General features: G+C 40.1%; 9 protein-coding genes and 2 long non-coding RNA genes across 24 annotated transcripts; 5 read left to right on the top strand and 6 right to left on the bottom strand.

The window, feature by feature from the left end:
- Window positions 1-2,437: 2,437 nt before the first annotated feature.
- On the bottom strand, window positions 2,438-10,612 carry LOC124187897 (endocuticle structural glycoprotein SgAbd-8-like). Its single transcript, XM_046580080.1, has 2 exons — window positions 10,604-10,612; window positions 2,438-2,776 (listed from the first exon to the last, which is right to left on the bottom strand). The coding sequence occupies exons 1-2, from the start codon at window positions 10,610-10,612 to the stop codon at window positions 2,438-2,440; spliced, it is 348 nt and encodes a 115-aa protein (XP_046436036.1).
- LOC124185361 (endocuticle structural glycoprotein SgAbd-2-like) lies at window positions 4,888-5,829 on the top strand. Its single transcript, XM_046576050.1, has 3 exons — window positions 4,888-4,917; window positions 5,206-5,327; window positions 5,470-5,829. The coding sequence occupies exons 1-3, from the start codon at window positions 4,909-4,911 to the stop codon at window positions 5,669-5,671; spliced, it is 333 nt and encodes a 110-aa protein (XP_046432006.1). The 5' UTR covers window positions 4,888-4,908; the 3' UTR covers window positions 5,672-5,829.
- Window positions 10,613-14,149: 3,537 nt separating the features above from the next.
- On the top strand, window positions 14,150-22,173 carry LOC124185287 (protein argonaute-2-like). Of its 4 annotated transcripts, XM_046575917.1 has the most exons (19): window positions 14,150-14,441; window positions 15,949-16,304; window positions 16,386-16,436; window positions 16,581-16,779; window positions 16,852-16,931; window positions 17,043-17,363; window positions 17,503-17,697; window positions 17,854-17,977; window positions 18,080-18,202; window positions 18,305-18,531; window positions 18,708-18,827; window positions 19,089-19,359; window positions 19,497-19,652; window positions 19,804-19,966; window positions 20,055-20,145; window positions 20,261-20,427; window positions 20,521-20,794; window positions 21,003-21,187; window positions 21,355-22,173. In XM_046575917.1, the coding sequence occupies exons 1-19, from the start codon at window positions 14,426-14,428 to the stop codon at window positions 21,446-21,448; spliced, it is 3,213 nt and encodes a 1,070-aa protein (XP_046431873.1). In that variant the 5' UTR covers window positions 14,150-14,425; the 3' UTR covers window positions 21,449-22,173. The 4 variants fall into 4 exon arrangements, with proteins under 4 accessions (XP_046431873.1, XP_046431853.1, XP_046431844.1 ...); XM_046575897.1 differs by having other exon boundaries at window positions 16,386-16,774; window positions 16,847-16,931; XM_046575888.1 differs by having other exon boundaries at window positions 16,386-16,779.
- A 14,147-nt stretch (window positions 22,174-36,320) lies between these two features.
- On the top strand, window positions 36,321-78,438 carry LOC124185301 (protein FAM13A). Its single transcript, XM_046575932.1, has 11 exons — window positions 36,321-37,158; window positions 42,183-42,350; window positions 46,095-46,476; window positions 48,691-48,934; window positions 71,212-71,382; window positions 71,973-72,108; window positions 72,660-72,893; window positions 73,536-73,739; window positions 74,029-74,676; window positions 74,771-75,018; window positions 75,186-78,438. Exons 2-11 carry the CDS (start codon window positions 42,216-42,218, stop codon window positions 75,397-75,399), a joined length of 2,616 nt encoding a protein of 871 aa, XP_046431888.1. The 5' UTR covers window positions 36,321-37,158; window positions 42,183-42,215; the 3' UTR covers window positions 75,400-78,438.
- On the bottom strand, window positions 66,755-69,409 carry LOC124185373. 3 transcript variants are annotated; one of them, XR_006871380.1, is made up of 4 exons: window positions 69,280-69,409; window positions 68,160-68,335; window positions 67,440-67,828; window positions 66,755-67,191 (listed from the first exon to the last, which is right to left on the bottom strand). It is a non-coding gene; the product is annotated as an uncharacterized LOC124185373 (long non-coding RNA). The 3 variants fall into 3 exon arrangements; XR_006871377.1 differs by lacking the exon at window positions 69,280-69,409 and having other exon boundaries at window positions 68,160-68,637; XR_006871378.1 differs by lacking the exon at window positions 69,280-69,409 and having other exon boundaries at window positions 68,183-68,637.
- Window positions 78,439-79,877: 1,439 nt separating the features above from the next.
- On the top strand, window positions 79,878-96,000 carry LOC124185321 (bifunctional 3'-phosphoadenosine 5'-phosphosulfate synthase). Of its 5 annotated transcripts, none has more exons than XM_046575975.1 (6): window positions 79,878-80,603; window positions 92,466-93,269; window positions 93,453-93,887; window positions 93,949-94,158; window positions 94,235-94,517; window positions 94,645-96,000. In XM_046575975.1, the coding sequence occupies exons 1-6, from the start codon at window positions 80,385-80,387 to the stop codon at window positions 94,740-94,742; spliced, it is 2,049 nt and encodes a 682-aa protein (XP_046431931.1). In that variant the 5' UTR covers window positions 79,878-80,384; the 3' UTR covers window positions 94,743-96,000. The 5 variants fall into 5 exon arrangements, with proteins under 5 accessions (XP_046431931.1, XP_046431941.1, XP_046431959.1 ...); XM_046575985.1 differs by lacking the exon at window positions 79,878-80,603 and adding an exon at window positions 86,787-87,871; XM_046576003.1 differs by lacking the exon at window positions 79,878-80,603 and adding an exon at window positions 86,788-87,856.
- LOC124185280 lies at window positions 95,701-102,507 on the bottom strand. The gene is made up of 3 exons (XM_046575873.1): window positions 101,444-102,507; window positions 97,902-101,014; window positions 95,701-97,710 (listed from the first exon to the last, which is right to left on the bottom strand). The coding sequence occupies exons 1-3, from the start codon at window positions 102,000-102,002 to the stop codon at window positions 97,405-97,407; spliced, it is 3,978 nt and encodes a 1,325-aa protein (XP_046431829.1). The 5' UTR covers window positions 102,003-102,507; the 3' UTR covers window positions 95,701-97,404.
- Window positions 102,508-103,107: 600 nt separating this feature from the next.
- Window positions 103,108-107,689, bottom strand: LOC124185347 (organic cation transporter protein). Of its 3 annotated transcripts, none has more exons than XM_046576037.1 (8): window positions 107,558-107,689; window positions 106,627-106,804; window positions 106,245-106,484; window positions 105,902-106,160; window positions 105,518-105,686; window positions 105,065-105,366; window positions 104,686-104,969; window positions 103,108-104,492 (listed from the first exon to the last, which is right to left on the bottom strand). In XM_046576037.1, the coding sequence occupies exons 2-8, from the start codon at window positions 106,795-106,797 to the stop codon at window positions 104,232-104,234; spliced, it is 1,686 nt and encodes a 561-aa protein (XP_046431993.1). In that variant the 5' UTR covers window positions 106,798-106,804; window positions 107,558-107,689; the 3' UTR covers window positions 103,108-104,231. The 3 variants fall into 3 exon arrangements, with proteins under 3 accessions (XP_046431993.1, XP_046431984.1, XP_046431975.1); XM_046576028.1 differs by having other exon boundaries at window positions 107,470-107,644; XM_046576019.1 differs by lacking the exon at window positions 107,558-107,689 and adding an exon at window positions 106,898-107,388.
- Window positions 107,690-107,815: 126 nt separating this feature from the next.
- LOC124185370 lies at window positions 107,816-109,649 on the top strand. The gene is made up of 2 exons (XR_006871376.1): window positions 107,816-108,804; window positions 109,043-109,649. It is a non-coding gene; the product is annotated as an uncharacterized LOC124185370 (long non-coding RNA).
- LOC124185307 (vitamin K-dependent gamma-carboxylase) lies at window positions 109,169-117,369 on the bottom strand. Of its 3 annotated transcripts, none has more exons than XM_046575962.1 (10): window positions 116,572-117,369; window positions 114,645-114,919; window positions 113,090-113,411; window positions 112,791-112,973; window positions 112,529-112,692; window positions 111,878-112,416; window positions 111,517-111,717; window positions 111,025-111,263; window positions 110,577-110,891; window positions 109,169-110,482 (listed from the first exon to the last, which is right to left on the bottom strand). In XM_046575962.1, the coding sequence occupies exons 2-10, from the start codon at window positions 114,898-114,900 to the stop codon at window positions 110,323-110,325; spliced, it is 2,379 nt and encodes a 792-aa protein (XP_046431918.1). In that variant the 5' UTR covers window positions 114,901-114,919; window positions 116,572-117,369; the 3' UTR covers window positions 109,169-110,322. The 3 variants fall into 3 exon arrangements, with proteins under 3 accessions (XP_046431918.1, XP_046431909.1, XP_046431901.1); XM_046575953.1 differs by having other exon boundaries at window positions 116,584-117,368; XM_046575945.1 differs by lacking the exon at window positions 116,572-117,369 and adding an exon at window positions 115,227-115,792.
- An 18,795-nt stretch (window positions 117,370-136,164) lies between these two features.
- LOC124174455 (neurogenin-1) lies at window positions 136,165-138,410 on the bottom strand. Its single transcript, XM_046553639.1, has 3 exons — window positions 138,122-138,410; window positions 137,569-137,770; window positions 136,165-137,453 (listed from the first exon to the last, which is right to left on the bottom strand). The coding sequence occupies exons 2-3, from the start codon at window positions 137,752-137,754 to the stop codon at window positions 136,929-136,931; spliced, it is 711 nt and encodes a 236-aa protein (XP_046409595.1). The 5' UTR covers window positions 137,755-137,770; window positions 138,122-138,410; the 3' UTR covers window positions 136,165-136,928.
- Window positions 138,411-144,179: the final 5,769 nt, after the last annotated feature.

The raw sequence follows: 144,179 nt of genomic DNA, 5'->3' as shown, positions 1-144,179 counted from the left end.
AATTTTACATCACAATAACTATTCGTCTGTCATATCGCGTAGTTTAGTAAATGTAAATTTTCGTACCACGGCCTTTTCTTGCGAATATTATATTATTATAAATTGCCAAGATTAACTCAACTTTTACCTATAATTCACAAAAACTTTTACATTTTTAGTCCTGTTTCAATGATAATTGCTAGAATTTAATATGTATTCCAATCTCAAACGGTACCTCGTTGTATTATATTTTTGGAATGCCAAAAAGGAAATTTAATTTGTCGACAAAAAATATTCAAGACTTTCGCTTCAACGTAGCTCTGGAAGAGATCGACTCATTCTTACGGTACGAAATCCGAGTCTCCGAGTACTTATCGGAAGACGGGCAATTCATAAATCGAATTATAATCACAGCTCCATTAGCATTGGAAGCGCGTCGTTTAGGGATAATCCAATATTAACTGCCATTTCTTTCCTCTTTATTCCCCGTCAAGATTTTTGTCTCAATTCTGTCTCACGGCTTTCGAAATAAAACACACACACTACTCGAGCTTCAGTGGACTATCCATCTGCGTCGACAAAGTGCTCGCCGGAAGCATTGAAGCGTCACGAGCTTCGGAAATGGATCGCAATGATCTTTCGTTTCTCGTCTTGAATCATTATTTTTTCTACATAAAGACGTCGAGCCTGATGTTCCGTCTAAATTTTTCTCGAGCATTAAACGATTCTCCCCGAGAAAATTGGACGAATAACGAATGAAATCGTCCATTCTTTTCCAATAGTTCCTGAAACAGACGCAGACAACTCACATTTACGTACGGTGTGAATCTGTGAAAATGTAAATAAAAAAAAAAAAAAAATTCACTCCAATTCAACGACTTCTGTTTCGATTAAACAATTAAGTTACACGCGTCAGACACCGTCCAAACAGGCTTTAAAGTTTCAGACGGTATCCGAGATGAAATTCTCACGGTAGACAGCATCGCGAGTGTTTGCAACCAAAAGTAACGTTGACGGTGACCTTAAAAACACTTCACTTGGCGATACAAGGTGTAATATACGTATACACGTGCGTTTACCTACACATATGTATCGTATACATGTACGTGGAGAGACGGAGCATCTTCGCGTTCAAGTTGCGCAATGTTACAACTGAGGCGACTGCTCGAACGAACTTAAGTTTAACGTGATATGGACCATGCTGCCTCAGGCAAGTCCCGGAATGGTCGTCATCCTGATTTTGCCTCGGCGATGCGCGGCTGTAATATGAAGCGTGTTGAAAATACGACATGTGTATGGAACTCTGCGGCAGAAGGTATAAAGTCGCGGAGTGGGTGCAGCGTTGTGGTCTTTTGAAATCAGCATATCGGCGCAAATGGCTCTTGGTAATAACGCGATAATAACATATCGCCGCGTTTTAATAACCTTATCTATTATACATTGATCAACTCTGTACGTTCGGGCTGTTTGCCTAATTCTGAGGACATGAATTATACGCCAAATTGACACCACTATCCGAAGCCGTGCTAATTCACTTTCTTACTACATTACACGCTCCGATCAGTCGCAAGATCAGCCTCGAAATTTCAAATTTATGAATCGACCACGAACCCCTTTCGAAATCGCGTATAATGGGAATAGAAACCGGTTAAAATTTTCACCACCACTGACCCTGATATCGATTATGTGTATATGTATATGTATATTTACACACATGAAAGAAAAGAATGTGCAGGGGCTGACGGAACACTACCAATATAATAATAATGCACGTGCGCACGTGAAATCGCAAGACCTTTACCCTTAATTATACACCGATCATCCTTGCTTTAATATATATTGTTTTTAATCGTACGGATTCTTGGGTCAACCAGCCGGTGGAAAAGATGGGAATCAAAGTTCAAACAACTTTCATAAGCCTATTGTGACGTACCACGAATTATCAACTTAATCGTCTCCGTTCGGTAATACTCACCTATTCATCCGGTTCGAAAATAGCTGATAGCTCGATGTCGTTATGCAGCGAACTGCCTTAGGTCATAACGAACAGAGGACACGAATATCCAGGTTTTATGACGCGGTCGAAATTTCTGTCACAATCCACGTTACGATTAACGAGCCAATCGATCTCCTACTCAGGCATCGATTCCGCGAAGCTGTTCGCGCGAAGCGACGTAATTTTTACAACGGTGACGAGAAAAAAATAAATAAATAAATAAACAAAAATGAAATCTTCAACAAAAGCTGAAAACGGCAAGAGGTATCGGTTAAGTTCGTTTCAAAATTCTTTCAATAACAACAAGACAATACAGTTGTTCGTTACTGTAAAAATCGTAATTTATTAAAATGGTTTCATTTATGAATAATAAAAAAAATTTCGTTGGATACTTTTTTAAAACATTTTTATTCAACCGTCTATATCTACGTCAACTCCACGTTTATTTAACTTAACAATCATCTACGAGGCCGCGATGGGGTCAGGTGCCACCGGCAAGTGACTGCCCTCGGCGTGGAAGCCGTTGCCGTCGGCGGTCCACGTTTCCTCGATTAACTGTCCGTCGGGAGCGTAGTACTTGAAGGATCCCTTCTTTACGAGGACGAATCCGTCTTCCTTGGAGTTGGGGACCAGAGCACCCTGTTCGGATACTTGGGTTCCATCGCCGGTAAGGTAGCTCAGAGCGAACTGCCCGAACTCGTCATGGCTCTCTTGGAAGTCCAGGATGGGTACGACTCCGGGGGTGAGCTGATTCTGAGGACGAGCCACGGCGACGGCGGCTAACGCGGCGAGGACGATTGCCTGTCTCGAGAGAAAAGGACGGTTAATTTATAGACCCAGAAAACGAAACAGCGTTAAAAACTACCTCGGAATGCTCTTACTGATAATAATCAGCCCGAAGCTTGGCTCTTCGTTTAGGTTTTGTTTCGTAGGTATTTTTTAGGAAAACAAGGAGTGTACTGAATGTTAGCACGGAGAAAGAATTTGTTGAATATTACCAAATATGACGAAGGAAATGTGCGTTGATTTATTATTTAACTAAACGTGGTGATCCGTTAAACCAAAAAAATTGTCAGAATATGAATTTCGCTCTTTGGATAAGACGATGCTTGTTCGAAATCACAAGAATTTTCTTTAGTCACTTTGGGTTAGATTCAACAAATTTTTCTTTCTACGCACAAATATGACGTTATACTCACGACTTTCATGATGAAAGCTTAGCTTGGCTTGAACAGAACCGATGGGGTTCTTTGACGGGCTGCGGGTAATGTGTCGGTCAAATTGAAAATTTCCTCCTATTTATACGACAATGAAACTCCGATTGTTATTTCTAAACGTTCGCAGTTATTTAACCACTACCACCAAATAACCCCTTTCACTTTACCTGAGACTGCAAGACGAACAACACAGTCAACACAGTTTACACAGGGCGAAAATTTCCCTCGGGCGACTGTTCGTACACTTTCCCAATTCAAATTTTCCGTCGCGTCGATAGTTGTAAAACGTTTTCTACGTAGCTTTAACCGCGGTGCGACGTTCATTTCGAAGATGGAAATCAGTTCGAGACAAATTTTAACGACCAAAGCGCATTGAGAATCTGAACAAATACGCGTGATTCGAACTCTTTTACTCGTTTGGAATTCTCGTCCCCGCAAAATTGTTAAAATGAATTCGATTAGATTATTTCATATTTGAAATGCATCGTTCTGTTCTTAACACCGAAATATCACAATTTTCTTTCCACACAATTCACATGTCGGTAAGCATCATTCTCACATTAGGCTGTATTACTATAACGTACAACATAAGCATTAAATATTTCATTATTCGTTGTAATTTTGACGACTTTACAAATCGATTTAATCACTTAATGTACAATGGAGACATTGTGTCATTGATACTCTCCTTTTTTCATAAAATACTTTTTTTTTTAAATCTAATTGCTTCCTTTTATATTATGTTACTCGTTTTATGGTATTTTATATACAATTTTTTGTAAACGCCGTTTAAATTGTATCAGCATGCATCGAATTTTTCAAATTTTGATTTTTTTCGATGGTACCCTATATTAAAAAAAAAAACCGAATTTACAAGTTTTTATGCAACTTGTATGTAAAGACATGTAAATTTAAAATTTCTCCATCAAAACCTTGACAAGATCGTTGCGTGGGTTTTTCGAGACCGACAGACCGGCATTATTCTAAAAACCTGCTTTGAAATTAGTTAAAGTCACTTTTAACAACAACCTATACTTTTCGTGTATCACCATCAGTGGATAAAAAATAAAAAAGACAAATAATTTATGATGAGAAAATGGTTACGGCTGCATGCATCCAATGCCCAATGAAATCGATGAATAATTACAAGATCACATGAATTTCAGTTAGCCACCGTAACGTGCCTTTTGTGTTTTCCGTACAGATTTCATCCAAACTAAGAAGTTAAACAAAAATGAGTTGTTGTCTATAGTAGGAGTCTTGAAAAAGACTTTCATCTGGCTAACTCTGCTATGATTTGGAGTAAAACGTGACCGACTGAAATCCAGCATGAAGTTTGAGACAAATTGATTCTTGGTAAATTATTATACGTTGTCGATCAAACTTCGACTGCAGACGTTCACTTACATAATAATCGAATACTTACCACGATAGTCACACTGAAACCGAGCAATTATCGAATCATTAAAATTATACGCAGCTATCGACATTCAAGCGGATTTCAAACTTCGTCCAAGCCAGCATTGGAAAACACATCGCGCGACATGTTTTGATCGCTGTAATATATATATATATATACATGTGTTCATCCGTCCGAAGTGCACGTACGACATTTGTCCCGAGGGTTCTTTCTGTTCGTTATAAATACTCAAGTTTTACAAGAGTTTTTAACAGTTCGAGCCGATACGGACATTAGCAACGACCTTTTATCCCAACATGAAAATTGTGAGTACAGTTTCACACTTGTGACAAGAATTGTTATCAGCAATTTTCGAGCCATGACAGTTTCGAATAGTCAAAACTACTCTTTACCCTCGCTCTTCGGGCAGCACGGGAAAATTTATAATCCGTCGACTACGTTCCAACTCGCACGCATTCAACTCTCGTGCAGTGCGACGGCAGATCTATTATCAAGTTGGATTAACTGCAGGCCAACGTATAATATCGGTGGTCTTCTTCGACCGGATTTGCATCCTGATTTTTTTCATTCGCTCAAGTTCATTGTATCCACAGGTTCTGGTCCTCGCTGCCCTTGTGGCCGTTTCTGTAGCCGCACCCCAAGGATTTGTATCCACGCCAATTCCGGTGCTCCAATTCGACGACAGCCGCGACGAGTTCGGACAATTTGCATTGACGTGAGAATGAGGAATTTTTCAAATTTCATTTTTCCATCTGGCGTGCAATTGAGACCAAGTGGAAATTCTTACGTTAAATGTGTGCAGAGTAGAGAGAATGTCTACTAAAATTTTTCCAACGTTTTTTTACTCGATATTATAGCTACCGAACTGGAAATGGAATCTCCGTAACGCGTGAGGGATCGTTGAAGGCGACTGCTGACGGAAAAGACCACGTCCTGATCCAATCCGGATCCCAAACTTACGAGAGCCCTAACGGAGAAAAGATCACGGAGACCTGGACCGCCGATGAAAATGGATACATAGTCGAGGGTGATCACATCCCCAAAGCCTCGAATGCGTAATTTTTTCAACTTGACGACATTTGATAACCAGAGACCAGAGCGGATAGTTTTCGGTAATTTGAGAGAAGGCTAGAGCAAGGGAGGCTCTGACCAAACATCATCAACGGTTGTCGACAAGCGGCCGAGAAGTTTTGGGTAAAAATGATTCCATTCGAGGTGCATGGTTATCAAGCACGCGATTATCCCGAAAGTATCCCCTCTCGACTCTACGTCGTCCTATTTGTTTGTCAATAAAACGTTTCGACTTATAATAAAATATTCCTTTGACAAAGAATGTGAATAAAAGAAAGTTTAATGTAAAAGTTCACCGGATTCACGCTTCAAATACTTCATTCGACGTTTCGCGTTCTCGAGCTTCGACTATAGACGTGTTAGTGATCGGAACAATGGTCGAGCTACCAGCCGCCACGTGCGAAAAGAATCGACTCACCATCGCCAAGTATCATATTGACTTGTTAAAGCAGAAGGCTTCCGTGAAAAACGGTGGTTCTCGACAATAGCGATCATTTAACCAATTTAGATCGTCGATGCGTGATAATTGCAGTCCTTGGTGCAAACTAACTTGCCCTACAGGATTACGAAACCACCGGATCTTGGTAACTATCGGACTAGACCACCGTAGTCACGGCTACAAGGGTGGATTGAAAACTTAGACCTTGACTTTCCTGAGACCATTATGGGTGTCCTATTTGTCAACTACATAGGTCAACGGTCAACCGCGCAATTAATCTAAATCCACAGCCACCTTCCCTTCACCTATTATAGCCACTCAATGTTCCCCTCGGTGACATTGATGACTATAGCGATGAGCTTCTGCGGATTTCTTTATATCGGTAAAACCGCCGAACTTATCTGGTTCAACCTAAAATTCAGCGAGGAGTTGCTTTGGTTGAGCTCATCGGAATGCATACGCGCTATGGGTGTACGAATGATGAAACCAACGGCTGAACTATAGAATCCCGAAAAACAATCTTGGACGAGAATTTATCTGTCAAATGTATGGGGACAGTTTAATTGGTCTACCAGACCAATTAGTACCGGAATTCAATAATTGGGTCGCCTGAGGCATTGAAGGGATCTTGATAGAACTGTAAATTATACCAAGCCAGGTGATTAGCAAATTAGTAAACTGGAATGGACTCGATAATTGGTGTATTTCCAGCTGGTGCTCACGCTTGTGTCAAGTTTCTTCCATGCTTTTTCGCGTGAACTTTTAGGGTTAAAAGTAATTAGCCCTATTGTGTTCGTTCAATCGGATTTAGCAGAAGCAGATTGAAACCGTAGAACGAACGAAAATTCAGTGAAGACAGGCCGGCAGTATCCAATTAATTTCCTGACGCTAAGGAATTTGTTGAACCTAATAATTTGACGCGAAACAAAGCAAGTGGACTTCAGAGTTGGTCCTCAAAGTTGATAATAAGTGCCAGTTTAATCGGATCTTTCGCGCAATATGAGAAGGTCCATTGCTTTTGTATAACGGCCATGCTTCTGGCACTGGGCTTGTACCAAGCTAAGTAAATTCCTGAGCGATTCCGCGATCACGGAAGTTGGATAGAACAAAAATTTCACAACTTCGCTTCAGGCTAGACGAAGGCTCTTGCTCAAGCCGCTTCGGCGATGAATCCGCTGGGTTAACGTACCTTTTTTATGAGTAATTATGACACCCGTGAACCCGAGCACGTAGTTAGATTCCTGTTTGCGACCTTGGATATTAATAAAAGCTAAGAGGTAACCCACACTTCCTGGCTCGTTCGAAGGACGCAAGGATGTCGTTTACAACAAACGTTAAATACAATTCAAAATCTATTCGGCAGATTCTCAACAACATTTGTTCGATCAGTCGTCCGACTTTCAGCTGTGAAAATGTTGAGGTCAATACCGAGAACAAATTGGCCATTAATCATTGTCGTTTATAATAATCCTTGTCAACTTTGCATAGATCGCAAATTTAACGTCTTTCCTTGTCCCAGTTTCAGGGGCCTGTCGAGTCAGTCAATGAATCCCATAATTAAACTTACCTCTTGCAGACACTTATGTTTCAAAAATTTGGCACACTGCAGGCAAGTTAGTGTATTGAAAGAGTCCAGAGTGTCTCACATGACATGGAATAGTCTGTAATCTGTTCAGTTTATAACACAGATCGCTTTTCGCGATTTAACATTAAATTTGTGCCGCACATTAACTTTTACGATTGATGTTGAAAGAGAAGAAAATCTAGCCACCCTTGCAAAGTTGAAAACAAAACTCTCCCGAGGGGTTCTACTTGTCTTTCAAAGTATATAATTAAATGCTAATTGATGCGCAAGCATATTTTGTAGCCTATAATCACTTAACGGGCGCAAACTCACCCTGGAAATTTCTATGTCATGACGGTAAAGTTCCGTATTCAGAACTCATAAAGTAGACAGATTTTTAGAGCTTATTGGGACGAACGTGTTAGACCTCCCATAATCGGTCCATTTTAAGAACCCGCTTCGCGCTTTGCGGTCGCCTCGTTCTCTCAGAAATACAAAATTTGAACACTTGGCGCGAAGTAAAGTGATTCGTAATCGTCTCATTCGTAAGAAGCTTGAGGAAAAATGTTTTTGCGTAATACGTCAGTTCGCGACTGAATCGTCGTACAGAACGGAAACTTAAAAGGATTATTTATTCTCGTTTTAGTCGTCGATGGAAATATTTTTACATGCCATTCATGTAATGCCGATGTAAGCGCCGTACAGCAGAAAGGACAAGCTTCTTATCGTTAGGCGGGGAATCATTATCGATACCGTCTTCGTTAGTCTCAAAGTCCCAGAAATTTTTCTTCGCCTGTTCAATGCGAACATTTATACGAGAGTGGAATCTACAATAAACGAACATGTCGAAAACACGGTTAAATTTGATGAACATTCAATTTGCGTCCACTTATAATAACAGCCGGCCGCATCCTGACACTTTGAGATTCACGATTGATCGTTTTCGCTTTCCCATTTGTGATCAATGTTAAAAGAGAGAACGTGTAGTTTTAACCATAATCATTTGTCACTCCTCGGCGAGTAAGTTGAGAAGAAGGCGAAGATCCCTGAAAATACGCAACTTATCTGCGATATTTATTACATAACAAATCAAATTAATAAACCGCAAGACCCAAAGCATTAATTCTGTCCTCACCCATTGTATAATTCTCAGAATCTTTCTCCCCGAAACCGATTCACGACCAGTACATTTATGTGCTAATAAGCCTCATCAAACTTCGAGATTAGTAGAAGCGTGTTTCGGCAATAGGCATGGATTCTTATCGTATTCAAATGGATTTCGCAAGTTCAAATAAACGGCTCTGGTGTATATCTCAGCTCCCCAATATCTTCCACAGTTTGAATCGAACTAACCACAGAACCGTTAGCGTTTCGGCCTTAGTAGGTGGAGTGAGAAAAAAAATAATCTTCCACTTATTGTACCTAGATGCAAAAAAAAACGCAATTGCATGCTTCTTTAGCCAGCGCAATGTCTTAAGTTTACGTCGATAATGAACGGATGTAGGTTATAATTAAATTTGAATTTCAAATACACGCTTTACATAAACACGAAATCACTTTATTTACTCAACAACATCGGTCAATGTCAGGAATCACCTGATAAACCAATAAAATTACGTTCACTCTAATATTCGGTGCAGCGCCGTATCAGTTGGAGGGCCGGGCGTGAATTTGACTGCGACTTCTCTGCAAGGTGCTGGAAGCAATGGGGGGCTCGTCAACGTCATAAGCCAGTTTCACGAGTTTTCCATTCTCGTCCGGGATGGAATATACGCCCTTCTTCACGATGACTACCTCCTCGCCCGTCTTCTCGTTTGTCAGAACAACGCCTTCTTCTTCGAACATACTTCCATCGTCGTCCGTGAGTCTGAAAGTTATTCGTATATGTGTTGGCGAACGTCAACTTGCGTGACAAATAAGGTGACAGGTTTGCATACAGGCAATTTGTCAGTTGTGGTGCAAAAAATCGGAACTCTGGCAATAGGTGGGATTCGAACGGGTGCGCAGGGTGCGAGACACGTGATTGAGGGTGCGGCAGGTATTTTCATAAGTGACACGAGCCTGATACACCGTCTAGGAAGGGTGTTTTCATTATCATGTTGCCAAGCGCATGCATGACGGACGGATGACGGCGTTGACGTAATGGAAAATGAAAATCGGCTCGAGGAGGAAGAGAAACGATTTTCGTTTAATGACCAAAATCACTGTGAATTGAAGCGAAATTTTTTCACCACCTCTTAAAGTCAATCGAATAAAATCGCGCCTATGACTCGAACAGCAAGTCGGGTCGCCCCGTTTCGGTAGAGACGTTCCCCTTTAAGACCGAAGATTGGGGTCGTAAACAGGAGCTGTGAAACGTTATCTGAAGGAAACTCGGTGAAAATATGTGAAGTGAAAGAATTACCCGAGAAAAATACGCCACCTGCGAGCTACGACATGTGAGGCGTGATATACGTACGGAGCACGGAAAGGGGACAAAAATACACACTGCCGGAAGAATGGGAGAAGGACGTGCAGGGGATGAGGGCTGCTTTTTACACGTCCACTTGGAATAGTGAATTACCTCAGTGTAAAATGTCCGTTATCGTCTACGTGGATCTCCGGCTCTCGAGTCAACCCGAGTTCTTCAACGCCAACTTTATCTGCGGATTGCTGCTCTGCGGATTGCTGCTCCTGGTCAGAGACAGCGTAAGCGGACGCCACAAGGCACGTGAGAAAAACAGCCTGTAAAAAAAAATGTGGAAAACAAACTTAGTCAGGTCGAATGAATGGCGAGTGTTTTTTAACTGGGTAGATAAAATATAAATCAACGAGACGCGAATCAGGATTAAATATCTCGTTATGAGGGTGTAACTAAAATAATGTTGTTCTCTTTAAAATAGTATCCTTTGCTTGCAGGTTTAGCGGGAAGACTCACGAATTTCATGTTCAGTTGGCGCTTATCGACACGTTCACAAGGCTAGTGTAACTATCGAACTTGCATTGTGAGTCGAGGTTTTCCTGTTATATATGCCAAACCAGCCGAGATTTCCCCTACCGAAGAAATTTTTGCTACCGTTAGAAACGGGCCATTTACATTTTGGCTGGCACTTACGATTTCGGGGAAAGTGTCGCTGAACAAATTGGAGAAATTTTCTTCTTGGATTGAGCAATAACGTGGAAAGCGTCAGCATTTTCACCAGGCCGTGTCATTTACCTGGCAAATTACAGCGGGCGGTATACTTTTGAATGACATGCTACTTCAAACCCTTTATTCTTCAAATGCAATATTAGAAAAAGTGTGAAAACGCAAAGTACCTTGGGAATAAAACGTGCAGATCGAAGAATCAGAATTCCGGTCAAAAGAAAAGGGGGAAAAAAAACAATTTCATTCGTTTCGTTTAATAACGAGAATTGATAGTTCTTAGGTGGATGTAACAGGAATGAAGGTATCAACCTTTTTTTAATAACACTTTAGCATAGCGTTTTACGAATTTAATATTATTTTATTAACAAATTCTACCTAATATAATTATTGAGATCTGTTGCATTTTTGACTAAAATACTTCTTCACTAAACGGTGCAATTTCCCAAGTCACTGAAATAAAATATTTTCCTTCACGGTACTGAAATTTACCCCACACTTGACTCTGATACAGAAAATATAAAACTCTGCGTCTATTATCGTTATCACGCATGATTTTTGCCTTTTCCACAAACTGCAGAACAAAGCTAATTTATATATCTTCTATAGTGTTTACTTCGAAAAAAAACCTTATTGAAAATTTAAGTATCTACACAAAAACTAGGTTGTTCATAGTTCAGGTTTTGTTTTATAAATAATTCTGCAGGCGAGATTTTAGGAGGGAAATTTCCTAAATCAACACAGAACTTGCGCTACGAACAAAGTCATCCAAGTATGTAGTGGATGGTCTTGTCTGTAAAACAACGAAACTCTATACTACATGATATACTTATATGATATTTTGTCACGTATCGCAAACTTGCACCAGTCGGAAAAGTTTCGGGGTGTTCGGAATATTGGATTAGAACCTTCTGCAAAATTTTCCAAAACTTTTTCAATTCATTCAATATTTATTACGTATACAGAATGTGGGTATTTGCATGTCTCAACATGGTATTCAAACAAACGAAATGCCAAACCTTTCTAATATCCGTATAAGACAATGCGTACAAGTCGATAATTATCCTCGATGACTCACCACGCGTGAGTGAAATATGTGTATAATTACCGTTCAATAAAGTGAAATGCTTTGACACTTGGAGATTTGGTTTTCTATTAATTTATACCTAATCGTTTCTCTTGTATCATGAATTTTTAGAATCTGTCCCAATTTTCGCGAGTGTAATTCTTCTCAAATGAAATAACGCGAACGCAATAAGAACGAAGATCGTCTTTGTCCAGTATTGATCATCATCAAGTGCACTCCAGTGTTGCGATCGAGTTCCAGATAGAAGCATCAAATCCAAAGGTACACCTTCCTAAGTGAATTATGGACAAAGAGACTGCTGCTTTCTCATTTTAATTCAAGTTGAGGTATTTTAAACGAAAAGCGACGAAGTATTTCAAGGAGTCTAGATTACTCGAGTCGAAAACATTTGATTCAGGTATTTGATTACGAGGTAAAGGGTGAAATTATCATGGAATTAAATACTCCTACCAGCGCAACAAGAGCTCGTGATAAAAAAAAATATCTACTGACGTATAATGGATTTAAATGCAAAGCACACAAAGCTAGAAAGATAACAGAAAAAATTTTCAAATAATTGTCCAGAAGTTAATCATTCGTATAAACTTAAAGTCACTGCAACACTAGGCGCCGGTATTTACGGATATAGGTAGCAGTTTCTTTACCATTACATCGTATGTCAGTTGTGTGGTAGATTATTATTCACAGTTGTATACTGACTTCACAAGTGAATGACGAATAACCCAAGTATAGGAAGAACGCAATTTTCAGATCATTCAAATCGAAGTTCGACTGCGATCGAAAGGTTTCGGCGGCTTTATCAATTAACCACGGGTGCTTCCGATCAGCCATCGTGAAACTTTTTTAACTAGTTACGAAAGTATTAATCGCTCGTGTAATTACATATTAGCTGACGCAGACCCTTAATTGAGGAAGTATAATTAATTGACAGAATCTGCACTGTAACAGGATCGCAACTAATTCGCGATAGAGGCGGCACTCATGACGTATTATTATTTTCAACAACTAATCTTATTTCTTCTATGCGCAGATTACGGTTATCGCAAAAAATTGTGAGAAACGCCAGCAGATATAATGCTGACCGCACACCGGTTTCGTGTTTCGATGCTGCCACGGAAGCGTTACAGTATGCCTGGTTGCCTACAACATCATAGAAAGGCTGTCAGTAAAATGTGAGTGACAGTGTTCCTAATCATGAGAATTTCAACAATGCCGAATGAATCTTTAAACGGCAGAGAATTTAATGTGTTTGATTTTTTACTGGGATAGTTACGTTCTCGGATGGTCTCGGCTTTTAATTTTAAGAATAATGAAAATCAATTACCAAGAGACCATCTTGCCATTAGTTGATAGCCGACTGTCCGTATTAATCTTCAGACCTTTACGAGAAAAACAATGTGAAGTTGCCTCCAGTAAGATCCCGCGCGTATTTATTTTGTACGGTAACTGACGATGAGTTCTACATTATCTTGTGGAAACCCCCATCCTTCGAGCGTTGCCGTTCTTAAGTTCAGCATTGTATACAGTTTTCCTGATGGTAAGTACGAGCCAGTTACCAACTTCCGTGTATCGTTCAGAAAAGGAGCTCGAGACATATTCGGCGCCGACTGAGGATATTAGAAAGTGGCCCGATGATCCTAAAACAAATGTCGCTAAAAGCGAATCTGGAACGCTCGACCGCGTGGCCAGCTAATCATGAGAGCATCTTTGATCGAAATTATTGTATACCCTAGTTCTCGTCTAGCGAACTCAATATTGCATGAAAACAGTCTTACGATGACTCATTTTACTCCTCATGCTTTCCGGAATGATAGAAAATATTTTAACTATGCACATTTTGGCGCCAGAAATGTGAGAAATGTGGGAATAGTAACGCGTGTCGAAAAAACTACACATTTCTTGGACGATTTTTGGATTACGAGTAACTTTTCTAAATTCCACTACGAAAGAGCGATGCACCGTCGAAATTTCAACCCTTTCTATTTGTCTGTTTATTTAATATAGGAAAGAAAAGGGTGAGTTTGCTCGGTCGGTGAGATACTAATTTACGTAGTACTACTTCGTTAATTAAACCAATTAGAACTACCCATAATCTCGGCGGTGCATCGTAGGAGTGCAAAAGGTATAAAATATGGTTGGCAGCACTGGGAGCTAATTTCGGAACGCATCCTACATTCTCAGGGTGCGTTCCGAAATGTATCTGCAGTACTGCAGCGGCGTTCCGAAATCGGGCGATAGCTCACTGCCATCCGAGTAGCGTCCTGAGATTAGTCGTATTGTTGACTCTGTGTTTACTACGGCCGGTAAAATCCCGACGTATGTGATCAAAATCGTTGCCAACGAAATCAGTGAGTGCCAAAGTTTCGTGAAAATTGTATACGCGGTAGGGACTGGATTCCAGAACTAAACTAATAACTGCAGGGCAATTCAATTAATTTACGTGGAATAAGTTTTCCAATCTTCTCAAACATCCGTTGATATTCGTCCCGGAAATTTGGGTCCTTTGATATAATTACACACAGCTCGAGATGACGAAAAAGAGAGGTAAGTGACACATGTAATTTATTTTATTTCACTGAAGGCACGGCCTTGTAAAAGGCAGATTTATTCCAATTTAATTATACACTATGCTCCAATTTCTTGTTTGTACCGATTATCATGTGCGTTACAACGCGTGTTCTACGTTCGAAAAATCAATATTATGGTGCTGACTAAGTGAGAATTACTCATTCGTGATCCAACATACCATCTACAATATGCCAACCTGTAACGACTGTATGTTTGTACAATCCTACAATGCTTGGAAGAAACAAGATTTTTCATAAACCTCTGTCGTGCCAATTCCGACAAGTAAAATTTTTTGGCACATTGGTTATCTGTCATACCTTCCGGGTTTAAATTCTCTTAATCCAGTGCCATCTCTGATTAATTCTAATTTATCACCATGTTCGATTTCAAATGTATCACAAACGTGTCGGACAAATTTTTTTATTTCAGGTTTTCCAGTTAATCTCATCGATATGACTCGTCCCTGCGATATAGACAATGTCAACAAAAAATAGTTTTGAATCTCTGTTCCGTGACCATATACTTTCTAAAACCAACTTTCTTTGCGTGTCAAAATCTAATTCATATAAACATTGTATCATAAAATAATATTTTGGCGTGTCAGTTGATGCGTTATCATCTTTCAACATGCAAATATGACGTACTAGTTTGGACTGCTAGTCACTGCAAGTGGTCCTGCAATAGTTAATGTTGAAAATAATGTCACTCATTGCGGTATATGTGGAATATGTGAAATGCCAGAGCAGCAAAGTTCATTTCGATCGCTCAGCGATTAAATAAGTGCTGGTAGTCTGACACAGAGAGTCAACGCTACGCACATATGCATTGAACATATTAGTAAAATATATCAACTGTATTCACTTTATGTCGCAACACATCCAATCTCACGTACATTACGCTTATGATATTACCAATACCTAAAATCCAAAGCAAAATGTCTCGAGGACATTTTTTTTAACATAACCTTTATCTTCACATAATTGTTATCGCTTGATTAAGAAGATATTTCAGCTAACCTGTTAGATTCGACAAAATTATGTCTTCAACGTTTGATATCTGTCACTTGAAAAAGAAATCAAAATTATGACATATATGCTTTAATAACCTGTGTTTTGTTCAACGAACCTGGACAACCATAACTTTAATAAAATTTCAAACTAGTGATCGCAGCTCAGTCTCAATTTAATGTTATTTAGCACTGGTTACGGATTGTTATCCACCTGTCCAGCAAAGCATACAATAGAAATAAAATCATTCGAACTTAAATATGCGTTTGTTTTATCACAGGTGAATTACAAATTTCTTGAATCCTTACTTAATCAACCGACAATCGCTATTCCAAGATAATAAAGAAGCAATTTATTTGATGACCATGTAGTATATTCATCGAATAGAAATGATAATCTTCAAATTGTTCAAGCCTTGATACAACGAAGTGAAAGGTTGTGACCAACGATGATGAATGCTCTTTTATTTTCAACAGGAAAGAAGGGAAAACAGCAAGACACAGGCCAGGCCTCTAAATCTCAGCCTGCAGCCACTGTATCAGAGCCAGGACCTCCTCCAAAAGCAGCGCCAGAAAATCCTCCAAGTGGCCCACCTTCAACTTCTTCGACACCACCTCCAAGAGGAGTAGATAGAGGTGAGGACCCTCATCCTAAAGGAAGAGGCAGAAGCAGAGGTAGAGGGACCACTTCTGAACCACAGGCTTCAGGCCCAGGACGTGGAGCTGGATCGACAGGTGGTCCGCCTTTTCAGGGACCACTTGCACAGGGACCTCGACCTCAAAAACCGCCTGCATGGGGACCTCGACCTCAGGCACCTGGCAGCCAACCACAGGTATGAATGAACAATCTTATGCATCTGTAAAAGTTACATCAGTGTAACATCGATAAAAATGGCACAATATTGCGAAACCAGCAAGTGCCACAACAGCAGCCATCGCCCCAACATGGCCTACCACAGCAACAGGGACCCCGTCAACCTGGACCACAGCAGGTCCCACAACAACAAAGTCCATGGCAAGGACTACCACAGCAACCGGGACCCCGTCAGCCTGGACCACAGCAGGTCCCGCAACAACCAGGTCCAAGGCAAGGACCACCACAGCAACAGGGACCCCGTCAACCTGGACCACAGCAGGTCCCACAACAACAAAGTCCATGGCAAGGACCACCACAGCAACCGGGACCTCGTCAGCCTGGACCACAGCAGGTCCCGCAACAACCAGGTCCAAGGCAAGGACCACCACAGCAACAGGGACCCCGTCAGCCTGGACCACAGCAGGTCCCGCAACAACCAGGTCCAAGGCAAGGACCACCACAGCAACAGGGACCCCGTCAACCTGGACCACAGCAGGTCCCGCAACAACAAGGTCCAAGGCAAGGACCACCACAGCCATCACCCCAACGAGGCCCATCACAACAACAGGGACCTCGTCAAACTCCTCAGCAACAACCACAGCAGGTAGAAAAACGAACCGAATAACAACAGTTTGCTAAGTTCCTTATGTTCGCTAAAATAATTCCAACTAATAGTTTGGATTACTGTATATAAAATGAATGTTCTCGTCAACAGACGGATTCTGCAAAATCTGTGGAATCACTACAAGAAGGCATAGCTAAAATGAGCTTGATTCCCTGTCGTAAAAATCCAGCTAAAGCGGGAACAATGGGAAGACCGATTGTAGTAGAAGCAAATGTAGTGTCACTGAAGTTTAACTCAAACTTCAATCCGCATGCCGTGCACTATGATATTTCCTTTGATCCTGATAAACCGAAATTCATGCTACGAAGAACATACGACGCCATTCATGAAAAATATTTCCCCAATCGACACCCTGCTTTTGATGGCAGGAGAAATTTATACAGCAGCGGAGTACTTCCGTTTGGCGACGGTGTAAGTACCGATAATTTCATATTGATTATTGTCTTTTAATTAGATTTTCAACAAGTGAGAATGTGAAAAAGTACATATTTATTTGTCTGTTGGATTAAATACTTTGCAACTATAACTGGTTTATGATTCCTATAAAAAGATGAAAGCGGAGATAGAGGTGTACAATCCAGAGCGCGAACAAAACAAAACATACAAGGTGGTCATCTCCAGAGTTGCTGATATCGATCTTTCGTGGTTGCCGCGTGTTGCACCCGGCATGCCTCAAATTGAGCAAACTGCAGTACAAGCAATCGATGTTGTATTACGCCACGGAGCTGCTTCCAAATGTGTACAGGTAATTGAATGTGATCTAATGAAACATTTACATTGCCATTTTACAATGAAGAATATTCCATCACTTATGAATTATAGACGTAAACATATTTGTAATTGTGATTGACTTTGATTCAATCAAACTTTGATTTGTAACTGTAAACTTTCTCAACTACAGGTCGGTCGATCATTCTTTCAACCTCCAAAAGGTCATATCGTAGATTTGGGAAACGGTATGGAGTTATGGGTAGGCATGTTTCAATCAGCTATTATCGGTTGGAAACCATACTTGAACGTTGACGGTAAGAAAACGGGAAAACTGTTAAAACATTGTTATTATATGGCTAAAGTCCGCATATATTACCTACGTAGTTATTGAAAGTTTGAATATTTTGACCATGCAGTGGCCCACAAAGGATTTCCGAAAGCTATAAATATAGTCGAATATATGCGAGAAATATGTGGATCTCGATTCTCCCCAAGGGACGTGGAATACAATAAAATAAACATTGCGAAGCAACTCAAGGGTTTGTGGAAAATTTCATTACATCGTAATCAATTACATGTAATGATGTTACTGTGAATAAAATACGATATAACACTAGTGCAATCTGTGATTTTGTATACAGGATTAAAAGTTATTTACGAAATTCCTGGACATCCCACATCAAAGCGAACCCAGCGAATAAATGATCTTACGCAAAGTGCAGTGCAAAGCATTTTCACGTTGGACAATGGAAGTAAAACATCTGTTTACGACTATTTCCGGAAGGAAAAGAACTATACTATCAAAAACCCAGAACTCCCCTGTGTCTGGGTTGGTGGACGCAATCGACAGATCTATGTACCAGCTGAGGTATATAGAATGATATGACATCTCTTTTACTACATAAGATATACCTTTGTAATTGAAGTGAAATTACAACAGATAAATACAAATATCCGAAGTAGTTATCCCACAAAATTATGCCAGTTGTGAATCATGTGATTAAAATCTTCGGATTGTTCAAACGTACCATCTCAATTTTACAGCTATGCACAATCGTTCCTGGTCAAGTTACGATAAAAAAAATGGACGAAATACAAACCTCTAACATGATTAAAGCTGCTGCTACAAGTACTGACATCCGGAAGCAGAAAATTATGAATGCGGTGAGTTATTGAGATTATTATTTTAATATTACAAATCAATAAACACGTGGAAACTGTATTTTCAAAGTGAAGAGTTACTCAAATCAGTAGGCTGCTATCAACGGACTGTTTTCATAGTTGAATTAATGACATGTAACAACATGTCAGGAATATCAAATTCGACATAGTGTTATTCCTTGTTTCATATAGAAACTGATTCAGTCAAAAATAGAAGTGAACTACAAATGAATGGTTGAATAAGTGCATTTGTTTATTCTGCAGTTTGCATCGATCAATTTCAACAACGATCCTTGCGTGAAAGAGTTTGGGCTATCTGTCGGGGGCGGATTTGAAAAGGTGCCTGCTAGAGTGCTTGATCCACCGGTATTGATGTATGACCGGCAAGTTCGAGTTAGTCGGGGGACATGGAGAGCATCGAGATTTAGTAACGCTGCTGACTTACAACCTAAAACTTGGACAATTCTTAATCTGAACGGCAGATATACGAGAGAAAATGATTTGTACAGACTTGCAGATGATCTGATATCAAATGGTGCGCATTTTTCAATTACAGTAATTTCTTTTTAATAAGATTCTAGTATGTCATAAAATTATGCTTTTTGTTTCTATTGTTAATATTACATAGATATGGCTTTTAATTAGTAACTAACTGCACTGAATCGGTTATAGCAATAAAATGTGGTATGAATCTTGGTGAAGCACTTACACCCTTTGTCACATTGGATCCACCAACGCGCGATGTTCGTGGGATCAACAACTTCTTCCAACAAAACAAAAATTTAAAATTAATCATTGTGGTTATACCTGATCGTGGATCTGCATACAGTAAGTTTCTGCTACAACATCTCTGTTTGCTCTTGAACCAAAATATTATGTTGAAGCTTCGTTACGAATATAATATTTGACTGTATTAAAGATATATCATGTAAGTTTATTTTCACTTGCAGCCTGGTACTTTAAATATATTTTATTACAGGTAAAGTGAAGCAAGCGGCAGAAATCCATATAGGGGTATTAACACAGTGCATTAAAGCCCGAACTGTTGGTCGACTGAGTGAAGCAACAACATCCAACATTCTCTTAAAAATAAATTCAAAATTAAATGGTGTGAATCACATGATAATGGATAATAATCTCAAGTATGTTGCATCAACTTTCACATTATATTTTCATAATTATGTGCAAAATATTTTGAGTCTATTGTTCGACATCGATTTGTTTTTACAGACCTAAATGCCTCATGAAACCTTGCATAATTATCGGCGCCGATGTAACGCATCCTCCACCAGACGCTGTTGATGTACCGTCAATAGCTGCGGTATATTCTTACTGATATTTGAAATACCTGTTCTTAAAACTACAGCTCATAGACATGAGTAATTGAAGTAATTTTGAGGTATGTTCTTATGATTTCATATGTAACGTAATTGCAGGTAGCAGCTAGTCATGATGCAAGAGCACAATTCAAGTATAATATCAAGTGTCAGCTGCAACCACCTCGGGAAGAGATTATTCTAGACCTGCAAAGAATGGTAAAGGAACAATTATTGTTCTTTTACAAGTCAACTGGTTACCAGCCTCAGCAAATCATTTTCTACAGGTAAAAGATATCCACAAGTATTTCAATCAGCATTTTTTCATTAAATGTATCGACTCAATCACACTCTGTTTATATCCATATGCACCTTTGCAGAGATGGAGTAAGTGAAGGTCAGTTTGCTCAAGTCTTGAGCCGAGAGCTACCGGCTATTCAAAGAGCTTGCGGGCAATTGAATGCAAACTACAAACCACCAATCACGTTTTTGGTCGTACAAAAGAGGCATCACGTTCGCCTGTTTCCCACAGATGAACGAAATTCTGATGATGCCCGTAAAAATTTCAACGTGCAAGCTGGGACAGTTGTAGATACTATGATAACGCATCCTTCACACATCGACTTTTACCTTGTGTCGCATGCCAGCATTCAGGTTTGATGTTTCTTATATTTCAACACGGGGCTCCTCGAAATAATCTTCATTGTCGACTTTTCAACTTGTTGACGCCTCGGTAAATTAAGTAGAAATAAAATCGACTGCCAGTAGAATTAGATCCATGTATCGCGATATATTCACAGGAAAAACGATAGATCCTGACTGATTCGTAATGACTCGAGAAATAATAGCTATTTCGTTTCAGGGTATGGCTAGACCTACAAAGTATAGATGCCTCTGGGATGACAGCCAGATGTCTGAAGACGAGATTGAGCAGTTAACGTATTATCTGTGTCACATGTTTTCGAGATGTACACGGTCCGTCAGTTATCCGGCACCCACCTATTACGCTCACTTGGCTGCATATCGAGCAAGGGTTCACACCGAAGAGTAAGTTCCTGACAAACTATCGCAAAAATCTTTCAATATTCTCGAATTTTTTATATTTCTAATACCATGATATCAAAACTGAATATCGTTATTTAAAATTAATTACATATTTCTTTGTTTACTACTTTCAATTCACCGTTTTATTAATATAATGGTAATTTTTTCAGGGTTCCCATCAACATTCATAATTTGATCGAAGAACAGCGCAAAAAATTGACTCTTCATGAAGGAATAATAGAAAATCCCATGTTTTTCGTATAAAAATTGCAGTTCCGTTATCCGAAACAGGAAATAAACGGAGATTTGATTAATATCTTATGGCAGCTATAATATTATTATATATACAGCTTATAAATATCTAACTTTTGTCACCATAGATGGGAATGTTGATTAGAACAAAAACTAAAGCCCCCGTTGAAATACCATTTCTAACATATTAGCAATAGTCAACTGGTTATGGTTATCATTCTTGAGCCTACTCTTGTTACACATAATCATAGTGATTGTTAAACCTAATTTTTTTCGCGACTTCGATAATTTTTTCAACGCAATTTTCCTACTATTTTTTATATGTGTACCATAGTAATAGTCTATAATGTTTCACCTTACAATTGGCCTGCTTTGAGATGACTGATTTTTGTTTTTCCCTTGAACAAAGTACACATGTATTTTCAACTAGAATCAATAATCACGGTTTCCATTAGCGCTTGCTGTACCTATTGTTTATCGTTTTCAGAAGGCGTGACGACATTTTGTAAATTATTAAAAAAGTGATATATACATATATTTTTTTTTTTTCACGTTTTATTATCGAAGGTACTTTAAAGTTGATCGCAATATCGTTGACTAAAGATATATGTATCAGTAATGTATCTTCAGTCAACGGTAGTGTTAAAGTATGGGCCGAAATAAATTTATACTATGATTATATCTACACATACCTAATTATCCATATTCTTTATCTAATTAAAGTGTTGAGTATTGTTTATGGCATTATTGGATTATGACATTATAAGATTTTATTGGTTTCAGATTATTTTTGAAAAATAAGCGTCCCCGCATCATGCAATTTAACCAATTCTTGATTTGTTGACCATTTGAACACTTTCACATAGAGTTGCAGATAACATGAAAGTGTTTGTCCCTAAGTAAAGATGGCAGCACCAGTCTCAGTAGGTATTAAAGTCCCTACAAAACGATATTACCTCGTTTTTACCCGCGTTGAATTCATAGACTTATATTCGAATTAGACGATTTCACGACTACGCAAGACACAACATTACTCTTTCGGGAAATTAAATCAAATGATACTAAATCACCGTGTAGCAATAATGTTCAGATTGTTTTTTTATGTTCACATTTTATACATGCATAAATAGTAACTGTATATGTTTTCTCCCACCTGGGTAGCCTTGATAGCAAAACTTATACTGGAAACAAAAAACAATTCAGATTGCGATATATATTATCTTAGATTGCGATGGTATTTCACATTTGTTCCTTGATTTGAATACTACTAAATTTTCGTGGCGGTATTGAATGTTAAATGTCCCATTGAATCTCGATCTCTATAAAGTTGAAACGCTGATAACAGTTAAGCTCCGAAGGCGAAAATTATTGGTAAGTTATTTTACGGTGATTTCATAATATTTCGAAAACAAAACACGAGAAACTTTACAGCCAGACTTTTCGGAGGTTAGCAATGTTTTCTGTTATCAAATTAATCGTCCAAATACAGTGGAAATAGGGAATTCGGTCAACAGGCTAATAACACTCATTGTCAGAGCCAATTCGAATTCAAAATCTATAAATATTTACATAACCCAATATCTCAGACGGTTTTTATTGCCTAATCACCAAAATGGTTCAGCTACACCCTATACGGAAATTCCCTAGAAATGTAATAACGCAACATATTTTTTAATAGCTATTTTTATTGCGGTCAAGGTTGTAAGAAAAAACAAACATTACACGTGTACATTTAAACATTCGTAAAATGTATCATAAAGATCACTATACTATATCGCAATATGAATGACCGTAGTAAGTGATCGTCGATTAGCTTCTTCGTTACAGCTGCAGGATTATAATTTTAAGTTTTAGACGGGCTCGTCCGTACTAGCTTTCAAAAACAAAAGAAACCGACCAATAACGGGATGCAAATCATTCGAACCGTTGGAAATTTTTTCTCAAACGATCAAACGACTCTGACAGCGTCGCGGATATAAACTTAAAATCAAAGAGCAGAGTACATGCACGTGATTCTCGTAGATTTATTTCCATCTCTCTCACAGAAGTTTGACTAGTCAAGCTATTGGCTCTCTTCTACGATCCAAGAATCTAATCCCCACACTAGGATACAAAATGATAAAACTGATACGGTATTCGAATCTTGCAACGGTTTTTTTACTCTCGAATGTGTGAAAAGAAGAAAAGAAAGAAGGGTGTACATAATTGTAGTCGACGATAATTTATTGACCAAATTTTATCAGGATGACGTAGGGCGCACGTTACACGCTGCATCTGTTTTCTTCTTCGGGGTCTACGACAGTTTACGAACAGGGAACGCGCGCTGCTCTCTTTGAGTGTACCTACATCACCTACATGGAATTATCCAGCAAAGATGGCCGCCATGCTTCAGTGCCGGCTCCGTTTGTGTGTGTAATACCAACCATACCGACAGGACAGTGTTTCGAGGTGCATCGGACGTTCGTTCCTCGTTACTCTTTAGAGAAATCCTCCATCGTCCGCTGATATTCTGCCCAAATATAAGCCGAAAATACGGTGAGTCATCACACTTTTCATAACAAATACCATCCGCGTTGATGCTTCGAACAATTTGTCCTAACGATGATTCACTTAAATAACTACGTTATTCGTGACACTCGACGAAAAATACTACCAACCGAGGTTTAAACTGACGTCTTTACATCTAGTTCGCTCGGGACACGCGGCATGTGTACAATCAATACCAAAACAGCGGACTGTGCAGGTTCACGCTTTACTCTTCGCAAATAACAACCATTAGATCGTTTTACATTTTTCCGTACACTCTCATCTGTTACTGGAAAATTGAATATGTATTTTAATTTACGAATCTCTCTCTTCATAGTCGTGGTATTTTAAATGCAGGATAAGATATAAGAGCAAGAGAGAGAAAGAGAGAGAGAGAGAGAGAAAACGCTATTTATAATCTTCGAATCTATTATTTAACGGAGTATATTTGCATCGAGTAGGTTACACGATCGTGAGCATATAAAGAAAATATACTTTCTCCACATTTCCTTTTCCATCCAAGCATCAACTAATATGTCTGACATAGTTCTCACAGCCAGTATTATTATATTATTAATCCCGTACAGGCAATGAGGGTAAAATCCCCCCCGAAAAAAAAATCTTGTCCTCTTGGAGCAGACTGTAAGGATCGAATCCCTTGAATGTTGATTGTGATTTTATTCAACTTAATTACTTTCATTATATAACTTTTTTTTGCGGAAGTTTGAACTTTAATTAAAAAAAAAATCTCACCAGCTTTATCATAAGCTGAGATATTTGAAATTAATTTCTACTGGCTATTTTTTACATTCACTGCCACGAGAGATCGACGGTTTGGATGTTTGCCTGTCAGGGGTTAAGATTCCGTTCAAGTAGAGATTGTTTGATTTTATCACAAGCTTACAATACACCGAGAATGTACGTTGCAGACTTCACGCTGCGTATATAAAACGTCAATTGCTATAAAACCGGCATTTATGACAGACGGGTCCATAAAACATCGCTGCTACACGAAATTGAATGAATATCTGCAGGAATGAATGAAAGTCGAGAAGATAAAAAACAAAAAGGTACAGTTCAACTCGACCGTTCGTCACCCGCTTAATAATTTCTTTCTCGGTTATGATTATACGCTTATACTTTATCGGAAATTATAAGCTGTGTGATTTGTTAATGCTATTGAAAGGTGCTGTATTGTACGCGGAGGTCGTTACTCTCTACTCAAGATCTATCAACTATGCGCGTCACTCGCGTTACATAGTAAAACGCGGCAGCAAAGCGAATAGCGCTTACCTGCTAACGCATAACTTGAAAGGGACTCCGTCCGCATACCTGGGCCCTTAGGCTAAGTCATCGGCAGATTTTTTTCGTCCCTTTCTGCCAACACAGTTAGGCGACGAAATTCTCTCGCAGGTCGTGAAAAAAAACCCAAGCGGCTTTAGACTGACCGTGAGTCAGCCCTCGAACTTCCCGTTTTCACACTGTAAGTTCCAAGTTCACGTAATAAGAATATATTAATATCTAATTCGAATTTTGAACTACAAATTTAGGTTCACATGACATGAAAATATTACGATTTTTTTTTATTTTGAACCGCTATAATGAATCCACCATTGTAAATTTTGGAATTTTAACCTTGAATTCGTTGTCGGTGACGCTAAAAACCTTCTTCTACTAACTTTCACCAAAATCCGAATATTGTCAGGTTTTTCTACCATATTGGACTCGCCATTTTGAATTTTGAAAATTTTACCCCAGATTCGTGGACAGTGACCCCATTAATCATACAGTACCAATTTTCATTCGAACCGATTCGTCCATTCTCAAGATATCATTTTTATTTTATTTTTTGTAAATTTGTTATTTAAATATTTGAAAAAGTACTGAACCGATCGAAGCCAAAATCTCATAAATTCTAAGTTTGGAAAAACCGCGTCGATTGAGACGAAAATCATTGAAATTCGGTAACTCGTTCTCGAGATATCGTCGTACAAAAAAAATTGGTCACTTGCATACGTACGTAAGTACATACATACACACACAAACGTCCGTGCGAAAATGTTCGGAGGTGATTCTCTAGACCTTGAGGTCCAGTGCAAACTCAACTTTTCATTTTCGTGCTGATTACAGTAACTTCCTTTTTTTCTCTGAAAACAGAGAAATGGGAAATTAAAAACGTCAATTTCTAATCGCTTGGAATAGGTGCCAAGCAGTGTATATATCTATGTGCAGTTTAAATTTTTATTCGATTGATTGTATAGATTGATCGTGCAATTATAATCACTATTGATAAACGTGTGTTATATAGCAAGCATCTAGCGCAATAATCATTCGACAAAGTCCGTCCCGGTGAAATTTAATCCTGCTGCTTCGACTCCGACTTTGCCGAATGGTTTTAATCCTTTCATCGCGGAAATTTTATCCGTATAACGCACCGACGTCTTGATTATTTAATATTGATTGGTGGATCAAGCTGGTCAATTACGTTCCAATGACAGGGATTGTCGGTACGAGTATATCTCTGTGTAACGAGTTTCAACAACACGCACCGGGTCGCTTATAAGACGCCTCTTTCATTCACCGATTTCGGAAAATGTTGAGATATTAGAACCTTTTGCTTCCGCTAGAGCACCGGACTTCCGGCACGCGATTTTGACGGTTCTTAGAAATTTGTCACCTTGTACTCGCGGCACCGCTTCGAAGGTCGCAAACGCTTTTACTGACTATAGCAACAACAAGCTAATTTGCAGATGGAAAAAAGGAGACATCCTTTGTTTGGCGGGGGCGGCACGCGATCGTTTCGCGTCTGTCGTTGATGGCTCTGTAGGTATATGTATTCATAAAAGGGTGTATACGGGACATTCCACGTCAAATTAGGAGCCCGTGTACCTCATCCTCGTCGATTTTAATCATTTTTTAGTATGATGTTCATACCAACCCAAAAAAGTCTCGGAATTTTTTATTAACATTTTTTTAACCGTCGGTGAAATTTGTAAAATAATCGCAAAACCAATTCCAAAAATATCATTTGTAAAATGTGATTTTTTTAATTTGAAATGCGATTTTCAAGCACCACACAATAATGGGATCTCAATATTTACTATTTTTTTTCGTAAGTTTTTAGTTGTTCCATGTCGGAATTGGAGTTGTTTTTTCTATTGAAGAAAATTTGAAAAAATTCCGGAGACCCTTTTGGTTGGTAAGAATATCGTACTAAAAAATGATCAGAATCGAAGAGGGTGAGGTACATGAGCTGTTAATTTGACGTAGAATGCCCCATATATACATACAGATGGACCAATGTTTAAAATACGTATAGATCGATAAATGTCCGGTGTTAAGGCGAAGGAAGTCCGGAGGTAAGAATGAGGAGGCTTGATTTGGATTTGTGAACGCGCCGCATTTCTGCAAACTGCAATCATGTACTTGCATCGGCTATTAGGTTGTATGATAAACGGGGGAAGAAACTGGGATCGATGAGAATATTTTTCGTAGATTAGCCCGTAACGTGTGGAAAAATGATGTTTTATCGGGCGATACAAAATCGCGAAGTCTCCTCGCACGTCACGGAGCAGCGTACTTTGACCGAGTTATTTAAGTGTTAAACACGTCGTCATTTTCTATATTTAGATATAAACATTGAAACTTTAGGTTACTCACGTGCGATCGACTGAAATACAGCGCAAACACCTCGATGAAGAGAGGGAAATGACTCGGTAAGCACGGCGACCTCCAAGGCCGTAATTATACCCGATTCCCAACTCGCCAATTTCATTTCATTCGCGTCGAATCGGCTCGCCTGATTGCAAATTCCGACAGTTGATTTCCGTTAAAATACCTCCTTGCTGTATATATATATATATGTATGTATATATTCCGAATATATGTATTCGGAAAAGTCGAGATTCCTGGATAATTATATACCGATTTAATTATGAGCTCACTCTGAAGAATGAAAAAAATTTATTTTTTGACTGCCCGCGTGAACAAGATTGAAAATGTCGGAAACTCCCTTTTTTGGTAGTATCTGATGGTTTCATATTCCGAAATACGAAACATCTTTACACAAACCAACAAAAATCGGGCAATCTTTTTTTCGAAGACGGAAAGTGAAGATGAAAATTCGGAGACAAATAGGTTTCAATTAGAAAACGTGACGAAATTGATGAAGAGGATCTTTGGACACGTCGCTACACCCGTGCATGCATATAACATGTATAAATTGCATTCAGATCCGTAACTCTGACCGTAAAAATCTGTCCGAAAGTCAACGCATCATCCGACGATGTCGTACAAATCTACGGAAAAAAATGCAACGTAGATTTTACATGTGTGTGGTGAATATATGGATTGCGCTTTATTGGAGTGAAATACAAATGAATTGTGGATGGATTGTGGACCTAAGCATATTGTAACTCTTACTATCGGATTTGTAAATCTTGCCACAATTGCCGTAGATTTAACTCCAAAGAAGTTGCCGTCCGTATATATTCACCACGGGATATGTAAAATCTCGAAAATTTTCTTTCCCTGAATTTAAATACCTATAACCAAAGCGCTGTTATTAAGATCGGGGGAGGGAATTTTTTTAAAATCGATTCTACTTCATGCGACGTAAGTTCGCAAGAGTCGTCGAGAGTGGAATGCCGTCGGCGAGGGGATCGAGGGGTTCGAGATGTTCGGGAAGATTCGATCCCCCTGGAATATCCCGGTCCATTCACTAGCCGCTACCCCCGCCTCTGCATCCCTCCGTCCTTCGCATTCGCGGTGCTGAATGATGGGGTGGAAAGGGTCAGGCGGGGGCGGAAAAGGGTTTCCCCTTCAAGTTGAAGGTTACCGGGAGTCGTCCGACGCGTGAAACGCGTCCTCGTTCCCGTTTTCCTCCCTGTTACGCGCTGCCGGGGGTCGGCGAGGGCGACGGGGGTGGAGGATTCAAAAACTGCGTCGCACTCATGCGTGATGCCGTCCGAGAATCCGCGCTGTAATTCCGAGCCCTACCGCAAAAGCTGGTGTATTAGGGGTGTCGGTAGACGATGCCGGACGTGGATGCGGAACAGTCGCGGTTTTTTCAACTGTATCTCGTACCGGATTCCAGATAAGCATAACCGGTGCTTGCACGGCAAAGCCGAGTGTCGAAGGTACGTAGATTCAACGCTCGATCCCTAGTTGTAGGCTTTTGTTGCTAAAAAATTAACCGATAACGTGTTTATCGATTCACAGAAATAATTGTAAAGTGTGAAGATTCGAGGGCGCGACATTTTTCATGGCTTTTGGCAATGAAAAATACGTTTTCGTCAACACTGATTTTAACCACCTTTTCTTAGCGCGAGGTATGCGTGGCCCATTCTGCGAATGATCGATGAACGATCGGATGAAGAAACTCAGATTTTGCTTCAATTTCGATACTTTGTCATATGTGTGCAAAAAACGCGTTTGATCATATACATATATATATATATATATATATATTTTTTTTTATCTTCGTTGACAGGAAGTGTTATATATCTCAAGATAAAAGGATCAATCGAATGGACAAACGTGATAAAATTGTTCAACGTGTTTCCTGTAAACAACGAGACTTTGAATGTTCTGAATATTGGAGGATTTTCATATCTTAATTCACTAGAGTGGTTAAAAAAAAAACTTTTTCACAGTCGTGTTAGTGTTTGGTAGGAAAAAAATCCTACCGAAAGGTAAGCTCTCTAGCTCGAGTCTAACCGGTCGCTATTTCAATTTTCATTTTCCATTCGTTTAACAAGGGAAAACTTGACTTTTCGTTAGAAGTTAAAATACTTGTAAACTATTCAATATAATTAAAATTCATCCTTAGATCCTTGAATCTGATTTTTGAAAGTTTCGAAACGTCTGTAACAAAGCACGTATATCATACATGAATTTGAAACATATTTTTAAATATTTGAAAAGACAAATTTTTCCATGATAAATGAATGGGAAATAAAAATTAAAAGTTTGACCTGTCAAACTTGAACTAGAGAGGTCACTTTTTCGGAGGATCTTTTTCTACAAACGCTAAAATATCAGGGGATAAGAACGAAAATTGAATGATTTTTTTTAACCACCCTAATTAAGACGTATCAAAATTTCCGCCGAATCATAATTTCGACATCTGATCTTTTACCGACAAATTGCGAAACGAGCCGTGTAATACGGTTTGCTCCATTTTCGCGAACTGTGTCCGTTCATTTTGTTCGTAAGTAAATTATTCACGAACCGTCCACGCCATCGATTTTCTTTTCCGGCTGCTCGTTAGTCGAAAAAATACCGCATATCAAACTTCATGACAGGTTACGAACGATGAGCTGACGCTTAATTATCGGCGAAATCATTATTGTGGTAGAAAATCCATTTCAGACGGCTTACGAAGAACTCGTCCTCGAATCAAACGGTCTGTTTATACTCATAGAAATCGGACAAACCGTGCGGTTTTTAGTAATAAAAAACCGTCGCATACCGCGATATCTGTAAAGATAATTGAAATTTATCGTCAATTTACACTTTCAACAGTTAAACGGGCCACTGTACTGTTTATAGCAGTACTTTATATAGTACTCAAGAATTTCTAATCTCGTCTTGGAAGGTTCATAAACCTACATCACGTATACCTCAGGTACATTATTCAGTTTCGATTTTCCAAGCAAGCCCCGCGGTCGACGACGTCGTCGAGCACGTGGCTTTGCTTGTGTTTTCAATCGGCGTAAAATCACAAGTCATGCCTACTAACGTAAATGCACATATGCCAATAGCCCATTATTCTTCTCCAAGCATGCATCCATGAATTTGATTCTGTAGAAAATTCTACACTATAATTTTTCAATACTTCGGACTACGTGCAAAGTCTTTAAAATTAGAGTAAGTTCTGCCCTGTGTATGGAAAGAATGCGAGCGAAAGAGAAATTTTCGCGTAATATCGGCACCTCGGATCGATACCCTGTCTGATTGGTACCCGATAGAGCGAACCCTCATACATACGCTGGCGAGCCTCCGATAGCTTTAATGCCAGGTTTTAACCCCCTCGAGCCGAGAGCTTTCCGAGACGAACCAGTAATCAGTATCCCCTTCTGGTCGAGAGTTTATTTTACGGTGGTGCTGAGAGTGTTTATATGCTCCCGTAACCGCACTGGCTCACAATTAATCGCGGGCGTATACCGACGATGATGACGAGCCTTTTGCTTCATCGGCCTTTGGGTACCTACGTACAATAAAGAAAGACCGATGTAGATGTGTTGCGATAATAATTAACCTGGAGATCCTGAAATGTACTCGAAAATCATTATATCCATACCCATATTCGGATTGTTCTGAATACGGTCTTTACGGAACTTTGTTACTTTAACGCGGCTTGTGTAAAATACCGCCAAGTAAATGTCGAAAACCTTAGAAAATATCCCAGGCTCTCATATTTTAACTCTAAATTCCGTCCCAAAAATCGAAGGCTTTAATGGTAATTTTTCTCAGCCATAAATCTTAAAAGGTTTCATGGAATACTTGCGATTTGAAGTAAAGAATTAGGTTTTTGATTTTTTACGCGACACGCATAGATAGATGAAAAAAAAGATTAACCCCGGAATACCAAAAATACAAATATAAAAGTTCAGAGAGTTTCGAGTAGAACTTTCAAGAAAAAGTGTACCTGCGAGATATAGCTCACCGATTTTACTCACTCTACGTTATCTTCTAGTACACGAAAAAACGTTGAACAGTTTTTTTTTCACGTGCTAACTCGGCCACCGATTGGGTAAAAACCACCCCTAAAGTTTACCTCAAAAAATCGATATTTTACAATTTTTCGATAGCGACGGAAAATTTTTCCGATCAAACCAATTGAACGTTGTTTACAATCAACAAACGATAATATGCCCAGTGTTTTACCTTCAGGGGTTGCATCCTGTGTGTTTTTGGGTAAACTCTAGGGGTGGTTTTTACCTCTCTAGAAACGGTCGAATTATCACGTAATAAAGAACCCATGTTTAATTTCCTTTGACGTGCTACAACGTACCGCGGAATGAAGAAAATCGCTTAGGTACACCCGGAGTATACTTCCTTAATTGTCAAAATTGAGATACGAGCCTAGATTTATTTTTTAAAATTAAATTAATTTCAAGACTCGCAAACATTGTACAATTATGCACACATCTGATCGCCGTGACTCCGTGATATTTTCACCAAAAGAGGGTTGAAATCCTGTCGTCTGTTTACTCGTGCGTCTCGGCTAATCGTCAACAAACAACGGCCAACTCCATTCCTCCTGTAAATCTCTACGCACGCGGCTGTGTGTACGCTTTCAGGAATCGAGCATACCTACATGCGTGTATATCGATTCCATCTTCGTCTCTCCTCTCTTTCTCTCTTTCTCTCTCTCTCTCTCTCTGTCGTGTCTTCGTTCCGCGTTGCCCGCGTCACGTGATACGGGGTAGCTATTGATTCGGCGACGACGAAGGCGCGTCGGCGCCGCGACGCTTCTCCTCCGCTATGTATCTAGATGCGTCGTGACGCTGCGCTTGAGCCGGGAAAATTACATGCCTGCCGGTCGCGGAAGCGAGACAGAGAAACCTCCGGACGTTGTCTCAGGATAGACCTGACGAGCGGAACTTCGACGCCGGCGAAAGGTGTTCGTAACCGAGGCGAGAGAGAGGGAGAGGGAGAGAGAGAGAGAGAGAGAGAAAGAAAAAGAGGGAGAGTGTGAGAAAGAGAGTGAGAGCGAGAGAGAGAGAGGAGAGTTAGCTTCCACCGATTTCTTAGATCGTCTAAAAGGTAACCGATCAACCCCCTCATTTTTAAAAATATCTATTTCTATTCGTTGATTTTTTCCAACATTTATTATCAACACCATAAACTCGCCGTAGCATTTTTATTACTTTTGTTCGTCGTTTTCACACCGTTTCACTTTATACTTCCGGTTCCTCGATCATGATCAAATTTATATTATAACTATGATATTTGCGACGCGATCACAGTGCTTCACGCGAGTTATCGAATAGCTCGAATAAAACGGTCAATTTATTACGTCAAATTTTCCGGGTTTACGTTTCTTTGATATCTTCTCCGTTCCATAATGCTTAGAAAAATCGGGCTTACGATACCACGAAAAGAAATACACAAAATAGTAAAATTTTAACCCAAGAAGAAAGTTCAACGATTCGAATATTCGAACCCGAATGCGGGTCAGCCACCCGGAAGAAACGCAACGTCAGCTGCGGAGCGACCCGCGGAACCTTGAGACCAACTTACGCGTACCGACCTAAAATTACTGTTTTTCTATTTGCTTTTGAAAAAGTCTAGATATATGAAAGACGTGAAATGGTCGGTCAATGATTTTTCGGGAGTTAAAAATTTCGGTATCCAATTTTCGTACCTACCCTTATTTATCACTACGAAGTATGTCAAAGTTGGAAAAAAAAAAATAAAAAAAATAGAGACGAACTTCCTTGGGATAAAGTTTTTCCGTTTTTCGATCCGTTCATTTCCGTCAACGATCATTTTTCACTTCCTGCGATCTATTAGAGCGGTAATTTAATATCGGAATTCGTAGAATGTACGGGAGGAATTTATGGTGCAGCTGAGCTGGTTTAGTACCGTCAAATAAATTGTACTGCCAATAGTTTTCAATATATACGTCGCGTTCAATTTATTCTAATGTTTTTCCCCGTGTGTAGAACAATTTTTCATTGCCACAGAGAAAAAGATTTGTCGTATAAGTGCGATGAAAATTTATTGCGCAATGCAAAAAAAGAAAAGGAGACAAGGAAAAAGTGGGTGAAAAGTATCGAACGCCTGTTTTCATCTGCAATGATAACTATTTTCGAGAAACATCACGCGTGGTTAATAAGTCATGTATATCGAGTTATTAAGCGCTTAAGTGTCGGGGCGCACAAATGGCAACAATTATTCCAATGAATTTAATTCCTCTCTCGTGAAACCGCTTCTCGAATTAACCACTAATAACTATAAAAGCTCGTGAAGCTCTGCAGTTGCTGTTTTGATTTAGCGAGGAATATCGTATCAAACTATTCGTGATACTGAAACTTCTAATTGCCGTATAAATATTGCAACGAAGATACCTTCCCACCCTGTATATTCAAACAAGCGAATCTTACAATTACCCCTTCAAGATGAAAGCGTGTTACAAATAGATGAATTACTTGATTACCGAGCCAACCACTATTATTGTAACAACGGTCTTTCTCTAGACGTTAACTCGAGAGCACCTATTTCCTTGAATATACATTTGCTTCATTATCGGAGAACCCCGCTATTTTCCTGTAACACAAAGTTACAATATGAATTAAATCTGTACAGTGAAGGTAGTTCATTTTATTTTTATTTTTTTAATGGAAACCAAACCTTTGATCGAAGGATTCGTTGTACGTGCATAATTCTTTCAACAATCGATCGACAAGTTCGTATAATCATACATTCAAATTGACATGACGATTCATTGTAACACTTTTGATTTATATGAAAATAAAATTTTTCTTTTTCTTTTCACTGTACAATATTTCTTTCATCGCGACGCACCTCGTCTTCCTTAATTTGGCACACGCAAAGCTTTGACGCAGATACGTCGCAATGATTAACTGCGTGGCTCGCTCATTCCCAAGGGTCGACGTACAATCAAAAGCCGACCTTTGAATGAGCTTTTTTCACCTCGCGACTTGCCCTCGCTGTATACACGAGCTTTTCCCGTCATTATAATACTCGAATTTTATATCAACCCCCGTTTTTCTTTCCTTCTTTAACGAATTCATTTCCCTAGCGGAAATAGTCGCAAGATATAAGATTTACGAAAAACAGTCAGCGAAATAAGAAGCTGGGAGCTTTATACCGCGGCGCTTTACGCATAACTACGCTTACCATCCATCTCTTGTCCGCCGTCTAATAAAATGAGAGAGCTTTCGCGAAGTCGTAAATTTTTCGCGACGACTGTACTGTTGCTATTGTACAAATAGGTAGGTGTGCACCGGTATTCAAAGAAACCCGGAACCATGTAACTTTTACGCTTGTACGGTACGGATTTTCGTTCATTGAGTAAAACTTTATTCGTCACACTTTGTGTGAAAAATTCCATACAAGCTAAACGGTGTCGCTGTGTAATATCCGGTTAAATATTATTGTTAAAATTGCAATTAAATCAAATTTACCGCATTTTTTCCACGCGACGTAGCTTCGACTTTGATTTGCCGCTTCACCAGCATCAAGTTATCGCAATAGTTACAAGAAAATATAGTTCCAATATCCATAATAAATAAGAATAGTATTTCTGTCATTTTCATAGCACTACGTCTTTAACTTGACGAGATAGACGAACAATATCGTAATCAAAGGACCGAGTAACCACGACCAGAAGTTTCTCTCGACGGAACGAAAAGAAAAATGAAATACTGCGATGTACAGAATTTAAATGTGTGAATTTAAATTTCACACTCCGAATCCATCGATCATTCAGAGAATTCATAAATTTGCAAAACGAGGATCGTCCCTGTAAAATCATCGGCACAATTTTCTCTTTTACAAATAATTCGCCAACTAACGTAGAGCGGCTTTGTACCCTTTTCTGTTTCAGAGGTGAAGAGACCGCTGAGTCTCCGTACGCGAGTAAAGGGTAGTGAAGCTTAGCGACATACAGAGAAACATGGTAGGCCTGGGGGCGGCGAGGTGAGCTAAGCTCGTGAACCACCCTCGATGCTTACCCTACGGCTGGTATCCACTCATTTCCTGAAGCAGCCATAGGCAACGCCCTGCGCCTATAGCTAAAGGGCCTATGATGTGCCGTGAATGGGACATGAACCCAAGCCTAGTCGAATTATACCTTGACAATTGATATCTTCTTTCGCATACGCAACAATACGTGAAGCAAACGAGCGTTACGACAAGACGCAAAGAGTAACAAAAGAACAATCGACATCGCAATCGGACAATAAAGACGTTGTTTTTTTGCTTATTGTTGAAACCCTTCGGCAAAGTCACAAACCTTGGCATCGGGAAGTTTAAAAAGATTCAAGGCCCGGCGGGCCAGTTTCGCTCACAAATTTTTTCGCCCGCATAATTTTCCCCTCGATATCCTATTTCGTTCAAGCTTTCGCACCGACGACAAAAACTTCTTTTTTTTTTTTTTTTTTCTCTTCTAATTCTCATTATCGCACCGAGATGATGCAGGATTACCCAGCGAACGATACTTCGTAAGTTTCTCAATTTCCAACGTAACGCAACTATTTATACGGCAACATCCGAGGAGGGCACGCCGGAAACAGAAACGTTGAATCTCCGTCGAAAAGTTTTATCTGTTTGTTTTTGTTTTTATTTTATTTATTTATTTATTTCTTTTTTTTTTCTCTCCACTCGTTCTTTCCATTTCTCAACTACCTGATATCGTTCGACAGTTTCTCTCTTCCGCTTCTCGCGCCGCGCGTCAACGTATAATAATAAAAAAAGACTTTTTCGAACGCGGATCAACGCCCTCGGGACTTTGCTTATAAATATAATTTGTGAAAGAGATTGCTACTCGCAGCCTCTGGCGCGTAATTCTCGGACATCGTCTCGCGGTTTTTGACGAGTCCATTTTTCAAATTTCGAGTAAACAAAAAAAAAAAAAAAAAAAAGAAAACAAATATTCGCGTTGCTGTGCATGTATTATTCAGATTATAATAATAACCGTAATAATAATTATAATAATCAAAATAATAATAATAATAGTAGTAGTAGTGATAACAATTGTGGGGAAAAAAAACAACCAAAATCGAATAGACGAAACCCACCGCGAAATAGCTTTTTACCAAGTTTCACTGAATAATTATAAAATATCGTGTTACCATACGCAAATCGTATAGTCTAAGTAGTACGTAACGTATAAATTATAATACCGTGTAGTCGATATTCATAAATAGAACATCGCGTTTAATTAATTGATAACCACTAACACTGAAAGAAGAAAAGCTAGTGTGCACGACTTGTTACATTGATATATCTGGGGATATATCGCGTTGCGCGAAAGAGAAACACACGCAAATATAAAAAGTAAGAGATACAAAGAAGATCGACTTTGGAAGAAGGAAGAGGAAAGGAAGAAGGAAAGGAAAGGAAAGGAAAGGAAAGGAAAAGGAAAACCGTTGCTGTGCCGGACAGCTGTCAGACTGAACTTAGGATATTTCAACCTGTGGAGAGTCGCGAGAGAGTGTATTGTGAGTATAATTCGCATGGGTATTTCGTGTAATACTTCAGCTGCATAACCTACTTTGTAATTCTTTGCTTTTTTCATGCTTTCTTTTTCTAACCGATGCGATCCTTACATCGTATTTCCTCAAACCGTAATCTCCTGAGACGATATGTCTGTATAAACCAGCGTATCGTATTACGCGAAATCTATTGCGTGCGCGATGTATTATTTATACATATATGTTGGTATTATCCGTACGTGAGATTAGAGGAGTATTTTGTAAACGCGATCACTCCGAGTAATTTAATTAATGAAAATTGAATCGAGCGAACGTATTTTGTGTTTATATATATATATATATATATATATATGCGTGTGTATAATATGTTCGCAGAGTTGTGAGCATTTTGCAGTGAAATTCTAATAACGATTTCATTCGAGTTTGGTTAACTTTATAATATGCGGTGAATTTGCAATCGACATTCAACGAAACTGTCAAACTTCTGTGAGTAACTCAATCTTCTGACTTTTTCTTCTTGCCGCTTGCATGTAGTTTCAATGAGTTTTTATATTCTTGATCATGATCAAACTTCGGGTAAAAGAAATTATCAAAATTTTCGGCTGGACAAACTAAACCCGGTATATCTGTCGTGTAATCGATCATCGATACATATCTATAGAGATATTCGAAATTCGTCTTTGAATAAATACATCTAGATGACATCGATGAAGGATAATTATACGCTTTTTTTTTTAAACAATATTAGATATCGTGTTGCGTCATCAGATTATTTATGTATATTTACGTATATATATGCAGGAACCGGAAATTCCGGCGGAAAGCGAACCTTTGATTTTATTTGTTTATTTATTTTATTCATTACAAACGTGTCTTCCGCAAGTGCAGGACCTCTTAAATCCCTTATCGAAAAGGTCAGGCACGCACCTCCGAAGAAAGCACCCTCGCCAACCAGAATAAACTGGAAACCAATAGAATTTTTCTACCCTTTTACTCGTACAAATCTTTAGCCAATGACGGTTAAAATATCCTGCATCGTCGCTGCCACATCTGGAAACAGGATGTTCTAGAATCTTGTAACCAGGGACAGAAAGAATTCAACCATCGAACAATAAAGCTGAAAAAAATCTCTCTTTCAACCTAAAAAAACTTTTCAGGGGATGCCGTGGCGGAGATTCGCGAATTATTTCATTCTCAAACACCCTGATATTCGCACAGTAATACCGACACGGACGCCTATTGCTCCGCGGATCAAATTTCGATCGGCTAATAATACAAGCCACAACACACCAGCTACGTGTTCATGGAATTCTAATTATTTTGGCACCGTAATGAGGCGACCGGGTGCAGCGGTACAGCGTTCGATTCACACCGGGTTCGAATAACCGCACACATTCGATTGCCCGCAGCATCTATAAAGCCGCACGTGACCGAAACCACACACAACGATAGGTGTACGAAAGGCGGGTTAAACTTGTGGGAAAATTCCATTCAGAAATCGAATGAGTCACAAATCGGTCGCTCGGGCGCTCCCTTCTTATTATTTTACTCCTTTGCTGTACGCGATATAAGCGTGTGTGTGTATATATATATAATCCTCATATATATATAATATATATATAGAATCGTTAGCCGCACGCGATACGTATCGAGTGTCGGTGTATGAAATAAAAGGAGCGATGTGGGACAACGGCGTTGCCTTGAGGCGGCGGCGCCTGCATTCGCCAATTACCGATCACCGATTATACGGTGCAAAATTGTTTAAATTATAGAGTCTCATGACTGAGTCTCATCATACACGCAGGCATCCAGCTTTATTACCAATTTCACCTTATTATACATGATATGCGTCGAAGCCTGCGGCGGATTTCTTGGCGTCGTTATGACTGTATCACGCTGCTCGATGATAAGTCCCGATTTTAATCCTTTCGGTCACAGTGGGCTGCTCGGCGTTCCACGTAAAAAATTTCCACGCCTTGGCCTTATCGCGGTTCATTTACAACTTCGAATCATCCCAAAAACACGAGAGAAACGGGCTTCGGTTAGAATCATCGAATTTTTGATAGTTTTATTCGATCGCCGTATTGGATTTAGAAATTATCGATTTCCGACTTCAGATTCGTCATCAGCGAACCAAAAAACCCTCGATTATCAAAATTCACAGCAAAATATTGAGTTGATAAATGTGTGACTGAAAGGGTTGAACCGCAATGCGAATCCTCGCGCTTAATAGAATGCTCGAATTACGATTCTAACGATTTTCAGACCGTCCGCACGTAACACGCCGATCTCACAGAGATTAGAGAGTAACTTTGCGCTCTTCCTTACTTTATACTACACTCTATCCACGAACTTGGTAGCAAACTTGGCAGCTACCTGGAAGCGAAGTTATCGTCAAGTCCACAGTCCGTTTCGCCGTGGAAAAACGGAGGAACGATAAACTGTGAAATAGGATCAAGGATCCTCAAGCTGGAAAAATAAGCCTTAGAAATATATCGTCAGAGTGTAACGACCAGTTATTGTGAGATCGGAGCACCGCGATTCTCGTTCCGTGTGCACGTACGAACATAATTGCAGGCCAAGAGAGTAATTCTTGCCTCCGCTGTTCGTTCGCTTTTGTTCCGTCGTCGAATAGCAATTGTGCATTTATACGAACGATAACGAATAACGCAGAGCACCGAAGGATAGGTATATAAATTATTTAACGACAGGTTAATTTTACTCGCGCCGCAAACGATAGTCGAGGTGCTCTTACGCGTCATTGGTACAACCTTATACCTAATACCTTATACATTCCAGCTTGTTATGAGATCGGCAATAATTCCAAGGTGCAAATTAAGGTCATGGTTAGGCAAATACTGCGTGGCTGCAGGTTGCGCGTGATTATGTAGTTATACGTGGGCGGATGGTGCGCCCGACGTTTATACAATTTCACCAATTGGTCGGCAGCGTAAATTTATCATCATCCAAATTACGTTGCTTCTGATTTATCTATAAATTGCCGTTCGCCCGCGTTGCGTAACGTCGTCATAACGCCGCGCCGACGTTAACGGGCTTCGTTTACCTTCGTCCCTTGTGTTGCATATACGTGCGATAGTTCTATCTGTATGTATACATGTATCTTGTGTACGTATATCGCATGTATAAATTGTGCAAATACACAGCTGGTATCTTCGGAGCCCGTTTATTTCGCATTCTCGGTCGACCGGTGCTCCCTTTTCGTCATTATCCATGCATGATGGAAAATTGATTGCTTCGCATACGGTGCTACACGTACATTCGCATTGCATGTATTTCTACCGATATTCCAAAAACATTCTTATTTTAGGAAGAGCTATTGCGGAATACATTTTTTTCGCTCGTCCCGCACCGGCCAGAAAACTTGACCGAGAGCTTTTCTCTGATTCTCAGACAATAGATAAGAACGATTTTCTTTTCTTTATTATCCCCCGTCTTATTTGCTTGATAAAATTTTAGTATCGTTGCGACAGTCTTTTTTCTGTTTTTTTTTTTTTTTTTTTTTGTAACTTGAATTTTGCCTACTTGAATATTTATCGTTTTACCGATCATCCGCAACCGCACGGTGCGGATCAATTACTGGGAATCAATGAGGAATACTGATGATCATAGCCTTTGCCCTTCTACATTGGTCAAAAGCATTGAAATTTTTACAGAAAATTTTATTCAAAAAGTAGCTGGCAATGAATCTCCTTGTTTTCTTATTCCTTTTTCAACTATGAATCATCCTTGTCCCATTAAATAATTGGCCTACTAACATAGAATTAATAAATATATTCCTGTAATGAATAAAACGCCTTTGTAAATACGCTCCTCGAAAAGTATCTAATACCAAAAGAGGAAGATGAACAAAAAAAAAAAAAAATTCACCCATCATCCATAAACAAATTTTTCAAAGTATAAACGCGTATTGCTAAATCAGCGTCAACCTTATCTTTTATTATCCTTTTTTTATCTTATCCATTGTTGATTGTCCTTATGCTTTCGAAGTTATAGCTTACCGCAAAGAACGGATATCCACCGTCCATATGCACCGTTGCATGGAATATTTCCACTTGTTACGTAATCCGGTGTACAAGTTCTGGTTATAAACAGTCACTTGTGAGCTTATATCACGCAGGTCGACAACACCGCGCATTACTCGGACGAATATTTTTAAACTTTTCATTTTCTATACGTTTAACATTTTTTTTTTTTTTTCTTTCTATCTATTTTGTTTCGTTTTGCAGTCAGGTTTTAAAACATCTGGCATACGTATCTCGGAAATCTATACGCTCTAAAATAAACTCTTCACGCCGCAGCGAGATTGTTTTTACACCGGAGAAAAATTATATTCTTGTTCGGCGGCATTATGCGACCGAGGAGAGAAAGGCTGAATCGTGTTCGTAACGCGATATATATGAGAAGAGTATCAGGTGAACTAAGGAAGGAAGGAACCGCGTCGTGTTTCATTTTAATTTTACGCCCGTTATCAGAGTCCGTTAATCACGATGAACTGGTTCAGGACCATTCAGTGATACCTTTTCTGCTTCGCATTAAATTGATACAGATAAATAAACGCTAAGCTACACTCACATCCGTTGAAAATTTAGATTTAGATAGATAAGAGTTGACAATATTTCGATATTATAGGTATAAATTTTCCACGACTGTGCACCGAGGAAATTTCGTTTGTTTTACATTCACTAGAAAATCCTAGTAAAACGGGTTTGAATATTCTTGGATTAACAAGAAAATGTCGTACGGATAATCGTTCGTGTTTACAGTTGTCAGTACCACATTTTCCAGTCATCGCAGCGTTAAATCTATTTGTTCAGTTGACTTGATTATTCGAAACATGGTAGGAATTACGCTACGAAGCTCGTGCTCATTTTGTATAAAGAACAAAATTTTTGCACTTGTAGTTGAAAAAATACGAGCAGCTAAGAACTGCGGCGTAATTTGCCCGATTGTCGGTGTGATTTTGAGGAAAAAGCAAATCTGAATTTGCCTTTCTGAATTCTGATCGACAGTGCGGCGGTGGGTCGCGGTGTCGGCGTAGTGGGATGAGACGACCCCAGCAGGATACTCTTCATCACCACCACCACAGCAATCACCACAACCATAACCACCATCACCATCACCACCATAACCATGCATCGCCAGCAAGCCCGACGCGTTCAAGGCAAGCCCATGACAAGGTGAGTCCAGGGAATTTATTCTCGCCGAAGGTATACGGTAACCACGGTACGTTGTTAATCAAGTATCAAGGGCATGGAAATTGCTGTTCATCATGCCGCACCGGTGGGTGTAATTAACTAAATCGAAATTACCTAGGCACGCGTGGGGCGTCGAGTTTGGTTCGCGAGTGATCGCGTTTTAATTCCCAAACGCTAATGCGTTTGCACTTTTAATCAGACTTTATTGTCCGAATCGACCGGTCCGCGCATCGTTCTACCTTTTTAATTCGGGGTGGCCGCACGCGTGAAATGCCGGGAAAACTTGGAAAACCTAGAAAGGTCAGGGGATTTGAAAGGGGTCATGGAGAACCTGGAATTTTCAAGGGATTTTTAATTGGGTCGTCGAAAAAACTGAAAATATCCGTTTTCTATCATCGGAATTGGAAATGATTTTTTCAGGTAACAAGTTTACTTTTCTTCGTCGAGAAAACAAATTGGCTTGAACTGACGTTTTTCTACATTATATTTTTATTCAATTCGAACCGAATGTCAACCGGATATAGAGTCAATAAGGTGAACGATTCGGGTTTTAGTAACTTGCTTACTAGAACGGGGAAAATGTCAAGGAAAACTGAGTCTTAGGTCCTGGAAAATCTGTAAATGTCATGGAATTCTTTTCCCAAAAATTTTTGGCCAGCCTGTAATTATACTTAACGACGCCTCCAACGGTCGGAAACGAGTCAATTTTTCAACTTCTTGGTTTAGCCTTCTTTTTTCTTGATTTTCTGTCCTGTTGCGTTTGCTTGCATCGCCTATATATATAATCTGTGTATACCGCGTATCGGAAAACGCTCAATTTACTAGCTCAGCTTTCAACTCGATGTTATCATCCTGCGGATACATTTGATTGTTATTCTCGACCTTTCTCGGCGATTCGAGCCTCGCGTCTTGTATCACGCCGTAAATAATCAGACCACGGTTTCGTCGCTGTTAAATCTACACTTATGAGCTAAAAGAAAGCCCCCAATTTCGGTAACCACGGTTTTAAACTTTGCAGTCTCATTCACAATCAGCTCGAGTTTAATTTAATTAAATTAAATTGATTAAAGGTTAATCCTCCACTCGCCTGTTATTATACTTACCGAATTATCTTTAATCACAACAAATCTTATTCAACGTAAATATGTATAATTGGTAAACATTCGTGAAATAGTGTCAAATAGGTAGGTATGCAGAGTTTCTACAATCTCTGTAGCGTACGAAAGACGTTATTTACGTACATGTTAGATACGCGATACATTTCTCACCTTTTTTGTTTATACTGTCAATTTCGCGAAATGTTTTATCCATTTCACCGAGACTATATTGGAATTATTTCTATCTGTTTCGTTATTCGTCCGGCTTCAGAATTTCGGAAATCGCAAGTGCAGAAATGAATGAATAAATTAATGTATAAACTTGTGAATGAAACAATGAAACATGGACGCATGGTTGACGTGCGTATAATGTCATCGTGCGAAATATAGCGGTTACGTTCTACACTTGGCAATGAGACGACGACGCGTTAGAACTGCAGTGTAATTGCGATCTTTAATAATTCCCTCCGAGAACTTTCGACGTGGGGCTTTAATTAATCCATACCAGCTGGAGAAGCGTTACGTTCAGCGAATCATTTATCGCATGGTAAAAGCTGACGAGCCGTATATAAGCGCGAATAAATTGCCTTCTGCTGTTAGGAACTATTTTTAGCAATTTCGTATACAACCGTTGTTGTACTTGTAATAGGTATACTCGAGTTCCAGTATCAACTGGAAATAATTGAGTTAGACAGAGTTTGCCTGATCGTTCGGGTTAGCTGAGTTTTTCGCAACCAGCTGCAGCAAGCCGCGCTGTTATTCAGCTTGTATTGCGTGTTGTTTTTTTCTTCTATTTTCTTTTCTTTTCTTTCTCTACTTTGAGAGAAAATATCAAATTCATTTATCCCACAAAAGAAGCGTCAGATTATTTACACACTCGTACAACAATTATAAAATTACATTTTTCACAATACCGCACAGTGTTGATTCTCCTCCAAGTTTAACTGTTAGAGGTACGATATTACAAATTGTACACCTTATACCCTCGGGCTATAAATAAACGTGATTACACTTTTCTCATTAACGTTTTGGCGGTGGAAAGCTACACGTAATCGATAACACGCAGGGCTCGACGAAAGGTCAATGCTCGTGTTAATTTTACCTTCGTAGAAACAAGATGTTTGCGATGTTACGGTCGACAGAGGAAATGTCGATGATTTTCAAACGTTTCATTCGCAATTTTCACCGTCAAGATGCCAGCGATTTTTAAAACGTAAAGTAAACCCAACGAACATTCCTAATGCGTACTTCGACTGATTCATCTGTTGTTTGAACACTTTTTTTCTCGGAAAGATATTGAATTAATTTAGGACGATGTGAATTAATGGAAATTCGCGTATAACCGTAATTAATTCTACCAAGGTTCCCAACATCCATGCACAACAGTTTGAGCTATCTTGTAATATTTCAGACAGAATTAGTCACGGTAATTTATGAAATTTTACGAACTGTCTTTACAGAATTCCTACGCGCTCCGTTCGAATCGGTCGGGTGATCGATTCGCCGGGATTGAGGATAACAATGATAAACATAAACATCCGAATGTAGAAATCCCTCTCAAAATGATAACGAATATGAATTCCTATATTGTGATGAATATTTTCGCAATACTTAGACCCAAAATTGTTGTTCGCTTGTTTGAAAATAATTACAGTGATTTAACGTTACTTCCTCTCTCTCTCTTTTCTATGCATACCTATTTAAGAATCGAGTTGGATGGCCAAAAATCGATACTTTTTATCAACTTCATTACGAGATAGTTTTACATCGAGTATTTATCAATTTATTATAATCAGATCTTTTAAAAAATCCAAATACTGATAATATTGGAATTGCAAAGAACGGCTTTATAGATATCGATCCTTCGTTTCAAACATTCTTGAAAATCTGGCAGATTCGTTGGATTTCACTCTGCGATTGCTCGTTTCATCAGGAAGACTATTTCCTCCAAAATAACCGTAGTAGATTTTCATTTCCTTCAGCAGTCGGTTCGATATTCCCATTAAGTGTTGGCCGTGACGTTGTAAAATCAAATATTCAACGACGATGCGAACATGATAAGAGTAAAAAGTGTTTCAATAAATTTGTAAAACATACTCTTCCGACTAAAATGTGCCATAGTAGAATGAAATCGTACGAATCTACCGAATTTTTAGCAATTCGTTGACACCCAAACTTTTGTTCATAAATCCAGTATTCTTGATTCAAATATATGTAAATAAATCTCTGCGCGTGGCTTTCAAGTATAAAATTCTGACGTATAATCAACGTTGCAAGATTACATCGTATAAATACAATAATAAAAAAACACAACAAGTATTTCACCGGATCGATCGAGGTGTAAATATCATTTTCTAATCTCCGGTATCACCCTGAAATCGGTAACATTAAAATAAAATTCTGCATCGGTAATCGTCGAGGTAATCATTCGGTAGCTATGAAAAATCACTCAGTATTACAGAGATCTTTTTACGATCTTAAGAAATCTTAAGTAAAATTCATTCATCAATTATGCAAGTATTCGCGAAACACGTAATCATGGTGTAAATTTTTTTTTTCTTCTCCGGCGAAAAGCTCCTCGACGAAACGTCGAAATAATCGATGATCGTAATTCTCTCTCGATCCGTAGGACGAATCTCGACTGGCGAGAGTCAAGCGAGTCCTTGCCGTATCGCTTCTCGGCAGATCGGGGGGTTCGAACCGCGTTTTTGGTGTACGGCTAGACCTGATAGAGCCTCACCAAGACACGGGGGTCCCATTCGTCGTCCACAGGCTGTGCAGCTACATCGAGATAAACGGCTTTCAAAGCTCGGCCGTGTTCCGGTTGTCCGGCGGAAGTCCTCGCGTTGCCGAACGGCTCCGTGCCGCCTTTGAGAGGCGAGGCGATGCCGACCTCGAGGGCACCGGATGTCCGCCAACGGCTGCCACTCTGCTCAGGCAGTACCTCAAGGAACTTCCGCAACCTGTTGTGCCCTCCACCCTGGTCGGCAGTCTTCTTCTTTCCCACGCACGTGAGTCTTTTTATTGTTTATTCAATCCTTGTGCGAATTGCCGGCTGTGCATTCTCGGAAAAAAATTAATCCTAGAAGCGGTCAAATTCCTAGATACCGGGAAAATCGGGGATTTCGTCTAGCGGGAAAAGTTTGGAAATTATGACGGACCGTAGGGAGGAAAAATGTACTTTTTTTTTTACAAATCGTTTTCAAACTTCAACAACGCTTTGTAAAATCGGTTAACCTAACTTTCCGAAATGGTATTGTTCATTTTCTAATTATTTGAACAGTAGTACGATACTATGTATTTTTTAGATACAAATTTATGTATTCAAAGTTCAGCAGCTTTTGGTCATAAAAGCTACCCAACATTACCCAAGTTTCGTGGGAAAACGTCAGAGAATTCTGAATTATTTGACGGGTAAAGCCAGGGAACAAAATTGACGCTACCCTGTAAAATCTATTATTCAAACTTTTGTTCGCTTCAATAGATAAAGTTGTTTGTACTCTTTTATACTATAATAAAAAGCTTCCTCGGATTGAATTAAATCTATTTGCTGTCGATGTGGTTTTTTTTTTTGCAAGTTTGCGTACACGATTAAAAGTTTGATTCTCTCTGGGCAGTTTTAATTTGAAAATTTATACATTGTATAGTATAATAATTTCTGACCTCCGTTAAGCGATTCATATTTTAATAACATTGCATTGTGTATCTGGAGAATATATTCAATGAAAAATTGAATCGTCAATCTTGTGTATTAAGCGTAAATGTGGTTAGTTTGAATATGCGAAACTACTGGAACATTCCGTTGCAAATACCTGCGCGTATTATATCGAATGAATATTCTGTATTCAGCGAATTAGAACAGCTCTATTGAATTGATCAAAAATTGATTTACCCACATGCTCGGCATACCTTTCTATTCGCTGCAGTATTCAATTTGAACAGAATACGAATAAATCGCAAACACGGAATGCAATTTCAATTGAATGAAGCGCATATTTGAACTGTACGGTATATAAATATAACTGATCACTCGATCCGTTCTAGCGAATTTCATTCAGTGGAGTCATTTCACATCGGAAAATGGAGCGCGGCTCAAACGAATTGCACCAAAGTTCTCGGAAAATTCTATTTCCTCTTTGGATTTTAGATTGAAAGCAAAATTTCGTTGCAAGGAAAAAAATACCGACGACGTTACACGCAGCGTAAAAATTGGAAAGAATCGAATGTGAAGCAAATTCATAATAGATTCGACACGACAGTCTTTCATTCGTTCTCGTGTTTGCGCGAACGGTGATTTGGTATGGTAAATATTTCGACGAAATTAACGCGTGTTCCGTTTTTGTTAGTAAACTGTCGATTATAAGAATCGTGCAAAAAGCACGCGTCTTCAATTTTACAGTTTACAAATTATAAAATATACTCTGTATACGATGCAATAATTAAGTTGAAAGAAGAAAAAAAAAAGAAAAAAGAAAAAACAAAAGAAAAAAGGTTTGTCAACAATTTTTCACACTGCACGATGCGTCGTTTATAAATATAATAAAAATTGCAGAGGTATTTGGAGCGGAATAATTTTGTCCCATTTTCTTCTTCCATCTTGCGTTTATTGTTTCTTTTTTCTTTTTCATCTTCCAAGCAGATATAATTCATCTCGCGAACAGGTCAAAGTAGGTGAACTCCGCAGACTTCTCCGCCTGACTAATAATAAGTTTTGAGATTGTTATAATTTCCCTGGCTTCTCAGCGAGCTTCTCCAGACTTCCTATTATGACAGCGAGTAGACGAGTTTCCGAGAGCACGCGAAGCTTGTATTTTATGCATATACCTGAAACCTGCAATTCTACACGTACCTTCCTCATCGCGGCAGCAATCGCTGCCAACATTTGCAGCGCGTGTTCAAACTTTTCATAAGTCACGTCGACGCCGATTTGTAACCGACTCGGTACTCCTGCCGATATTTTTTACAACAATAACTTATTACAGACGCATAATATGCCGAGTCAAGAGTCGTCTCACACTTTTCAAAAAAAAAAAAAAAGAAACGAGTGACTTTTTTCCTTTATTGATAACTTCGCAAAATTCTTATTTATACGCTTTAAATACTTACACATCGTTGTCTGAAATCTTGTACAAACGATGTGGATTGATCACGCTTTTCGTCGACTCAGAATTTACCTGTAATAACGAACGATCCGCGCGACATATCCACTTTAACTCCTGATCCAGAAAACTACGCCAAGGATCACGAGACCTGGATAAACTCCACGAAGGATCTCCTGGCAACACTTCCGCCCTCGCATTACCGTCTCCTGGGATACCTGACCGTCTATCTGGGTCGGTACGAAGCTAAGCATGGACGAGGCGCCGGGGTTTGCGGGGTTTTTGCCCCCGTAATCCTTCCGCACGTCCCGCCAGCGACGACTTTACTTCGCGACATCCTTGCGGCGGCTCCTCTTCTCTTTCCTGACTGGTGAGTTGCCTTGCTTTATAGAGAAAAAAGACCACCATTCTTTGCTACCTTATGTTTATTGATACCTGCGCTCACGGGGAGAATAAAAGAACAGATTTTGTTCAAAACTGTAGGAAAAGAGGGACGCGTCAGGTTTTTTTGGTTAGATATACTTTGTAAAGTGCAAAGTCTACTGTAGAATCATCAAGAAAATATAATTGACATGGGTAGGTTTTTTTTTTTTTTTTTTACCAAACTGCAATTTTGAATAAAATCCGCTCTTTTTTTTACATCGTTTTTGTTTATCTTTTCTAAGTATTATTTTGAGTTCTTCATCGCCTTTATGAACCGTACATTTTTACACATTTTATATTGTGGTATACCGTTATTTAACATCACAAATTCTGATCGATTATGCGGTTTTGTTCTGAAATTTTGTTTGACAAATACGAAATTATTTATTTTGTTTTTATTTTTTACAAAATTTGGTTAAAAACCAAACAAATTTGAAACAATTACCTTCCATTATTCTCAACTTCAACGTGTAATATCATCTATCCAAGCATTTTTACAATACGCTAGATTAATTTTCTCCAACTGCACTTTGGCCAGATTTCAAACAGCTACTAAACCTCTCAACGAACATAAATTTAAACACGATCTCACGTTGTTTCTTTTTACCCTTGCGACAATTACGGAAATGATTGTTATGCAACCCGGGGAAAAATCTTTGCGAAACTGACGCGATTCTTGCGCAAATATTACACTTCTGGAAAATCTCGATCGACTGATTAAAACTACGGAACGTGGTCTTAGACACGTACTAAGATTGGAAATTGCACACGTATCGTACGATCTGCGTATACTTGTACATTATACACGTTGTAGGGTTTGCACAAGAAGCCACTGACGCTTGTTTGTTAGCCTTGTCCAACATCTACAATGCTTTCAAGTTTTTCACGCGAATACGGAATTGTGTAGAATATCATGCCTCGTATATTGTTCGTACAATAGACGTTATACGACACCGTTCTCTTATTCGCGGTACAGACGTTAATCAGCAAAGTAACGATAATTAGATCGCGACGAATCGCTGTTCCGGTACACACTTCCGGTTTTTCGAAGGACCCGCGCTCACGCCGTTCGGATCAAAGCAGTTCCAGCATATCTTACTTAATATTGATAAATCCTTTTAGTAAAAACTCCTGAAACCGCACAACGAACCGTGACGGACAGTCGATATTTTATTATCTTTCATCTTTTGTGGAGGTGATTTTTTTTTTTAGTACAGTTTTTTCCAGTTTCTTCTGCGTCACGATATCGGAAATATTGCGCAACTTATCGCACGACCTTTCCCTCGTTCATTGTCAGTCGTACTTTCCGAGCGTTTTTATCCGAATCGCTTACCGCGCTTGACCTACAATTATGTTGAAAATCGAGGTAATTTCCGTTGAATATTTTTTTTACTTTCCTTTTTCTGACTATCCACTCTTCGTCCTCCTTTTACTTTTTTTTTTTTTTTTTTTTTATAATATTTGATTTCTAAGTTTTACGCCGAGTCGCCGATCACGTTCCTTAATTGTATATTTAAGACGATAACAATAATTCCTTTGAAAAATAAAGGAATGAAATATTCCATTCAAAGCCCAGTATTCATCAATGACTCGCGTTAATAGTTCCGAGTAAGTTTACCTGCGACTATAATCGTCGAATCATATTTGTGAATCGTCAAAACTAAGCTATATATAGCTTATATCGTTAGTCGTGAACTTTGGTCAGTATTTTTTCCACCGCTAAATGATTACAGATGAAATGATTACGCTGCAGCGTTACGGTTTGTCATTGTTATTGTAACAACATTTCATCGTTACAATGAGGTTTTTACTTCAGCCGAGGTAGCTTGCCTCAACATTAGTGTCAAGGAACTGACAATCTTTTCTTAGACTGTTCACTGCGTATTATTACATTTTCAATCGATTTTCATTATTAATACCTTCTCGGTTATCCGACGATCGGATTTCTCGCCTGTTGTCATTGAGAAGCTTATACACAGGCATGCGTACAAACCGTGTGTAAAGTACGAGTCGCGTGTGTATACGATGCGAAAATTATGCAAAGAAAATCATAACGTTATGAGATGGATAACAATGAGAGTGCGTTATAAACACTCGATTCAGAGTCAATCACCTCTTGAAGTTACGCAGAGTTAAATTGAATTCCGAGAGTTATTTCTATCGTACGTAATCATCTCGCATCCCATCAGTGCTACAGCGTAAAAATCTTTCTGCACTTTCACGTGAATTTTACACAATCACCTCGATACATATATACATATATATACCAATAGGTGGATTAATGACTGTGGTTAATTGAATTTTATTACCGAAGTTGATTAGTTCGTACCTCATTGTTCCGATTCTGCAGATGTTATTTGTATTGTAATTAATAATATTGCCAGCAGACGTATATTTTTGTATTTTGTACGCGGTATATTTGTGGTTATTGTTTGGAGAGGGATCGATATAAAAACGGGTTCTTGACAATGACACTGAACAGACGGGGAGTTGAGACCGACTTAAATTTAGATAACGTCATTTCGGGATAATCGACCAGAGTTCTGTAATCCGCATTGTCAGCGAAATGCTCGCACATTTTGCGTGTCTTATACCATTTTATCGGACCAAGCATCTTCGCTATCTTCTCAAATATTGACATCGACGTTATAACTATTGCGTTCTAATTTAAGCCTGTCTCGCTGTCTGAATATTACTTTTGTAATTTTGTCGTATAGTCGTGAAAATTATCTCTCTATCGATAAAAATCGGCCAAATGTCTGCGCCACGAATAGCATAACAAAAAATTCAATTGCGTAAAAAAATTCTTGATCGCTTTGCTGCTGCCTAACTCGGTGAATATCGATTCTTGATTCGTAACGAAATGTATGGTGTAAAACTGTTTTACCTCAAGTCTGAGAATTCCAAATTATCACAACGACCTTTTTTTATACATTTTTATATACTTACGAACAGTCAATTGAATTGATCGTCTGAGAATCCGAAGCTTATATGTATATCACTTCCTGTGCTGATTGTGAATCGGTTTACGAACGTGATATTTCAGATTATGATCGTGTAATAACGACCGTGGAGAAACGACGACTGGCAGCGAATAACGGCCATGGCGTTCGGTTTCAAAAGCTTTGAAAGAAAAGTTTTAATTGGAGTCCCTCTGCACTTGAAGAATCTCACCTTTACAGACATCCGCCAAATGAAGCTCAAGCTTCTCTTCGTAGCTCCGCAGTCCCTGCATTCTTTATTACACTCCTTGCAAAAGCCTCGGCGATGCGGAAAAGTTTTTTTTTGCTTTCCTCGTATCGTTGACTGCGAAATAATAAACAGAAAAAAATCAACACGTATTTTGTTAAAGAACGATTGGCGGAAATTCCCTAAATACGTGGAACCTTAACGATTGCGATATTTCCGATGATTTTCAAGAATTGCCTTGAGCAACGAGCTCGCGATCTTGAAATGTCACAACACCAGGCAAAGAACCTGTGAACTATAAACTGGCTGAACCATAAATTGATGCTCAAGGTATGTTACACACCGACTGCGTGTGATTGGTACACGAGGATGCAGAGAGTGATTAATCGCGTTGAACAAAATACATGACCGAAAAAAATAGAGGTGAAGGTTGAACTGCCAAAGCTGCTATCCCTAATCCGTTGTTTCGCAAGTACTTTTATTTATTCGTTATCTTAACGTGTACCCTCAGCAGTGAAAGTTAGAAACAATTGCTGGGAATCAACAACCTCGACAAATCGAGCTAACACAACGTAATCGATTAATTGTAAGTATAAATGTATAATACATGCACTATACAGCATGTAAACAACACACATGCCGACAGGTAAATCCATTCATTCGGCAACTTTCACTAGTCAAATAGATACGGCATCGAAACACGTGGTAAAATTTTATCGCATCACGTGTATGATGTAAATTTAACGTTTCCGAGTGTATACTGTGCGCTGTAAACGCGAGCTGCACGTTCAGAGAAAATATTCACCGATAATAATAGTACAGTGGGTACATGCAATTATCGCCAATTAACATCCATAAATGGATCGTTGATTCCCGCGCGATTCGTGTGTGCCCGTATATCCTATATTTTTTTTTTTATGTTTGTTTGATTTGTTTTGTTATTATTTAAAACTCACCGCGGACTAAAATAGAACCCATCCATAACGCTAAAGCTGACTGCATGACTAATTTATATGCGCATACAACGCTGAAGCGGCGTGGTTTCAGCGTCAAACATCGGACGTGACGGCACGAATCTCTATCCGTTGACGCATCCACCTTTGCATCATTCATGCCTAATGGCAAATATCTGGCAAACATCCATGGATCGGCTAAACGCTCTCGTAACGAAACAGTGAAAGGGGATGAAACTGATGAGGATTTATCGTTTGCGCTTTCGTTCGAGAGGGTTCAAGAGGCTTTTTGACCAGAAACTTGATACTAATTGATTCATAATTTCATGACGAGATGATCGTTTATTAATTATTCATCAGTTTTTTCTATTCGTAAACTACAAAGATCTCTTTAAAAATAAGAATTATCGTAGAATTGGAAAGCTTAGGAATTGATGTCTCGCTTTAGATCGCTTGAAAATTGTTCAAAAGCTAATAGACTCGTTTGATTTCATTCTATATGATAGCTCGTATCATTGGGGAGACTATTTTCTACAATTTGTCTTCGTCACGTAATTCGCATCGTTAAATATACGATTTAACAACATTAGACAATGTTATTCCAAATCAAAAGAGACATCGTTGTTGAAAATCGAACGAATCTACTAGATTTTTAACAATTTCGAAACAATATCATACAAAGCATCGACGCTCGAGCTTTTCTTCGTAATTCCAGTATTTGTTATCTGTGTATTTATTTGTTTAAAGAGAACTTACGAGTAGAACAAATCAACGAATACTCAATCTTGCAATAATATCAATGAAAAGTATGAATTTTTGGCCAGACTACACGTTCTTAAGACCGCTTTCTGATTGGCCAGACCAATTGCCGAGGGTTATTTCTTACAAGAGAAAGTAACTCTACCGATCTTGGTCACGTGGCGAGTAACTACCGGCTTTTGCTGCCTGTGAGTTACAGATCGAGAAACTGCAATTACAAATATTTCTTTCTTCTCCATTGTCGAAAAAACAGCTCTCCGACTGACGTCACCGGAACGAATGTGTGTCGTTGAGCGTTTTACGATTTGTGTACGTTCGTGTATATTATATATTCTGCAGCCTGCGAAACGTGAGTGAACATCTGTAACGTAAATCAGTTACCTCGTTAAACGAATAATTGTCATGAAAGCAGTGAAATTCTATTGCCAAAAATACTTTCGGGGAAAAAGTAAATGAAATCGCGAACTGTGCTTTCATGCAAGCTCTTCGCCAGTGACGAAGTTCGTTTTGCGCAATTCTCTCTCACTCTCTCTCTCTCTCTCTCTCTCTCTTTTCTTACTTCTGTACCCTGCAAGGTCTTACCTTGAAGAAAAATCACCACTTTTCAAGTTGACACGAGCTTTACGCGGACTGCTAAATATTTCCATGTACGGCTCTATTCATCGCAGTTATACGTGACCGTTTTATACGTTCTACTTTACTTTATACGTATTATATTCTTGTACTGTTGCGTGTATACCGCGGACTCTCTTGAACGTTTTTAACTCGCTCGTCACTCGGCGAATCAACGTCTTAATTAGATGTCTTTGAAATTGAAGGTTCTCTTGGCTACGTGACAACGAAACTAAGCCTGGCGCTTTGACTGCGTCAAGAGTGTGCCGTTCACCCCGGTCATTTGTATCCTATCAACGTTTCTATTAATACTCTCAAGCAGGTGTATTATACCTGCATTTTGGACACCTTAGTCTTTTGGAATCATGTACCCACCCAACTACCCACGTTAATTTTGTAGAGGAAAGGCTATCTTGCCGAAATATTCAAAAGCACGATCCTTGGCTGTTTTTACGTCTCGGCAACTATGCATGTATACCTGTAACGTCGTTAAAAATGTCAAACGAAATGAAAAAATCATGTCTGCGGAAAAATTGATCCAAAATTCCCGAGTATGCAAAACTTCCGTCAATTGGAATCCGTTACATTTCTTTCAAAGAAACAACCGCGACGTGACTATTATTGTTAGTCTCCGATTCCCCCGTTTGCCTAAATCACATTTCGGTACCTACACTATCCGGTCCGATTCTCATGGGTACTCCTCGGAGACACGCACCATGGTCTGGGTCAAGATCACGTGCCTCTAATAGATTTCCGGGCGAAGCCTCTTCGCCGACCTTCAACTCCAACGTTTAGCGATCCTTCGGTTACGGCCAGACGTCGTACGTGTTCCGATAAGGAATTCATGTCCTGGCCTCGGTCGTCAATGCTAAGGACGATATCCTGGAGGTCAATTCTAACCAAGAATAAATACACCGTCATTAACGAATCTCCTCGACGATATCGGTGATCATTTGAATTTCGACGAACGAAACTTGTCATTGGTTTTGATGCAAGATTTTTTATTTACAATTACGGATTTTTATACGCGTAAGCGCATTTTTTTGATTTATTGATCAGTCATCGAATTGAGCATGAAAACCTTCTGCCTCCTCTTTATTATGGCAATAAGCTTGAGAATTTTCATATTAAAAATCCGCACCTCGATCCTGCAATTTGCGAAAAACATTTGCTACTTCAGGGATTCCGATCGTCTTTGCCTGAGTGATTAATTCGGGTCAGATCTCATCTTCCTCCATCGGGAGCATCGCTATCTGGCATTGATCCGCTATATCTGAAATCGAGCTGTTGCTACGCGTTATCTTCCTCTTATTCGATAAGCTTGCCGACATAATTATTTCTCGCTGTACCGTAAAAGTCATGTTTATTCACGCCTCTTAGAACCGCGAATATATCACATCTGTGTAACTCAACCGAGTCCATATAGATATAAGTGTTAATCGATCGATTTCATCCATCAATAAATTTTTTCAATATTATCCGCACGATTCGTAAGCTCCGCGATTTCGCTATCGCTATTCTTTGCAAAGTTCGTTGCAAACTTATCGCGATAAACGATCATCACACGGACTGATCACCGGGATTTTGCTACATCTTGATAGTCGGTATCATTAATGGAACGTTAATTACCAGCAGCTAGTTGCAGGATATTTTTTACGAAAATATTATTGAGAATAAAAAAATCTTCGACCCAGATTATCGGCAATTCGCTTGCGGATTATTATTCACATATTTACCCGTTCACGCTGGTTTCCCCGTGAAGACGATCAGGCAATGCAGTACTGCAATACCTAGTCGTTAGCTTCGTCTAGCCTAGGGCAGCCCGACAACGAGCACGTGATGCATAGAATGAATTATACAGAGCACCGGATCACGAGTCTTGCAATAGTTAGTAAACTATTCGATTATGGCACGTGACTTTGACCGACGACGTCGGTGTGACAATCATTTACCGGCTTCGGTACACACGTGTGATATCTGACTAGCTGCTGTGACTGCGTGTGTGTGCGTGTGTGGTGTGTTGATTTGGGACTCACGAGGCAACTGGTGATAATAAAAATACCACTGACAATCAGGCTTGTTTAAACGAGGCGTATAATAGATGCTGCATGCAGCACGCTCCGATGTCACGTCGTCGCGGTTATATTATCCGCGATTATCACAGTCCGAGTAATTGCAGGTGTGTAGGTATTCGACATTCCTAAAGTGCACATAATATGAGAGTATGATTCTTTCCTTTTAGTTTGTTTTTACATCGTTCCGCAATTTTATCTACTACCGCAGTGTAATGTATTATATTGCCTGGTGGAAGTTCCGAAGGCGCCTAATTCCGAATTATTTGGTGGCGAAACTTGAAGCGAAGAAATCAAACTCTTAGGAAATCACAAAGCTTCGAATGGTCGGATAATCGACGGGTCAAAGTTCCGAAATGCAAGATTTCGATCATCCAAATTACGATAAAGCAAAATTCCGAAAAATAAAGTTTCAATGGAGTAAAATTTGGAAAATTAAAATATTCTCACGCAGCGTAGCTTAGTCCACGGGCGAGTGGAAAAAATTGGATAAACCGAAAATCAGGTTGTACACGATTCCAAACTTCAGAATATCGAAAATCCAAAACAAAGAAAGATCAAAATATATGGTGAAATTTCACCAAGCCTGAAATCCACAGAAGTGGAAATCTATCGTTCGAAATTTCAATGTATCAGATTATTAAATTTTCTCATTTGCAAATTTCCGGAAATATGACTTGTCGGAGTTACGCTCTTACGGCATTTTGTCCTTTCGGAACTTTGAGCGTCGGGTTCCTGAACATTCGAAACTTTGATGTTTCGTAAAAGTTTGATTCCTTTATTTTAAGTTTGACGACAAAAAATATTAGGAATTTGTCGTTTTCGGAACTTATTAAATTCGGAACTTCAACCCCGCTGTCTTAAAATTAAACTTGCGACCGATCGCAGGTAAAGATCGTTGTACATAACGTGCCATACATTATACCCGAAAGTCAGAACATGCCAGATGTTGTACTTCTGGCGGTTGGATTCGGATCGAATAAAGGAAGTTACGTAAGCGATCGAATTAACCTGCGCTGTTCAAATTTCAGATATTTTTATCTCTGTTTGATCAGAGGGGGAAGAAAATCTCTCCAAGCTGCAGTTGGCCGAGTCCCTCTCTAAACGGGTAATTCTATTTTCAATTTATTCCCCCCATGCGAAATATCACCTTTGAAAATATTCCCATTCCTGACTCGTCGCGTACTTTCGAAAGTATGAAATATACAAATTATCACAAAGACTCGTGACGACGTTTTAAAATCCACTATCCAGTCCTAATAATCGCATCTACGTATAACGACATCGTGTACAAGCCTAATACATACTACATGTGTCAGCAGGCACTTCTGTGAATTAAGCTTCTAAATTTTCATTCGACTCGACATCAACGAGCCATATTCGAAGTATACGTTGAAACCGACGTCCCTTGGGGAATTACCCACAAGGGCAATTGATTATTCCGTCTATTTTCGTACCCATCGCTTTCGACTTAGCAACTCCCGATCGCACTCACGCAAGCCCGATTCTACAGGGGATAACTATTCAGCTTGCGATGCTCGCCGTAGGGTTGAAAACCAGTTTTGACGAAATGCCTCGATCGTGGAATATTCGCTGCTTCCAAAATCGCAGCATAAACATTTTTCGAATCTCTTTCCCGACTCACAGTTATTCACAAATTTTCGTTCACCGATTCGGATGATAGTCGACTTTGCTTTGGTCGTATACGAATCGTGATTACGTACTCTTTTCAAACCTCTGAAAATACATTAGGTACTGATAATTATACCAGTTGTTTAAATATACGGATAAAAAAAAAAAAAAACAACATATTTTAATTTCCACACCAACGTATCGATTCACTCAACCTTGTTACATATTCACTCGGTTTTCAACACTCTCGGCTCACCTATCCGCAGTCGTACCGACCGGTACGATCAGTTTCCATTATGCATATATACAGCGAAAATTATTCTCATTTTACGACCTCTTCAAGTCGATTCCCCGCTAAGCGTATATTTCAAAGACAGGCAGTCAAGCAGGTTGTTATTCCGCGTATACAATGCGTGCACACATACCTATGTGTTTTAACAACTTTGTTTTCACACGGCGTGTAAGAACGCTGACTGCACTGTCAAATCCATCGTCAAGAAAACCGCTTGAAGAGATGTTTCTTTAACAATTAATAACCGTCGTCGATCCGTTCGCGTGACTTTAGAAACGTCCGCGATACGGCAGCTTCGTTATTCGTTACACTCGCCTGATAATTGAGGGGCTTTATCAGAGGCGACTTTCAGTTTTCCAGAGGTTACCTTTACAGAGATTCGATCCTTCGAACGAAACAGATGACGGAATTTGAAAAGAAAAAAAAACTTTATCACTCAGAAAACCTGACTCCCAGTATTTATTTCTTATACTCGGATGTACCTACTTGTCACTTTTGAGAATATAAAGTTTCCGATCATTAATACGGTCACTGATTAATTGTACAATTGTAAGATAACGACTCGGTTCGAGGTATACGATCGTTTCTTATTCTTTAATTTTCGTCACCATGCGAATCAATAGATGCGATAAATTAATTGTCCGACAAAGATGGAACCGTCCTGATTGTTTTGTTGACCAAATAAAAGACGCTGGCTCATCCGTGGCAAACAATAATCGCTGTTGTTATCGGATTGAAACCTAATTGCGTCAAATCTGCTGAATTAATGCAGTAACGTTGACCAAGTAACGTTTATTCACATTGGACGGTTTATAAGGTCGACGATAGAAACGAACGGTTCTTAACTTGACCATCTCCCTACTTGTAGCTCGACGTTGAAGAGAATAAAAAAATTTAAAAAAAAACGTTCCCAAGAATGAAAAGCTTGCAGAAAGGCTGAAGTCGTGCCTCGCACCACGAAATCTGCATTGTTCGATCGCCCCGCGAGACGAGACAAGGCGAAGTAGGGCTGCGAGCTTAAATCGATCGTGGAAGAACCCTTTGACGACGGTGCTGAAACCCGGATGAATATTAGCGTGAAAATCGTGGCCGCCAACAAGGTGGAAGGTCGCGAGTGTCGCGGAATTGTGATTTCTTCACTTTCATCTCGTTCCGTTTTCAACGCGGCTTTGCATGACTCGCCAAAGTCCTGCCTCGTTCACGCATCCAGGGAACAATAACGACCTCGAGTCCTGCGTCCGCGGCTCCGGCATCGACGAAACCGTTTAACCTGCAGACCGAGACCAAGTAAAAAACGGCGAATGTTGGATTTTGGCCACGTCTTAAACACTTGCGGCAAATGCTGGATCGGGATGATCGTAAGAATCCAACGGACCGACAGGTGGACTATTACGTTACCGTCTGAGGATATTTTTGCACGAATTATTTTCAACTTTTCGAAACTACGCAGTGTGTCTAGCTTTCGAGTTGGCTGGCAGAACCGGCGTGGGAACGACGCGTTACGTCGTAATTCTGGCAAGAGTTCAAAATTGGATGCCCGTATACCTACTCGGGAAGAGAAAAAATTTCGTGCTAATGACCAAAATGTCGTCCTGGTAGCAAAATTTCACGGTTGATATACGTACAACCAAACACAATTTTCACACGGCCAAGAAAGTTTAGTTTATTTTTACAATGCACGGAAAATATAATGTTTTTATAATGTCTGAGAAAAGGTTTTGCATCTCAATCCCATAGATTCTATCGATATTGCGGGAGATCGGGTCGATACAGTGAAATCATTTTATAAAGATTGGAAAATTATCGTTTGATTTTTTTTACTGATTTCGTTTATCGTTTGACTGTAATTTATGCTACACGAATTAAAAGTCACGTCAAACAACGAGAAAGAAATGTGCCGTTGTGAATTTAGAGGCTGATTGAATGGTATTAGACCACGAATCGTTTAGTTCTGCCGGTTATACTAGACAGATGCCTGGAGCCCCTACTAATAACTGTTTATCTTACCTCCCTTGCGGTAAAGGATATTTTACTTGGACAAAATTTATTTTTGAAGATTTGCGATGTAACTTGTTGTTTGATAGCGGTAGTCAATTTATAGCTCTCATGATTTCGTAAATTTGACTAGATTTTACGAACGAACAGATTTAGCCAACCGTGTGAAGCAATTTAGTTGAATCTACCAGAGGGTGTACAATATTTTGATAATACTATGAAAAAGTATTGTTTAATTAAATTGACTAAATTGAAATCGAGGTTTCGCATTTATAAGTATATTTCATTCAATGAAATTTTTTTACAATTTTAAACAATCATTTCATTAACTTTACTAATCACAATAAAATGTTTTATTCCTAGGAGAAAATTTTCTACAGACTGCGTCTACAAATCGGTGCTTTTAAAAAAGCAAAACGTTTTTCTCAGCGTACAGGCTCTTCACCCTGACCGTATATAATAGCCTGCAGCCGATTCTTAAGTACCTACCAAGAGTTTGTAGACGTTCTCGTCCGATTCCGTGGCTAAAAAATCGCCTTCCCCGAGGCGATGGTGTTTCGCTAATTCGAAATACGTAATATGTATGGAAATCGTATACATATATTTGACCACGCCTGTGTGGATGCTCGTTTAAATATCACAGCTCCGGTACTCTCGCCTATAATGTCTACCATGCGGTTTTCTGGCTCGATTTAACTCGGCCGCAGATTCGCGTCTGGCTGATTCTTTCAGCAACAAACTGGCACGCCTTGATGAAAAATATTAGATAAATTTTTAAAGGTGATTGCACAGGTGGAGACAGTCGAACACGTGCACACGTGACTCTTCAGCGACGCATAAATCACTTTGTCGACTCATCCTTAAGTATATACTGGTAATTGATTCGGGTATGGATTGACTTCAGGTCAAGTTCTAAATCAGCAAGCGCGTGTCATGCTTGCAGAATTCTCAAAATAAACTCAACCTATTCAGCCACGTCTTTTTTTTCATCTGGTTGTTGGAACAGGTTGACCGTGAAACCTGGTGAATTTCCTGCAGGAAATATACGTAGCATTGAGTATTTAGAGGCTCTTGTACCAAACTTCAGTCAATGCGAAGGTTACTTTAACGGAGCGGAGAATCAGTGGTACAATTAATTGGTTGCGAAACCTGAACACCGGCATTCTTCGATTCATTTTACCGCCACTTGGGGTCATTCAATTATCACTGTGCGAATAATCGGATCTTTAATTCGGATTCTCGAAAAAATTGCTGAAATTTCAATCGAACGGTTTTCATCCGTCAGAAACTATGTTTTTTCACAAATTTATACCGATAGATGTAACATAAAAGCTAGCGATTCGTACATCGCGATAAAATATTTTCAGCCCGCCGCGCCGCTAGGTTGAATGTTACAAATTAGCATAGATTGCGTAACGAAGTCTTGAAGTCAGTGAATCTGATCGCGTTTACACAGCGTATAATACAATATGTACCTGGTAGCCATACCAGGGAATGTATAAACACAACTGTAGCTAACGCCAATTGAGTGTGCCCACCTCGAATACCAATCGTAGTACACCTTATGCTCCTTGTTTTAAGAACCAGCTGCGCTTGTGCTATTAGGCACCGAAATCGCAAGCTCATCGTTGCGCAATTCATATTTCGGCGATGCATTTTACATCGTCTTTCAATGTATAAAAATTTTATAACCGCACGTTTGCCACGCTCGTAAAAATTATAACAAGTTCCATTATACTGCTCGGCAGGATGGGGCAACAACGTTTATTACACTTATAATTATACACCTTCGGCGAATGAACGATCGTCACGTTAAAATCGCGGGGTATTTTATACCTAGTCAGACTGTTCGCGGATTAAATTGCCATCGTTTGCGTGGCAGAAACTAGACGAGTTGCGTAGTTTGTAACGGATTGACAATATGTATCTTGCTAGATATCGCGTATTATATACATACCTATATGTAGGTTCGTTTAAATATCTACGCCCGTTCAACCTTGAGGTATATTTTTATCCGAGTCTTTGAATTCTAACAATTTTTTTTTTTTTTTTGTGACAATTTAAAAGCTCGCACGGGATATCCGTTGGGTGCACGACATCTATAAGCGATAATGTTTGAGGGCTGGTACTATTTTCGAGTTTCGATTCGCCCGGAGATACTTACAGACTCTTCGCATCGTGTGTATATATATATGTATATATATATGTACACCTATGTACAGGTAGGTATGTACGCGCGTATCGCAGAAAAGCCAATTTTACCGGTTCGCGTGCGTGAGAACGAGCTAAAAATAAAAGCCAAGGCTTCAATACTCGGCGAAATGTTAATGAGGCAAGAATTGTTATACACTTTATAATTTTTTTGTCGGGCCTGATGCCAACTGGGATAAATTTTGCATAATTTCTATTGACGCCCGGGAACCTTGCGACTGCAGGTCGGTCATGGATTTCATTCAATCGCTGTACGCGTCTTTCATTTTCTTATCCGACTTACAGGGATTGCACTCCGTGGGGGAGTCGTCGCTAAGGATTTTCCTCGAATAAAGATATTGCGAGGGATTGGAAATCTATCGATTGATATTGTCTTTACATGGGATATATGAATTGTTTTAAAAATCAGCTTGTTGAAAATGTTCTCGATGCTAAAAATCTATGCTTTAATTTGTCTGCTTGGATGACTGTTACAGCTTATCGTTGTACAAGAAATCCAACCTGAGGTATGATTGAGGCCGTGGGTGATTTTTTTTTCGCAAACATACCTGCGAAAATTTTACGAATATAAAACCGGTCACTGGTTGTTTACCGATCTTTACAACTGCATTGTAATGCGAAAATCGCATGTTGCTCGTAAATACAACTAAAGTGATAATAAATAACACGTTTCGAAATAGCGGAGTACGATGATAATGACGATGACGATTACCTTGTTGAAAATATCACGGATTATACCTTCTGCTCTAATAACATCGTCGGGAGGTGTCAATAACTGCACGGGGGTGCATTATTGCACTCGGTGCACAATTTCTTTTTATAACCGTGCGTCGGCGAAGTACGAACCGCACATATATGTATAATATATATACATGCACGCGTAATACCTGCACACCGAGATGTTGATAGCAGCGATTACTTGTTTAAATAATCGATCGAGTCGCTGCTGCGGTAAAAGTTGCTGTGCGCAAACACGTCGTGGATTCGCGAAAGAACGTTGACCTGACGAATGCTGATATTGATATTTCCACGGTGGAAACTGGGCGATCATGCATAAGTGAACAAGGACGTGTGCATTGTGCAGCACGCGACGAGAATTCGTAACTTACGATTTTCGAATGCATCGTGGAAATCTGAACCGTACAACAATCCATTGGTTGACCATGCGACTCTTTTGATTCAACGATTTATAAACAAAATTGAATTTTCTCAATTGACTTGCGTATATTTTTCACCAACGAAGCCATCAATTACCGTTCAAAAGTTAGTATCTTTCGTCTACCTTTCAACAATTCAACTCCGTGTAGACATATTTCTATTTACCATTATGATTCGACTATTCTTGTTTTACACCATTCTACATCCCGAATTGTTCATAATTTGTTTTTATTTTAACGATGTAATACGTGCAAAATAGAATTTCGGTTAACGGTATAGAATGTATAGAAAAGTCGAAACAATGGAATGGAAAATTTTTAGAAAAAAACTTGATCAAGAAAAGCTGTAAAATTGTTCTAAGTGGAATAAAAATTATGTAAAAAAAATTAAACTCCTCCGCATATCGAAAGATTACGCGGACTTTACGCGTATGTACACTCTATTGTATATTGCGCGGATAACTTAACAGCTGCCTTCTTTCACGCGAGAAAAATAAACATCCGAAAATAGAAAGATAAAGAGACGCATGTTAGGTATAAAGATAAAATTTAATAAGTAGAAGAGATATTTATGCGGTTTTGTAGTTATCTGTGCGGGTATATTTCAAAGCTGACCGGCATCTCTCTCTCTCTCTCTCTCTCTTACTTATTTTCTTTTTACTTATTATTATTAGTCTCAAGTGTTTTCCCTACCTATTTCCGTTTTCTCCAACATTGTCACGGATAATAATAAATCCTTTTCTGTTTCTATTTTTTCTCTCTCTTCCCTTCTTCAACAGCTCTGTAAGCACACAGTTACAGATATATGTATATTTTACATCACGCAGGCCAAAGTCAAGGGAACTATTATCGGTAGCGTGAATCCATCATATACAACTGTCGTTTTTCCGCGGCAAGTCAGTTCCCGGATAACGCGCGCACGTTTTTTATTGCACACCCGTGTGACTATGACTATACAACGCAATATGTATGTGAGAACGGGTATACAGACAGTGCAAAAATGTGTTGGTACATCAAATGCGGAATGTAGATAAAACGTTATCCCAAAACCATCAAAAAAGTTGTAATTTTACTCTGCAGCTGTTACATAACCGGGAAATATCTCACGGAATGTTTATTTTTTAGGATTACGATCTTTTTATTTTATTTTTTTTATTGAAATCTATCGTCTGACGTTCTTCGCCGTTTCGAATTATTCGTCATTTTTCACAGTTTTCCAAAGTGTTTCGTACACCTGCTTTAAATATTTTTTTCACAAATTTTGCAGTCGAGAAACCGAGCGTGGTAGAATTCAGGTGGACAAAGATCGATTTCAATTCGCCAACTTGATACAATCCTGTTACATTGAGGGTGCCTAAGCCTGACGAAATATTATTTCGATTGGAAGGTGACGGGAATTGCAGGGTGCACCGAATGATCAACGGTAGAATGAGTAACTTGTGCTTGCGGTGGCGGAAATTCGATGCGACAGAATGGAGTTCCCCGTCCTTTGTAACAAACATACGTAACACACACGCCGGAAGTCGATGGGAGATGAATCTTCTTTGGATCATTGAAGTGACACGTTATTAAATATCGCGGTGACTCCAGCCCTCGCCTTTAACCACATTTTTAACATCTTCTTTGTAAATTGTAAATATAAGGGTTACGCAAAGACTAATTATGAAATACAACGGATGGCCGTCAATGAGGTAATAATAACAATGAGCAATCTTGTTTTTGGTATTTGGTAAATTCATGCGTAATAGGGCTTGGAAAATATATTTTCGAATTATTGTCGTTATATGATAAATATGATTTACCTACCTACTGATTCCATAAGGAAAACATATTCGTCCGCAGATCTCTGACAATGAAATGCCAGAGAGACACGTAACGGCGTGTAATGTAATTATGAATTTAAAGCAGATTCCGAATAATACGACTCGTTTTCCAAATTTCACACACAATACTCTTGTTCTGTAATAAGTCGTACGCAGTGGAATGTTACTTGAACCTTTTAACGTGCAATAATTATATCGGTACGTTTTTACCGCTCTTGTCACCGCATGATCGAAATACCTACGCGTAGTACGACCGACGATAATTGCAGCAACTAACAATTACGCTATTATACGTAGTAGGAACATAAGTCGGTAAATTAAAGAATGATACTCTATTTTCTATCATCTATATAATTTCCACCAATAATTAGCAATTACAAACGACATCACTCGTGATTTCCTTGCATCGTCTGCAAACCCGTCTTGTAAGTCTATATACCTTTAAATTAAGCGTCAACTTCGAACGTACATCGTAATTTTCATCACTTCTTGACGTACCCGTAATCGTCGTCACCCGCTGTGGTATTTTTCATATTACATACAATTCGGAGAATTATTATGAAATGAAACACGTGATTAGCCGTTTAACTGCCAAGATTTAACGAACAAGAGCAGAGCTTATTTGATAAGAATATTACAAAAAAATAAATAAATTACGTGGGCGATGCGACGGTTCGGGTTGTGTCACCCAAGAAGCTTTCTGCTGAATAATACCTGAGCTTTCGACGTAGATTGTAATATACCAGTATCGACCGAATAGCGATCAGTTGTACGACTTCGCATTGTGATTACATACGTCGCCGAAGAGACAGCTTATACAGTCACGTTATAACTTATATCATCTGCAGCGTTAGCTATTTTACTGCGCAGTGACTCGCTTTACAATATTTTTCAAAGGCAAAACTTACCTCCGTCTTCGCGCAAAAAATAACAAAATCTCGATGTATAATCTCTGCCTCGCCAGAGTCCGTTATATATACATGCATATGGGTGTGGTGTGTACGTGTGCGTATTTATATATGTATGTAGTATTATGTGTCATATTTTTATCTCATCTACGTGACACTGACAGTGGCATCATCAAGTGATATCGAAGAACCATTTCGCAAAATGTTGCAAATCTTTTCAATTATGTGGGTGTAGGGGAATAGAAATATTTATTTCTTCAAATTTTCCTGTCACAAATTGAAGATATTCTTTGATGGCAAAAGTAGTCTGACTAATATTGAATACTTTCGTCGGTGAGAAAGAAATACAGATAAATTTATTCTAACGATTGATACAATACAATTAAAAATATATCTCTGGGAGAATTTGTTCAAACAATGTCGTAGAATGACTCGTTGAAACCAGCTTTATTGACGAGGGAAACAATTATTGTGGTATTCGTTCAATAGCCTGCATAAATCCTGCGGGTTCGTCAAGCGATATTTCGCACTTTGCCCGTTCGTCAGTCACATGGTTACCACACGCGTGACTAATACGTCATACACACACCCACCGCGGTGACTAAAAAAAGAAACAACGAAACAAAATTAAAAACGATTATTTTAGTCTCTTTTTTAACTCTTGAAAGAATAACAAAAAACGAAAACAGTCCCGTGTGCAAACCACACGTCATCGAACTACGCATTTTAACACGTAGCCGATATTTACTTGGCGAATCACACACCAAAAAAGGAATTTTTATAAATTGTCTGGAATTATTTATCTTTTTATAACAGTGAATTGTGGGCCCTGTTTCACAGAAAACTTACCGGACATTTCTCATGTTCCAATTCTCGACTTTGGGACTGCGATCACTGTTACGCTCGATGATGTTCTTGTACAACAAGTGTTACGTCAGCCTGATTTTTACCATGTATGTACGTACAATGAAGAAAATTATATACCGTGAGCTTTTCCTTACAGCGGAAAAATCCGGGCGCCTGAGGCAGGCAATCGTTTTATTGTTACAGCATATTTTCAATCGTACCTGTACTCCGACGTTTCAGGGTCAGCTGGAAAATATCCCTTGTACATCGTGTTATTACATCCGATTCCACTGCCGTCTCACTTTATAAGATCGATCGCAGGGCTGTGGAGGAACGATACTCCGAGAATTCGAATAAACCCTGCTCACCGACAGGGCCGTATTTGAAGGTCCCTAAGTATTTTTCAAACAAGATAAACAATTTTCATTTTTACAGTGTTTCAATAATTTATTGCGAGACCAATACAATCCTGTCAACGACTATACGTAGATATCGTTTTATATAAATTAAATTATATCGTTAGGCGAATGGAATTGTGCGAGCTTTTTTCCACGAAATATCACTAGTGATTTCGGTAAAATAAAAAATAAAATTTCACCGTCACAAAGCTTCCGCCATGAGGAAGCAAAAGAAAAAATGCCTCATGAAATTGGGGCAACATTTTTTTTATCAGAAGAGTGATTTTTTTTCATATTTTGACTACCATTCGCTAACAAATTTTACCTAAAAAGGAGACTTCGGCTCACATCGCTCTTCTCTAAATTCGGTCCTGTGCTCACGGACGCTCGGGAAAACATTTTCCGAGATTGTTCCGTGAACTCAGGCCTAACAATGAGAAATGAACCCAAACCAGAGTCGCACAGCCGCGATAACATCGTTATCTGTGGTTTCCTCTTTCTCTGCATTGAAAAATCAAGAACGATAGTATAGGAAAATTATTATGTACCGCTGAGCTTTCGAAGCGTGTTGAATTTTCACATAATATTACGAATGCAGCATACATGATGTACGGTAGAACCTCGCTTATCCGACCTTCGATTAACCGAGGTTCCACGTTATCCGATCACTTCGCATCGACCGATGTCTGTCTTCGTTTGGCACGGAGAACTCTCAACGAAACCGAATAATCCGTCATTTATAATTGCGATACTTTATTTGAACACGCGTAAACTTGTAAAAGATTCTTGTCTTTTTTTTTTTAATTTCATAGCGAGCACTGAGAGAAATTTTTAGTTCCGGTTACCGCTCAGTCCTTAACTATTTTCATTTCTTACCACAATCGAAAAACATAGTTCTAGGTAGAAAATGAAAATTAGTTTTCTATCTGTTACCGGAAAGTCTAGCATCCGTTGCTATTCCTTCTCATTACGATCACTGTTGCTATATTTTCTTGCAACTGTTGCGAAAATTTAACGCTTGTGCGACAATAAATTGACTTTAAGGCCTTATTTAACTAAAAAAGTAGAGTAAACCTCCTAAACTGATTTTGCGTTACAATAACCAAAAACGGATCGACGATATCGCAAAATGTTTACGCGTACCTCGTTTCTCGTAATCCCAACAATATTCAAACAACTTATTCCAACGATACCTGTTTCACCGAATTATTCCAGTTACCGTAACAAATGAAACTTATCTCATTGCGATATAAACCGCGACAGTTCCAATTTTCAAGCCAAGGGGAGAACATCGCAACGGCTTGAATTGTACGCACGATTTCAGTACATCTTATGAGATTTCACTCGTCCGACGTATCGACGCTCTCCCCGAAATTACCTCGGATTTATAAACGAGGTTCTACCGTGCATGCATACTCGTCATTAACATATGCGGGCACACTCACGCGCCTTGCCGCATCATCGGCCAGCACACTGCAAACCTGGCAGCTACACGTAGAAGCCGCCGAAGCTGCAACGTAGCTTCGGTGGCCGGCTGCACGCGTGTCGCCGAGCGTACACGCGGCGTGCCAAGCGTGACGTGCGTGTGTGCACGACGTTCCCCCCCCCCCCCCTCCTCCCTCCTCCAACACAGAAACACACGCGTGCAGCGCAGCGCGTTCCTTCTATTCCTCGCCCGGCAACTCGCACGATACGAATATAGACTTTAGGTCGACTGGTTTGCCGGCACAGTTCCTCCCCGGCTTTCGTACCGTTCGTTTGTTCGTTGGTTCGAAAGTATCGGATCGACGCCGCGCGTCACGTCGGTACAGCTCGACGAGTTCTTGCTCAAGTGTATACGTGTGTATTATAGATGTATATGCGTGATTACGTACGTGTATGTAAATGCCTGTGTGCGAACGTGTTGAAAAGTTTCCTATTGTACAATAATTTCGTATGAGACAACGTGGAGGGAAGTGAAAAAATTAGCCGAACAAGTGTGGCGGGATTTTTTTTTTTTATTCAAACTGATATTGAAAATTGAGAATTATTTTTAATTCGATGATTGATGATCAGTTTTAACCGTGGGAAATATAAATATATAAAGGAAACTTTGTTTGAAAATCGACGGTTTTGTTTGCTGGTTCTTCTGATCGATCGGATTTTAATATAGCTAGAGTGAGAAATATATAAATGTTTTTTACAATAGCTAACAGATTCGTTTTTACACCGGTACTGCAGTACTGGAGAAGGAAACTCGTATTCGTTATCACATGAATATTTCACCACCTAATTTATCAAGCACGCGATACTGAACCCTAATCAAGTATGTATTATACTGTACACCATACACCATTTATATTGTGTTATACATATACACGGTATAGCTGAATCCTTAGTTTCGTCATTTTGCGGATGAATTTATCGTCACGCGAAATTAGGGAAAGAGAGAAATTCGACCGTGTGCCATAGAATTTATGTATAATTAACAATAAGTGCAATTAGTACTCCGAAATAACTGTATGTCGTCGGCTTTGTCGCGTCGTTGGAATTCTTGTAGAATTACCTTGAAGGAGAAAAGGAAAAGGGAAGAGGAGAATAAAACTCGTACTAATGTGAACAAAACTTATCTTCGATATGTAATTATTATATTATATTTAGGCACGTTTCCGTGTAAATTTAAAAATTGAATATAATAACGTCATTTTATAATTTGTTAGATATTACGTGTATAATATATGTGATCGTTATAATTCAATTGCATATCGAATGTGGAACAGTGATTCACTCTCTTACGAAATATAATTTTTTAGCGCTTCCTTCTGTTAATTATCATCGTATTGTGTGTCGTGCATTAGACGTCATCGTCGTATTTATTATTATCATGGTCATAAACCGCTAATATATGTAGTGCAGGCAACATTTATACAACCTTATACGTGTTCAAAACTCTTCACGATTATTGACGAGGTTTTATGACCGTCACTGGGCTGTGAGCCGTGATTATAAACGGGGTTGAAGTTAGGGTAACGTTAACTGTAACGATGCGTGTTTAGGAAATCGCATCGCGTTACTTCGCGCATTTAGAATTATCTGCAATTTAGTAAACCATAATAAACGAAACATATTCATATTTCGAAAAATCAACTTATTTTCAAAGTCATTAATCAAATTATTATTTGGTGTTTCGTTACGTTAATAACGCTACTAACTTCAGCTTCGTCGAAATGAAAATTGTGACTCACGTGTATATGGAAATGAAATTTTTCAAAAACTCTGCATGATATTCTCAATATACGTGTATATGTAATTAATTATTGTCTTGATCCGTGCTCGGTGATATTATAAAATTTCATCTTTCACCCTACTAACGATGTGCCGATTTATTTCTGTTACAGTATCAGAGACACAACGTTTAACGGCGTTATTACAAACGATTGCAGAGCCTGCGATAAAGGTTCGAAAGATAATCTGAGAGAATCGGAGAGTTCGACGTTCCTCAGCGCGCTGAAGCCGAGGAAGCGCAAGGATCGACGCGAGTCCTGCTGTCAGGAGCGAAAATTAGTTAGGTAACCGATTAATTAGTGCTAACGAGAACCCGCGTTTCTTCCGGAGCTTACGATTTATAATAGCGAAAGATATTGCTGGAAGGGAATTTTAATTAACCCCATTAGTCGCAGAAGCCGCTATAATTCTGCCCTTCTCTCTTGTCAATTTTTTTTTTTTTTTTTTTTTTTTTTTTATAAACCATGCAAATTACTGAATCATTTTGCATTTTTACGTAACGGAATTGCGTGACTGAAAAAGGGTTAATGGCACATTGTGTCTGCGCCGATTGTTTTAAATTCATGATCGGCAATAAATATATAATTACGCAATTTGAATGATACGTCCCGCACAGTATAACGAGACATTATTCGAACATTCCATACCAACTTCACTCGTCGGCAAACTGCCCCTTCCCAATTAACGAACGTATAATATAAGAGATAAGCGATACCTGATCTGCATAACGTACGATTAAAATCTGCAAGCTGCTGCATCGCGACGTTGCGTTGGCTTGAATAAGCACGCCTTGAAATTGAACCAGTTCTTTTGTTACGCCAATGTTGCTGCATCTGTGATATCGCTGGATTTTTTTTTTCTTCCTTTTTTACAGAAGTAACAGCGAAGAACGGGTCCCAGAACCAGTACGCAAGAGTGCGGATTCCATTCGTCGTGTAAGCAGTCACGAAGATTTCAACAGCGCGAAACACTTGCCGCCAAAAGCCGGCCAGGATATGGGCCATGGAGTGGTAAGCTCGTAAATCTATCGACTCTTTTTCCCACTTGAACGAGATTCGGTAATTTTACTTTCGTTTCAAACCGAGACATCCGTTAATACACGGTGTCGATTGTAGACGTTTTACTATTGCTCAGAGCTCGGATAATTGCGGACGGTAAAAAATCTGAAAATAGTCGGGGGAGGTCTTGGAAAATGCATGTAACGATTGTCATTTAACGTAACTACATCGATTGTTAACTGCGCAACATAAATATCGAGTTTCTAACAATGTAATAACTTATATTTTGTAACTTTTTTTTCGCCTGTACTCAGCCACTGATTAATCAATCGTCAATCTTACGACTGAAACACAATGTGATAACATTTCGCGATTATTGTATTAAATTCTAGAATTTTTCCACAACTCGGAAGCTCACCCTCTATTTTTTGCACGTGTTCGCACGATAAATCTGAAATAAGAAACGTCGACGAATCAGTCAGTTACCTGTGCTTGAAATATTTTATCTCGGAGTTCGACTCACGCATCGAGTAATATGGTGTAATCAGTTTCTTTTTTTCCAGCGATGCGCGGGTCTTCCGCTCCACGAGCGGACCAACATTTCGCCGGTATCCAACAAACCGTCTCCGGTTCCCTCGCCTTGCGACGTAGTTCTTGCGGCCGAGAGATTCGAATGCGATGCTGAACGCCTCAGGAGCAGCGAGCGTTTCAGCCGAAGCGTGACACCCAGGGGGAGACGACAAGCTCGAAGGCGAAGGATTCACGGGGAGAAAGACGGCGATCAAGGCTCGAGCAAGGTATATAAACCGTTCCTCGTTGAGCATCGATTTTTTCGTGATCGGGTAACGAGTCCTGATTCGAAAATTGGACGGTTTATATGTAGTTCGTTTATTTTCCGTCTCTTTGATGTGCAAATTTATTTATTTATACACACTTGCGCGCAATGACTAACTTGACCTCCGGCTATATCGGGCCTAGATATAATCGGCGTTTTTCAAACATATTTTGCATTCTAAATCCTTTGAATATATATACATCGGAACTGTGTGCCTAGGAAATGATTTGCTATTACGCCCCTCTAACAAGACTTGCGAATAGTTTGGCGGTCGTCGCCTAATCACGGCCACGATAACATTGAGAATATATCGTAAATAACGATACTTTATGCTATGATTTTTTTACCATTTGAAGCCTGTAATTTGTACCCATAGTACACACGGAACATCAAATTTCCCAAGCCCTCTAACTTGAAGATAAATAATATGGAATACCGATGTGCGTCTTTTTCCTCGTTGATTAACACTTTTTTGACAGTTTCATTGTAATTAACTAATGAGTAAAGCCTCGTGCATGATATATGTCTGTACTATTAATTGATCGGCGATTCAAACACCTGCAGCAAATTAACATGACGGTACAACGGCATGTTATTTTTCAAGGAAAATGAAGAAGAGACGGAAAACATTTACTCGGTATCAAATCACACCAATAGTCACAACAAAGCCAGTGGACAAAGTTTTTTGGAGATGCTCAGCAGTGGACCGAGCCGTTCGCCATCGCCAGCCAGACCTCCGACGGTCGAACTCGACGAGTGCAGCAATCCCAGTCTAACAAATTGGGGATTCACACATAGACAAGCTCCTGTGAGTTTCAGTTTTTAAATCTTGTTCGAGTGTTAGGTGTTATGATGGAATAACTTTTCTGGAGAATCGTTTTGATGAACAATTTTGTTCAATACAGAGAATAAGACTCCTTGAAATGAAGTTTCAATGATCGTACACAAAGTTTTCATATTATCATGGCTTGTCACCTAATTTCATTGCAACAGGTTAATATTCTAAGTCTTTGGAAATCTTCAAAAATGTTATAATTAAGAGCTTACTTTTAATCTGGACTTGGAAAAAGATGAGTAAAAACTGGGCGATTTTTTAGGATGATGAAGCAAATGCACGCGTGGAAGCTATGTTATCTCCCCGCAACTCATTGCTTGTACCGCGCAGATTTTATTCTGAGAATGATGTCCAGCCCAGTGCTCCAGACATGCCTGACCGAGGTCTAAAGACATTGACCAAACACATAAATGGTCTTAAAAAGAAAATCAAGAAGTACGAGGATGAGTTTGAGGAAAACTTTGGATATCGTCCCAGCCATTCCGACAAAATGAGCAACCGTGACATTAAACGACTGTGTTCCGAATTGAACAAGCTTCGAAAGGAGCATAAATTACTGAAAGAGGATCCAATCGGCGCTCTGTTGGCAAATGCAAATAACAAACTAGGAAATTTTGGTAATCAAGTGAACAACAACAATAGCGAAAAGTCAAAGACAGCATTGATGCAAGAAATGGTGATAGAAGTTGAGAAAAAGTTGAGCGACAAACGGCTGAAGTGCGACAGATCAGACAACATGGAGGACTTGTCTTATGAACAGCTTATGGATGAGAAAACTGCGGTACAAAAGGCACTGCTGCACATCGAAGGGACCTTCGGAAGACCTGTTTCAAAGGAAGATAGAGACGTCGTGCGACCGCTGTATGATCGGTACAGAACCCTCAAAAGATTGCTGATCAGAGCTGGACCGGTAAGTTTACTGTAACTTTAGATTTGAATGAAACTAATATAGTACTGGCTCGAAAATATAGATCTTTAAATGATCGTCTTTTTATTAATTTCAGAATAAAAACAAAGACAGTGTGTCCGAGTTGGCGACTATTCTCGAACACGAGGCAATGGATTTCACGTCGTCATCTTTGCCTAGTAATGCTGCTGATGGCGAGAGACGTGCTAGTGAACCGGATATGTCGCATCGTGGAATTTTAGATTGCATTGAAAACACGGACCAGCTACCAACTGACAGTGACAGTCAACACAGCAGCAGCGAGGGTAGCCGTGGTGGCGCCGAAAGCCTTCACGCTCTACCGCAGTGAGTTTTTTGATACTCTATTTTTCTGAAATTTCCAATAACTAATTGATATTTTGTAGTATGGGACTTTTTTTTATCATCAATAGTTGCTAAATTTTACTTTAGTTTCAAAGTTTTTCCTTAATTTCATTCGATATCCTTAGTTATATTACTGTATTCTCTCATAGCGAAGAACTTTTGATACAACAACAAACAACTCGAGAAGAAAAAAAACGTCTCCGCCGAGCGTTGAAGGAATTAGAAGCTCAATTTGAGGCACGTGCTGGGCGAAGAATGCAACGCGAAGATCGTGGGCCTCCAGTGACTACGGTGTACGAATCTTACAAACAAGCTAAGGCCAAATTGAGGCTCATAGATGCTCTTATTGCGAAAAAGGCCTGATGGAGTATTTAATCACGCTGCACAATCTAGGTTGGGGATGATTGAAACTTCAGACTTTACGAATATTCAAGAAGTTTTTTCGACGTCGACATTGGAACCGGATTCTTCGACTTGTATTAAACGCGCTTGGATTTATCGGTGCAAAAAAATTTGTATGTACTTACTTTGTGAAAATCATTTACAGTGTAAAAGTTATTGACGGAGCCATCTTCAAACTATTGGTGAGTCGAAGACATGACACATATGTTTTACGACAAATCGTAACGCATTTATTATTTCTATAAATACACGAGATATTGTTCACGTAAACACATAATTCTATCATACATTTCTATGTACACATTTACATTTGTATAAATAATCACAAAGCTTGAAAAGTACGAATCTAATCCGATATCTTAAGATCAATCAGAAAGCACGATCAGTTTCACAGTTCACAGAGTTTTAAAGTATGTATGTTAAATAATAATATTCTATACTTTAGGGATCCAAACGAAACCAGATACTTGTAAGAAGTGGTAAATAGTGTGGACCTATTGATTCCAAACATGGGACTCGAATTATTGAAAAACGAAATTTTTTCCATCTTATTATTATATCAGATAAGGTTCATAAACGAAGGCATTGGGTCCAATTCAAACTTTGAAGAGACGAAAACCTTAAACCGCAAATTATTATATGTCATCGATGTTGCATTGGAAATTATCGATATTGCAAATTAAAGGTAATACCGAAAACACTTTCATAAGATAACTATCATTTTGCAATACTGTTCAATCTCTTCAATGCGAAATTATGTATTTCGATCTAAAGTGCGTTAGATTTGTACTGGACAGATTACAGCGAAACCAGTTAAAGAATGAGTACTTCAACGTACATATTTAATTTGATCATGTTTCAACGTGAAATAAGAGCAGGTAAAACATTTGATGCCGCCTATGGATTGCCTCGAAAAATTTGTAATAAGCATGAGATTTAAGACCGACATCGTAAAGGGAACTAATGGAACATAGAGACGAGATTTCGATACATTAATCATAAACTTTATTTGATTAATCGAGGGAATATTCATTAAACAATAGAGTCAGCTTATCAAATTCATTAAAATATCATTCGCATGCACATGCTTATAGTTACTTATAAATCTACTTAAGAACATCAAGAGGCAGGATTTAAAATTTTTATAATTGACTGTTTATGAAGGTATTACGTATTTTTAATTAATTATGGGCTTTTCAGTATTTATATCATCAACTAATTGAGTTTTCATATTTTTGTAAAAGTCTTATTATTATTTGAATAAATTCCCCATCATTTCACACTACTTAACGATGTGTTTTACATAGCATCAGTATTCTCTTGTATTTAACTGGTATTTAAGTGTTACTTCATACGTAAATTTTACTTTTTATTCAGCCACATAACCCGCAATTTCGCACGTGCAAATTTGTTACTCATCGAATAAACGGAAGCGTGGAATTATTTATATGAAATAAGTACCTCAATGAATATTACGTGTTGTGTAGGTATAAGAGAACTATGAAATGTTATAAGCATATAACAATATTAAAATTTATTAAGATCTGTGAGTACTTGTGTTTTTATTTGTTTTCTTTGGTTGGTAGACATTCTGGAGTTACCGTCGATAATATCTTCAGATCGTAAACAAATTAAATGTGAGCTGTCACTTATCCGTACCATCAATTTTGTTTAAAAGGAGATTTACCACTTGAATACTAACTTTTTTCACAAAACATTTCCTCACCTATTTCAAATGACACAGCCGATTCTGATATCACCTCTAATATATTTAATATCAGTATCGCGAGTGCCTTTTTTTAAATTCAAAATTACTCTGGATCATTATTGTGACAGATAGAATATTACTATTTCAAGCAAATAGTTTGAGATTGTATAAATTTAATGTCGAAAGATCACTTCTATGCATTGCAAAACGTGCAAATCCATTTTTTATTTGATGGACTGACATTAGGTGAAGATAATAAGATAAAATATTTGATAATTATTCAAAAGTATTATGTAATGAGTAAGAGTCATCAAAACTTATTATTTGATAATTATATCGAAGTGTTGAAACTTAATTTGATTCAAAAGAATCGAGTTTTTCTTTTAGACCAAAGCATGTTTTAGTCTGTGATAATACAAAATATTATGCGTGAATCTTATTGAGAGATATGAGAATGGAGTATCATTTTTTACGAGTTTCAAAGAAATTCTATACCTGAAATTCCCAAAATTTCTCATAATGTAACCACGATTCTATGAATTTTTCGAAAAGTCAAAATTGAAGTCTGATCTAAAAAATCATAAAGCAATGTCGGCATATAGCTTATAAGGTATAAAACAATGCAGTTTTCATTTTTGTGAAAATCAGACAAATTGTATACTCCACTTGGTGTGATAGAAAAAAAAAAATGTTCATGTCATTGTTCCATGATGGTAAATTCTTTCCGTGCTCTGGTGTAAACAGGAGCGATAAAAAAATGTTGATTTTTGAGTTTAATGCCTAAAAAGTGTTATAATTTACCAAACACAATATATATTGCTTCTTGTGGTAGGGAGAAAAAGAAAATACTATTTATAAGAGTACTGTTTTATATATGAATATAATTGTTTTAAATATTTTGTAGCAAGTAGCAAACAGAACGATTATATATTATATTACATAATAATATATATACATATATTAGAATCGAGTAAAAACCAATATTTAGTAAGTATCCTCATAACATTCTAGCTGATGCATTTACAAATTATATCGAATCACTCAATTATCATCTACCATGCTCCAATTAGGGTGAGTATTGTATTATTACGCATGGGCAGTTGCAATGAAAAAAAACTACAAACTTACATTTATTTGGAAATGGATCGGCTATGATAACATAACAATTACATATCTATAGGGAATGTATAGATTCTCAGAAGAAATATAATGAGTAGTCAGTAAAACTGGTATTAAACACTCAATACATTCATATTACATTATAATAGAAAAGAATAAAGGAGCATACTTTACATGTTACGTGTTAAAAATATTTAAATTTCAGTAAACTATCGCTACACATTATTGTCTAGCATTTCGTTCAAAAAGAAAAATACCAATCGCTTTGATCATATTATAATTATATAAATTAATTAATCCGATCAAATATAACAGTTACCCATATCACCAATTACTTGCAATGCTTATTTTAATGTCATTATTAAACGCCTATTTTTTCTCTCAATCAGCATGGGGATAAAATAATTGTGTCGTAGTTTTACTATTTTCAAAGTATAACAGAGTTGGGAAAAATAAAAGAAAAAATGCACAATTTCAACCCATAGTTGTTCACAGGAATATGACTTTATTCGAATTAAATACAGTTGTCATTGGATCTTGAAAGATTAAAGAACAGAAGATTCATTCGCCAGATCTATGATATAATATATCCTGCACACAACGGTTCTGTTCAAATTTCAAAAGACGTGTATACCACGTCCCGCGAAAACCGCAGACCTGCATCACATAACAACCATGTATAAGTGAAGTATTTTACGAACTACACGGAGCTGTGATGCCCATGCATGACGTGCTCGTGCAAAATTATACGCAGACCCACTGACGAGTTGAAAACTGAAGTCAGATATGATCAAAATCTAGTCAGCCGGGCTCAAAAGTAGTGAAATGGAGGCTTAAATATGATATCAGTATTTTGAAGACGTTTAGTTTGCGTTATAAAAAATAAAGAAGAAAAGATTGTTAAATTAAAGCTTGATTCTACAAATTCCTTTACATATTAATCGATGACTGTATCAGTACCTCTGAATTCTCAAAGAAAAAAAATAAACGATAATTCTCCGTGATTTCCCGCGAGCATTGTGAATTCACGTATTAAAATAACAAAGTGTGCTGTGTATTGTTAACAACATAAATTATGATGCGCCATCTATAATCATTAATCAAGCGCAAAAGAACATGTAATATACGTACACATGTACCTATGTATACCTGAGGTTTGTATTTTTGTTATTAATTAAAGTCAACAATATCTTCATCATTATCCAATGCGCAACATTCTTTCAAAATAGGTAGTCCTCAAGCTTAAATATATTGTGCGCCTTATGCGCGCGCATCTCGCGTGACGTCACATCTCCGTGTAAAACGCGTTTCCACCAATCGCCGCTCTAAGATTGATCAAACAATGACGTTGCATGTTATTCCAACGGGAACATTCCAATTCGTTCATTCCTCCGGTGGCAGGTAAAATCCGTGCGTAATTCTGTTCTCAGCATCAATGCGACTCGAACAACAGTTTGAATTAATAACAAACATTTTATAAGCGAACAAATAACTGTGGCTATTCAGAAGTCGTGGAATAGTCGCCGGGTGTACAAAGGCCGAAAGCCTGTCAGGTGTGGGTTCAAAAACGGTGAAATTAATTCAAATAATTCGAACGAAGTATACCGAAAGTTTGAACGAGGACCAAACGAGCTCGTACCTATCGATGAACTCTGTTCTGCGACAGTCAGAGCGAAGCGTTTCTCCCTCCTTACTTATCGATTGACTAGATGTCGCCACCGGTTAGCTTTGTACCGTTATGGCCACCACTTTACAGCGAGCTGTCAAATGTTGAGGGGGTCTTGTGTAAACATCGAACACCACGCCCGTGTCTCTCCGGGCGATTTGAAAAAAAGGCTGCCAGAATCGAAATTGCAGAGAGCGTGATGCCGCCGGCTTGATAACGACGCGAATCCTGGCTACGAGCCGATGCCAATGCGCTGTGTTTCGGATTATGCGGCCTTGCACGTGGCCGTTTTGCAAGCATCCCAGACTTCCCCTACCCGAACCGGCTTTACTTATCATTAACTGTATTTTACACTCGATTCGAAACGCTAAGTGGTTGGCTATAACGTGTCCTGTGCGTGTGAAATTGCGTTGATCAATCTAATAATTACACGGAGAGTTCAGTAGCTGCTGCATGTGCGTGTTGATTGTTGTACGCCGATTCAGTGCTGCGCTGACAGTCATCTTTTACGCTTACTCGTTAATCACTTATTTTTATCTATTCGATATAAATCACGCGGGCAGATTTCGTTTCAAAGACCTTGAAGCCAAGTTCAAACTCTGTGGATGCAGAATATCGGACCTAGTCATGTCGAACGACACAGCAGCCGTGCCGAAAAAGAAAATGATGACGGTAAGTCGAGTTCTCATGTTTACGTAGGCACATTGTAGTAGTAGTAGTAGTAGTTTACTTTGACACGTGGAACACCAGCCGCAGGCATTTGTTCTAATCCGTTACTACCGTTCGTCTTAATCTCTCGCCGTTTTTCACTTCGTTCATTCACTCTTCTCAATTCAAACTTCTCAATCATGATTACGTTATAACGACTCGGAATAAATCTAATATCCACCTGTAATCGTTACTTTTATGTGACAGATGGTATAAGATTTCAAGTGTTAGGAACGTGCGAGTTTGATAATGAATTCGTGCATCTGTACGGTCCGTTATATACACCTGCTGATGTGGTTTCACTAACTTGATGACAGGTTTGATAACTACTCCCCAAGTCGTTCGATAAACATTCGGTCTATACAAAGAAAGCGTTCCATTATCTTATCTGAGACAACCTTTGCCGTAGTAATTAGCCACCTTGCACTTGTAACAGGACCCACCGAACGGGCAAATTCCTAGCTCAGGTATTCGGCAAGGGGGGGAAAACCTTCGGTCGTGTTCTTTCGAACACGGAATTTTTTATTTTTTAACCCGTTAGAAACCGTTAATCACGCTGGCTGTAGAAATAAGATTTCTCTCTTCTGTTTAAATTTCATAACGAAATATATTACCCGCGATATTTGTACAACTTACACTTGTCGTGCTATGAAATTTAATCTCTTTTCGTAACGATGCAAATATTTGCAAATTGCAACTATTTTCTACAAGCTAGTTGCATATCTGCACAAAGCCGTGTCTCACGTTCTTAAAGCGATATTGAAATCCGTGAGAATGTAGATGTCACGTTTTTCATTTATCACATGTTACGTGTCTCCTTGGTCGTCGAAGATAAGAAAGATCCTTTAGCTTTGGAATGTATCTTCTACTTGTCTATGAAACAAGAGACTTTTCAGCATAAGTATCAAATGAAAGACCAATATCGACCATTAACGGGTCGTGGAGTTTGCTTTTCTAAATTTCCATACTGGTGATTGAAGAGGATAAATAAACACGTCTGTAAGAGCCATTTCTTAAAGAATAAAAAATTTCCACAAACGAGAATCCATGCGATAAGTAACTAAGCAGTGAAGAAAAAACAGTATTTCTCCGTTTTGTTTTGATTTTTGTATACAGGCACTTACAGTTTTTTTTTAATTTTCGAATTCAATTATCCAGTATATTTCGTCAATAGCAGCAGACGAAAACAAAAATAATGTATAAGCAGTCGCTATATTATCACAACTGTAAAAATAAGATTGGAAATTACAGTGTAATAACCAACATCAGCAATGATATCGCATTTTGTTTTTTACCGACGCACGAACAATTGAAACATCGTTGATTAAACGAAGCGCATATCGTTCTACCTGTATTGACAATATAATATTCTCTTATTGTCAAATAACATACAATGGAAAACAATGCGAAACACTTTCTCTGCACGAACGCAAAACATTAATTGGCAATGACAAGACTCCAAAAAGCGATACTTTCAACGCTTTATAATTTTCCTTAGTTTTATTATAACGTTGCAAAAATATGTTTCTTTAATATTGTCCCACGCCTCTGGCGTATAACAGCGAACGTCAAAAATGCCGAAGTCAAATAGCCGGCTCTCTCTTCGTGTCTACAAGAATTTATGCGTAAGCATCTAATTTTGATATGCCGAACGTACACATATAATGGCTGTTAGACTTCAAACACTGAAATTCCATGTGACTACTCGCGTTTGCTCGTGTTCCATACATCCAGGTCAAGTTGAAACGGAATTTAATTATACGTGCGGCAAGTTGAGAACTTGAACGCAATTTTCATTGAGCCGAGTGAATTACCCTTCTCTTCCGCTGCAAATTTTCTTTATCTCGACGCGCGATATATTTTTTCTGTGACATAACTTCGAAACTGGTGCAAAGGTGGTGTTACGTTAGAAATATTACGCATTATCTTTCGCAAAGCTATTGATTGCTTGGAAATATTATATTATGATATAATAACATGTATCACCTCGGACAATTGGGATTTTCGAATTATCTTTGCGGCAACGGTAAACAAACGGGGCTGAAATAAACCCTTATCTAGCTTATCAACTTATTATCCGATAAGCTCTAGCATCACTTTAAATTTCTATCGGCCACCGGAAATACACGGTCACTGTTACGGTAAACACTGTAATCCGATCATTTAATTCTTGATCCGATGGCCTCAGCAAGCCTCCGGCTTCTCGTAGCTCATTGGCGCATCTTGCAAATCCTACCGCGTTGTTCAAATTCGACGGTTTAATTATTATCAATACTGTAGATAAGCTTGATAAACTCGAATCTCGTGGTCAACAACTCACTGCCGTAAAGTATTTCATGTCGTTTCTACGTTTTGCAATTTCACCGTAATAAATATGTACTCTCGCAGATATTTGCAGTAATTTACTTTGCAGTTAACGGCGATTATTGTATTTTTGTTAGCTGATCGTATGTTTGGGAAATAATTATATTTTATAGTTTATCTAAAAATCGCGAACCGGGCAAATATATCGCGCTTCGAATTACACTTCATACAGCTGTGACGTTTCCTCGTTACAGTTGCTTAAAACTGTCTATTACATAAGTCGAATTTGAACGTTTTTATCCTGTGCAAACATAGCTTTCCGTATCGAGTTTATCAAAGAACTCAATGTCTCCAATAATGTCGCATTCAAAAAACTCACTTAGGCCTTGAATAAGTCGAGTATAATTTCCGCTTCGCGTTAATGAAATTAATTTTCTTTCTTATTTTACTCATGGTCGGGGAAAACCGGAACTGACTCTTTTCTTATATAAAGATTATGTCAGGAATTTTTTCATGCGATTTCTAGTGACTTATTTTATCTGTTTCTGAATGTATATCCACACAGCCATACCCATTCGATAGATACCTCAGTATTCGAATGCAATATTTATGATCAAAATCTGATCATTAGCGAATAAAAGGTTGAGGAGAAGACGACCAGTGATATGCTAGATATATTTGGAGTTAGAGTGCGAGACCGTTAGCTTGTAATGATATACGTAACGGTCTGAAAACTCGCGTATGAAATTAGACAGATTTGACCAATTCGTATCCTCTTCGTATTCATTGCCTTAGCGAAGAAATTTCGGTGGAAATCATTGCGTAAAGTCGCGCGAAAATTTTACTGTTACGAATAGCGGTGAATCAATAATTTACCTTCCATACACAGAGGTGATTATGTGAAAACAGTCAACAGTTTTCAAAATCCATCATTTTTTTTTAGGATGAGTCAAACAAACACATGTTAAGTAATTTTGATTTAAAAAATTGATTATTTTTGATGAAAATTTGAAAATTGATGATAAAAGATTGATCTGTTTAATCCGATTCAAACGGTGTACCATTATTAATGCAGGAAAAATAGGAAATTCCGGTATTTTATCACAAAATGAATTTGATTAACAACTGCATAATCGAAATCGCATCTGCCTTTAAGATCAACCGAGATGAGGATTCTCGATTGGGGTGTTGAAAGTGAACATGGGTTTCGTAGGTGAAATACCTAGCACGTGGTGGATTATTGATTTCAAACTTACTTAGTTATTGTGAGTGAGTTCAGAAAACAGAGTGGTGCACGGGACGTGCGAGAGATTGTTTAGCCTCGCGCAATGAAGAAGCTTCCACATAAGAGAGACGAAATACGAGTTGTGAGTGCGAAATGATGACGAGCACGTAACGTATGCTCGACTTTTTTCGAAGCAAAACTTTATTCCAACTAGCAGAGCGTTCTCAAAAATTTATCAAATGAGATTATAATGTAATTCGATGTTTGTTACTCGAAAAAAATTATATGAAGAACTTGAATTTCAAAAAAGGTTCGTAGTTAGAACTTGACAAACACCCGGCCTGGCCCAAAAATTTATACCGGGATCTTTGCTGTCTTTATAATGTTCTATTGATTTGTGTGCTGATTCGAGTAACATATGTCAGTAATGATAATTCGGATGTGATTTGGTTTAATGTTGCGGATAACAGCTTCAAACTTCAAATTTGCCAAACACTGTACGTATCCATGCGGAGAAGAAATCGATTGAAAGCGAAGGTTTACTTCGCTTGACAACCGAATACTTCACTTGACTCGGGGAAGTTGGAAAATCTTTGAGTATATTGAGAAATCTTTATGCACAGCATAGATTCGGATACGAATGCATTTGCCTACGTGAAACTCGCGAAACGTTCCTGTACCCGCCATACCATCTAATACATAATGAAAGCGTGTGTTTGTTCAGCAGATGCAGAGAATAAGCGTAATGTATGTAATCACATGGACAAAACGTGTCCTCGTTATGCGATTATGCAAAAAATCAATTAGAGTTAACATGTTTTACTCATTTTACACTCGTCAAGTACACGAGGTGAAACTTGAAAAGTTGCCGGTGGACATGTTTTCACGCTTCTTTATAAAAATGTCATTGTAACTATACTGAAAAAAAATTCGTTAAGCAACACACTCAGCAGATATGGTTTGGCTAAATGTCATAAAACTTGCGCTGTAGCGATCATACCTTAATTATCGTGCAACGAAGCTCCCTTCCGACGGTTGAATTTCGAAGTCCCATTTATTATCCCCAATTTATATCGTCCATTGTACTTGTCTTCGATTTTTCGGAATTGTTAGTTTATTACGCTTGTATCGCAATTACGTAACTCGTGTTTCCGTTCCTTTGTCCCCGCAAGTTTACGTTCCTTATAATCACATTCTACAGTTTTTACCAGACGTAAGGAAAATAAATGAACGATCGTAACTTGCACCGTTGAGAAATGAATATTCAAGGTGATAAACAAGTTGCGAACTTGCAAAAAACTATTATGTACAATCCGACTGGATTCTGGATTGTTATACTTTGTACGTCCGTTCACCATGTCAAATACTGATCGGTATACGGCAACAATAACGCACGTCATCAGGGGGGAAAATTCGATCGGACGTAGTTAGATTTATCATTTCCGATTCTTTCATCGCTTGAATCATTCTTATTGTTCTTTTCTCATCATCTACGGTTACGATTATCACGTCTATGCATATAAATTATGTTTTTTGGTATGTGTACAGTTACAGAAGCGCCTTGATTGTCGAGATACATTGTCAGTAAACTTATTATTGATGGGAATCGTGATGAAATTCATTTTAATTACCTCGCATAACGATTCAATTGGCCCTTATATTGACCAATTGCACAATAACCATTGCGCCAAAATACATTGCTACAATAATCACGCATATATATTTAATGTATCATTTCTGTAATCAGTTTTTAAAATACGATTCGAAAAAGTCTAAACTGGAAGAAACAAAGTCCCGGCTACATTTCGCTTATATATATATATATATATATATATATATATATTGTTACAAAGAGTGAAATCACCCCGTTTTACCTCCCTTTCAAGTGATCTAGTAGTCATCACAGATAAAAGACATGTAAGACTTGATATGTCATAAAATGAATAAGGTTGCTGCGTCAACTGATATTATTGTAAAAACAGTCCTGTTTCAGACTTGAACCGAAAACCGTACTCTGCCATTAAAGCATTTTCTCAAAATTTTATTTTTGCCTTTAATTGATTCTCTAAATAAGCTCACGAACCCGTATTTATTTTTTCGATGTTCGCCAAACGTTACAATATACGTTCTAATCGATATATGTATAATACATATACACCGATTAGCGCGCAAAGCTCAGAGGACTCGGGGGAAACAAAGTTCCTCCGTTTCTCTCAATCGTCGCTGCGTTATCACCGATGAACCGTGTTTAGTCTCGCCGTCATTCGGTTATCAACGTCGAACCAATAAATGCCTCAGATCTCCGCATTATATAAGGCTATGTGTCCAAGTCGACGTGGCTGATAGAAATTTCAAGTTATCGTGCGTCGAGTTTACAGTCTACGTTCTCATCCTATTTCGAATGGTTTTTGTTAAAAGTCTCTCAGTTAAACTGGTATACTGCACGTTTCTGTAGTTAATAATTATCAGTGTTTAAAAATGGAATAACATCGTGGTGAAAATTTGTTCTGCGATAGCGATTTCGCTCACGTTACTTTGGTGCGTGCAAAGTAAGAAATTCGCGCGTGCGGTAATAAAAAAAGTTCATTGCGTGAAAAATGTCATTAAGAAGTAAAATTATTATTTTAATCGAAAAATGCGAAAGGTACAATCAGTGCAAATCTTTTTATCTCAACAAATTTGAATAACATCTTTATAGAAGACCGTTCATATTTTACATCTGTCAACACCGTGTCGCGGAAGAATATTATCCACTTCCGATATTTCGTTATTGTGTAATACCATTATCTTTACAGCATCGTTGTACACAAAGTTGGAGTGGAAATAAATCCGCGATGATTATTGCCGACTTTTTCTTGCCAAACACTACTCGGTGAACTTGAGTGTCCGTGCTTTTTCATCTATAATAACGAGCAATAAAAAGGTTGAAGCAAAGTAACAAAGTTGAAACCCGCGTGTATCGCTCACTCGGGTAGAATGCGCGATTCGTTGTGACCTCGCGTAGGTGGATGTCTTGAGCCCGCGTGCCTCGTCCCCACTAATTCTAAAACCGCGACACGACCAAGACGAATTATTTTTCCGCGATACTCCGCTCCCCTTCCTCCACGTGGCAATCGGTTATATCGGCTCGGCTTTGACTCGGATTACGATTATACCCAACTCTCGTAAGTCTCTATGTTACACACGTTGTACCGCAAGAGCCGCGTTGTTGAACCTTGACTGCTTTTTCCCAAATTTTTTCGCGATGCAAACGTGCTGCCAGGGTCGCGGTATAAAAATTTAACGCGCAACAGATCGGTGGTGGTGGGGCTTCGCCGGCAACCCCTGATTCGTGATTTCTGTCGAGCCTTTCGAAACTCGATATATATTCAAGCCCTCGAACGACTTCGATCCCAGTTACGCCTCTGGAGACATTCGGTAATGAGTTTTAAACGTGGTTATTTCCTTGGTTATTTTCCACCTCGAACGAACTTGGCACTTGTCTAATCAGGCTTTTCAAACGCTGTCGGAAGTTTTTTTTACAAAGCTATCAGCACGTCGCCCGCAGCGAGAATCGAACGAACCGGCGATCGGCGAGCCAAAAGACGGAAATCCATAAATACTTACCAAATATCAAGGGGGGCAGCCTCAGCCTGAAGTTGAGAAAATGATCCGCAGACACTTCACGCCCAATGGCGAGATGTACAAAGTGAGTCGCAGGAAGGTGATTCTAATGTTTTGTCAGACATACCTATTCACGACCTGTACGCGTAACGCGGCAATATGTTGTAATGTTACGATTGTTATTCACATCGATCAGAGAACCGCTTCTATTGATTAACTTTTTTTCAGCACTCTCGATTTTTATTCAAACAAACTGCGGCCTGCGTTTTTCTTATAAAGATCCAGTTTTGTATACCCATATAATTTGGTACGAAAATCATGCCGTTGCAAAATAAACGCAGTTCAACCGATAACCGATTTGAATACAATGGTGAATACTTTTTTTTACAATTTTTTCAATTTTTCACAGTTATTTCACACTTTTTTTTTGTGATATCACATTCGCATTTTATAAAAGACTGTTTCAATGTACACGAACTGGGTCTATAATCGTCAGATTAGATAATTGATTAATCGAAATTTTTCAAGGTTAGCAAAAGCAGCTGGTGGAAGTTTTTATTCAGATAAAACATCTGACTTGGTTATATATTCTGTAACATTTGAAATAACGATCTTTGCGTATTCTTTCAACAACACAGAATGTGACGACCTGTTTTCCACACGATCGATAATTATCACCAACGAACGAACGTAAGCGACCGTCAAAATGCAGTTTTACAAAATAACAACATACGGTGTGCAACACAGTGGCGTACAGGCTTAGAATTATTACAGAGATTACGAAGAAGTACCCGCTGCACTTGACGCAAATTCTGTGCACATGTAAATTAAGTATACGGTATAAAAAGCACGCTGTATTGCAAGTATAACGGGTCATTGGATCGAGCAATTGCATATACGAAGTGTATACGCAGAGCGATAACGATAATCTCTGCACGGCTTCTGAATCATTGAGCCGAATGCAGAAGAAAACACGTAATTCGTTTGAATTGAAAAATTTGTACCTTTTCGGTAACAATAACTCGTAATTTTCGATGTATAACATTAAGTGTATAGTACGTGTGTTTACGTTATTCGAGAAAAATACCGACTCGTCACAAACATGTGTAAAAGAAAAAGTCCAATTTTCAAGCCAATTTGATCAATGATTCTACTTCATAAAAATGGATAATTTTCTCAGATCTACACAACTGAGCCCGTTCGCTTGAATTTTGGCAAGAGGAAAATCAAAGCGAATTTCGGAACAAACTCGAATCTTGACTTCCGTTTTAACGAATTTTTTTTCACCGGTATAAAAAATTATTTCCTCTAAAAATGATCGCTTCAACTTGACTAAATCTGTGTTTTCTCCATACGTCAAAGTTCACCGATGTACAATATACTTGTAGTCGTTCGCCGATGAAAAATATTGTACCCGTAACTGTGTGCCGCATTGCGTTGAAATTAACTGCAAATTCAAGTACCACGCTGGTAACTCGAGCATGCGATTCGTGCAAATATAATTACACAATAAAAACCATAATTCAACATCGTAACTACCGTTACGAGATTAACAAAAGGAAGAGATTCGGTGTAGTTGAGTAAGGCATTGCAGTTTTACTACCGCGTAACCAACGAGTGAAATAATAAAATTTAAAGACTCTGAATCCTGTTGGTATTATATGCCTTTTTCTCCACTACCGCATGTACAAGTGTTTTCTTCACGTAATATAACACATTACGTTAAACGTGAACTACGCTGTTGCGTAGTAAATGCCAGAGTATTGTTCATCAAATATCAGATCTTAATTACGTAGGTATATTTAAAAGCTGTCTAAACTTTATCTTGAAATTCATTTACACGGAAGCTGAGCGTTCAAATGGAAGCAGTAAGTTATACTGCTTCGATAAATTTCCACAAGCGGCGAATGTTTCGTGTACAACTGTTCTCCAGCATTCGTCGGTAGCGCAGAAAAGATCTTTAACAAATCCAAATTAACATCGGTAACGGGTGAAAATTCACCCAAGATATGCCATTTATATGCTTACGTAGTATTTTAATATCTCCTGAAACTAAAGTTTGAAAAAGCAAATTTTACAAGTAATTTTTTTGCAGTGCGCGAAATCGAGTCAAAGTCGCGTTTACTGGTCGAAGCGTCCAAGTCGAAAAACTGCAAATGTCGTTGTTCGCTAATATTTGCCCCTTGTGCTGCGTTATTTATTTATTTCTGTCTTCATGCTCACCCCTGAATAATTAACATAAATACATCCGTACACAACTTCAACTATTTCCGCACTATACTTGATAATTAGTTAAGGAAGTTAGCTCTTTTTGTTAATTTAGTTTATTCGAACATTTATAGATATATAGGTTACATTATACATTATCGGTTATCTACAACAAATGCACAAACAAACGAGCATTGTACTATTCGAGGTTATCAGCAGCGGTTCCGCACCAGATATCGTTTCTTATGTTCGTAATTATTTAATTCTATACTCGCTTTCTCAATTAGATATAGAATGGCCTGCATTTGCTTCTCAGAATAACATTTCTTTTCTTATTCTATCGCGGTGGGTTTATGTTACCTGAAAAAATCTGCTCTAATTCTACAGTATCAATTGTTTTTCACAGAAAGATCACGTGTTCGTGATAAAAAATTTTATAACTGTTACGGAGAGATATATTCTCGATATCTATACTGTATGAATAATACAGTCTTATATTCGATATTGGTATTAACAAATTGTTTTCAATAAGCTGCTGCTGAATGCAGTGCAAACTCGTGTATGTATATCATATAATGTATCTGAGTAAAATAAAAGCAAGTCAACGCGGCTAGAAAGTTAATCCCGTGATCTATAATCTGTATCTGACACTGCGGCGGTGCTGGTCAATGATCATCCTCTGTCAGTATAATTCCGCGTATTTCGCTACTCATATTATATCAGTATGTGCGATTTCTTCCTCAAAGACGTGCGTACAGAATTGAATAATTGACGAGATGAAAGAGAAATTTAATGAGCCGGAAAAAAGTCGTCTTCAAGCGAATGAGGAAAACATGACTTCGTGACATTCTAAGAATATTTCATGTCGTTACAGCTGAAGAGTAGACTTGAACAGATATTCCAAGTACTGTGACTCTTGCAGCGTTTAAAATGAAATTCTCATCCTCATCCTAAATCTGTTATACGCATTATTTCACTATCATTTCATTCTTGATATGCGGATTGCCTACAACGTGATTTTGTCTCGATTCGCAAACTCGCCGATATAATATAATAATGCGATGAAAAGTCAAAACTAAAGTCATTCGGTTATGCAAAAAATTTACTCCACGGCAGGCCGAATTCAATATGCACATGCAAAGTCAGTTATAGAATCGGAATATTCAGAACCGCAGGCCGAGACGATTCGAGTCCCTGTCCGCAGAAACTGTGACGCAAAGAAAGTAACTTTCTTTCAACTTTCCCGTCATTCCTTACTCAACGCTCGAGTAAGTTCGATCCGACTGTTCGACTCGGAAATAGGCGCTCTTTGTTTTCGGTTGTAGATTCGACGTTATTTATAATTAATCGCGAGGTTTGAACCGCCGTAAATTATTCAATACCGCCAATCGCTTGGTTGATTAAACATGGGGCAGTGACTGTTGCCTGGCACCGAAGTGTAATCTTATTTTGATATTATATCGTATGATACGCGTTACATCAATTTCAACTAATCCCGCGATTAGACCCTGTTGCTTTATGTCACAAGTGATGTTTTTGTGCTCATCCGATATTCGCCTCTGTTAATTGCCGGCTATACTAAGGAATAAAGGTTTAATCGCTCCACGTATGTTTAATAACAAAAGATTATCAAGAGTTTTACTCGCTTCTCACCGCGATTGATTCGGCGGTTAATTGATAAAGAAAAAACCGTCATGGGAATGTACGTTTGGCCCGTGTTGGGTAACGTCAACTACCCTGTACGACAGGTCTGTAAACAACTGAATGTTATAAATCGTGATAGCGAAGAGTAATCAACCATGATTCGCATGTCCCTCAAATTATTATTGAAATTTCCGTGGTATCTTCGTTTGCGAGAAACCTGGATACGGAGGTTTTTGCAAGAACGTTGAAAAAATTATTTCTGGAATAATTTATTTAAGCCGCCGTGTCAAGGTCCACAATACCGATAATAATATTTTTTTAACATAAACAGTGTGCACAACTGTAACATGCCTTAATTCTGTAATGATAACAGCTCGACTGCTGAAAAAATTCCAGACTTTCGTATTGTATGGTACTTGAAAATGTTGAACAGCTATTTCAGTCAGCTAACCAAACGAAACTTGTTGATATATGACAAGACGTATGAGTTTCTCGAAGAATTTTATATCCCTAATCTGTTACGTGATATGAGACCATAAGTTAACAAGTAAATAAATTGCTATCAATAATTTCAGCAATCAATGTGTAGTCGAGATCTAAGATGTGATCGATTCGATATTAACCAACAATTTAAATACCCAGAGTACTGTACATACAGGAAAAAAATGCAATCTTTTAAATTAATTAGCCAATTCAAACTACCGCGATTGCGAATTTTTCACAATCATAATTGCATGCGTTCTCAACACAAAATAGCGACCCAGCCAGTAATTTGTCGATAAACCGATTCGAATAACGATACCAACCGATTTGCTCTATCAACCTGAATTCCTTGTTTTCAGACTTGTGCCAACGTCTCGGCCCAAGCGCATCACGTGTCTCGAGCGAAACGTGGCCAGGCACTTGGAGCAGTCCGAGGTTTCCGAGGATGCACGGTGTGGTTGACCGGTCTTTCCGGGGCGGGAAAAACCTCGATAGCATTCCAAGTGGAGGCCTTCCTGGTCTCTTACGGAATCCCCGCGTACGGTTTGGACGGCGACAACGTTCGTACGGGGCTGAACAAGAACCTCGGCTTCAGCAAGGAGGACCGGGAAGAGAACATCCGGAGAGTCGCCGAGGTGGCGAAGCTCTTCGCCGATAGCGGGGTGATAAGCCTCTGCAGTTTCGTATCGCCCTTTGAAGAGGATCGGCAGATGGCCAGGCAGATACACAAGGACTCCGATTTGCCGTTCTTCGAAATCTTCGTCGACACGCCTTTCAAGGTTTGCGAAGCCCGCGACGTCAAGGGCTTGTACAAGAAGGCGCGACAGGGCGCGATCAAGGGATTTACCGGCATAGATCAGAGCTACGAGCGCCCTTCCAACCCCGACCTCGTCGTTACTACGGAGAATCTCACCGTCGAGGAATCCACGGCCATGGTGGTTGAGTTCCTGGAAAAACAGGGCATCATTCCGACGCTACCCAAAGCCGGGGTTGGCGTACGTGAATTATTCGTACCGGAAGCCAGGATCGCCAACGCCAAAGCGGAAGCGGAAACACTACAGAGTATTAATATCACCGAACTCGATCTCCAGTGGCTTCAAGTGCTGGCCGAAGGATGGGCCGCTCCGCTCACCGGTTTCATGAGGGAAAATCAGTATCTGCAGGTCAGCGATATCGCCAATTTTCTTTCATTTACTCTTATCGCATTTAGACTTTATTACTACACACCGAGAGAATTCGTATGAATCCGCTGACCGATCGCAAATTCGCTTCAATGTATCCTAGAGACAAGTTAGCGAAACACTTTCCAATCCACGTGAAACTCTTACGTAGACGATTAATTTCAGGCTCAACATTTCAATTGCCTCGTCGAAGAGGGATCGGAGATAAATCAGTCGGTGCCGATCGTTTTGCCGGTCAGTACAGCCGACAAAGATCGGCTCGAAGGTACGTCGGCATTGTCATTGAGGTACGAAGGAAGGACGGTGGCGATTCTCCGTAAACCAGAGTTCTACTATCACCGAAAGGAGGAGAGATGCAGCAGGCAGTTCGGTACGAATAATCGGGATCATCCGTACATTAAAATGATCCATGAATCGGGCGACTGGCTGGTCGGAGGAGACATCGAGGCTTTGGAACGAATTAAGTGGAACGACGGCCTCGACGAATACAGACTGACGCCGAATGAGATACGGATCAAGTGTCGGGAGATGGGAGCCGATGCTGTTTTCGCTTTTCAATTGCGAAACCCCATTCATAACGGGCACGCGCTTCTCATGCAGGTGAGACGAACGAAAAGGCTAAAGGAAAAGACTTGAAGAATTACTATCCTACGATTCACAGGATACCAAAAGACGCCTCCTGGAGGAGAGAGGGTTCAAGAACCCGGTTCTATTACTACATCCTCTGGGAGGCTGGACGAAGGATGACGACGTTCCTTTACCCGTCAGGATGCGTCAACACAAAGCTGTTCTCGACGAGGGTGTCCTCGATCCCAAAGCTACGCTCCTGGCCATTTTCCCTAGTCCAATGATGTACGCTGGACCAACCGAGGTGAGCTTCAAATCCTCCTCTCAAATGAAAAAGACCAATTTTCATAGCCAATTTCTCTGCACATTGTACACAACAGGTGCAGTGGCATGCTAAGTCGCGGATGACAACGGGGGCAAACTTTTACATAGTGGGCAGAGACCCGGCCGGAATGCCGCATCCTGACAAATCTGCGACACCGGACGGAAATCTCTACGATGCCACGCACGGCGCTCGTGTACTTTCCATGGCACCGGGATTGCAGAGTTTGGAAATCATTCCGTTCAGAGTTGCCGCCTATGACACTGTGAACAAGAAAATGGCGTTCTTTGACCCAGCACGGAAACAGGACTTCGACTTCATATCGGGAACCAGAATGCGGGGTGAGTGATCGAAATCTGTGTTTTGTTTCTTTGCAAAATTGCAGCCGATGAATTTGCGCTGGGATTGAGAAACAGACAAAGAATAATTATCGGATAGTGTATTATTTATAATATTTCTTCTGTGTAGGTTTAGCGAAATCTGGCGAGAATCCTCCAGATGGATTCATGGCACCGTCAGCATGGAAGATCCTTGCGGACTACTATAAAAGTCTGAACAAGAAATGATCATAATTTTGCTGACGCACAGGTAGCCTGTAGAAAGTTTCTTGTAATACCAATGCAGGGAAAACGATATGCGAAGAAAAATATCCTGCACGTGCTACAATATTAGTCGATATATGGAACGCATTTTAAAAAGTTTAATAGCGCAATTAATAGATCAATTTCAAGTTATAAAGATTATTTTAGAAACACACTAGCATATACACATGTATATGTAAATATACAATGACACCTTATACCGTATAGCGTATACAACGCAGAACCATTCCCTTGTTTGCATCATGTTTTTTTTTCTACTTTTACAATGACATGCCACTACATGTGTGTGTACACAGATGTACTTTCATCGACAGTTTTGAAAAATATCTGTTCAATCGTGTTTTATTTCTGCAAGCATATTACACAGATTATCAATTGATATAGTTATATTTTATACATAAATATATATATATATATATTTTATGAATTTATACACTATAGCTTATAATGTATATTAGTCAGGTATTTTATATTTACAGTTATTAGGTACCTTGGTTACTTAATTCTACGTTGTGCGCTGAAACTAAATAGAATGTGACTCTGGTAAAGTATCATTCAGAGTGGAGGGGGACGCTAATTATCATTGTTGTTATTGTAATATTTGAAGAATAGATATTATACGTTATTTATTACAGTCGTCATAATTCCGATCACAAACTGTACCTAGAAAACTTCGAAATTATATCATCAGATATAGAAATTTAGCAGCTGATGACGAAGCTGCCCAATCTAAGCTATCAGTATTGAATATTAATACATGCAATGTTGTAACGTGATTAACAAAACCTTGTTTAGCAGCTATTCCACGCCATTTTGCTGTCAACTGACGTTTCTCTTAAATCTTGAAGTTTACATATATTCCTCTGGACACAACCAAGCCGAGGCATATTCGAAAAATGGGAATAAATAAATATCACTTAGGTATTTGAAAATATTTTATTGTTGCATCAAAATTTTTTTGGATACAATTGGAAAATTGTTCTTCTCTGCCAAGGCCAATTATAACTTGAGCCGAAGTATGTACCCAAGTGGTACTTAATCAATACGCGAATGGAGATGCATTCTCCCCGAGTAAAATTACGCACTAAAATTTGAATGTAACTAATATTTATAATTCTTAAAATTAGTATATATTACGGAATCAATGTAAATGTAATATATTGGGTCTATTTACCACGATTAACTTGTTATACAAAATAATGAAATATATAAGTTACTTCAATATTTTACTATCAAATTTTTTTTTGATGAACTCTATGTGTACTAGTTCATTATTCAAAGTGCGAATAATTTTTGACGTTTTGTTTATACACTTTAGTGACAATCACAAGGGTATTTGTTACTTTATCTAAGATTTTAGCTTATTATATGTTGCGAAACTAAACCAATAGAAATTATGCGAATTAAATATAATGAGCCTGTGTTGAAACTCATCTAGTTTGCTGTCGAGCACGCGTTTGTTGCTACTAACGTTTGTTTATAATTCTGTTAATCGAGTTTCAAGAAAAGAGTTGAAAAATAGTTAATTTCATGGTCAGTGCGCATAAAATAGGGATTTCTTGACGAGTTCAAAACTTACACGAGTCAAGAAATCTTTATGTGCGCACTTGCCACAAATCCCATTTTTGTGCTACGTGTCAAAAACTACAAACCAGTCGAGGTGTTCATGGAGATAGCACAGAAACATATTTACAGGCTCAGAGATGACGCTTGTCATATAAAAACTATAATTTTGCTGACAACACTTAAACAAATATTAACTAGTAACCTAGTTCATGTATGGTGCAACGATATTTTTTTACTAGACGCCATTATATTTAGTACAATACATGGGTATGTTAGTTGCAGAAATATATGCACGGTAGGCATGCCTATCAATATATGATAAGTAGCTATCTCAACATGTTTCAGCAGCAATTATACCAAAAACATGAATATCAATATTATATATTTTGTTAAACCTATATATTTGATAGATTCACCGAATGATTTGCTTACAAATACTTAATATTTACAAAGAAGGCGATTTTTTGCAACTCATTGGATATCAGATAATATGCAGAAAAATTTAATTCTTTCTTTTATCGACTTTCAGGAGAGCATAACGAATGCCTTTCTTTGAAGAAAACGAAAAAGAAGGTATATTTAACAACACTTTTACCAATACTCAACTAAAGTCAAAACGTTAAAAGAATTGCAAGATTTTGAATCACCTTTACTACAGCTGCTAAATAATTATTAACAATCTGTAATTAAACTTAGAACTGCATGCAAAGTTTACGGAGAAATAAGTTCAGTCGTCTTAAATAAAATAAATGTGTATGCTGCTTCATTATGTTCAGCAAGCGTAATAATAATCTGAACAAATTTACAACCGTATGGAATTGAAAGTGTGCAGAAATTGCGGAGAGCAAAGAATAGATAGTATAAGTTTGATATGCAGTTCCATATCTAATGTAATGAAATTCAATTCACTAAAACATCATTCGCAACATTGAAACTGTAAGTATTCTGTAGTCTATATCTTCACCCGACCTATTCAATAGGTAATATTCTCTTATTGAGCATTGTCAACGAAGATGAAGTCCTATTTTTTTGCTTCAAATAGCCTACAGGCCATACGCCTCTATAGGACTCCATCTTCGTTGGCATTGTACATAATAGAAGCTGTAGCAAGATTAACCTCAGAATTGGCATCAGTTAGGTCCGGCAAAGATAACATAACTGGAATAACTTGTATTTTTCCAGTATCAACTTGCTGTTGAAAATGTACAACTGTTCCAGACTGCAGGATTTGATCCGTCATTTCGTCAGTTATAATCTCCGCACTCTCGAGGTTCTCCGCAGTCACTTCCTCGGTGTATACCGTACCATCTTCCATGTTCATTATAACTTCCGCCGCTTCCGAAGCCTCTCTCGAGGTCTCGTAGTCCTGAAATTTTTAGAAAAAAAATAAATAAAAAAAAAAAACATTGAGTAAGTATCACAGCGATGAATTTCGTCGTTAGTTACCGCTGCAAACACCAATTAAAATTACCTAACCCACTGCGAAAAGCAAAAAAATAAAATAGCCCTAGTATACAAGTTTCATTGAATTTTTTGAAAGAAATCTGTTTATCTCACCTGATCATATGCCTGTTCGTATTCTTCTCCCATATCCTCGGGCTCGTATTTCTCCATCTTTTCATCCACATACTGATCGTCGGTTTGGTCTTCATTACCATAATGAGCTTGAGCTTGCTCGTAGTCTTCCTGATCTTGCTCGGAGCAGGAAGTAAGTTCCACTGCTTGTATTTTTGGCTGTTTTGTATTTCTGCCTGTTACAATTCTCTTGAATCCTGATCCTCCCAAACTTTCATGTCTTCTTTCATGCTTATTTTTGTCACCCAGATACTTGAAGCGTTGTCTGCAAACACTGCAGGCGTAGGGTCTTTCATTAGTGTGCGTTCTTTCATGACAAACAAGAGCACTGACTTGTTTGCATCTCCATGGACAAAATCTGCATTGCAATGGTCGTTCGTCACTGTGTCTATTTTGATGATGTTTTATTAACTGAATTTTAGTTTTCAGATTAAAGCCGCATATCTCGCATGTGTACGGTCTCTCTTCAGAATGTGAGATCATGTGCGTTTTTAATCGAAGTTGATTAACAAATCTTTTCGGACAATGCGGACATGGCAATGTTCCCTCGAGCCTATTGTGCACCACCATCATATGGTGTCGCATTCTGACCTCTGACGTGAACACCTCATCGCACTCGGCGCATTTCATAGGATCCTTTTTAACATGCGTATTTTTAATGTGAGTACGTAAAATCATTTCTGTCTTAAAAGTTTTTTCGCAATGGTAACAAGTTACTCGTTTCTTTTCAGTAGGTGCTAACGGATCCGACTTCACTTCACCAGGCAGAGCCTGATTATGAATGTGGGACATGTGCCATTCCAAAGACCGAGGGGAGATCATTGATCTGTTACAGATGTGACAGGTGTACTGTCTTCCATCCTTGTGAACTCTGTTCCTGTGAATCACAAGCATCGAATGATTCGGGAATTTCTCGCCGCATACTTGGCACGAGCATTCCTTCAAACCGCGACTATCGGTTTTCTCGTGCACTCTCATGTGCAGTCTTAAACCGTCTCTTCGATTAAATCCTACACCGCAAATATCGCATCTGTATTGTCTTTGGTCCTCATGAATTCTAACGTGTTGCTTCAGCGTTGAACTGTTTTTGAACATCTTATCGCAGTGCGGACATTGTATGGTGTAAGCTTTGTGTGTATGCATATGCTTAGACAGACTATAAAATGGCACCAGTTTGTGGCAAACTGTACATTCTCTTTTGTTACCCACAGGCTGATGTTTGCGAATCCTATGGTGCCGTAAACTTGCAGGATTTTTAAAATCTGCACCACAATCCTCGCAGAGAAAAGCTCTCAGTGTTGTGTGGACAGATTTTACATGAAAGCTTAACTTCTGCTTGAATGCAAACTTTTTAGGGCATTTCGGACACTGAAATACTTTTTCCCAGCTCATGTGCTGCATTTTAATGTGCTGATCCAGCGTTCCTTGATGTTTGAATTTTTCCCCACAGTAATCGCATAACTGGCCATACATACTGTCGCAATGCTTCTGTTCATGCTGTCGTTTTTTACCCTTTGAATCTAACATCAATTCGCAGTATTTGCATATCAACTTTTGCATGCACGTAATGTTGTGATTTTTTCTTGCTTTGTTAGTTGAGAATTCTGTGTTACAGTCTTCACAATAGTGCAGTATTTTGTAATCGTGCGTCTTCATGTGTTCTTGAAGCACGTCGTTGAAAGGAAATGTAGCTGGACAATAATCACATTCCAAATAATCTTCAAGGGGAATTGTTTCTTCAATAACAAACATATCATCACCAGAATTCTGCGACAACTCTACATCTTCTTTCATCACCATGTTGTGCCTATTCTCGTACAGTGATATTATATCTTCATCTTTCAATCTATTTATCACAATCTTTCTCTGTTTCAAATAATCCTCAAACTCTTTCAAATTTTTGTCCTTTTCTCCCAATATTCGTTCCAATTTTTCCTGGTTACCCTCAATACACGATTCATCAAATTCTTTTTGCAAAGATTCTCGTTTCTGCTTAGCCTCTTCCCATTTTTGTTCAAGTCGAGCCAACCTAGCCAAGTAATCCTCAGAACTTGGGTAAGGTTTATCCGTTGATGAGTGGCACTCGTCTGATTTTTCACCATCTGCCCGAGACTCTTCGTTACATGGATTTTCTTCGCAAGCCTCCAAATCACCTGGATCGTCTTTTATTTTTATGGTACAACTTTCTTCTCCAGTATTTTGAGAATATGTGCGATATGTCGATTTCCCTTCTGTTTTTATTGATTTGAATGGTCCATTGTCGGTGGTCATCGTACTATTGGAGCCTAGAACTTGTTCTCTTCTTCTTTTATATTCTTCTATTTGTTCCTCTATTATTTGCTCTCTGATGTCAGGTTTTCGAAATTTATCGGAAAACAAATCTTTTTCTTTCATTTTCAATGCCTCATACTTTTTTAGCATTCTGTCTACTGGTTTCATATCGATCGCTGTATGGGAGAGATTTGTATCTTCGGTCTTTTCTCCTGGCTTGTCCATTTTTTTAACTTTTACCAATAACAATTCATTTGGCTTTGATCCTTTAACTGTTACATACATAATTCCATCTTCGTCTTTAGAACCAATGCTCATCGGATGATTCACACTCAACTTTTGCAGGGTTTTTTCTGAGATGGTAGAACTATTCAAATCTACCGAAAGACCGGTTTCTACAGCATCCAGGACTGACTTGGACGTAAGAGGTACCGACAGTCTTTTCTTTAATATGTTTGGCTGTTCTTTTGAATCAGTGACATCCTCTTCGGTTTCTGTTTTTATTACCTGTTTCACTGGGTTACGCAGATTTTCTTTACTGTCTCCAGCCTCGTATTTAACATAGGCCTTTTTTGTATCATCGTATTGATATACTGCAGGGGTTGCCGAGAGTTCTCCCTTGTGTGATTCAGACTCAGTATATGCCTTTTTAACCTTCTGGAATTCAGGCTCATCACGTTCGTCATTGGACTCATCATATTCAGAGCTATCCGCATGTAGTGGTAGATCTTCTGGGTCGAATTCCTCGATTGATTCATTGTCGTCGTTGCGATTAGGATCTGTGACATCTTCGAACCTATCTGCTGTGCCCTCATTCTCTGAAACTGATAACGGTTCCTCTTTCAATTTAATTGGGAGCAATTTTGCAGTATTAAAATTCTCTTGCAGTGAACGAAATGAGGACATTTTGGGCGGTCCAACGGATTTAGGTACACTTGCAGTATTATTTGTCTTTTTCTTAGCGTAAGTGTGCACATCTTTTTCAATCTTTACTACGGGAGTGTTCCAAGTGATAATTTTGCTCGTTTCGCTAGATTGTAACTCCTTCGAAGAGGGTCGTTCATTACCCAAGGGCTCACTGAGTGCCGTGTACATAGACTTTAGTTTAAACTCTGCCTTTTTAATTTGCATGAAAAATTTGTAACTCATTTTCAAATCGCATATGCAATCCATACACATTTGCGTTGATAAACTATCATTTTGATCTATGTCCTCTAAATGTTTCATTTGCTGATTAAGTCGCATCTGCATACCTTTGTCGCTGAATATATCTACCAGTGGAAGTTTCAATCCCGCGCAAGTCCGGCAATACTTTTTCAACTGTTGTTTAGCCTCATCTGATATTGCCGCAGTTCGTTTGTCTCGTAATTGAGTATTCATTTTCCTCAACTCGGCTAATCCCTTTACTAAATTTTGCTCAGAACTAGGCAACTTTAATCGAGGCGTTACTTTCTTTAATTGTGATAAATTTGTTATTTGAGAAAATGTTTGCTGTTCCTTAGGCGGAGCAACAACCACAGGGTTTGGTGAAGCGCTCTCGTCAACTTCATCCTGATCATGTATAATGATTATCGTTCCATCCTCAATGTTAGACAATTGGTCAATTTGCTTATCCTGAATGAGATCGATGTAGTCGTGGTCTGTTACGGCATCGTTGACGGTGTCCCTAGTTGTTCCATCGGGCTTCCCTTTGGATTCTCCCAATGTTATCAGCTGTTCGGTGGATGCTCCTGGTAAATTGCTACCCCTATCATCGTCATCGTCGTCGCCTTGGTAGGCAAAATATATCATTCCCTCCTCAGAGGCACTCATTTTTCTTTGCCGAGGTTAGGTCTTCTCAAATATAGCCATAATACATCAATGGTGAGAAGAATACAACTCTGTATATTATACAGTATCAGACGATCGTCCATAGATATTTTGTTCACTTCTGAACACCCGATTTCAAGGAAATATTTATGTTTTCAAACACTTTTTCAATATTTTGCCACCGTAAACTTTTCACTCGCGCTATCCAGATGGCGCGTGCCAAGATGGCGCCCTGAGCCTCGTTCACTATTTTAAATCATTACGACGGCGTTCTATGCTGCTGAAATTCATGACTTATCTCAAGTTCCCTTCTTAGCCTTTATCTTTCACCGTATTTATACTTGGGTAGAAATTGGCGGATTTATATTTAAATCTACTGAAACGATGAGATTCGAAAATGTAATCAATTTTCATTGATTCGGCCAGTGCAACGACGGGCATCTTTGATAGAAACGATCGTTACGTTTTCCCTCATAACATGCTAAAAATACACGCGGCACTTTTACGTGTGCAGTAGATATGGTATACCGTGTTGCGTATATAATCATGAGCCGCACTGGTTACGGTACTTCTGTACCTACTGTGCTAACATTATTTATGCTCCGGCATGGAATATCTACCACAGGCTGCAACCTGTGTATGACGCCATCATGGTCTATCCGTATACGTATAGCGACAAATGAATTATGACTCAAATACGTGCCTATCAGCGATGTTCACAATAGGTTATGGTTATACGAAATTGCGTAACTCCGTCTCTATTTTGAGAATTATTCGCCATGATTCGGGACGATATTTTAACCTACGAAATATACACTATGATTATCGGAGGTAATAGTATATCCTACAGAATAGCAGAAAAATGTTATCATACGAGTTCCACTGTATTAGCTGGGAACCCATGTCGTTTACACGCGACGGCAGCTACAAGTAAATAACGGTAAACGTGAGCATCGTATTAATGTTTACTAATTCCGCTTGAGCTTGAGTGAAAAACAATAGTAGATACTGGTGTATTGAAACTGATATTTTTTTTAACTCAAGAAAAAAAATTGTCAATTCCTCGCAGTTGAGGCAGGAGAAGGTGATGGGAGTTTTGATAGTACCCATTTGTTTATACATATATTGACCTTTGTTATACAAGTAACGATGCATTTATTGTGATACAATTTATAAAATAATATGGAATATGATATAAGGATCAATTACATTCCCAGGTGGCATTTCATGCGTCCTCGGATCACGCGAGATTTCGATCGTCAGCGCTTTGCGACAAAATATTGCATGGCGCCACACAACAAGCGAGCAAACATCAAAGCTACCACAAAGCCACACAAGGTCTGTCAAACAGCGCCTGCTGTGCATTCATACGTCGGTAGCGACGACAAAGTCGACTTTGACTTCAGTCGAAAATCGAATTTTGGTAGAAGGTAATCGGTTACTCAGAATCGATCCTTCTCGACTTTTCGATATTTTTTCAACTTAATTTAAAATCTGAGATTAAGGTAGAAAATAATGAATAACTTCAGTTCTTAAAAGTCAACTTTCCGAGGTGATTAATCGATTTCGAAAGTTGTAAGATTCAAAATCGATCAAAAAGTTGAAATCCGTATAATACATATATACCTACACATATGTGTATATCATTGTGTATTGGCGCGAAAACCGGTAAAAATTAGATACGGAGACCTGTAATTCGGTTTCAAATAATGTTATTATATTATACAATATCTTCAACATGTACTTTTGTAGCTAAGAATTAGATACTGTTAATGCTTGTGGTATTGGGTATAGCATTTAGTGTACATAACATTATTTTTTAAAAAGCGGTCATTTTTAATTGTTTACATTATACAAACACTTTATTATTTTCTACTTTCTTCTACTTATTTCATTTAACTTGGTCAGCAGTATTAAAACCTGTAGTTACTAGGAATATTTAGCTACGTTTTATAAAATTAATGTAATCAAAGATATATTTATAATAACCGCATACAGCGGTTTCAGGATTTCTTCCATAAATCTTGTTGCAGTCAGTGCATTTCTTGTCGGTTCATCAGATAAGTCATTTTTTTATGCGGAAAATGACAGATATATAGTGATTTGCCACCAGTCATCCACTTGCGCGTGCGACAGCCGTAACGTGAACTTGCGCTACCTTAGTTGCAACGATGGACAGTATCTCTGATTTACGCATTTATTGTACTATAACGCGAATTGGCGGGCGTATTTCTATCTAAACGAACAACAGTTTTTCAGTGATACGATTCCCCGCCCCTCGGCCAATTCCTCGTCGACGGTATCAGTCAAAGGTCTTCCCCGCGTTTCCGGTAGAACCAGGGACAATAATCCAGCGATGAGCGCCAAAACGCCACACAGTGTGCTGGGTCCCCACCAAACTTCTGCCCCTAATAGGTCGACGACGTAAGGCGCCGCAATGCTGCCAACGTGAGCCATGGTTGAGCTCGTCCCCACGGCGCTGTTTCGGCAAACCTGGATGCGCATGTCAAGCAAGACGTACGAATTAATTTAAATTCTTGTGCTTCGAATGGGATTTGAAATTGCCTCCTGACTTCAATTGCTGAGATGACGTCAAAAACTCTTACGTGACTTCGAGTGCTCGAGAAATATTTCGAGTGAGGTATGTGGATGTTTATACTATTGTTTTAAAACTTAATTTACTCACCGTAGGGAATAATTCAGAAGTGTGCAAGATAATGACGCTGAACACAGCGGCCACAGCTAATCTTCCCGTCAATGCAACTGCCGTGATAGCGCTTGTTTCTGCTTGAGGAATTAGTAAAATACTGAGCAGTGCTACGCCGGATATGGAAAATAAAAGAACTGTAACAGGACGGCGGCCCATTATGGCTAAGAGTGGTAATGGTACTAGGTATGCTGGTATTTCAGTGGCTCCTGTCAGAAAGGCATACAAGTATCGATTGGCCGAAAAGTTGTCCACGTTTAGTGCTGAAATATGAAATAAATTCGGATTATGTATCACTAACCGTATCGTTTTGATGAACAATAAATATAACTCGCAAACGATCAGGCATTACTCTCACCAATTGCGTAGTATGAAAGCGACGTGGCGGCCCATGCGAAGTACGCGATGAATATTCTCTTCCGCAATTCCACGTTGCGGACTAACTCGATCAGACTTTTCCATTTTTCAGAAAAACTTAGCTGTTCGTTTGAAGCTTTAGCGTCTTGTCTTTGCGCATAATTCTTGTCATCCTTTTCGTCTGCTGCCAGGGCATGATTGTCATTAGCCGCGTAAATGGGACCGTATGAACTTTCGATAATTGCTTGCGCCTCTTTGCGACGATTTTGAGACATTAACCATCGCGGGGATTCTGGCATGAACCTGAAATGGTTTAAAACATTCGTCATCTCACATCTCTTCAATATACCGGCAAGACCTTGGCACAGTGAAACAATTAAGCGAGTGTTGGTTGTTAGTGCAGCAACCAGATTGGTTAAGCGTGCATTCGTTTCATCTTGACAGTAGTTGTTACCAGCAATGGAGAAGCAAGACAATAGCCGGTACGGTAATGGCTAATTGAAGAAGTTTCCAATCATGTACCAAGTACGCGATTCCCGGGAGAATCATCATTCCGAATGGATAGCCCATACTGTAGACGATGCCCATCCAGGCTCTGTGTTTGGGACCAGCAACCTCTGTTACTAATTACGAATTCTCGATTAATTTTGATCCAACTATGCATTAGTTAAGAACCGCATTTTGCTTAAATTAAACGCAGTGCAGCATGAAAGTTTGTGCGCTAAGGTCTACTTATTTTGATCTGCTAATTGTTTTGTTTGTTAAAGCATAAATAGCAGCGTCAATTTGCGATAAAAGCGCAACTTCGAGGCATACGATTCTAAACTTCAATACTTACAAATCGTGAAGGAAGAATGATAAATTGCCGAATTACTGACTCCAATCAGAGCTCGGAGTACCATGAAAAGCCAATACCAGGGAGCAACGGCGCTAAAGGGTCCAGCGACGATCAGTAACAAAGCACCAGCTATGTAGCTGGTTCGTCTTCCGAACTTGTCGGCGATAACGCCGAAGGTACTAGCGCCGAGAAATTTTCCCAAGGACAATGCCATCTGGACGCTGCTTCGTAATGCGGTTCTGTCACAGACCAGATCCCACTGTAATTCATCAATACCGTCAATTAAGAGTTATTGCCAGCCAACCACAGATTTGACCGCAAGACTGAGAATGAGCGAGCGTACTTCAGCGACGATTGACGTCCCGTCAATGTCATCGGCGTAGCTGATCGCCGTGCAGCTTTCGCTTCCTGGATTGTCATTTGAGCTCACATACTCCAAGGCACCTTCAAATCCCAGCTCAGCCAGGTACGAGTAATTGTAGGCGTACACGGAACAGGATGACGCTGATGATATGTTTTTAATTTGGGAATCAGTCCAGTTGGCCGCCGACAACTCCGGGACTGCACACCAGTGAGTGGGTACCTGTATGGACATGCGGTGTTGGATTCAAGTGACAAGGTGAAGGTGTTTACTCGATTATCAAGTTTCTTGTGCACATTCCATGTTATTATTTGCGTACACCTCACGCGCATCCTTCCTACTGCGTTTTTCTCGTCGACTGTACCTCGGCTAAAAAAACGTAGGACGTCGCGTGGAGTCCGTTGAATAACGTGGGCGTTGCAGTAAGGGCAAAAACAAGCCATAGCAGCTTCGACCCCTCGCCGAGTTTGTCGAGCGCATATTCTAATTCGTCTTTTTCACCTATTTTCTTTTTACCTCCTTCCTCTTCAGCCATTGCGTCTCTGGAACATTTCAATAACGGTAATTAGATATTCACAAGATTTATTAACGATATGGGCGAACTGCGAACTTGTAAAATTCAAAAAAGTGCGCACTGTATAAGACTCGCTGCTGACATTCTGTGGTGAATGATGCGCAACTAGTTTTAGACTAAATTATTCTAGAAGTCACGCTAACCAAAGAACGCTACTGATCTCAGCACATAAGCTAAGCATATGTTGGACTACGTCATTAGAACAGTTTTTCGAGCGTGATATGTTTGGAGTTTAGCTTTTTATCAAGTAAAGTAGAACACTATATGTTGACAATGAAGATACAGGCAAAGGCAGGCGGGCCTGTTTGCAAACAATTACGTTAACACGTGTTTCGCGGGATGGAGGGGGTGAATTAATTCTAAACCAGGCCATTATATCTGTCTTTCCTCAGAGGTACCGAATTGGCCTGTCAGCGTTAATTGAAATTAGTGTTAATTAGGTAGCGCGTAAGCTGGTGAGGATGCTCTTGGAACCCAACGATCACGGCATCAACGCACTTGTAATTAGTTTGCAAGATTTTACATCCGTTTAAAGATAAACTTATACTTCGAAATGAATGGTAAGCAAACAAGATTAACGTTTCGATAGAAATGCGCTCTTGTCATTGAATTGACTATTCAATTGTTGTTTACCGAGGGGCAAGATCAGGCAACGTTGTTACGGTCTACTCTGCTCCGGAGTTACGTAGTTTCAACGAGAAATTCAAATTGTCAACACTACCATGTTCGAATTTCCGTTTACCCGTCTGAGGCCGCACAAAATCAACACGCTCCGCGCTCGTGAAATTTGGTCAGTCGCGCACGCGTCTTCACAGCCGACGGCGGTTTGCTCACTACGTCTACAGCTTCGGAGCTCTGGCATAAACAGCCTTGCCTATTTTCCCCCTCTTTGATACGAGTACATATGTATATCTACCGCCTTCCGCGCGTGTACGTCATTTACGTTAGTAGGCATTCGATTCGCCACGACTTATCCTCACACGCCGCGTGAACGCATTGTCACACGCTCTTTGATAGTGGGTACCTTATGTCCGTGGAATTTGATATTAGTCTAGTGCATTAGCCCATCTCATGGTCATTCGATTACAGGTGGACCTAATCGTATCCGTCAACGGTTTCGATAATTAATCGACCCAACGTAAAACAATAAACAGCTCTAGTATTCTCCCGAGTCATTGTCAGATACAGGAATTGAATAATAATGGGACGCCACGCAGCTTACGAAGTTACTATAACTTCGTTTGATTTGAGAATAAAAATGTTTAACCGCTGTTATTTTACTCGATGTCTATAATACCAGCGGCGTTTCTTTGTCGGTTTAAAATACCAACTGTCTCAGCGACCTCCAGTCACGTTTGTTCATTTGACGTGTTCGGTAACATATCCGATTGTAAAAATGTTCATTTACGGTTGAGAAACTTTATCCGTATTGCGAATCACACGTATTCTTCAACGCGTATACCGAACCTAGACTTTGTCGAAACGTTTTTTCTTCATCTCTAGTCAATTTAAAAATCTGTTCACGGTACATTCCCAAACTTTTTCGTAGATGTAAGTAATCTTGTTCGTTCCTTATTGCTCTACTTCATTCATGTTAACTCGGAACTAGTACGAATTGATGAAACCACAAAAGAAAGCCTGCTATGAACACTTATGGTGCAACCGTTATCCTAAAATCGATACAGTTATCATTGTGTATACAAACGTACGTTCAGATTTATATACATATATGTACTGCAAATTAAACTATCTCACACACAGAATGGCACAATGATCCTAAGATGATGCGGTACAGTCAGTGTTTACTAACCGAGTTAAACGTCATGCTTTTTTACTACTTACTTTTTTAGGCACCGACGTAATAATGCCGTAGTCAGCGCAATAATTCAACATGCAATGCCGAACGAAAATATCCAAAAACTGTTATGTTTCACGCGAGTGCAAAGCCAAGAAATGTCTTCCTTCATGGTAAGTAATTTAATTACATAAGCACGTTTTTTAGCACGATTGTTTCGTAAAACCAAACTCCTTTTTGTATATTCGTATTCGACACATCAGCGATGCGTAGGCTTTGATAAAAGTTGAAATAAGTGACATTTAACGCCGTCGTTAAACATTGATTATAGATTTCTCTAAGCATACTTTGCCTTTCCTTGTAGACTGCACGTGTTCGGGAATTTTTATGAATACAGTGTTGTGGTTACAGTAGTTATCACGGCATCGTTGATGCTTCCATGTGCTGTAGCGGTCGGTGATCGGTGCGATAATATAATGGATCGGCTATTTGACAAATGTGTGGATGTGGTTAATGAATAGATAACCACGATAACCGTTTATGGTGAAAATAATGAGTGTTTTATTTGAGCTCGGTTGTAATTACGCGATACATGCTGAAGTAACTTCGCACCTATGGTTCGCAAAACATTTAATATATATCTATAATTACATACAACTCCATTATAGGTGCATCCGCTTTGTAAATTTCTTGTCGATTTTTACAATTTCGGTTTTAGATGTTTGCCAATAGGCACAAAGCTCAGGACAAAGCGTTTAACATTGTTAACATACATCAGTCGCGATAATGTACAGAATTGTAATATTAATTTGGATCTATTTTCATCGTATTTCTTATTACAACTTTTATTCTACATGTACATATTGTATAAAATATATTTTCTAGCGTGATCTTATGTTCGTATTTTATCACTACCTTGTACTTCCTTGTAAAACTTTGTGCGTTGCTTCGGTATTTATGTATATAAATAAAAAGTTGTATAATCATACAAAACTTATCTAACATGACGTGTAATTTATAAAAAAATGAAATATTCAAACCAAAGTAAAACATTGGTACCTTACTATTAAAGTACTCCGTATAAGATATTTTTATTTGCGCTTCTCAAAGCGCTAAGTTCTACATTTTGTAAATCAGTTAGTCTCGGTTATCTATTTGCATATTTACACGTCGTTGCAATACTTGCAAAGACTTCTCTGCTGTAAGATAGTTCAGAACGACACTTGCGAATTCGACATCGGTACGGGCTTACTGCTTGTAGTAAGGCTTAGATAACCCCCTATCATAACGTATATACTATAAATAAGTGATTGATAAATTGAAGGCTTCTATTGTCACTTAGGACATTCGGGCCTCGTAACCATTATCATTTAAATCATTTCGCAAATCACATTTCACAGCACTCATCAATCGTGATCGTGTAGATGATATACGGCTATAGTAGTAAATATTTTGGACTTCCTATAATGTAATTACCTTTATAACATTTTATAACATTAAATCAATTAACGAAATGATGATGCAGAACCGCACGATCCGGTTAATAAACGTTGCCATTTCCTAATATAAACAGGTAAACCCCTATGTATAATATACATTGTATATACATTATACATACATCACAAATTATTTGACTTCTCGGATTAAAAAAAAAATATACATGTGTAACAAACGTACGCGAGTGTTTCAAATTAGTTGACCTGAACTCGGCGCAGCATGGGGACGTCGTAAGCGAAGTAAAAAAATGCGTCAGCGATATGTCCAAGGGTACGTTTCCAGGCATTCAATTTGTACCTCATTTCTTTTAAAATCGGAAAGACATCTTTTGGTTTTTCTGGTGGTTCGATTCTCCTGAAAACGTAACATGATCATGTTAACGATAATTCATAATTTATAAGTATTTTTTTTTTACAGCTTAAAGCTTTCCATCGCTTGAAATATGTACCCTTCTCTTTCGAGTCTCTGCTTGGTACCGTTAGTAAAAGTGTACATCAGGCACGCTGGGTGAAAGCTTATCGTTTGTACGTTATGGAATTTTCCTGGACTTATTTCGAGGTGATTTCCTTTGGAAATCGTAACCCCCTGCTGCCAATCATCTTCGGTGTAGATTACCTGACCTTCGAGCACGGTCAATGTCACGTTAGACAAATCTCTGTCAATGTAATTCTCGAGTTCCATTCCCGGATAGTCCGCTACGAAAAGCACATCCGTATAGTTGGACCAGGAGTAAACGGCGCGTTGAATCTCATCCAGTTTATTCCTATGACACAAGAAAATATATTATTATCGGGTGACCGATTATCCTATCATTTGAGGTTTTGTATTTTGTTTTCAAGCAGCTATACATATAGGTACTGGAGAACAAAAGTCAAAGTCTAATCGATTCGATTTACCGATAGGAGCTGAATTGCGTCATTAGAGGCATCAGGTAAGAAACTGGTTGGAAGGGGTGCCATTCCGCAGTCAGAAGGTCTAGTTTAGGATTGAATACTCTTTGAAGGAAACGTCCGTTCAGAGAACACCATACGTCGATATAAATGCTCAAGTTGTTCGAGAGTCTTGCCCAATGATCTGCTACACGTGGTTGTTGCCCAGTCTTCAATGCCTTTTGCCTTTCGCTCATAAGATTGTCCTAAAAATGGTTGAGTGTTTGCATTGTAGGGCAGGTAATGATGCCAAATTTCAATTAAATTCTTACATGTAGTATCTTATGAATCACTTTTTAATTTTTCAAGTTGATACATCGCGATTAAGACTTGTTAGAGGTTGATTCAGCGATAATGCGGATCACAAGCGCGTGACTGGGTTTACTGCGGTGACTAACAGTTATTTGCGGGTCTGGGATTGAGGTACTTAATTAATTGGGTAATGAATGTAAATCATACCTTTAAACAATGAGCGTATTGTTTGACCATGTCACCGTGCTTAGACCACCGATCTCCCTGGACCCACGCTTGCGGATCTAAGTAATGATCTTCGTTGTGTACGTTATCGTGTATCTTAATGACGACCAAAATAGTATCCCAGGAGTGAACCATCATGTCCCAAGAATATCCGTATAAACCTGGGACCCAATTATTGTAACCCTGAAATAAAGTCCGGCGAGTGTAGTTATAAATTGGCTTTTGAAATGCACTGAAACATTACAACAGTCAATATTTAATAACTTAAAATCTTAAGCACTCAGCTTCTGTCCGAGCTTTAACAAGAGGAATTGTTTTTTTTTTTCAGGGATCTGTAATGTACCTTTGTGATGAAATGCGAGTAAGGCAAGAAGAGTTGCATGAATACGTGAAAGAGCAAAAGTCCAACGACGGTTTTTTGTTTCTTAGTCACGTTCAGTTTACGAAACAATTTCTTTTTTCGCCCGTGGGCGTATTTCGGATGAACGGGAGTCGATTTCCCGTTTAATTCTTTCTGCTCTTGTTTACTAAAACAGTTGTGGTGATCACTTTCTTCCATCGAGTCATCTTGATATTTGCTTGCATTGGAATCTTCTTGATTTCTTTCATCGTCACTTGTCTCTACCGCATCACTCTGAGTCTCGGTCTTAGAAGCGGCTTCACCAGAAAAATATTTCTTCTCTTTTGAAATGAAATTATCACTTTGTTCCATCGATTTTCCAATTCTATTATAACACTGATTCTTGAGCTGGTTTTCATCCGGGACTTGATTGCTCTGCACATCGCACTTGGAACGACCAACGAACCAGCCTTTGATTTTCATCGGCCAATCAACGTGACAAAACAGAGGCATTGTGGCCAGGCAGACGTACGGGAACATCCCTGAATGGAATTGAAAAATATTTCGGGTTGAATACAGACTTTGGGGATACAGAAATGGATGATTGTGCTTATAGCTTATGCTTTCACAATTTTCCAAAACTGATCGTCTCACCAATGTGAAAAAGACGGGAATTCATAAGATGAAAGCTGGTGCAAAAAACCATAGCAGGCAGTCGCGTCCGGTCAAACAGCATCCAGAAGCCAACAGTCAAGTCAAAAAGGAATGCGAACCAGTGAACGATGAGAAAGTCGATCTGATCGGTACTTAGAAACACCCTGAGGAAAGGTAAATGCGCCGCGTAATTTCCGTAATCCTATCGAGTAACTATTGATACGCCATTACGAAATATGCTATAATTGAAATAGCAACTTACTTGAATGGGTCGAAAACCCAATGCCTGGAGAGATTCATCATCGCGTAGCCATCCAGCCATTCTTTGCTGGACTTTTTCAGCCCAGCCAGGAAGTACAAGGCAAAGAATTGGAATTTGAGGATAAAATAGTTCCAAAGAGGCACGCTGTTGTCTCCTGATTTGTACGATTTTGCATCCAGTGAACTGTAACGGATGGAAAATTTGTGAATTGTTGGAATGATTAATACGACGTGACAATCCAGCTCGACACCACGACTCGTCCTGCTCATTGGTGTGAGAAATGACACGCGTTTACTCACAAGTACTTGTTGGCTCCGGTACCCCAAAAGAGTATCGCGACGACGCCGTACAAGTAGCTGTGATTATTCCAGTTCATTTTGTCCAGGATAAAAAAGTACCAGTACGGCAGGAGGAAACAACCGCATGCTAGCTTGAAGCTGAACCCAATCATGATGCCTCCTGCGCCGAGCCACATCAGGGTGTACAACGCGATGGTCCATGGCAATCGAGGGGGCTTCATTCCGTGGATCAAAGGAAAGTGACAAGTCATTGGATCCCCCCATTTAAGGTCAATGTCAGAAAAGCCTCTCTCCTCCACGATGTCGATCACCATGCATAGTCCTGTAAGTGTAACAGTGGAAAATGTTAGGCTGAATTAGCATCTTGAACTTTGATTATCGTCAGATTATCTATCGACTGCTTATGCACTTGCAGAATAATCAAGATAATCCATCTTCACAATTGTGGTCCACCTCACGTGGGCGCTGGGCTTTATTTTGACTGGCTCCGTTTGACCTTTAAGTCTGCCCCATGGAAAAGTGTACGTACGCATATCCTTATCGGGTTATATCCGACCAGTCAGAACTTACCTACAGCGGAGATGGAAACGAGTAACAAGTAACAAGTAACGAGTAACAAGAGACACGCTGCATCGTACCGAGTCAAGCGGCAGTCATACTTTCACTGAAGAGAAGCGTCACAGGCTTCGCGTTAGACGTGGGTGGTAAAGATAAAACTCGTATTAATGCAAGGTGACAACGACTATTTGTGCATTCACTGTGGTTATCTACTCGCTTCTATCGACATTCTTTATAAAATTGTCGGGTTAAATTGAACAATTATGCATTTTCGTACATTATTATAACACTTATTACCCGTTAGCTAGTCAGTTTATCATCTGATTCTCGTTGGACTCGGCATTTTAAGCTGACTTTGCACACGCGCCGTAGTGGGTGTAACTTGATTCTGCGAGTGCCCAGTTGCGATGTTCAAAAGAGCGGCGACAGTCAAAAAGACCGAATCGTAAATTGACTAAACAGACTTCGCGGTTACTGATCCGGCTTATCAGGCTCGTAGATCGACATTTCTCGAATGAAACGCGAGCCGAGTCATTACCAACCGAGCAAGGTGAACTCAAATAGTATATAATTTTTCGACTCTAAAACGTTGCTCCATATCCTTGAGAACCGCTGATGTAAAAGACTAAAGTTGGTGACGGTATTCGTAAGGAAGAATGCGGGTTAAGAAGCATGATGGCTAATTGGAAGGTGGGCGCCAGTTTTCATCAAAGAGTGGTTAGATGCACACCCGAATCCTGGCCTACGGATTCTTGGATGACGGTGTATAAATATTTTAAACACTGTAATTAGTTGCGTAATCCAAATCAAAATGACAGGTTCGATACTCGGTGAGCCCAGTTGCGAGGTGGACATTAATTTTTATTGCTATGGAATTAAAAACTTGTTTTAGAACCGCTGGTTCATACAGATTATTGACCCTCACCGATCGATTAGTGTAAGGTTTTTCATCATCCGACTTTACAGACAATCCAATAAAGTGTTTGATCTGGCTTACCGAAAAGCGCGCGAGCCACTCCGAGGGATGCTGGGTTTGTTGATCGGTACATCAGAGCGACAAATTTTTCGTAGGTCTTGAGGTCGTCGAGGCGGAAGCCGCAAACCTCCTCGAAGGCTTTGTCGCTAGGTAGCATCTCCAAGAGCTGAACCGTCCAGCTCTTGATTTTGGGCTTATTTTCATCGGGCTCAGCACACCCTCTACATTTGGGCACTGATTTTTCGGCCACATTCGAACACTTTAACCGTTGTCTCATTTTTCCGGAATCCTAGTATCTGAAACAATGCCATCGGTCATTAGATCGCGGTTATTTTACACTTGTTTAAACGGCTTCTCTCAATCACTGATCATTCATTGTCAACGCAGTAAAATCATAAAATTCAGCTTTGACACTGTTCCTTCTCTTTCTCGTATTCACAGCCGGTCTACTGGTTTCGATGGCAACGGAAATCGTAATGTAACGTCAGCGATAATGCATTTACATATTTTAACGCACTGTTTCACGAGTGATAATTTTACAAGCTAAGTATATTAGAAAGTTGCGAAAAACTTGTGCGAAGTCGAAATTCATTCCTTACTCACCGCCGACGATTAACGTGGAGGTGAGTTTTTCGATGAGCTTTTGCTGCATTCGGTGCAAAACCCGGAAATTTTAAAAGAATCAATCCGCGCTAAGTGACAGAGTGCACTGCTAATGTATGTTGATTGAATAAGTGATACGGGCAATTCCTGTGAAGTAATTCTCTCTCGTGTTTTGTTAGCTGGCGTAACGTCATTTCCAAAAATCGTGGGAATGTATCGGGTTTAAAACTGAAGTTTGTCGGTGTGTTAACCGGTCGAAAAATTCATATTCTTTTTAAAAATCTGCGAATTTACACACCACGGATAATTCTAACCACATCAATAATTCATTCGAAAGCTATTCACTCATCGTTGGACGTTTGATGCAAGTACGTGTCGGCTAATATCTAATCGAGTTTGTAAAAACTTTGAGGTAATTAAGAATTACTCTCAATTATTACGTATACCGACGATGCCGCGAGGTGACCAACAACTGCAGATTAGAAACTCGGTACCGGCGACCAGCTGACTAGATGTACTTAAGCAAACTGGACTCGTTGTCCCACCGAACGAACAGACGAACGAATGAACGAACGAACGAACGAACAAAACGCACCAACAAACGAACGGGCGGTGTAACTGGATGCTAGATATGATTTATTCGTGCTCACAGAGACTCCGGTTAACAAATGGGCGCAGACGGCACGTTTGTTCTTATTTTTTCGACTCGGTGCTGAGCGGTTCAGAGACGTTAAGTCTAGGCATCGTACAGACCACGTTTAATTATCTTGATTGGTAAGAATCCCTCTGTTTCAATTGACACAATTACTAATTAAGGATTCAAAAAAGTTTACAATTGTAATGTCATGTCGTGCCTCGAAACTATTGTGAACACTTGTTTACTTGCTCGTACTGTGTTCATGGTTGCATGCACGGAACAGTTTAAAAATAGTCTTATCTGATCATTGCTTAGAATTTATTTCTCCAATCCACTAATCAGCTTTATACTTATAACGCTGAAATAAAGAAACAATGACATTCAGATCGAGATGTTGAAGTGGACGAATTGCTCCTGACAGACGAAATTGCATTTACCGTTGATATACTGTTTTAAAATTTTTACTACATTTCGCCATTGTCCATTGTGTAATTTACGCGCTCTAACGTAACTTGATGACTGCTTACTACGAGTCAACAACACGCGCGTGCAGCCCTGGCGGCGATTTGAAAAATATTTGAAAAATATTTGAAAAACGTCAACAACCCATGCACTCATCAGATACACATTTTCATAGAAAAGCAGAACATAGGCATTGCCTTAGATGATGTTTAATCCGTAAGGAAACTGTGTCTGATTTACACTTACATTGAATCTTACCAAAAGCACGTCGTTCTCTTGATGGAGAAACCCACCGACCCAGCTGACGTATCGGAGACTGACGGAGTTCTGTCTGCGGATCCCAAAGTAACTTCTCTCCTGCGGTAGGAAGCGACGGCTGCTGTCGCCAGGCAACCTGGCTGCCTATCGACCCGCGCTGGCGCGATTCTATCTTCTACCTTCCCAGAGTGGTCTTCGGTCCTTCGCCCATAACCGAGAATTCTTGTGTTCCGACCAGGATGGCTTTTGCGTCGAGGAACTTCATCCGCACGTACATCTGGTGCTCAGGATATATGTATCGCGGTCAATCCTCGGTGAACCTCGACTCTGACGATGAGGGTAGAGACTTGGGTTCACCAACGTTGGTACCTCATCCGTGGAACTTTCTTATTGGTACCAGTCGCCACGTTGCTTCTTCGCGCTGAAGATGTGGAGGCACGTCTGAGAATTTTACGACTGCTAAACCTGATTCGGCTATAAAACGGTCCCGTATCTTATACCTCCCGTCTGCCTTGGCTACAGGTATGTTCCAGGAAAGGTAACCTTTGACATATGATACCAATCCACGTTGTCGCATACAAACTCAATTCTTTGTGCCTTTGTCGACCCGACGGATCGGTGTAGGTGTGATCCTGGTCTCCGTAGCGATTGTCAACATCGTCAAAAATTACTCATTCTCAAAAGATCCATTGCACTCCGAAGGAATTGCTCAATGCACGGCTCAGTATACCAGACGGCCGAGATCTGGAATGTTTAATTTTATACTCCTATCGCGATTATTAATATCATTGGGAACCGCGAGCGGCTGGTGGTCGGAAAGCGACTGATTGTGAATCGTGGAGTCAAGTATATCTCGATACAGGAGTCAAAGATCAAAGATTCTCGGACGAGTAATGCATTCTCGACAGTACCACTCATCGCCAATAGCTGATTTGTCGATTCACCCCGGGAGGCCGGGTTTTTATCTTTCCATTAACCTTACCCACACTGGGATGAAAAAGGTCAATATACTTCGGTGACAATTCGTCTAGCCAGAATTATTTTCAGCCGAGTCTGAACTCGGTATCCTATGCCTATGTCTCGAGGACTGAGCCTTTTTTAATGCCAAAACTTGACAAGGGGCCGTCCATAAATTACGCCTTGTTTTTCTGTCCGTTTGGTTTTATTTTTTCTTCTTTTCGTGTTTATTTAAGAAGGATCGAGAAGAGGCGGGGCTTGAACGGCTTGAGAATACTTGCGAACCCACGTGTGGGGGATAGAAAACAGACATTTCTTTGTAGGAATTTTTTGTGCTGCAAAAATGTGACTAGTATTATACAGTATTGAGTGAGTATGTTTAATCTGATACACAGGGACACAGGTTGACGAATAATCGCTTCAAATCCACAAGACAGTCTACGTTCTGCATTTGAATGACTTCATAATTGGTTCATCTGTTTCAGCCCACCTAAAGCAGCAATTCATTAGCAGCTGATCGAATGCAGCGTAAGGTATAAGGTCGTTTAATCACGTCGACAGCACTCTGATGAAAAGGGTTAAGCGGTAGGTGCGATGTGGTGGAAGTTATTTGGATTAATGTACCCAGAGCTGCACGGGCATAAGCATGCTCAGACTTTCCTTTCATCCCTGAGGATTTCTCTGGCGAAGGGATCCACGCGGGAATTAGACTGGCGAGCAGCCAGGGTGTCGAGGTGCTGATCCTCGTCGCAGGGGACTCCCGGAATAAATTGGCGAATCACTTCACTGTACAACTCGGTGCAGAAGTGCGAAGATCGATTAGAAATTCCTTAGGTATACCAGACTACCGGTTTCGGCAGGGCGAATGGTCGGTTTTCCCCCGTCAAAACGGGGGCGAAAAAACTTCTCCGGGACGTTTTTAATCTTCCGTAGAGTCGGCGAAGTTTACCCCTGAGCAAAGAACGTACACGCAGGGCACACTGTCAACGGGCGGAGTTTCTAACGGATGGGCGTCACTTTGAGCAAAATCCCCAACGGCCATTTTAGGGGTTGTAAAACAAAAGACTGATTTCGTTTCGAACACACCCCTCAATCTGTCTCTGTGGACCACTCTCCTGTGGAATCACCTAACCACCCAGCTAGCCGGGGGAAAATGGTCGCAGACGAATTAGAACAGGTTCGAATTTGAGGAATAGCCGGATATCGAATTTTCGCACCTGCGCCGTGCATCATTGCGTGCCCCGATCAAAATCCAGTCGAACCGTCGTGTTTGCTTTTCAGACGGTATAACTCATCGCTTGACAAATTATGAGCCCTGGCAAATATGCAAACATGAAAAATTAATAGCAAGAACGTTCCGGGGCTCCCCTGCAGCCTCTCTTCGTCCGCTGCCGCAGCACTGCGGGCTAAGTTCTCCCATTGGTTACCGAGGACTATTTACCCGTCGTACTATTTATTCAAGAATTTGAATCGCCCACCTGGAACGCGAGCTACCTCGATTGTTGTGTATTTGCGCAGCTATTTATCACGGTTTATTATTTTCCATTGTTGGCAGAGTCACGCATTGTTGGGACGGTGGAAGGGCCGAGGCGAATTTCTAAAACCATGTCCGATCGGATTTGCATATTGAACGCGCGCGGTGTCCGATTTCAAGCCTGGCACGTTAATTGAGGATATGGTTTTTGTTCTACAGGTATTCATGCTCTGTTACACGTTCTACCGGTTGTTAGAGGCGATCCTCATCGAATTACATCACTACTTGTCGCCCTGCCCTAGTACGCGCTCTCCCGTTTTCGTTCCACCTTCAAGTTCAAGGGTCGGGCTGAGTCGTGACGTCGCTTCTGATTAGAATATAATCATCGGCTGCTCTTTCTCTCAGGGAACGCACTCGGTTGAAAATAAGTATTGTCAAATACAGACGTGGCTCAAACGAATTTTGCAACGCTCACCTTTCACTAAATTCATTAATTAACTTTCACAAATACACTCCTGCATAGAAAGTATCAATGTATTTAAAATCAAGCCCAGAAAAATTTAAATGTCAGATATTTCGAGGACAAAAATACGTCCCAAATATTTTGAAGGAAAAAAATCAATTTTGTCAAGTTTATCAAGTTTCCAATCTGACTGATATACGATACCGCTGTTGTTCGTACTTCTTCTGACTAAAAGACAACTTTGCAGGCGTGTATCCTGACTTTCACCTGGTTACTTAACAAACCGTCGTAGCATGCTGGTGCAATCTTCTAAGGTGTGTAAACGAGAGAGTTCCTTTAAGTATCAACGTAGATTAGTATAGAAGCTAGTACAGCTGCACATTGCGCTAACAATTTCGTAAATCGATTCTAAAGAGTAGTTTAAACTAATCGAAGCGTACTCGTTAGTTTTTAGCCAAGATTTGAATGCGGCGTTTTGTTAGTCAATATTTTTCTGCGGCTGACAATAGACCGTTAGAGCGAGAGAAAAAAAACCAAAATGTCGGGTTTAAGAGAGAGAAGAGAGAAAGTCGAACCTAATGGTAGGCAGGCGCACTTGACCCGTATGTTTCGTTTAGAAAATCGTCGGTCCCTCGAAGAACAATGATATTTTCGTGAAGAGGAGGGGGGCCGAAAATCGGACATAAAATTAACAGTATGCAGTTTACAGAGCGTACATTACGAATCAGGGGTGTACGTAGGTCGCTTGCGCGGCTGTAATATTTCACCTCCCCTCCCCCCCCCCCCCTGCTGACGAGGGTCTTTCCTTGCCATCGGCCTAAGGGCGACTGAGGGGGCTGAGGGCAGGAAGGCACGACAATGGAACCCTTTACCGAGCCCCTAGCACCCAGCCAACATCCATACATCATCATTCCTTCAAAAAAAAAAAAAAAAAAAGTAATAGGAAAAAGAAGAAGGAGAGAGAAAGAGGAACGAGCTAGGGGCCCTATGCCTTGTACGTTGGGCCTAGCAAACGGGCACAGTATACATTGCAGTTGAAGTTCGCTCGTTACGGGGGCTAGGGAACCTCTCCGCTCTTTCTATTTCATTTTCGATCTCTGCACTTCTTACGCCCCGAAGTACGCATCGAGTACATCGCGCAGAGCAACTGCGGGCTGAGAAACCGTTTTTCTCGGGCTAGTTGCTCGCGATATGGTTCGATTCGAGTGGCCCGGATGTAAGTAGACTCAATTGGTCTGGAAGTGACTTTGGCTCGTTGCGGGTCAGCCGTCGATGCTAACCAGCTCCTAATCAATTCTACCCTTGCCACATTATAACCGATACACCTTTTTGTTGCAGCTATAACGTACTCGTCTATCGATACAAAGTACCTACAGCCCTTAGACTGAACCACCTAATTGTTACCGCCCATCAAAAGTTCATGCTCGAACACACTCTCAGCTGTGGAGATGGCAGCAATTTTTCATGGACATGGTGGTTAGATAATGAAAGAGAGTGATTTACTCTTTGGTAAGAAGTATGTAGGGCAGGAATCCTGATCAAGCAGAACCAAAAATATTAGTTCGACGACTGGGAAACCAATTTATACGAAAAACATACGTTGTTTTCAGAATTCTACGCTGGTTGTAACAATTAACGATCGCTCGTCAATTGCTTATCCTATTCTGATCGCATAATGAAACCCAATCTTTCTACGTTCAAAACTTACTCATCACTAATCTTTTCCTGAAATTGTCACCAATGCCGGACAATTTCTAACACCCATGCTCGGACACTGAGTATGTCATTATGATTGGAGGTTGTGGATTGGATTCCGTTTTGAACCTGTGTAATGAATCTCTTGAGTAGATACGTGACTGTGAACGGTACTTAAGAGTCAGCGCCAACAGTGACTCGGCAGTATATTTGTTATCGAAATGACGGCAGAAATGGAAAAATAAAACGCGTGAAACCGCAGATATTTGCGAAGGGCTATAGAATGGTGAGATCTTTGTTCATTGTCCACGAGAGAATGAGTGAGAGGAAAGTCTAGAAATCGTTGAAAAGCCCATCAATCACGATGAACCAGCGGCGTCGGGATCGATAGTGCAAAATCAAAAAGGATTAATCCGCTTTTTGAAACGGGTGGACTACCCCTTTACTGTGTCACAGCACGGGTGACTGATTGTAAAACCATACACTAGCCCACAAAGGGTTGCTCCGCTACGCGGGACTTTAAATTTAAGCCTTGTAATCGTTCTGTAATCCTCCAAAACCATGACAGCCATGAAAGCCCGTTCCATGGACAATTTGAAATTTGATCACCCTGCTTTTTATCACCGAGCGTGTAATTATTTTTCCACTCGTAGTTTGAAGTGAAAATTTCCACCGAGACATGAGTATTGAGAGTTAAATTGTACGAGAGCGATTATGAGCAAATCTCCTTCGAACTTGTGACTGTTTATAATTAAAAACATTTATTGATTTATTCGCTTCTCGGGTTTCATCGACTGACCTTGAACTAGTTCGGATCAATCTATAATTGGCATTGTGTCCTAAAATAGGAGTGAACTTCTATTAATTTCCAATCGACAAACACCTGATTAATATTCCGGTACAATTAGCATAACTCAACGCACTCTTCCAGTACTTTGATTCTAATCTTTGGGCATTACTTTCGCTCTACTTATTACAGCTGTCCAAAAATGCTTACCGTGAAAAAACGGTTTTTTTCAGAAAAAAAAAGAAAACGCTTCGTTGGGATGTTTTGTCAACAAGCTTAACGGGGATTTTCACACCCCGGTTTCACATCTCCGCGTAGAATGATTAATGGACAGTTTTCGTTGCAATCTGCCCAGTTTCAAGCAAATTTTTTTTTTCCATCGATGACGTCACGCGATTCAAAGGTGTTTCTAACTTTGTAATAGAAATTTTACCATGAAAAATAAAAGATGTTCTACTCCGAGACAGCACGCTTCACAATGCGCTTTACTGTAACTACGGTTGCATTTTGCAGGCGCGTAATAGCTACAGGGTGAGTCATTTTTTACCTGGCTTAGCCGGAAGTAAGTCAGACGATGATTGTATGGGAGTGAGTTCGTAGGTTTAATTTGATAGTTTTAATTCAAGGCGGGTGCACTTGCGTATCAGAAGGTATTTATTAACTACTTTCGTTCATGCTTATGTAGAAATAATCTTAGATGAGATTACATGCATGTTCTCTTGTGCATCGGTTCATTCTTCGGGCGCGTTCGACCAGAAAGACGTCCTAGGGGGAGATCGTTGGGGCAGGTACCCTCAGTTGGCAGAAAAGGAGAACTGAAAAAAAAAATCCATAGAGCAAAACTGTCATTGGTACGGGGTGAGTTCATCCCTTGAGCTGCCGTGTAGCGAGGGAGAGAATTCACCGACGTGGAGTGCATTCATCCAAACGCGGAGCTTGGTCGTTTTTGGGATGAACCCTGCAATTTTTATCGCGAGGAGAAATCCGTTCTTGCTGATCAATGCTTTCCGTCTCGCCTTGGGAATACAACTGGGAAATTCCTCAGGGGGTATGTATAATGTCCGCAAACACCGAACTTTTTAAAGTGAAATGTTCCTCCTCTTTCGACCGATGAAAAGGGGTGTCGCTTGCTGGGTGAGGGCTGTTTCGGAAACGCGTTATCCCTCTGATGCCATAAATCTGAAGAGCCGGTTTCGCTCGCAGCTTGGCGACCAAACGTTGCTGGAATTTCACTGCAGGATAATAATATATTAACGCGAAGTCATTTTTTTCGAGGCCGAAAGGCTTGAAATAATTGCTCGAGCCATTGACCTCCCGACCAAACGTTCACTCATTTGCCTACCTAGATTCACTCGCTCAACGATCAAACCCTTATCTTTCCAGACGCATCGCCCCTCCTCGCCCCACTCGGGCAGCATCCATGCTTCATAATTTTCCTTTCATAGAAAACCAGTAGCGCGTGGACGGTTTTTTACCTATTATTTTATCGGCAACTGTTTTACTTGTTACGCAGGACCACCGGGCCTTTTGTTGACGACCACTTTATCCTCAAGTGGCTTTGCGTGCAGCGCCGCTCGATAGACATCTGCGATATTCTTGCTACGCTGTTGCTAACTCGTTTCATACTCAATTTTGAAACAATGAACGTTGCTTGTGTCTTGACGTTGCGGAGCCCATTGCAGCCGACGGGCGTTCAACTTTTTTCAACTCAGAAACTCTCGATTTCTGCTTTTTCCCTGCATTATAATAAATTTTCGAACACTTACGGGACGGAATCTGAAACTTTAAATATACACGCGTGCTTCAAAGAGCCCGATATGAATAATCGAAGAGAAGACACAATTCCCTTGGAACGATGAGTGAGGTGGTAGTACGAACCTCAGTACCAGATCCCGGAGAGATAATCTAGCAGTCCTTTGGGAGTTCTTTGAGTACACGGACGGAGCTGCTCTCGTTCCCTCGAGAGTTCATCGGATAGAGATCTAAGTAAGCTGTGAACAAAGAAGCCAAATTACAGCTAGAGAGAGAAAAAGAGTGAGAGGCCAATAAAAACTGCCCGGAACGTAAATTGGTCAAAGCGGAGTAACGGCAAATTTCCCACTTTCAATTCTCCAATTTCGTTTCGAGACACTTCGACTTCGTTTTCTATATTATATATCTCGAATTCGGATTGCGCCGCGATTTATTTCCCGACAGATTTGTTCTCGTCGCAAAATCGATCGTTACGCGGTACTTCGGGTCCGTTACCGGGCCACCAGAGGGGGGCGCCGCGTTTCGAAATCTGATAAGTGAAACAATGGATTGATAGGTGAAGCACCAACATAATGGTAACGTGGCCGTAACCAGGGACTAATGCTCGAGATTACTATCTGGCCATTGTTGCCCGCTGCATTTAGTGTAGCATACATAAGAGCTCTGGCGTTAACGTCAAAAAGCGTTATTCGGTTGGATTGGCTCACCTGGCCTGCTCGTAACCACGTGCCACAGCTCCCCGGACCAAACGAGATGTTCACGAGATTTTAAGTGCGCTTTTCCATGGTTTTACCTTTTGTCCACCTGCCACGATGCTACCTTTGTGTGTAATATCGCTGTTTGCTGATGTTTGATTCACAACGAGATTCCGCATCCTTTGCAATATCGAAAGAATCGTATTATTTGATACTTGAATTGTACTGGTTGTCAGATATATTTCACTTTTTCAACTCCCCTGAAGCAGTGGTATAAAATTTGACAATGGAGTGAATCGAAATTACGTTTGTTTCGGAAGAATAAGAGAAAACCTGCTAAACATTATTCTAAAATATAAAAATTTTATTTAAATGGAATTGTCTGCAAAATGTATAGAGTCAAAACAAGTTGTACGATTATGTTTAATTTCAATATATACAACGTATTATACGTTGGTAGTTATTATCGATTTTTGCGGGGCTGATCAATTGAAGGGGGCGCTTCACCGACGAGAAACAGTGTGTAAAACAGATCCGTAATCTAGATCAGATTCGACCGGCCCCCAGAACCTCTTCCGCGAATATGCGTCGGTGAGGGTACACCGGGGGTCTTTGTGAGTCTCTTTCAGTGGACTAAGTACTCAATGATTGAAGATTGCTTCTGATTGAAAAGTTCGAGAGAAAAGGTGGTCCATTTATCATGTTCACCGGCGTAAAACGACGAGTAGCTGTACACTTTATCTGCGTCCCTTATGTAAGTGTACATACATCCACTAGGGAGAGATAAAGAGAATAAAAATCGTACGATACATTTTTAATTAATCATCAGAATTCGTACTCACGGTAAATATGAAAAGTAAGAACCTGATTTCTCGTAGTTGCTCACAGTAGCCTGATTACTAGTTTAGTTTTTTGCTCAGGATTAATTCAAGCATATAACCGCTCTTCCTGCCTATACTCGTGTAAATCGAAGCCCGCCTCTTTGACCGGAAACGTTGCTGGTACGTGGCTGGCATTCTGTACCGCTTGAAAGGAAATCAGTCGAAGCGGAAGTGAAAACGACGAGTACACAGTGCGGAGACCGAGGCCCTTTCGTATTTCGACCGAAAGGTAAACTCGAGTAAACAGCGAGCAAAGCGCAAGAAGACCGGTCACGTGTCCTAATTGAAAAGCATGATCATCGGCAAACCGCCCCGAGCATTTCACGTGGGACCGATGTGTGCAAATGCTTGCGAAACGTTGAAGCTTCTTCCAATATCCTCGGGCTGGGCTTAATTTCGGTTCTCTATTCTCCGAGCATCGTTTCGTTTGTTTGCTTGCTCTGCTTCAGCTACTCCTAAGTGCGTACAAAAGATTGCATGTATCGTGCTATCCTCGTTTGTTTAACGCGCCTAAATGTGATTTGCAAATAAATTCGAACTGGTTGACGTATTTCTGCAATTTCAAAATCGGACTTATCGTCAAATAATACGGAACATTTTATTACTTATTTTATGAAGAAATGAGAAACAGGGATCGTTTAGAAATTCTGTACGCTGGTTGCGGTTCCCGCGAAAATTCAATGCGGATTGTCTCACCGTGATCAGTCGAGCCGAATTGCCTCCCGGTGTGTGTAATTAGCGTGCAAACACGGCGGCACGTGTCCGAGGAGGAAAGTGTAATGGGTTCATGCTGTTTAATCGCCGAGCTTTCTCACTTCGGGATGAAACGGGCTATGATATCTCAATTAGCCGTTGATCTCCGGTCCTCGTTCATCCGTTTCAGGCACGTGCGTGCGGCGGTGGCGGCGGCGTGAAGTTTACCGGTGATCGATGCTAACCGGAGTTGTTTCAAGACACGTGTGACTTGCCGCGGAGGCGTGAACCCGTATTCGCTTCGTGGGGTATCTCTTAGCACCGCCACGTGTGCAAGGCACGAGGGCCACGCGACCGATGGACAAACTTTAATTCGTCGCTCGTGCCGGTGTGTAACTTGCGGGCTGACATCGCTTCGTAGAAAGATTGATAACGCGTAACAAGTTGATCTCGTCTGTGGGAAATGCTAACCCTGTTATCTACGGGGCTTTCACTTGTAGATATAAACCAACGCCGTATTAACGTTGAAATTCAATTGAAATATTTGAAAAAGTTCAACGCGTTTTATCCGTCAACGATGAAGATGTCATTTTCTAATCAAACTATCTATTGCCATAAAAATTTCATCTGGTGTACGGTTTTTGATTTCTGTGTAATTTGCTGCTTACTAGAAATTTCTAATTTCTTTTTTCTTTTTTTATTCTGCATTTAGAAGGTTCTGTGGGAATTTATTTTTTTCTGATACAAGCGGTTTAGAGATAAGTTTTTTTTTTTTCAAGTGTTAGAACGCTAAAATACATTTACTCGTAGTAAAAAATCCATGATTCGCATTGAGATTACGATTTTGGAAGTGATGTTGAAATTAAAATTCAAACATTCTTGTGTCGCAAATGGAACAACACTCGAGAGAACGCGTGTCGTTCGAAAGTATGGTGAAATGAATCCGCGACGTACGCGAATAGTGTTGAATGAATGAATGAATAAAAAACATTTTTGTTAAAAGGGTAGTTAGCTATTTTAGCTATCCATCTCCTCGAGCCGGCACGTGACTTTGGTGGTTTAGTCACCCAGATGATAGGATCATTAATATTATCATTGGAACACCTCAATCGTCGCGTTATTATGCTCTGTCCCGATTCCCAGAGAGAGGTGCCAAAGCGTGATACGATATCTGCCCAAAACCAACTCACAATTTAAGGGGGAGGCACGTGGCTGTGCGGTTAAAAAATTAGGAGTGACGCGATTATAAAGATGCGCAAAAGTGTAATGACCCACCCGTCGCTGTCGCGTGCTGCAGTCACGTGCCGGCGAGGGCGTTTTACGAATCCGACAGGAACTCGCCTCCTATGCTTAATGCGATAATATCCCGGGAACTCGTACACAGATATTATTACACCGACGGTCGCGAAACAGGCGAGACACTCGGTGAGGTGTAATCGGATTCTCGAACCACGGCAGTGTCCATCTGGTCCATCATCTGCGTATTAACCCTTCCAGCATTAGGCGGCGAGGCTCAGCTTACGCCACGATTTAATTACATTGGATATTTTTAGAGCTAGGTTGAAAGCAGGGCAATGTATCTCGATATCTCAAACCGCGACCCCAAAGCGATAGCCAAGTACTAGGAAATAAATATCTCTATAATAATCTGAATTAGTCAAGGGTTAATTTTAGTTTTCGGGCGTTAGCTTGAAAAAAAGCTTTCCAAATTCTCTAAAATGTACTCGTAGTTATCCGCTTCTCTGAAACTCCTTATTTATGCGTTCCATTCGATATCAAGACCTTGTTATCACAGATAGTAATCACGTTAAAACAATCATCGCCCAGCTGTATAAAATATTTTTTTCCTTGGTGCTGAACCGAATAAGCCGAGCTTCCGGATCGGGCCGAGCAATATCCACGCTGAAGCAAATTCATTCTCAATTTCCCATAACTGAGGCAAATGGTTCCCGCTAAATACCTTAAATAGCTTGAAATTGTCCGGCCGGTGGCGGCTCAGCCGAAGGCGACGGACCCTCCGCTTCATGCAGAAATCAATTCGCCACGGCCCTTAAGCCGCAGCCGTGCTGCAGGCCGTCTGCGGTTTGGGAAATGTTCGCAGGCATATAATATCCAAGTGCGGTAGCTTTGGAATTAGTGAGGGTATTGCCGGCTACTAAATTGTCAAATTAATACACGTATGATTTTTTTTTTTTTCGCGGAAGTGGTTTCGGGCCTTTCGTTTTCACTTCCGGTTTACGGGCGCGGCGTACAAGAGGCATAAAAAGTTTTGAGAGTAAATCGTGCGAACGATTGAGCACATGCTGCGTTTATTCAAGCTTTATCATTGTATCGAAAGTTTAATAATTCGATACGGGAGTAAGCATATTGCTAACTATCGTTTGAGCATGGGAAGCGAGTACTTGAATCCGCGGATTTCCCCAGCCGGTAGACTTTGAACTGAGTTTCATAACCGCAAATAATTTGCTGAGAAAAGAAGCCGAGGATACATTGATTGTGCAGGTTCGGAAGGGAGGAGGAAAAAAACATACCCACACACAACTCGAAGGCTCCATGCGGAGGAAACACTCGAGGGGCTTACCCTAAAGTCGGAGAAAGCCGAAAACGAAACGGAGCCAAAGAAGTTCAAAAGTGCGAAAATCCCATCAAGATATTTCGTCAGATCTCTCCGAAAGTGGCTTATTTCAAAAGGGCCGCGCCCCAGAAAGTAAGGGCTATGAATGCCTCGTGAAGTGATGCCGTCCACGCTTCGCTAGGGTTTTCGGTGTGGCCCTTCGCCTCCAAGGAGGTCCGACGCCCAGCGACGCCCAATAACGCCCACCTGTCAAAATCCGATATTACCAACATCAAAGCGTCGGCAATCCGTAAACATTTTCCAGAGTCGCGTGAAAATTCTCGTTCACTCAACTGCACCGAGGTTCAACGTTTCTCCAGAGATATTTCACTCACCGATTATCGTATATCTAAATTACCCTTCAAGTTTTCGAGTATAGCTTCAAGTCGCAGCCTCACAGATAGTGGAAAACTAAAAATTAAACGCGGCTCGTTAGTTGCAATGCAAGTAACGAATTTGCTCTGTAATTGTTGATTGACTTCTGGTAAAAACTGTTCCAATTGAAAGTAGATGAAAGTCAGTTAATGGGCATCCTGTTACTGTGAATCTAAAAATCAGAAAGTATTTGCAGTGGTAAAAACGCTGGCTGACTAATCTCAGTCAGTTTACGAGTGATTACATTGTGCTGAAAAACTGTGCTTCTTTTACGATTAAAAAAGCTCGACTTCGAACTTGGAATACTCCGAATCACGGTGAGATTTATGCTGGAACGAAAGCAGCATACTGCGCGTGTAATTGAATACAGGCTACAATCCCGTACTTCGATGTATAAAATAAAGAATGCGCGAGCGAGATTTAATTAACTTTTTGTCGCGGTGTTGATAGTACAAACGAAACGTAAGCCCATGAGCAGATGATCCAACAAACGGACAACTCGTCAGACCATCGTCCACCTTCTCGTGTTACCGTCGTGAAGAGAAAAACTCAATTAAAACTCATCGCGCAAACATTACGGCCTCTGTTCGTCAGCCGGACTGGACTCGGTGTGTTGCGATAGCCTACATCCTCGAAATTTTCCTTCCAGTGCTTGTGTATGCTTTGGCTTCTTTTTTTCATACAGTGAATAATAATAAACCGTTGGACAGATGCAAATGAAGGCTGGAAGGGACGAAAAAATTATCAGGATATTATTACAGTTCGACCGTTGATCAGTCATTCTCAGTCGACGAATGATTGTGAAAGCGACGTCGTTGACTAGGCTTAATTTTAAACGCGTCCGCGAATTCCGAAGTGACTAAAACACGGCATTGAAACTGATTTCATGGCAGCCGAACAACTAATCGCTGCTGACCAGCAAGTAGTTGGATCACCTACTCATTCGACGCGCATATACACATTCCTTAATCGACGTTATTTCGGTAAATTTTTAATCCACCTTTTAATTCGTGCCTTGTTCGTCGGACCGTGTCGCCGGCACACATAACAGTTATCACCCCGCGCTAGTGTCATTGTTATGAAATAATAATGTAGTGCAGTTCGAGGAGGGGGGCCAATGAGGGGGTGAATGGACGGGGGTTGCTTCGATCACAATCAAAGCCAAAGCCAAAGCCGGTGTACGACCGAACCAACGCACGAACACGTCACTACTATATCTTCAGTGCTTCTCAACTTATCCACAGCAATAACGCTCCAATCGTCAATCATTCGATCAAAAACTTACCCTCGTTTCACGTGCCTGGTACAATCAATCTATGTTTCACCGGTGAATAATGCCTGTCAACAAAAGAGACAGTGAAAAAAAAAGAAGAAAATCGAGAATAACAATTTCAAAATTTCTGCATTTTATTTCTTCTTTGCGATCGAGTGGTTAAAGGGGGGGGGGGGGGGGGGATAAAATTGACGAGCGACAGTGCCTTTCCGGCGATGATCCTTGCGAGAGAAAGGTTTCATCTTGTTAGAAAAAATCGCGGCAACCTGTTTACGGAAGCGAATTTCCGCGTGTGCGTACATCGAGCTTACGAACCCCTGCCATTCGGACTTGCAGTTTGAAAATGCGGACAGATGGCTTGTCGTGGCGCGAGCCGGCCCCTTTCCTAGTGGAGAGGCCAGTGTAGGCGCTGACTAGGTTGTGCCACGGGCCAGCTAGGCTCACCCACACGCTTTCCCGACGGGCACACGCACACTAAACAATAGTTAAATCAGGGTGCGGGACGCAGGGTGCTGTGGGTGTTTAATGAGCTGCCAGTACAGTGACTGACTACTGCCTACCAGCAGCTTCGTACCCGCCGCGCCGTTGCCGAGCTTGCGGGGGGTTCCCCGTTTTGCTCGGGGCCTCAAGTACGTATAACGCCGTGAGGGAGGGGGGGGGGGGGGGGGAACACGGGGACGAGGAGGAAAAGCCGGGGAGACACCACTTGACTGCTCCGCGGACACCGCCTGGTGTAAAGTGTAGGAATAACATTGAATATTTAAACGTTCTACGTGGGTCGAGGCTGACTTAACATTTTTCCCTACTTAAACGCGTTACATCGTCCTTCCGCCAGCTGATCTTCTTATGATAATCGGCACGTGGGAGTATGCAAATCCATCGCCAACCGGAAATTATATTATATTTATATATATTGATGTTTGCGGTTATCGGCGACGAAACTGACGCAATCTCAAAAACCAAAAAACATTATTTCCTGTATGAACAAAAAATGTTGATGGAAATAACCGGAAGTACTCCCTGAGTATTTGATCACTCGAAAAACTTGGGAGTCATTAAATTTCAGTGCAATAACTCAAAAACTGTAATTTTTCAATCGTGTCCAGTTCGTCACAAGGGAGCGATTTGTTACTAAAAATAAGCCGGGTTATGTACCTGTAATTCCTTCGGACTAGATTTTGTTTTATATCGACGTGATTTTTTTGCACGAAATTTGGAAATATGAGAATCGCATTTATCTTTGCGGGTAATGGCAGAGGCAGTTTTATTAGCTACAAAAGAATCCTCTCTACGTATATCTCACGGCTAGTTGATCCCTCAAACTGCGGTCATCCCAGGACCTTTCTCCCTTTCAATCATCGGCGTTTTCTAGGTTGCGCATACCTACCTATGTATTCGATGCCGCATTCACCGAAGCAACGCGTCCGTAAAACCGACCAACTTCTTTTCATTCCATGAGACGTCCGAAGAGCCAATTGCAATACCCTGAGGAGCTAATAAGAGATAGGTATTGAATTTCGGAACGGAACGCTGCCGAGAACTGTATCAACAGGGGAGGCCATCGGTAGCGGTCAGGAAATTGGATGAAACGTTTTTCTTTCCTCTCATAGTCGATCTGTCTCACTCAGGCAACGTCCACGTTTACGCAGGTGCCCAAACCGCGGTTTCGTAACTTGAAACTGTTTCTGTACTTGTCGCATTTCTGCGGGACTCGAACGTTCAGCATCTGAAAATTTGATTTTCCTTTCATGCTGGGAACAGGTTTCACTAAATATTATAAAAAGTTTGTAGATTCACATATTCAAAAGTGTGTAACTGAAAGGGATCGAGAGGTGTTATGCTTCGGTACAAATTCGGCTGTATAAGCAGGTTGCGGATTATTTTAAGTATTTCATCGAACTAGGACCGACGCTTCAGACTTGGCGCAATAAAACAGGCGGTTGGATTTATCCGAAAAAATCCCTGCCATAACGCGGTTTTTCATTCACAACGACACAGGCCATACCAATTCGACAAAGAGCGTCGAGTCCCCTAATTTAAACTTACATACGAACTGAGCCTTGGTTCAAAGGTAAATACTCCTAGCGCGCTTGTAATCCTGTCTAAGCCTCCCTCCCTTCTCTCCGGATCTTATGCCCCCTTCCTGCCCCCGTTAATAAAATATACACACATTCGGCGCACCATGATTGCAACTTGACGTTCTCCAATGCTAAAAAAGTATCTTACAAACGGAGAAATTGGTACTTTCTGAAAAAAGTCAACACGAGCGTGCAACTACGGTCACGTATAAGAATTCGGCCTACCGAATTAGTCGGTTATAATAACCATCGACTGAAACTGCAGAATTTGGACTGGAAAAAAGCAGGTCGCATGCTACGAGCGATTCTCCTCTTATCAATAATTCGCAGGGTCGGATATCGCCTGGCAATTCTTGAAGTAAATTATAGTCTTGAATGGAATCGCAGCGGGGGGTTGGTTGGCCGGCACGCGTCGGGGGTTCACCTGCCCCTGGTCCCGGTCCCCCCCCCCCACGACGGGGTGCAACGCGGTCTCTCGATCGGCGTCACCCGAGCGAGACCGGGGCCCGACGTACCCCGGCATCAGACATCTGTCCCCTCGCGAGTCAAAGGCCGTCGCGTTCCTGGGCTCAGACCGAGGTATCGCGTCGCGGGGACTCATTGTCGAGTTCCTGCCTACCGTGCGATGTCAATTCGTGTACCATACAGGACGCACATGCGTACGTAAAAATGAGAAATGAAAATCCCCTGTTGTTAGTCCGTCGACGGAGCCGGTAGTTTTTGTGGACGGAAAGGAGCGACGAGATTGGCCGGGCCTTCTTACGACTCGGAAATCATTCGGCGTTTACGGTTTTCGATGCGAGAGGAATTCTTTATGCCGCGATAAAACGGCGCTGTATGTCGACCGTTCGGGTAAAAAACGACCTCACGCGGTGTCTTTCAACCGTTTCATTTCTACACCCCTTTATCACGCTGTGTACTCGAATTCGGTTCCTGGCTTTTTTCACTGGGTTCACTGCCGCGATTCGGGTAGTTGAACTCGGGTGTAATGACTGATGCCTGGATCATTGGAAACGATCGAGTGAATCGGGCCCAGGATTCCCACCGAGAATTTCCTTGGCACGAAGGGTTTTCCAATTTCGTCGGAACGCTGCCTGATCGTTCGCGATCGAACCCCCGAACTTATGGCGATGTTTGACGAGATCGCGCACAGTGTGCGGTATCCGTGTCCCCATGATGAATAATGCAGCTACCTTCAGGATTAATCGACAAACCAAATACGGTTTTCCATATTTTAGCGGACCTATCGCGCGGCTACGAATTTGGGACGTGTGTACTCGGGATGAGGCAACGTGCACACAACCGACGTATGTCCATCGGAAATAGGCGAATCTAGGCTCGCGTAGAATATACCGCTGGATTTTGAGCGTTGCGATCGAGCTGGATATATACCTCGGTGTGGTTTTCTGTATTGTTCGTGGTTCACCACAATGGCCTGCAAATGCCGGCCCTCGATGAAAAGCCATTCTCTCTGTACCCGTATATACACACGAAACCTTGGGTCTTAACAGATGCTGAAACACGATGCCATACGAGATGTTTGGCAATTTTTTTCCTTTTCTCTGTGTTTCTCCACTTTTTGCCACGTCACGTTGGCCTTTTCGTTATTCAGGGAGACGACTGACGCCACGAACCCTAATCGAATTATCGTCTTCTCATCTCAGAGAATTATTGAGGCATGATTCGTGCCTGCTTGCAAATCTCGATCTAGCGGAGCGGATTTCCATCTTGGAAATCGTTACCCATCCAGCAGGTGAGCGTTTCCGTTATTTCACCCATAATTTCGCCATCCGGGTACCGAGGATCCAGTCGATTGAAGAGCCTACGTCGTTATTGAGGAATATTAGACCGGCGCACGGTCATCAATCTCGCTGAGAGGTCGGGTCATTAATCATTGATTATCCGCTCATCGATCGGTCCGGATAATTTCACGAATTTTCCTGAATTAGGAAAATTCCCCTCGACGACATTCCGCTTCCCTCGGATTTCGAACGGGAGGAAATACTACTGGATACGTGGAGGGGTGCAGACTCTGCACCAGAAGCGTACCTAACGTGCACCCACCAGTATGTCACCATACGCACCAGCACCCTCATACAATGCACGCATCGCGTCCGTGTGCACGCGTCACACACGCTTCCGCTGCTCGTGTTCGTGCTTCGTCGGATCGATATGTTCACTCGACGATGACGGCTTAGTCGAAGGCGATCTAAACTAAATCATGACCTCGGCGATTCGCACTGATACGGAAAAAAGCGAAAGGACTTGAAAAGAAAATTCAAGAGTTTCCGTCTCCAAGGATCCAAATATTCCGGCTTCGGTTTTACCGAAGATCCTCGAGTACGTATTTGGCGAAGAATTAACGTCGCAAAGAAAGTCAAATTCCACGTGATGCGCGATGCGAAAAAATGGACGCCTTCACCCCTGCGAATTGACAAACTAAGGGCGGACACCTTTATGGCACTTTATACGGCCGGCTGTCGAACCGTTTCGACCCCGCGTGCTTTTCGCGCGCTTATAATATATATCGGGGACATAATAGTTCTATTGAACCATTACCATTATTGGTGAGATTTGGGGAAACGGCGAGCGTGTGCTAACGGATTCGTCGCAGCTTGCGCCTTGTTTGCAAATAGCACCGCGTTCTAAGCTACTGATCAAATTCTAAACGCCGTGACCGATGCTACGTGATACAAGTAATAGATTTGTTAGAGCTTGCAGGTCTCGCGCTGTTGATTTAACTGCTTCGAGGGGGTGGAATTACGCGATTCGTGCGAAACCTGACTCTCTACGATTAATCGGGATCCTTGAAAAATTTCATATTCTTCCTTTGAATCTTCGGTAAAAATAAGCGCAGATGAAAATAAGATAAAGCATGAGTTGCGCGGACATAAACAGGACTCTCGAAACGAGTGGCATAGAATTTGCGCAACTATATACGTACAAGAGGGGGTGAAAATATTATCCTTTCATTTGCACCGACTCGCTCGAGTGATGTTTTGATAGATCTTTCCAACCTACCCTTCGGTTATTGATCGAGTAGCTGACGTCTTCTGCATTGCATTTATTTTCCTAACACCTATAAACCCTCTGTTGTGAAAAGGGAACGCCCGCGATTCCGTTGTTATGGTAATATTGTTCCTATTTTCCGAAATTCATGTTCGTTTGCCGCAGGATCGATCACGGTTCGTCGTTTGATTCAAACCATTGATTCCTTGAAACGTATTTTGGCACGAAAACTTTCTAGCCATGAGACTTAAGAATCGGCTAACAATACTCTCGCCGAGTCACGATTCGGCAGTGTTAACATTTCGAAGAATTGTAATCCTCCTCAGCGTTTAAAGAGCAACGGGAATCCATTGCGGAGTGGAAACGTAATCTGTCGGATTAACGGTGTAGATGGAATCTCGGGGAAAAATTTGTGATACATCTGCCTTATACAAGGCCGGTAATTCCCGCATAAAGGACACGTGGCTCGGCACGTGCCGGGTGATTCTAGAGCGCGAATTCATTCCTGCAAAGTGTATACCTACGTGGCGCTTCGTGTTCCACGTGCACTGCTTTGAGATTGATACTTTTGTTTTCCATTGTGAACAGCTCAAGCTTTGCGAAGATTCGTACGTGGCATGATTTGAAAATTGTTCTACGCGCAACAGGCTTGGCAGGAAGTGCATTGTGAGGATATGGTCGTTGATAGGGCATCGATTTAGGACATTTAAGGGTGTCGAAACGAACGACGTATGTTTATAGATAAAATATGATTTATTGGTAAAGTATAAATTCTGTACAATATATATTCCCTGAATTACACAAATTGACAATTCCAACGGGATAAGAGCACTAGTTGAGGCATAGTATTTATTATTACTGTTATTATTATTGTTATCATAAAACTCCTTGAAATGTAAAACAAAAATGAGATCGAGCGTAAACCCGCGTTACGTGAGATCAACTAAAAATATAATGACTAGATCCGAGAGGAACTTAATTAGTACGTATTAACAACTAAAACGTCGCGTGCTTGTCGTTTGGTGAAATTTTATAAATTACGCGTACAATCTGTTGCATGAATTATAGAAAAATACGAGGTGGAGAAATTTCCGGCATCTCGTACAGACTGGAAATAGAATGGTAACTAAAAATAGATTTAGACACACATCGCATTCGCACTAATTAGGTTATTAAAATATAACATTCTCTTATAAAATAGATAACGATAATCTTTAGCAATATTACTTTCTTTCGTTTTCTGTTTTTTCTTTGTTTTTTTTTTTTATACAATCGTATTAGCCCAATAAAGGCGACAACCGCACGTACTTGTTCTGATTCCAAATGATATTGTATTGAAAATTACGGAAAGCTCCGAACCCATAACTTACTCAAGATATCACGCTATTTTCTTTTCTTACACAAAATCATATAACCTTCTCTCTCCCGCGAGCTCGAGAATCTCAAGAAAAAAATCTCAACCCCAGTTTGCCGCTCGCGAACTTTGACCCCGAAAATGGCGGTGATCAACGTCCTTCTCGACGATCCTCGGTTTCACCGACCGCTAACGAGACTCCGATCACCACATCACAACTCGCGCTACGATATTTTATAATCGTTTTACAAGCACTGATACATGTTGGTATGGTGTCCCATGGCGTGGTGATGGGTCGCGGGCAGAACGTGGGGAGAATGATGTCCGTATACTCGCTGTTCGTAGCAGGGCTGATATTGGACCGGTGGACTGATACTCTGATCGCTGTAGCAGTCGTACTCCTGCCATTCGGGCATGAATCTCTCCTGCGGATACGGGAACGCCGAATGAGCGGGACCAAGGCGTTTTTGAGCTGCGACGGCGCAGCTTCCGGTCGAAGATGTGATCATGTTCCCGTTCTCGCCGATGCTAACCGTCACGTTCCCGACGTTCAGTGTTATCTCGCCGGCCTCGGACTTTCCCAGGGTCTGCGACAGGGCCCATATGTAGTTGTGAGCGAAGCGGAGCGTCTCGATCTTCGTCAATTTCGTATCCTCGGGGAACGTCGGGAGCGCCAGGCGAAGACGTTCCAGCGCGTCGTTCAGGGTGTGCATCCGGTGTCGTTCTCGATCGTTCGCTTTTATGCGACGGTTACGTTTCAGGCGAAGGACCTGCGGATTTTCGACAACGATGACGGATTGTCTTGGAATATTCTAGTCTTGCTCCAAGTTTCGTGACTCGAATTCTTAATTCAGTGCAAATGAGTACAGATGAAAGGTAACTCACCTGAGTTGGACTCTTGCACCGCGTGCCGCGCGATTTTTTCCGTTTCTCTTCCTTTGCGGTGGGGAAAAGAGCGTCGGTGGGTGACTCGTGCTTCGGGGATTCAAAGCTCACGTCAAAACCAGAGTCAGACGAGCTTGAAAGCTCGTCAAAGCCTCCCTCGCTGCAGAATGAATATTCCGACGACATTGCACTGGGGCTTATTCTGAAACAAAAGAGCGACGAAATACTTCAATGAAGGCATATGCGTCATGCCCTGAGTGCCGAGTGTCTCGAGGAGTCAATTTTGGACGAGAAAATTACGTTCGGTATGTCGCAACAACTCTGATCAGCTTCTATCAACGAATAAATTCAATGTGATTATCGCAAGCAAAAATAAATTTCCAGTTTCAATAACGATATTTTATTTTTACATGTATCCTGAATATCGAAAACAGTTCTTTCGATTTTCATTTCAATTTTCCCAACCATTAATGTTATCGAGGCTTCGTTGAACAATCTAGGAAATTCTAACTAAAAAAAAAAAAAAACAGAAATATTCTCCCTCCGTGCTCACCTGGATCGAAAAATTGTGTAAAGTAAATATCCGACAGAGATATATATCCCTTCGTTATAGATAATTCACCACACACCGTGAAACGAGACGTAAAACTTATGAGCAAAATTTGAGAAAACAAATGGCACACTGTCAGCAGAATGGCGAAATTTCTTTTAAACACATGGCGGTTGTACGCGAGCCGATGAAGAAGCAGGCGAATATGCACGTTGATTTTCTCTCACTCGGTTCGCGTGCGCATCGATTAAGGGCCGAAGAAACGAACGAACGAACGAACGAGGAAAGGACCACCGATCTATACGGGGTACGGTCTAGTACTGTGCATGTGCTTAAGGGCTGTGAGGGCATATATACACCCCCCGAGCCCTTTGCCCCCTCCACGCCGCACGATCACCATGCACCACGGGGCACCACCATGCCGGCTTCAGCTCACCCCATAATCAGTGGCGGAGGGGTACCCGCTACCCGTTGCTCCCCCTCTCTTTCGTTCTTCGCTCCGTAGACGCGTGCCGTTCGGGGCGCGTGGATGCAGAGGAATAGCTTGTTACCGGATTAGAGGTTTTGAGGTCGTTCTTTCGGGCCTCGTGTTGTTACCGACGGATGCAATTGGATCTTTAAACGCGCGACTGTTGTCCAATGCGCGGTTTCTCGGATGGATTTAAAGCCGGCTCACGTGACCGGAAGTCGAGACAATTGCACCGGCTACTCGTGTGTTTGGGGATTTTGCCATTAGATCGTTAATGCCTTTTGAAAAAGCCACCTTATTTTCGAGTACAGTCAATCACTATCAGGGTTGTTCGACAGCTGCTCGATGGAACTAGTCTCTCTATACGGTCATATCCGGAAGTTCCAAATGAACTGGGAACTCTAATTACGCGAGAAAGTTATAGTCACTGACCGGTCACGGACTATCGACGGATCTGTAAAATTTATTCTCATACCGTTGTCAGTGTTCATTATAGGTAAGCAATGGAAACGGTGAAAGCTGAGGAAGTGAGCATGCCTAGGTACAAGGTAGATGTAATGTGCGTGTGGGTACCTTTGAGATTTTATCTTGCGGTCTGACTCGTGACAGCTGTATAAGCCGAGAATGTGGTCGGCTTTCGGAATGACACCGAGATCCGGTATATCCAGATCACCAGGATATCGAAATTTAACGTTCTTCGAAATACTGCGGATAGTATTAAAGATACTCGTATCGCTTTGTGTCGAGGATCTTATACCTATAACTCCACCTTTTCTATCGAGGACGAAAATCCCTCGAGGATTTCTCTCATCCGGTAAGTCCGTAAGTACGCCGCTATCGAGATCCGGAACCGACCTTTTTTTCTGGGCTTTGAGGGGCTGGCTGGGTATCAGGAAGTCGGAAGTATAATTAGTGCCTCGGCAATCCACCCCTGCAGAACTAATTCCCTGTTATTAGAACCGGGCATTAGGGAAACGCCGTGCGGTAAACTCGGAGAATTAATGTTTTCTTATTGTTATGCATGGTTTGGCACTGGCCGAATTTAGGAAGCAGTTTTTTTCAGGACTCATTCAGTCCACCCCATGAATTCGCCAAAGGTTCGATTTGCCGATTTTTCGGGGAAATGTACGCGCGTCGCAAAGTGTCGAAGTGGGATGCTTTTTTGTGATATGGGATCTGGATGATTTTCAGAACCCGCAAGTACGAGCGGAGAAATTAATAAGGACTTATCGGGTGCGTGTAGGTACTCTGTGTGCTCATGGTGAATGTTCGAGATACGGTTCTGCGCCATATGTCAGTGTTTGGCGCCTCTACAAATATGTGTGTACAGTGTTCGAAATTTTATTGATGATATACCCAGACTTTACGATTCTATGTTTTTGTCCCGGAAGTCGCCGTGCAGCTATCTATCTCTTCACTGCACTGGCAGGACAAAAAGATCGGCACAATACACGCTTCCGATAAGTTCGGGGAAATAAATTTCCAACTTTTAAAATTAGAGATTCCGTGATTGTGCAACACTGCCCGGTGGTAATAAGCAGACAATGGGGTATGATGATGAAATCTGATTTTGGAATCTCGGTCAACGCTGTGTTTCTTTTTTAAATTAATTCCATGGCGATGCAAGAAAGTTTCAACGAACGTTTCACTTCCTCCAAGACACAAGGGCACTGATTAAATTTTTCATTTTTTTATTAATTAAACAGTTCCTACCTTGAGAAAGGAGCTTACGGCAACGCGCAATAATCTCTTCGAATAATGACACAGTTTTACTCCTCGGCGAGTGATCCCGGCTGATATCAGAATGAAAATAAGTAAAAGTGGACGATAATCTAATAAAACTAACGGGGGCCATATGTCGCATCCACTAATCAGCTGATAATGTCGGTGGATTGCTATAGAAACGTGCAGGTAGAGTTACTGGAAAATTTTCGTACGTTCAGATAAAAAGCTTGCTTTAATATTCGAACGAGAAAATTTTGCAAATATTGTATTCAGCGCTTGATTGTAAGATTTAATCTGAACGTTATCTATCGACTCGAAAATCCAATGAATATAATACTGAATCCTCTAATCAATGTTTTCCTGTAGCTCGTTATCGTTTCTTGGAAAATTTCGAGTCCCAAACTCGTTCGTGTCAGTTTGTCAATACGTGATGATAGGTTTCGATGTTCGTAACGAAATAAGTGAGTAATGATCACGATGACTTCACGTTTCAACGAATATACTCTCAACTGTTGGAGAGATGAGTTTTTTTTTAACGTTCCAAGTCTTTACTGTCTCCCGATGTGGGAACTGAGGGAAGTCTCGTTATCCTGCATCAGCATTGCGAGCCATTTTCCTCGACGCCACCTGTTCCTTGCCCTAGAACTGGAGCATTTCGACTCCGGTCGAGGAGAAACAATGAGGGAGTGTATCGAAAGCGATCGATCACAATATTCCCGGTTATATGACACCGATGGAACGGCATGGTCCGCAGTTTAAACAAATAACTTCAATCTATGAAGTTTAATAACAGGCTGAGAGGCGTAGCTGCGAACGGGGAATGGGACCTGTTCCTCGTGTCCACAGATCTGTGGCAAATAAGACCCATTCGAACGGTGAATACACGGGAACAAAAAATGCTGGGACCACGTGTGGCATGTTTGCTCAACGATTCGTTATCAAGATATATTCATGCATTCTGAGTGTACTGTCAATAATTTGTTCAATGAGAACAAATAGACGTCTCGGTAACACTGCACCACCTCCAACACTCTGGATGAAAAACGAGTCACGTGCCTGGAGCCTCGCGATTCGTTTCTTCTCTTTCACAACAAACCCATTATTACAATCCTTTGCTATTTTGTACAATGACGAAGCCCACCGCAGTTATAGTGACGAGTCAGCCGCAGCTATACAAACCGCGTCATTACGTCGCTGAAAAATTTGACATCCTTGAATCCTTCTATTCTATACGATAACGGAAAACCTTGACCAAGTTTATGACGTTAGAGTCCATTACTTGTTAGTATTTCGTTCCCTCAACTCGGTTCCAAGCTATAAGTACAAGTTCCCAGCATAGAAATTTCATGGTTGAAAATGGGAACTGATTCGACCCAAAGTAAGCAGTATCAAGAAGCACATAACCATTCAATTTGCTGAAGGTGATGGTGAAGAACTGAGGTAAAATATTTCCGTTCATGCCTGACATGGACAGGTTCCGTTATCACACAATATATAAGTTCGGTAGAATTACCAGCTACTTATCTAGATTCTCTCCGTTATTCCAACCAACGCCACATAGCTTTATGTCAAGTATATCAAAACATAATTTCTTCTTTCTCTGACAGGTTGACACTTGGCTTGTGAAGAGAAAGCAGAAGACCCGGAGTCTCCAGGCAAGGCTGAGCTAAAGAAGGATGTGCCCTGAGTATCTTCATTTCCATAACAACGCGGCCAACGTTCAAACCGATCATGTTCGATCGAGTGTCCCATTGACACGTGTATCGCAAATGTATGTATAACCTTCACGCCTCCTAAAGCGGCGACATACTGTGTCTAATTGAGGGTGACATATCTCCCGTGCGAGAATGCCCTGTTTGAAAAAGGGTTGGGCGACATGTCACGCTCGATTTACACGCGATTTCTGCAAATTGGAACGCGTTTCGTTAGTTTGCGGTTCGGTTTTCGCTACTGCTAACTGCAAACGGTGGAAGGGCAGCGTTCTCGTTCCGAAAATCATTTCATTAATTTTTTATTCTTTGCCCCAGTTTTTATGCATTTTTTTACGCAGAGGTTATGCGTTCAAAAATTTAGGTAGATGATTACACAATGATTTTATTGGAACATAATTTTCCGATAACGATAGTAATTGAGAGTATGTGATTTTTTGTCATACTTTTAACGAGTGAGAAGCTTCTCATGACGCAACGTTCTCATAGCTGCAGCCAGCGCAGATTTTCTGTTGTTGTATTACGGCCGTGGTACTTACGATTAGCTGCTATTACACTTGACTATTTAGGCGAAACGACTTTCTCTCCTGCAGTCAGGAAGTAATTATTTCTTTACTGTCGCATCGCCAGTGCAAATGTAAGAAAAATATCTGATTCTTGATTTTACTGTTTGCTGGAATTCGTGCAAGTAATCTCAACATAAAACCTTGGAGTAATCGGATGCAGTTTTTCGTACTATCCAGTTGTGAAATTTTCCATTGTTGCTTCAAATGATATATTTATTTACTTTTTAAATATCTCTGCGGACATTGAAAATCCTATTGCTTGCTGTGATTCTCATTGCCGAAATGAAACAGGTGTCATACCTAACTTTGTTTTCTCTTCTGAATTTTATTACCCGTCAGCGACTGCATGTCAAATGAATCTACCGATAATCATTTTTCGACAAATTTTGGAAATAAGAGAATTTTCGGGCCCACCACCGACCCAATTTCACACTTTGAATGCTCTCTGCCGTATCGCAAATAAAACTTTCACACCGTGAAATCCTAACGGTTGATATACGTCTATAAGCAGACGGTATGGAAGATCGTCAAAAATTACACGAAAGATTTGGTTTTTGAGCGTGAAAAATTGAAAATCAAATAAAAAAGGGGCGTGCGCGTGTATCGGTTCTGGGTATTGGAAAGGTTGAGTTATTGAGCCCAAAAGGGTTTCCTTTTTTCCCGTCTGCTTCGCAACCCGAACGATTCGGTCTAATTGGATAATTTATTGGCCATTCGCCCGGCCCAGGCACACGGATGCATTTGCTATTGCAAAACTACGTCGTACGCATTAAGCAATAGTTCACAAACATTTGCGCAACACCTCGCACTCCCGTATCGGTAATACCTTTTGCACCTGAACGAGAAATTGCATTGCGGCATTGTGCAGCTAGGCTGTACAGACACAGCGAAGATTAACTCCGATCCCTTGCTTCTGCAGCTGTGAGAAAGATGTGCGATAGGTATAATAATAATAATAATAATAACAAAGTGGTCTTTCACATTTTCCTCAGTCGATGCTCAGAGACGCGCTATATTTATAACTATTTGCGAAATCCTCCCGGCGAACTTCGATCTTTGCGAAATGCATTCACTTTTGAGAAAATAAAAGTACTTATGTTCGAAATCGCGGAGGTTTTGCGTGGGAAGTTCGGCGCTCCTCCGAGATTCAGTAAATGTCTCAGAGAATTTTTACTCCGGTGTAAGCGTAACCGTTTCCCTGCGAATATTGCGGGAAGGAATTATGGAATTTCGCAACAATGTTGTTCCTGGGAAGCGGGCTAATTAGTCTTCGCAATGAGAAGACAACCGGCGTGAGCGAGCACTCGCCACTTTGGCGCTGCTCATGGGTACAGACAATTGCTCGGCTTCAAGTGAGACCAGGAAATTTTAGCGAAAGGCGAACCCGGGCCCAGCTGGTCCCACGGTTTGCTGAACTCAGGGCGTACCTGCGCGCTCCTCGAATCTGATCGATGCCGGGCCTTAACGAATTCGATTGTTTCAAATGCCCGGCGCGAAAGGGTCCATGCTGGTCTCGATATCGGGTTATTGAATAGAATCGGTGAAGTAGGTTCAGGTATGCGCTTTACTCGAGTGGACCTTTATACCGACAC

This window comes from Neodiprion fabricii, chromosome 1 (genome assembly GCF_021155785.1).
Source record: "Neodiprion fabricii isolate iyNeoFabr1 chromosome 1, iyNeoFabr1.1, whole genome shotgun sequence".
In the NCBI taxonomy this organism is placed as follows: domain Eukaryota; kingdom Metazoa; phylum Arthropoda; class Insecta; order Hymenoptera; family Diprionidae; genus Neodiprion; species Neodiprion fabricii.
The sequence above is the reverse complement of the archived record's forward strand: the minus strand, read 5'-3'. Positions and strand labels throughout refer to the sequence as shown.

Coding starts and splice junctions, on each gene's coding strand:
- LOC124185361 (XM_046576050.1), top strand. Junction 5,328..5,469: donor TTCGGACAATTTGCATTGAC/GTGAGAATGAGG, acceptor TCGATATTATAG/CTACCGAACTGGAAATGGAA.
- LOC124185287 (XM_046575897.1), top strand. Junction 17,698..17,853: donor CTGCTTCCAAATGTGTACAG/GTAATTGAATGT, acceptor TCTCAACTACAG/GTCGGTCGATCATTCTTTCA. Junction 20,428..20,520: donor CAGCAAATCATTTTCTACAG/GTAAAAGATATC, acceptor GCACCTTTGCAG/AGATGGAGTAAGTGAAGGTC.
- LOC124185301 (XM_046575932.1), top strand. CDS start 42,216: ATGAGACGACCCCAGCAGGATACTCTTCATCACCACCACCACAGCAAT. Junction 71,383..71,972: donor CAGGAGCGAAAATTAGTTAG/GTAACCGATTAA, acceptor CCTTTTTTACAG/AAGTAACAGCGAAGAACGGG. Junction 72,894..73,535: donor GCGATCAAGGCTCGAGCAAG/GTATATAAACCG, acceptor TTATTTTTCAAG/GAAAATGAAGAAGAGACGGA.
- LOC124185321 (XM_046575975.1), top strand. CDS start 80,385: ATGTGCGTGTTGATTGTTGTACGCCGATTCAGTGCTGCGCTGACAGTC. Junction 93,270..93,452: donor GGGAAAATCAGTATCTGCAG/GTCAGCGATATC, acceptor GATTAATTTCAG/GCTCAACATTTCAATTGCCT. Junction 93,888..93,948: donor GGCACGCGCTTCTCATGCAG/GTGAGACGAACG, acceptor TACGATTCACAG/GATACCAAAAGACGCCTCCT.
- LOC124185280 (XM_046575873.1), bottom strand. CDS start 102,002: ATGAGTGCCTCTGAGGAGGGAATGATATATTTTGCCTACCAAGGCGAC. Junction 101,015..101,443: donor AGATATATTCAGCGACAAAG/GTATGCAGATGC, acceptor AACCGTTATCAG/TTTCAGAGAATGAGGGCACA. Junction 97,711..97,901: donor ACGAACAGGCATATGATCAG/GTGAGATAAACA, acceptor TAAAAATTTCAG/GACTACGAGACCTCGAGAGA.
- LOC124185347 (XM_046576019.1), bottom strand. CDS start 106,920: ATGTCAGCAGCGAGTCTTATACA. Junction 106,805..106,897: donor TCAGCAGCGAGTCTTATACA/GTGCGCACTTTT, acceptor GAAATGTTCCAG/AGACGCAATGGCTGAAGAGG. Junction 105,687..105,901: donor TCATTCTTCCTTCACGATTT/GTAAGTATTGAA, acceptor ATTCGTAATTAG/TAACAGAGGTTGCTGGTCCC.
- LOC124185307 (XM_046575962.1), bottom strand. CDS start 114,900: ATGAGACAACGGTTAAAGTGTTCGAATGTGGCCGAAAAATCAGTGCCC. Junction 111,718..111,877: donor ACTCGCATTTCATCACAAAG/GTACATTACAGA, acceptor ACTTTATTTCAG/GGTTACAATAATTGGGTCCC. Junction 110,892..111,024: donor ACGCAATTCAGCTCCTATCG/GTAAATCGAATC, acceptor CTTGTGTCATAG/GAATAAACTGGATGAGATTC.
- LOC124174455 (XM_046553639.1), bottom strand. CDS start 137,754: ATGTCGTCGGAATATTCATTCTGCAGCGAGGGAGGCTTTGACGAGCTT. Junction 137,454..137,568: donor GGTGCAAGAGTCCAACTCAG/GTGAGTTACCTT, acceptor GAAAATCCGCAG/GTCCTTCGCCTGAAACGTAA.